This window comes from Urtica dioica, chromosome 4, assembly GCF_054948205.1.
Source record: "Urtica dioica subsp. dioica isolate 48M chromosome 4, U.dioica_male_clone48M_v1_H2, whole genome shotgun sequence".
Taxonomy (NCBI): Eukaryota; Viridiplantae; Streptophyta; class Magnoliopsida; order Rosales; family Urticaceae; genus Urtica; species Urtica dioica.
The window spans coordinates 3,050,588-3,190,181 of record NC_142759.1 but is presented as its reverse complement, the minus strand read 5'-3'; the positions used below and the strand labels follow the sequence as shown (position 1 = coordinate 3,190,181).

The 139,594-nt window shown below is 35.2% G+C and overlaps 16 protein-coding genes, 1 long non-coding RNA gene and 1 pseudogene across 20 annotated transcripts; 9 read left to right on the top strand and 9 right to left on the bottom strand.

Annotated features, from left to right (window-relative positions):
* Positions 1–1,282: 1,282 nt before the first annotated feature.
* Positions 1,283–6,281, top strand: LOC149399324 (GTP-binding protein-like protein). The gene is made up of 10 exons (XM_089611527.1): positions 1,283–1,442; positions 1,747–1,800; positions 1,932–2,105; positions 2,859–2,930; positions 3,121–3,180; positions 3,454–3,563; positions 4,114–4,413; positions 4,863–5,054; positions 5,204–5,255; positions 5,971–6,281. The coding sequence occupies exons 1-10, from the start codon at positions 1,401–1,403 to the stop codon at positions 6,019–6,021; spliced, it is 1,107 nt and encodes a 368-aa protein (XP_089467653.1). The 5' UTR covers positions 1,283–1,400; the 3' UTR covers positions 6,022–6,281.
* A 423-nt stretch (positions 6,282–6,704) lies between these two features.
* On the bottom strand, positions 6,705–9,482 carry LOC149399323 (sorbin/SH3 domain protein). Its single transcript, XM_089611529.1, has 3 exons — positions 9,332–9,482; positions 8,005–8,265; positions 6,705–6,977 (listed from the first exon to the last, which is right to left on the bottom strand). The coding sequence occupies exons 1-3, from the start codon at positions 9,347–9,349 to the stop codon at positions 6,933–6,935; spliced, it is 324 nt and encodes a 107-aa protein (XP_089467655.1). The 5' UTR covers positions 9,350–9,482; the 3' UTR covers positions 6,705–6,932.
* A 1,274-nt stretch (positions 9,483–10,756) lies between these two features.
* Positions 10,757–15,045, bottom strand: LOC149399322 (ABC transporter F family member 5-like). Its single transcript, XM_089611774.1, has 9 exons — positions 14,084–15,045; positions 13,076–13,417; positions 12,506–12,646; positions 12,241–12,420; positions 11,894–12,049; positions 11,663–11,764; positions 11,455–11,583; positions 11,081–11,185; positions 10,757–10,994 (listed from the first exon to the last, which is right to left on the bottom strand). Exons 1-9 carry the CDS (start codon positions 14,933–14,935, stop codon positions 10,899–10,901), a joined length of 2,103 nt encoding a protein of 700 aa, XP_089467900.1. The 5' UTR covers positions 14,936–15,045; the 3' UTR covers positions 10,757–10,898.
* A 3,735-nt stretch (positions 15,046–18,780) lies between these two features.
* Positions 18,781–26,239, top strand: LOC149399321 (E3 ubiquitin-protein ligase RKP). 2 transcript variants are annotated; one of them, XM_089611843.1, is made up of 11 exons: positions 18,781–18,911; positions 19,262–20,876; positions 21,282–22,106; positions 23,341–23,501; positions 23,649–23,787; positions 24,064–24,147; positions 24,226–24,507; positions 24,632–24,763; positions 24,895–25,094; positions 25,323–25,527; positions 25,616–26,239. In XM_089611843.1, exons 2-11 carry the CDS (start codon positions 19,404–19,406, stop codon positions 25,889–25,891), a joined length of 3,777 nt encoding a protein of 1,258 aa, XP_089467969.1. In that variant the 5' UTR covers positions 18,781–18,911; positions 19,262–19,403; the 3' UTR covers positions 25,892–26,239. The 2 variants fall into 2 exon arrangements, with proteins under 2 accessions (XP_089467969.1, XP_089467968.1); XM_089611842.1 differs by having other exon boundaries at positions 19,233–20,876.
* Positions 26,240–31,897: 5,658 nt separating this feature from the next.
* Positions 31,898–32,662, bottom strand: LOC149399320 (RING-H2 finger protein ATL3-like). Its single transcript, XM_089613282.1, has one exon. It carries the CDS (start codon positions 32,577–32,579, stop codon positions 32,106–32,108), a length of 474 nt encoding a protein of 157 aa, XP_089469408.1. The 5' UTR covers positions 32,580–32,662; the 3' UTR covers positions 31,898–32,105.
* A 12,395-nt stretch (positions 32,663–45,057) lies between these two features.
* Positions 45,058–46,941, top strand: LOC149399319 (uncharacterized). Its single transcript, XR_016296663.1, has 3 exons — positions 45,058–45,319; positions 45,493–45,592; positions 46,547–46,941. It is a non-coding gene; the product is annotated as an uncharacterized LOC149399319 (long non-coding RNA).
* Positions 46,942–50,543: 3,602 nt separating this feature from the next.
* LOC149399318 (NAD(P)-binding Rossmann-fold superfamily protein) lies at positions 50,544–52,154 on the top strand. The gene is made up of 3 exons (XM_089613789.1): positions 50,544–50,979; positions 51,480–51,639; positions 51,715–52,154. The coding sequence occupies exons 1-3, from the start codon at positions 50,619–50,621 to the stop codon at positions 52,049–52,051; spliced, it is 858 nt and encodes a 285-aa protein (XP_089469915.1). The 5' UTR covers positions 50,544–50,618; the 3' UTR covers positions 52,052–52,154.
* An 854-nt stretch (positions 52,155–53,008) lies between these two features.
* LOC149399317 (ENTH/VHS family protein) lies at positions 53,009–55,813 on the bottom strand. The gene is made up of 7 exons (XM_089613845.1): positions 55,418–55,813; positions 54,887–55,134; positions 54,529–54,687; positions 54,289–54,445; positions 54,063–54,205; positions 53,845–53,880; positions 53,009–53,754 (listed from the first exon to the last, which is right to left on the bottom strand). The coding sequence occupies exons 1-7, from the start codon at positions 55,491–55,493 to the stop codon at positions 53,161–53,163; spliced, it is 1,413 nt and encodes a 470-aa protein (XP_089469971.1). The 5' UTR covers positions 55,494–55,813; the 3' UTR covers positions 53,009–53,160.
* Positions 55,814–57,297: 1,484 nt separating this feature from the next.
* Positions 57,298–61,380, bottom strand: LOC149399316 (SAP domain-containing protein). Its single transcript, XM_089611321.1, has 5 exons — positions 61,008–61,380; positions 59,434–60,731; positions 58,652–58,849; positions 58,404–58,555; positions 57,298–58,023 (listed from the first exon to the last, which is right to left on the bottom strand). Exons 2-5 carry the CDS (start codon positions 60,689–60,691, stop codon positions 57,622–57,624), a joined length of 2,010 nt encoding a protein of 669 aa, XP_089467447.1. The 5' UTR covers positions 60,692–60,731; positions 61,008–61,380; the 3' UTR covers positions 57,298–57,621.
* Positions 61,381–61,596: 216 nt separating this feature from the next.
* Positions 61,597–65,205, bottom strand: LOC149399315 (RNase L inhibitor protein-like protein). The gene is made up of 10 exons (XM_089611322.1): positions 64,969–65,205; positions 64,837–64,865; positions 64,686–64,732; positions 64,291–64,356; positions 63,997–64,037; positions 63,460–63,596; positions 62,926–63,016; positions 62,483–62,554; positions 62,147–62,262; positions 61,597–62,002 (listed from the first exon to the last, which is right to left on the bottom strand). The coding sequence occupies exons 1-10, from the start codon at positions 65,061–65,063 to the stop codon at positions 61,884–61,886; spliced, it is 813 nt and encodes a 270-aa protein (XP_089467448.1). The 5' UTR covers positions 65,064–65,205; the 3' UTR covers positions 61,597–61,883.
* Positions 65,206–65,873: 668 nt separating this feature from the next.
* Positions 65,874–70,653, top strand: LOC149399314 (MICOS complex subunit). Its single transcript, XM_089612980.1, has 12 exons — positions 65,874–66,030; positions 66,123–66,189; positions 66,482–67,186; positions 67,506–67,643; positions 67,742–67,894; positions 68,008–68,085; positions 68,435–68,527; positions 68,642–68,761; positions 69,103–69,180; positions 69,314–69,493; positions 70,049–70,150; positions 70,326–70,653. The coding sequence occupies exons 1-12, from the start codon at positions 66,020–66,022 to the stop codon at positions 70,557–70,559; spliced, it is 1,959 nt and encodes a 652-aa protein (XP_089469106.1). The 5' UTR covers positions 65,874–66,019; the 3' UTR covers positions 70,560–70,653.
* A 5,023-nt stretch (positions 70,654–75,676) lies between these two features.
* Positions 75,677–84,886, top strand: CSI1 (binding protein). The gene is made up of 8 exons (XM_089611980.1): positions 75,677–75,895; positions 76,299–76,466; positions 77,074–77,147; positions 77,431–80,485; positions 80,801–83,345; positions 83,800–84,254; positions 84,342–84,458; positions 84,741–84,886. Exons 3-8 carry the CDS (start codon positions 77,131–77,133, stop codon positions 84,879–84,881), a joined length of 6,330 nt encoding a protein of 2,109 aa, XP_089468106.1. The 5' UTR covers positions 75,677–75,895; positions 76,299–76,466; positions 77,074–77,130; the 3' UTR covers positions 84,882–84,886.
* Positions 84,887–87,594: 2,708 nt separating this feature from the next.
* LOC149399312 (Eukaryotic aspartyl protease family protein) lies at positions 87,595–91,684 on the top strand. 2 transcript variants are annotated; one of them, XM_089612608.1, is made up of 10 exons: positions 87,595–87,956; positions 88,418–88,559; positions 88,989–89,230; positions 89,830–90,063; positions 90,164–90,302; positions 90,397–90,467; positions 90,573–90,672; positions 91,052–91,115; positions 91,194–91,268; positions 91,348–91,684. In XM_089612608.1, the coding sequence occupies exons 1-10, from the start codon at positions 87,661–87,663 to the stop codon at positions 91,605–91,607; spliced, it is 1,623 nt and encodes a 540-aa protein (XP_089468734.1). In that variant the 5' UTR covers positions 87,595–87,660; the 3' UTR covers positions 91,608–91,684. The 2 variants fall into 2 exon arrangements, with proteins under 2 accessions (XP_089468734.1, XP_089468735.1); XM_089612609.1 differs by having other exon boundaries at positions 87,740–87,956; positions 88,955–89,230.
* Positions 91,685–92,189: 505 nt separating this feature from the next.
* CPR5 (protein) lies at positions 92,190–95,679 on the bottom strand. The gene is made up of 5 exons (XM_089613651.1): positions 95,296–95,679; positions 94,683–94,745; positions 94,328–94,363; positions 93,539–94,234; positions 92,190–93,124 (listed from the first exon to the last, which is right to left on the bottom strand). Exons 1-5 carry the CDS (start codon positions 95,608–95,610, stop codon positions 92,594–92,596), a joined length of 1,641 nt encoding a protein of 546 aa, XP_089469777.1. The 5' UTR covers positions 95,611–95,679; the 3' UTR covers positions 92,190–92,593.
* A 2,823-nt stretch (positions 95,680–98,502) lies between these two features.
* ATH13 (ABC2 homolog 13) lies at positions 98,503–104,461 on the top strand. Its single transcript, XM_089611840.1, has 21 exons — positions 98,503–99,086; positions 99,444–99,579; positions 99,750–99,916; positions 100,280–100,397; positions 100,506–100,606; positions 100,861–100,959; positions 101,145–101,255; positions 101,343–101,422; positions 101,504–101,573; positions 101,766–101,839; positions 102,068–102,137; positions 102,283–102,371; positions 102,554–102,678; positions 102,786–102,866; positions 102,957–103,017; positions 103,128–103,182; positions 103,285–103,383; positions 103,470–103,559; positions 103,667–103,726; positions 103,819–103,938; positions 104,034–104,461. The coding sequence occupies exons 1-20, from the start codon at positions 98,610–98,612 to the stop codon at positions 103,933–103,935; spliced, it is 2,280 nt and encodes a 759-aa protein (XP_089467966.1). The 5' UTR covers positions 98,503–98,609; the 3' UTR covers positions 103,936–103,938; positions 104,034–104,461.
* A 3,154-nt stretch (positions 104,462–107,615) lies between these two features.
* On the top strand, positions 107,616–112,199 carry LOC149399309 (Leucine-rich receptor-like protein kinase family protein). Its single transcript, XM_089611956.1, has 3 exons — positions 107,616–108,815; positions 109,141–110,784; positions 111,368–112,199. Exons 1-3 carry the CDS (start codon positions 107,885–107,887, stop codon positions 111,946–111,948), a joined length of 3,156 nt encoding a protein of 1,051 aa, XP_089468082.1. The 5' UTR covers positions 107,616–107,884; the 3' UTR covers positions 111,949–112,199.
* Positions 112,200–112,390: 191 nt separating this feature from the next.
* On the bottom strand, positions 112,391–114,595 carry LOC149399308 (ABC transporter F family member 4 pseudogene; annotated as a pseudogene).
* A 3,910-nt stretch (positions 114,596–118,505) lies between these two features.
* On the bottom strand, positions 118,506–122,571 carry TGA4 (TGACG motif-binding factor 4). Of its 2 annotated transcripts, none has more exons than XM_089611486.1 (9): positions 122,382–122,571; positions 121,239–121,416; positions 121,084–121,170; positions 120,859–120,918; positions 120,670–120,747; positions 120,503–120,566; positions 120,127–120,398; positions 119,547–119,774; positions 118,506–119,113 (listed from the first exon to the last, which is right to left on the bottom strand). In XM_089611486.1, exons 2-9 carry the CDS (start codon positions 121,398–121,400, stop codon positions 118,961–118,963), a joined length of 1,104 nt encoding a protein of 367 aa, XP_089467612.1. In that variant the 5' UTR covers positions 121,401–121,416; positions 122,382–122,571; the 3' UTR covers positions 118,506–118,960. The 2 variants fall into 2 exon arrangements, with proteins under 2 accessions (XP_089467612.1, XP_089467613.1); XM_089611487.1 differs by having other exon boundaries at positions 121,084–121,158; positions 122,382–122,567.
* Positions 122,572–139,594: the final 17,023 nt, after the last annotated feature.

Below are 139,594 nucleotides of genomic sequence, written 5' to 3'. Positions count from 1 at the left end.
GGAAATAAAATACAAAATAATAAAAGTTAATATCACTATATCATCCGTAACTTAAACGATAGCTATTTTGCAATTTCAAGTTTGGAAATGATCAGATATCTATCTTGCCCTAAATTAATTAAGGATCATATATTTCCCCTTATATGTGTTTCCTGGTAGGTTTATCTAATTAAAATATGATATTTTAAAAAATTAGTTTGAAAACCAAAATTAACGACATGCTATAATCGGAAATATATAAAGACAATAAGATAACAAAAAAGATACGAGTTCTGGATTTTTAGAATTATCAAATTAATTATAATCACATTTGGTAACTTTATATACATCTATTATTACTAAGTAGGTTTTGTTTATATAATTAAAAAATACAAGTGCAATAAATTATGTAAAAACAGATTAAATTAAAATAGTCAATAAAAATTATAATCGAATTATACAAATATCAAAAGTTTTTCTGCTTCTTACAAAATTCCAAAATTGCGCTTTCTTTCCCATGACTTGACTAAGTGAATAAATGAACCATTATACTAAATTAAACTAACTAAAAATTCATCAAAATGAGTCTTGGTCAAACTTAATGGATCTCGGGTCTACACAGATCCGATATTCATTTTAATTACGTTGTTAAAAATTAGAAAACTTCTCGCTTCATTTACATTTGTTTTCCTTAGTATTTACAATATATTAGGTTTATAATTTATAAGTAAATGTCATTTAAAAAAAATTCAAGTGAATGTCAAGCATAAAATAATAATTATTTATATATTTTGAAAATGGGTAGTTCTCTAAATTTGGAGCCTCATAGGTATTTCTTAGAGAAATTGTATCAACTACCAAAGTTTTTTTTTTTTTTTTTTCAATTTTTCACTAAAAACTTAATTTGGCAAAAAATACTACTAAATTACTTGTATAGATACAATTTTATCCTCAACAATTAATATCAACGTAATAGATATCGATTGTTGACATATATGTCACAAATAGAGAACCCAAAGCTCACAGACGTCAATTGTTGAGATCTATATCAACAATAAATATCAATTGTTGATATCATGTTAATGGTAAAATTGTATTTATACAAGTGATTTATTAGTATTTTTTGCCAAATTAAGTTTTTGGTGGAAAATTGGAAAAAACTTATCAAATGATGATAGATGAGGCAATTTCTACTTTCTAATCAACGTATTTTTCAAACCAATTTCGCATTGGGCTAGTGGGCCGTTTTTTTATAAAAAATTTGGCCCAAATAGTCGTAATATTGTCTCTCGCAAGTACCTTCAGCTCTTCTTCTTCTTCTTCTTCTTCTTCACAGAGCAAGCGTTAAACAAACTACGAACAGTCCCGTATAGACTTGATCCGATTTACCTGTTGTTTGGGCTTCTCAACTGCGCTCAGCCATGGCGACCGTTATGCAGAAGATTAAGGATATCGAAGATGAGGTTCGTTTTCTCTCTGTTTTTTTTCCTATTCATTTTCGTGGTATATATTTAAGCTTTCAATCTGAGTAAATTCGAGAGTTTACTGAAATAATCTTTGAACTTGACTAAAATAAGGACGCCTAGTAAATATATCTACGTTATTTCGAAGGTTCAAAGTGTTTCGCCTCAGGGTTTAGGGTTTAGATGTAGAAGCGCGACTATGGCTTGGATTGTGTTTCTCTAGTCGAGAATCCATGGACAATATTGTTCAAAAATTAATTTTCTAATATGAAAACGGTGCTTTTTTTATTTGTTTTTTGTTTAGATGGCAAGGACTCAAAAGAACAAAGCAACGGCTCATCATTTGGGTTTGCTCAAGGTAAATGATTCAATTAGACATCTTTGTGTGGGTAATTGGCTGTGCATTTGATGTGCTAATAGAAGTGATATATATATATATATATATATATATATATATATATATATATATATATATATATTTTCGTGTAGGCTAAACTTGCGAAGTTGAGGAGGGAAATCTTGACGCCTACTACAAAAGGAGCCGGTGGTGCCGGTGAAGGGTTCGATGTTACAAAGAGCGGAGATGCGAGGGTTGGTCTCGTGGGTTTTCCATCGGTTGGGAAATCAACGCTGTTGAATAAGTTGACGGGGACGTTTTCCGAGGTATGAAACGATATCTCGTCTTTCGGTTTCGTATTCTGTTTGAACTGAGGTGATTAAGTTATGTGCTTAGCGGGTCATGTTTATTTTTTGAGGACGTATATAACATCGTGAAATCGCTGATTTCTCTATTAGCTTTAGTGAATATAAGATTTTAAACAAAAGAGCAGATTCTAGACCGATCCATTATTTCTTAACAGTGAAAACAATAGGAAATATAGAAAGTTCGTGGCCTTCTATGCTCGCCATTAATAAAATTAGTCGCTTGCTTGCTTGCATATTAGCATATTGAGTTGACAATTTTTTCCCCCAGGACATTAGTTCTGCGGTAAAGGAGATAACTTTGTACTCTGACTGATGTCAGGGATTCCCCAAAATAATATAATAATTGGTTGACAACTCTACATCAACGAAAACAGTAGATCAACCAAAGATTTTTTGGTAGATCCGCTGTTTTTTCGTTGACGTAGAAGAATCTTTGTTAAAAAAGCACAATTGTCATGTAACAGCCAGGTCTTCTATTTTTATAAGATGATCGAGTGTTTGGTCTTTAGGATAATCAAAAGTAACTATAACCCCTGTAAGCTCTGATTAGTACGGCACAAAGGATTATGATGAGCAATAATATATAATCATTGCTTCTATTTAAATTAATTTCATATTGAAGCATAATAAGTTATCAGCTGTGCCGTGCCCTATATAACTTTATGGCCCAGATAGGTTTTGAATGTATTGCTATTGGTTTTATGTTTGCAGGTTGCTTCCTATGAATTTACTACCCTTACTTGCATCCCAGGTGTGATCATGTACCGAGGAGCTAAAATCCAGGTACACAAGCTGATCTTTGGTAAAACTTGTGAATTATTATCACACGTGCTTTTAGCGTTTACGTTCATTTTAGCTGTTGTGACCAGGCATCAAGTCGTTTTTTTTATAGGGGTTGTGGTGGATGGGTAGGTTTATCACACTGTTAAGTTTTCTCCTACTATTTCTTAACCCTGTTTTGCATTTTTTGCAGCTTTTGGATCTTCCTGGTATTATCGAGGGTGCAAAAGATGGGAAGGGTAGAGGAAGGCAGGTAAGAAGATATATTTTTCAACTTCAACCTGTTTCCTTTTTTTTTTTCTTTTTTTTTCTCTCTCTCGAGGATTCATGACCAACTTTCCCTCCTTTATCGCCATCTATTCTCTCTAGTATTTATATTTATCAATTTTTTTTATGTACTAGGCATACTAGTAACTAGTTTTTGCATAGCAGGCTAGAAATCGTCATTAGATATATCAGATGTTGAAAGTGTTTTGATATGGTCATTTGAGCTTATGAATTACTATGCCATTCTGTCGATTACCAGGTTATCAGTACTGCTAGGACATGCAATTGCATTTTAATTGTGCTTGATGCTATCAAGCCTATAACTCACAAACGTCTCATAGAGAAGGAGCTCGAGGGATTTGGCATAAGGTAAATCTCATGTGCTTAAGTTCTCTGAAAATATCTAAGGGCTGGGGTGATTGTAATAGTTAGTTATTTAAGGGATGGTATAGTTACTAATATCTGATTCTATAAAATAGATATAATTGGAGGGGATTATTGTATGGAAATTACATGTGTAGAGGAAAGGAATAAATTTCTATTAGAAGGGTTACAAGTCTCTTGAATACCCGATTATATTGTATTTCCATGTCATTTTGGGAAAAAAAAATATCGAAGGTTCTTTTTCTTATCATTCTCTTCCCTCTTAAAGAGTTTACCATGTTGCTTGCTTCAAGGAAAAAATGTCAAACATAAACGAGAAATGATAACGCCCTTTGTTTTTTTGAAGATATTAGTTAGGAAAATCAAGAAATTCCCCTTGTCAAATCATTTGTGCTTCTAGAAAAACGTGCATTTTTTTTTGCCATGCTTCATAATGGCTGTAAACAAAATTTAGAGCTGTCTAGATCTTGATGGAAAGAAATAATTGATGTTTTCTCTGAACACATCATCATAAACGTTTATTTTTCTGAATCAGGTTGAACAAAGAGCCGCCTAATCTTACCTTTAGGAAGAAAGAGAAGGGGGGAATCAATTTCACCTCGACTGTGGCAAACACGAATCTCGATCTCGATACCGTGAAGGCGATATGCAGTGAATATCGGATCCACAATGCCGATATTACTCTTCGGTTCGATGCCACGGCTGATGATCTCATAGATGTGATTGAGGGCAGTCGGATATACATGCCTTGCATTTACGTCGTGAACAAGATTGACGTGATCACGCTTGAAGAATTGGAGATCCTCGATAAACTTCCTCATTATTGTCCAGTCAGGTACCCCCTTTTTTTTTTCCTTCACTGAGTTGCTTAAATTTCACAGATTTATTCTGGACAGCAGAAATAAGAAGGGAAAATATCATAAACATCCGTTGTGTTTCAGCGAAGTTATGCATTTATACCTTTTGTGTCGATTACTTATATTATTTAGGTATAAATTTCCTTTACTCATCATCATGCCAATTACCTGCATGACACGAGTGTTTCAATATGTCCGAAAAACCGAGTTAATATTTTGTTATTTTGTAGTCATTTATATAAAGTTTTTTAATATTAATTTCAAAATAGGGGTAGTTTAAGCTAGAAAATCGATGAAATTTGAGCGGAAGAAATTATTTTAAAATTTGTGAAATTTCGTGGGAGGTTTATGATATAGACTTAAGAATCGTACAGTATGGTGCTCAACTTTCTGGGCCTTCTTTTTAAAAGGGTTCGTTGCTGTGCAGTTCTCACTTGGAATGGAATCTTGATGGTTTACTCGACAAAATTTGGGAATATCTCTGCTTAACTCGTATATATACGAAACCTAAAGGGATGAATCCAGATTACGAAGACCCTGTGATTCTGTCGTCAAAGAGGAGAACAGTCGAGGATTTCTGTGAGCGAATCCATAAGGACATGCTTAAGCAATTTAAATAGTAAGCAATCCGACCCCATTCCTGATATTCTTCATTCTCGCTAATATTTGCATTCTACTTGGAAGAAAAATGAAAAATAATAATTTCGTTTTTGTCTTTTTTGTTTTCGTATAATTTGGAAGTTGATTGCGAGTCTTGATTTGTTGCAGCGCTTTGGTCTGGGGGTCTAGTGCGAAACATAAACCCCAAAGAGTAGGCAAGGTTTGTACCATATTCCTCCCCACCCTTTTTTAGGCTTTTAGTGCAAATAGTCCTTGAACTATTATGAAAGTCCCTAAATTAATTTTCTTAGCAAAATAATCCTCAAACTATTGATCTTGTAGCATTTTAGTCATTGAAATCTAGTCACCTAAGAAACTCAGCACATATTTTCTAACCTTCAATAGTTTGTTGAATTTATAGGATAAAAACTATTTGAATTATAATCCATCCCTAATAAAGACTAAATAAAGGCTGTACCATGTTAAATGTTCAAGTACGATTGTGTTTTAATGTTACTTTTTTAAAAATGTAAACGAATTATTTAAGAAATACGTTTTTAGTTGTTTAAGTGTTGGATTTCATTAAAACAAAGTTAAATTCATTTTTCTATATAAGAGACTAAAATGTCATAAAATTATTACTTCAAAGACTATTTTGGTCACGAAATTAATTTGTCGACTATGCATTTGTATAATAATATGAAATTATTTTTTAAGAGACTAAAATGTTATAAAATTATTTCTTCAAAGACTATTTTGGTCACAAAATTAATTTGTCGACGATGCATTCGTATAATAATTTGAAAAAAAAAATTTACTGATTTTTTTTTCTTTTTTCCTTTTTAAGTTGGAATGTTCAATGTCGCAAATTTCTCTTGTTTGGTATACATAAAAAAAACTGAAATTACATGTGTGTGGGTTCAATGAATTTGCAGGAGCACGAGCTAGAAGATGAAGATGTCGTCCAGATTATAAAAAAGGTTTGATGATCTGATAACAGGTGGTCCTTAATGCCCTATTTTATAGGAAAAGCTTGTCTGAGAGTGGTCCTTCTAAGAATCCCTTGAAAGCTTTGAGACTGTAATTTCTTTTCCTTTCATTTTTCTTCTTTTCATTTTAGCTTTTAGATCACAGAATAGTTTTGACCTGTGTTTTCTATCTGGGAATGGTACCAATTTAGAGACACCCTATGATGTGTAAATGAATTGGTTCTATCTATGGAAAGGGCAATTTTGTGTTTTTAGCTTCTTTTGCTTGTATGTATTAAAGCTGTGAACCAATTTGGTCGTTCGAAGCTGTGATGAACTTATTTAAATGTTTTGAACTTATTCAATTAAATAAACCGAATCTCTTCTTGAAACCGCTGATTTTAGTTTTGGTTGCTGTACATTTTAATTTTTCACTTTGTCATCATTCTAAATCCCGTTATTGAGACCGAAAAAAAAAATGTTCGAAACAATACATATGTAATTATTATTCTTGTCGTGTGAGGGAAAAAAAAACTTAACAGTTCAAAAGAAGTTGGTCGGTTTCTAAAAAATAAATGGTTTGTCGCACATGAAAGAGAAGTTATTACTTATTACCGCATAACAATATGCAACGTTGTAAATTAATATATATATATATATATATATATATATATATATATATATATATATGTCATCTCATATTTTTCAAAGTTCAAATCATTTACATATCACGCCTGGCATTATGGCTGGAAATCCTGAAACCCAAAGCACACGTAGAAAAGGTAGCAATGTCATATAACCGTTGAAACATTACCTAATTGATTAACAAGAAATACATGGCACATCGAGGTAAAAATTACATCAACAAGAAGTTAAAGATGTAAATAAAAATAGGCAAATCTTCAATTGCTTCGCGCTTGCTTCTATTTTCACGCTTTCACGCAACAGAAATAGCTCAAAAAGCTACGCCTAGTCTGTATATAAGAAAAGAAACCCAGGTTGAGAACAAAAACAATATCAATTTATTATACAAGCAGATTTTATTTATATCTTCATAAATATGCATTTCGAAATTTCAAACAACTTCCCTCATTTATTTCTCATTTATGGATACATTGATTTCTATACATTAAAGTGTCAAATATTTGGGCATATTTTATTATTATTATTATTATTTTTAACTTTCATTATTACCAAAATTTATGTGGCCAAGAACACCACCTTCACATGTGCACCACCACGTAGAATTGCGTGTGTCCCAAGGAATATCTACGAACATTCCCAACTAATATTTAATTCACTCAAAAAGTCGTTCCTCATTTATTTTGTTGGAGCTTCTCTAGCGAAATATCATCTTGATTTGGCTCAACATTATGAAGTATTGACTAATATTATATAAGATATCTTATTAAACCGAACTCCCATCCCCATCTCTAAATAAGAGTTTAATACTTTGGTTAAAGACATTTTGCTGGCAGGACCAAGTCTCGGAGATTAAACAAATAATCCCAAGAAGTAGATTTATAGTATTAAGAAATAGCTAAGCCATAACTTAAGGAATGAAAGCAACTCATGGAATAGAAGGTAAAACAATTTACTATGGTTTGACCAATGCGAAAGTATTTTCTATTCCAAAACGACACTAATCTATTAAATTTTCGCGCACGGATATGAGGGGAAAAAAGCAGCTAACACCACCAATGATGCTGCTTCTGACTCTTAACTAAAAGGGTATAATTTATCACATTATTTATATTCTCTTACATTATAACATTATATTTATATAACATGTAATGTCCTAGCAAGTCAGTCATGATCTTATCACTACCACCACCCCCAACACACCACATTCCATGCCACCATAAAGGACCACCCCAAAGTTTCATAATACTTTTATTTTCCCTTTAAATCCAGTAAACCCATTATCATATGATAATAATAAATATATAAAAAAAAAGGAAAAGAGCATGAAAAGGGAAGAAAGAAAGAAAGGAATCTTACAGATGGAGAGTGTTGGTGATGATGGTCCTCATGGTAATGGTGGTGATCGCTATGGGCATTGTTGTTGTTATCACTTGAATCGTCTTTGGCTGTTGGGGCTGCAAATTCTTCCTCGTTTCCGAGGCTGGCTCTCGAAACATCCCTCTTGTTTTGCTTCCTCATTTCCCTGATTTTCGTGAAGTCCATCGAGTAATCGGGGACTTGGCCTCCTTTCTGGTCCCAGTCCCCGAATTGAGGCACCGATAGCCACGGAGCGTTTTTCTGTGTTGAAATCAATAGGACCAAAAAAACCAATTCAGTGGAAACAAACTTATTTCCTCCCAAAAACATGAAATGGGAAAATGTTTTCAGATATCATCATGTGATGAGATGTTCAAATAGGCATTAATGTGAGACAGCTAATGAATGTACATGATGAAGATGATAAGCATATTGGGACTAATCAATTGGAGCAATAACGCAGTACTTTTCGGGTTTAATATTATTTGGTACAATATTGACCATTTGGCATTAATTATCATGTTGAGGAAATCCCACAAATTAATGGCGAACCCCATTCTCTATCTCCATTATCAACTTTGAGCTATAAGTACTTCATTGAGAGGGTTGAATGATCTTTCGACTATATTTAATATATTGCTTCTTGAAATATCATAGTGAGAGAAACTACCATAGACTCGATCGATTGAAAGAATGACCAAGATTAACTGAAGGACAAAATACAATATATATTTTTATATGTCACACCAGACGATTATAAATAGGCTATTTACTAGTGACATATGAATCATGATGATAGGGGAAAAACATCAGCTCAAAATTAGGGCGACATACAAAATTAGAGGGATAAAAAAGGTGAGTGAAAAGTGAAAAAAGCTGCTCATAACATTTTCGATTGATTACAATTCTGCTTTATATGTCTTCCATTATTATGAACAGTGATAAAAAGGACAGCAAATTGACCACGACCGAATTTATTTTGAAGTAAAAAAAAAAAAAGAAAAGAAAAAAACAACTTTGACTGACTATTTCTCATAAACAGCAAAAAGAAGTTGAAACTGCATAATGGTAAGAAAACACTCATTGCTTGTTAGATCAACCAATGAATCACAACAAAATGCGCTTCAAAACACATGCAATTTAAATCTTCCTGGAGAAGAAGAAAAAAATCTAGAAAGAAGTTTGGTGACTTGTTCTTTGGTTTAACGGAAAACGAAGGAAAGTAAATAACTACTTTATCAATCAATAGAGCGAAAAGAACACACTTCACAAAAACACAGACAAACATGAAAAGCTCAAATCAAGCAAGAAAAAGAAAGTGACAAACCTCCTTGCGATCTTCCATTCGAAGAATAACTAAAAGCTGAGAATTTGAGAGAGAAAGTATGAACTATGAAGCTTTGTGAGCCAAACAGACTTGTCCAGAGAGAGAGAGAGAGATTTTGCTATTGTCGTTAAATGAGAAACTATAATATTATGTGTATATTTATATGTTTATTTCATTTCATGTGATAATGATGCATAGGTAGAGATGTTTTACAATAAAGGACGTCTGAGTTTGAAGAAACTACGGAAATGCCACTGACGCCTTTTCTTGTGGATACCGTGTTGTTCGACCTTTTAACGTGTTAGCTTTTGGCGCTGAGCTGTTGTTTTGCCATCGTTTTGGTTCTTATAAAAATTTATGATTTTATTTTATTTTTAATATTATTTTTTTACAGGTTTGATTATGTCAGAAAAATAATTATTCAGATGCAAAAGAAATAATAAAAAAAAAACTGTTGGATCACGATTCCATATTTAAGAGAAATTTTTATTTATTTAGAGGTATATATGTACCTAAAGCTAAATGTATATAAAGCCTTGTGTAAGAGAAGAAGTTATAATATATTTATTTCTTGTACGTGATTTTCAACTGATTGACATTTTTGTTATTGAATTTTTAATTTTTAAAATGGTGGCTTTGAAATTTCAATCTGACCATCAACATTATGATGTGCTACGGCGTTGAAAAACTTATGGTGAACCCGTATGTAAAATATGTCCATAAATTTAATTAATTCAGGGAGATGAATAAGAAAGGAGTAAATATTTTGGCACCAATTAATAAACGGACAGACGAATGAGACCAATTTGTTCGGTATTTGAATATGCAATTGTGTGATGAACTGAATGAGAAATATGAATAAAAGATTACTAGATAAGTCTTTTTGTTTTAAAACGGTGCATAAAAAATCGTTCCGCTAATGTATGTCGTATACCCAGACATTTTTTTTTATTCATCTCTCTTTATATAAGCACGTCTCTAGTTATATTAGGTTAATTGAATCTTACATTTGAGTCTTGACAAAAGAGAACTCGAGTCCAAAAAACCAAAACCCTTATTTCCCTCTTTAAAAAAATACCTTTAGGTATTTCTAGAAGATTTGTTAACCATGTCTTTACTTAATCCTAAATTCTAACTAATTTTACCAAAAGCCATTTACAGTAACAATGTCTTTTTACAATTGGAAAATCAGACAAATCCTTTACTTGGTAGGTAAGTTATTTCCTTTTCTAGCCACACAAACTTTATCAAGATCGTCACTTCATTCACCACGAAAACGACCATATCAAAATTGCTCCGTAGACGAATATCATAAAATGTTTTTTGGTTCTTCAATTGATCAAATATTCTTATTTCAAAATATTACTGTTCTAAGAGTAACTTCATTTTTTGCATGATGTGGTCGTCGAGTGTGCAAGAATTGAATGAAGAAAAGAGCACACATTGGAGCTTTGAAAAATCAACCTGTTATTCTATTACTGTCTGTATGATTTGATTATACACATTACCCTTGTTCCCTAAAGAAGGGCATATCTTTAACTTTGAGATGTTAATTAATTTGATAGCCTCAGTTCCATCTCTTGGCATTTTTTGTCACCTTGGATTTAGCTTTTGCTTGCTGAAACGCCATTCTTTTCTGTTTCTTCATTACCTCTTTTTCAGCCTGTAAAGGGAAAAGATAAAGAATGAGACTCTTGAGAAATTTATATATAATTTCTATTTCCTTTCACTTTGGCTCCGGCGACTTACCTTTGACATCTTTGATTTGGCTTTCACTTTCGGAGCCTTTTCCTCTAGCTCAGCTTCACGCTCCAAAGCTTTTTCTCTCGCGTCGAGATTCTTCTCTAAGTAATACTGTACCGTCGAAAGAAAAAAAAAAACCCATAAATAGATGGAAAACCCGTAGTAGCCACTCCATGATTTTTTTTGGCCCGTTACTTCTAATCGATGTGAGAACTTGACGACCTTATAAAACAATCACTAAGATTTTCATGGTTTCACATGTCATATATCCAAAACTCAGAGACTTTTGAGATTAGGGAAACCCGCGAGTTGATAGATCATCCAAGAAAATCACTTGCACAACCCAACTATTTATAGAGAGAGAGCGAGAGAGAACTGACATTGTAATCACCGGAGTAATTGTGTAAGTTAGAGTCTTTAACTTCCACTACTCTATTGACTATTTGCTTGATGAAGTATCGATCGTGAGAAACTGTGATGACCGCACCTTGGTACTCTGTTATTGCTTCCTGATAGAGGAATTGGAGAACAAATTAAATCTATGCCGTGCTATTTTCCAGGAAAGAGAATAGAGGAGAAAAACGTTACCTCAAGCATTTCTTTTGAAGGAATATCCAAATGATTAGTCGGCTCATCCAAGACTAAAAGAGTAGACGGTGTCACCATGAACTTGCAAAATGCAAGACGTGCCTAGCAAAACCGAAAGATGAAAACATTGAAGGATGTTTCTGTCGCAGAATCAAATGAGTCGACAAATCTCAAAACCTAAGAAAAATCATGCAAAGGGATGTCTCTTAAAAATAACCCTCTAAGATTTACCTTCTCACCGCCACTCAAGAGGGAAACATTTCTGTCAAGCATGTCGGCTTTGAAATTACAACGTCCAAGAAGACCTTTGATATCATCCAATTTCCAGTCCTCTGCAGCTTCCACTACTGTCTCCAACACGGTTTTGCTTAAATCAAGCGCCTCGGCCTTAAAAGAGTGCAATAAACCATCACTCAGCAAAACACATTCTTTCAAAACATCAAAAAATGCCCACATTTCGATGCAATTGAATTCAGGATCGAAAATCTAGAGAAGAAACTAGAACCGACTATAGAGAACCAAGATGATGTTTCAATCAATAAAAAACAGGGTGACACGTGAACATAAGATGGCCGTACCTGATTTTGCTCGAAATAGTTTGGCAGGACATTGTGCTCCCCAATCACCACTTCGCCTGCTTCTGGTTCAATTAACCCCATAATCAGTTTCAGCAGAGTACTCTTGCCACACCCGTTCGGGCCAAGAATGGCAATTTTCTCTCCCCTTTCAATTGTAAGATTTGCCTTCTTAAACAGGACCTACCACACCACAAATAACAGTAAGTATACCTTTACATTGTATAAATTATATTCGGTCTGCTTGTTTAGTAGCGTTGCAACTCACCTTGTCTTCATAGCTGAACTGCAAATTATTGATGTTTACAACTGATCTACCACTTCTTCCGCGCTCCGGAAATCGGATCTTCATGAGTTTTTTCTGAAATGGCTTTTCAACTAACTCCCCATCCTGAAGTTTTTCCAGCTTCTGTAGTGTTTCACAAAACCAAGGGATGTGAAAATGGGAAGAAATGAATTGAATGCATGCATTAACCTAACTCATTTTCCTTTCTCAGCTATGATCAAGCCTACATGTTGTTGTTGTTGTCCTGATTTGACCACATAACTGGTTCACTATTGCTTAGTCTATTCTCGAACCTGCTTTGTCCTATTTACAATTGCTAGATTGCTTCTCAAACATCTCACATTAACATATAAACACAAACACACAAGAAACTCAAATTAGAAGTTTATTAACCTTCCACTTTAAATTGTGCCTCCAACTAAAGCTAGATATCCAAGCTATGGCTAGTATTATTTGCACCAGTCACTGAAGATATTGAGTGCCTTCTAACTGTTTTGAATGAACTGGATTCTGAGGGTTCACAGCTTATAAGTATCAAGATTCAGAACTCACCTTTTCTGCAGTAGAAGCACGGCCAGAATTTGCCCCTGCACCAAGTCTAGTTATGATGTCTTTCTGTGCTCCTATCTCCTTCTGCTGCTTCTCCCAAGCAGCATTCTGGGCCTCGATCCATGTTGCCTTTGAAATGATGAACTCCGAATAGTTTCCCATGTATGTTCTGGCCACACCCATATCAGTTTCCACTATTTTTGTACAAAGTTGATCAAGGAAAGCTCTGTCGTGAGATATGATAACCATGGGCACTTCCTGCTTTACAAGATAACCTTCTAGCCATTCAATAGTGTCAAGATCAAGATGATTTGTAGGTTCATCGAGCAGCAACAAATCTGGATCCTGAAAAAAGAGAGACAAAATACAATGTCACATGCAGCGCATAAATTTCCACTTGTACGAACCACAGAAAACAGATGATCTCCCAAGAAAATTGCTTTGTTAGCTACTACAGAAACCTTAAATCAACCACAAGATTCTCAGGTACAGTTCCGCACTAAGGTTTTCAATAAATTATAAAACTCAAACCGATGAAACTGAACTACCATCCAAGACTTAGCCAAGCTAACAAAATTTACACCGATCAATACGATTTGTCCAAGAAATAAAAGGGCACCAATCTGCTTATACCATCTTCTTGACAAACTATTCACTTTCTGGATAACGATCTAGCACTGTCAAGTATCGCAAAAGGCTCATCTCAAAACCAATTAACCCACAATCTTGATCTTATATGTGTTGTTAGGTCCATCTTTCTTATATCTTTCGAGGTGAGATCCTTCACAAGGAAGCAAACTACAAGCTACAATTATCCCACAGCGCACCAACATTGCCCATAAAACAATAAGGCAATGAACTATATAACAGTTTCCATTCACTCAGTGACTAATCCAACCACCTAGTATTACTCATCCTCTAACATACTGTAGATAATCCAAACACCAATTTCAGAAACTAATTCACATTAACACACAAAAGAAAAGATCATGTTACCAACAAAAGTTATACCTGAAGCAGAATTTTTCCGAGCGACATCCTCATCTGCCACCCGCTACTGAACGAGGCAACGAGCCTATCGGCGTCCTCTGGAGAAAACCCCAGCTCCGGCAGGAGCTTGCTGACTTTGGACTCAACCGTGTCCAAGTTCACGGCCTGAGCCCGCCTTTGAAGGAGATCAAACTCGTCAAGAAGCCGTCCCATGAGGTCAAGGTCATCAACAGTGCTCTCCATCGCCTTTTGAACCTTCTCAAGCTTCACCGAAACCTCCATTTCCTCCTTGAACGCCGTCAGAAACTCCTCTCTCACCGTCCGGCTCAACGAGACCTCGAACTCCTGGCTGAGGAACGCTATCTTCATGTTTGGCCTGGCCTTGATCACGTTTCCGGAGTCCGGCTCCTCCATGCCGGCGATTATCCTCATCTGCGTTGTCTTCCCGGAGCCATTGACGCCGACGAGTCCGACCTTCTCTCCCTTCTTGACCTCCCAGCTCACGTCCTTCAGCACCGTCACTCCCTTGAAGCCCTTGGTCACATTCTCGAGCTTGATTCCGGAGGAAATTCCGGAGCTCGACTGCTTTCCGTCGCGCCTCCGGTCGAATCCGTCGCCGGAGGAGGATTTCGTGAAGAGAGACTCGATTTCGTCCTTCGTCATCGCCGGAGATAATTTCTCCTCTTCTTCTTCGACTATTGCGACGGAAGAGCGAGAGGCGGAGAGAGAGGCGTTGATTGAGTTGCTGAGTTGTCTGGTTTTGACGGAGAGAGTGGAGCGGGAGAGAGAGGCTTTGCGAGCGTCGAACAGAGCTCTTCCGGAGAAGAAGGCTGTGCTTAGGTCTAATCGGTGAAGCTTCGCCGTTAGGTCCATGTTTGGCTGCCGGAGAAAATGGAAATGGAAAAAGCCTTTCTATCTTCTCTCTCTCAGACTGAGAAAAAAGATGATAGAAGAAAGAATAAGAACTGTGTTCGTGTATCCCTTAAATCCTCCGCACAAAAAATATGTTTAAGACTAAATTACACCACAAAAAATATAAATAAATTAAACAAATTTCTTTTGTTGTTAGATATGACTTGTCAATATAGTTTAGTACTTTAGTGAAAACAAACAGATTTTACACCTAACTTAATTTTTTTTTTTCGTGCGCCTACAAAATTATATTATTTTTCGTGGCATATGTGAAATAAATAGAGATAATATTTAACAATATATAGCTGATTTTATGTGGTTTCGAATAAGCTAGAAGATTTTGAAGAAATTGATATCCTCCTTTCAGGTTCTCACACGTGTCCTTTAATATGAGAGCGCGAGGAATCCACGTGTATGAGTCGTGACCCACCAGATAAATAAATTCTGATTTCTTTCTGCCTATATATGCTAAAAAATGAAAATATGAGGACGAAGTGGAAAATAGAATGAAAAACTATAACTATTCTTGCATTTGAGAGAAAAAAAAAAAAAGAGAATAAAGTGAGGAGAATAGACACAGATACGTGGTCTTATACGAAAAAAATCGAAAATAATTTTCATCAACGATGAGCGGTCTGTTGATGTGATCCCACTATGAGCGCACGTTAGCGGCCGCTGGCGAGTATTAGAGCATCTTTAATGGTTTCTTGCTTAAGAATTGTAGGGATTTGCTTGCAAATATCAAAAATATTTAGCTAGTTGCTTAACCATTGTTTTGCATATTGGCTATTGATTTAGCTAAGCAAATTGGCTAATTTAAGCTAGTTGCTTAACTATTTAGCTCTAGAAAATCTATGTGGCAAAAATACTATTTAGCTAAGCAATACCCTAAGCTAAACCATTAAAGATGCTCTTAGTGCTTCTAAAAATCTTAAATACTGTTACCGTTCCGAGGTTCAGAATTTACTGTTAACTGCTGGTATCGTAAAAAAATATCGAGGAAAGCAGGAAAAAAGGAAACCGATACCGTTAAACTTACCATTACCGTTGATGAATACCGTCAAATACCGTATTTACCGAGAAGAATCCAGAAAATAAATATACAAAAAACAGACAAAGTACGTAGGATAAAATTCATAAAATTAAAAATAGTGTACAATGTTTCAATACATTACCAAATTACAAACTCAACAAAAACTAAGTTCAATGTAAAGTACAAACCAAAATGATAAAGTTCAACACAATCCATCAAATACCATAGTTCAAATTCAACATAAAATAAATAAAAAGACTACTCTGGATAGCGACCATATGCAGCGGTCATACAGTAATCATACCAACTCATGTAATGAGAATGAAGTGGGGGAAAATCCTGCCGCTCAATTTTTTTTTTTTTTTTATTTTTTTATTTTTTTATATACTTTTGGGTGCGACTATAGACATGGAGTGGATGGGATAACCTAGAAATGGTCGCACCGTGTCGGAAGCTAGAGTTGTTGGTGGATAGTAATCCTGATTGTAACTGTAAGACGCATTCAAATCTAAATCATATTTTATAATGTAACAAACAAATTGAAAAAAAATTGGATACAAACTCCAATTAAACACAATAATGAAGTTATAAACTAAGAATTTGAACTAAAACATAAAAAACTAACGACAAATTTTGTGAAGAACACTAAATATCATCATATTTTAATAATTGTCGGTATTTGACCACTTACCGGTAAGTTTCCGTCGAAATGCGTAAAAATTGCCTAAAGACCACCGAAAAGTGGACGGTTTCCCCGGAATCCAAGAAAGAAATGGAAAGTGAACGATTTTGTACACACTGGTACCGGGACTTTGAAAAAAACAATTTCCGGACATCCGATTTCCCGGGAATTTCAAACCATGATAAAAATTAGAATCAATCTTATTTTCACTCGATTTTCCATTAAAAAAAATATAAAATCCTCTGTTTAATAGTACATTTTTCTAATTTTAAATCGCTCTATTATCTCATTTATATATAGGTTGAGTCACTTCGTATTTGTAGAGTAGGCATTATATAGAGTTTATACATCTATGTTCTCTTCGTCAGCTCTCGCCTCCTCGACGATGTTGAACACATTCAACAACAATGACTCAGCCTTGGTCGAGCATGTAATTTGACGATCATTGAATCGAAGGACGAGCTAGTAACAATCGACGACTTCAGTTTACTCTCTTGAAGATGAACTATTTTGTATCATGGTTTGCAATGATTCGAGATAATTGGTGGCATAACCATATACAAGTTACAAGAAGTGTGTGGCTTGCTATTTTGCTGTTTTAGTAGCTTAGTTTTTTATTTCTCAATAATATTTTGCCACTAATAATAGCTAGAACATTTTGTTTCTTTTGATGATTTCTTATGACTCTTTTCACATATGCTCATTGTAGTTAACACAGTTTTTTGGAAGATTGTTCCTTAATTTTTATAGGGTCCATTAAAAAAATAGTCAATTTAAATATTTGACATCGCTAAATAGTTAACGTTTGGTAAATCTTAAATAAATAGTACTTTCAAACGCAATTATTAAATAGATAGCCACTTTCATAAATTAAACGTTGACTATTTACTTAAAATTTATGTCTGAAAATGAATATTTAGCTAACCAAATATTGGCTATTTAGTAATATTAAACGTTTAAATTGGTTATTTTATTAATTTGACTATTTAGCCATATAAAACGTTAAAAATTTCTAAATAGCCAATGTTTCGTTAATTTTTGGTAAACAGCCACGTAAATCTATTTACGCATAGTAAATACGTGTATATAACGTTGGTTACGTCATATTTTGGGTTATTTATGAAATATTTATGGCTATATACGAAAAATTTATAAAATATTAGCTAAAATGCAAATGTTTTATGTTTTTTTGACTTATATTGCTAAATATTTGTACTATTTTTCTTTGCACTAGTGGTTTATAAACGTTCTAATTTGTCTTGTTAAAATCTAAAATGTACGACCTACGTGAGCTTTTTAAGATTAAATAGTCAATGTATGTGAGGATATTATCACCAAATCAACTGTATTTTAGATTTTAACAGCAAAATCTGTGAGTAACACATTTAAAGTTTGGTTAAAATTGGTTACATTTTAGATTTTGGCGAAAAAAAGATACAACAGAACAAAACGCATATGATTCATGGACCATTAGTGTAAAAAATTATACTGTTATCGTAATTTTTAAGTATTGTTGTCACTAATGTGCTACTGCTAACAATTTATTCTTCAAACAATGAGTTTATTGCTTAAAATTAAGATATTTGTTTATAATTAAATCATCTGATGATGTTGATATATTTTTACTTGACACGTGATATTAATATTATTAGTCACTCATGATTACATCATATATGATTTAAACTGTAACTCATTAAAAAAAATATATATATATATAAAGGTAAATACAGTAAATACAAATATTTTAAAGGCTAAATAAATAAACTCCCAAAATGGAAAGTAAGCAATAACTAAAGGATGGTTGACCAACACCAACCTACAGTGACACACAAACGCGCGGACGACATAAAATAAAAATAAATAATTTTCGCGTCGTTCATTTCCCGTGCCATACCACGTCAGCACCGAAAACCCCGCTTGATTTTCGACACGTGGCGATAAAATTAAACTATTTTCTGTCGAGAATAAAGAGTCAGCGGGCGTGGAGATGAAGCAGCTTGCACTTTAATGGGAGCCAAATGAAATTCCAATCTTGTCCTCGTCTCTGTCATAATAATAAATATTATTTTAATAATTATATGTCTGAAAAAAAAACAAGGAAGCAAAATCTCTCTCTCTCTCTCTGATGTTGTGATTTGATTGATAAATTGAGTCAAATTAATGGCTTCTTCAAAACCCTAGCCGCCATTTTTTCGTACTCGCCGAAGAAACCATTGTCACAGGTATGTTCAAGCCTCGCTACTTATTCTTTCTCCTCTTTTTTCTTCATTTAGATTTTTTTTTTGTTAATTTGGCGCGACTTTCTAGTGCTTTAAACTGTGAATTTTCTAGGGAGTAATTGTATTGTCTGAGAATTTTGATTAGAGGTAATTAGATTTTTGTTTTTTTAGACTCGTTGATAAATGAAAGCATGGTTTGGTTTAGAATAATTGCGACTCTGTTTTTCTGCTGTTTCGTGGCCTTATGCTTTATTTTCAAATTAATATGTATATTTCATTTCTTCTCTGAAATGTTGAGAAATTAAGATTGAATTCCCTTTCCAGGTTCTGAAATTATATTGTATGCGTTGCAGCTTGTTAGAAGTTTTCAGTTTCTGAGTGTTTCCCATATCCTATTTGGGGAATAAGTATCATCTGGTTGAGTGTGTAAGTTGCAGAATTGAATACACTGGATTTGTAAATATTTGGTTATTTAGCGGGTTTTCCTCGCTAGGGATGGCTGACGAGGGCCTTCGGATTGGTGGACTATCTTCCGGGCTGGCCGTGATACTGAATGGCGAGACTAGTAAAGCAGGTTCATCGAAATCCCACCTTGTTTCTTACTGCGACGAGTTTAGTAATCAGTCGGTAGAGCGAACTATCGAGTATATATTGGGTCTTCCAAATAAATCGATCGGTTCAATATCGGGTCAAATTAACAGCAGTCTAGTCCGCGTCATCATAAAGAATGAGTGTTCAGTACTGCGTTCGGGTTCATCTGTTTTGCTGAGTGACAGGGATGTTATCTCCGCTGTTACACTCGAGGAGTCCAGTGTCTGTGGTGATATAAGAATTGTCAGACCTCCTTTGCTGATAGAGAGCCTAGCGATGTTCAGCAGCGCCCGAGCAAATGCCTCAGTGCGGACCGGAAAGTGGATGTACGAAGCTGTTTTGGAAACTTCGGGTATTCAACAGATAGGCTGGGCAACTCTTTCTTGCCCTTTCACTGATCACAAGGGTGTGGGTGATGCCGATGACTCGTACGCATTCGATGGAAGGAGAGTTAAAAAATGGAACAAAGATGCCGAGACATATGGGCAGACATGGGTTGTTGGTGATGTTATTGGATGTTGCATAGATTTGGATCAAAACGACATATCATTCTACCGTAATGGTGTCTCACTTGGTGTGGCTTTTCACAGGATCCGGAAGATGGGGCCGGGATTTGGATACTACCCTGCAATTTCCCTCTCACAAGGTGAAAGATGTGAGTTAAATTTCGGTTCCCACCCATTTAAGTACGCAGTCGAAGGGTATCTCCCGTTACAGGCACCGCCGCTTGTAAATAGTCCCGCCACGTATTTGCTACGTTGCTTGTCGAGGCTGTTGGATATGCATTGCATGGACCGGGACGAGCATTCTTCAGTGGAAAAATTGAGACGGCTCAAGAGGTTTGTTCCGTTTGACGAAATTTTTCATCCCGTTGCTCATGGGATATGTGCCGAATTTTTCTCTCTACTTGAAGCTAACGCCGACAACATAGAATACATTGCTTGGGGTCCATTTATGTCATTTATGGTGGAAGTCTTCAAGGCACAAGCACCGCATGATTACTCGAGTTTGGATATGATTCTCGACGTTTTTCTAGAATTTCAAGCATCGAATTTGTTATTTGAACAGCTTATATATGCCCTCTCACACCATAGCAAAGCAGCTAAATTCGTCTTGTCCGAGTGCCCATGTTCGGGGTCATACCCGTACCTGGCATTGGCATGTCACATATTGAGGCGAGAAGAAATACTGCTCCTTTGGTGGAAATCATCGGATTTCGAATTACTCTTCGAAGGTTTCCTTTCCCAGAAGGCTCAAAACAAACAAGACCTCGAGGCGATGATGCCGTCTGTGTGGTGGCCTGGTTCGCATGAGGATGTGTCTTGCGAAACCAACATGTTCTTGACAACTACGGCTTTATCTGAAACAGTTAGTAAGGTACGTTTTCAGCTAAAAACTGCGGTTTATTTTTCTTTTCTGAAATAATTTATGTACTTAAGAATCCCGGAAGAATACACAAAGCTTCTTTTGAATCTGGAATATTTTAAGAGTCCATGATCCCAGCCTCATCCACGAGGGCCATGAAATCTGTCATTTTTTTCCCATAACTGAATAAAAATATAAAATCAATTTTAACATTGATAGTGGCTCGAAATATTCCTATCTAGCAGTGGTAACCGCAAAAAATATAAGCCTTTGCATCAGGATTATCAATGTAATTTAGCACAAAATAAGGTAGTCATGTTGACGTGATTGTACAATGATTTCCTTAAGTAGGCGTACGGTCAATCTATACTGTAAATATGAGTCATTTGCACTCATGGGTAGCTATCTTTTCTGCAGATTGAGGAGAAGCACAGAGATCTCTGTCGGCTGGTGATACAATTCATACCACCCGTAACGCCTCCCCAGCTTCAAGGTTCCGTGTTTAGGACATTTTTACAAAACCTTTTATTGAAAAACAGGGGAGCAGATCGTATTATTCCACCGTCTGGGGTCTCTAGCAACTCTGTATTGATTTCTGTCTATACAGTCTTGCTTCATTTTTTATCGGAAGGATTTGGCATGGGGGACGTCTGCGGCTGGTTGAAAAGATGGGAAAACAATTCAGATGTTGGTTTTCTTCACAGGGGCGGTGAACGGTCTTTCCCGATTGGTTTGCTCTTGAAACATGATTCCCATCGAACAGATATTTCTAGGCTCGGTGGATCGTTCAATCATTTGTCGAAATTGCATCCTGTAAATGAACGGGAAGAAGAAATGGTTCGGTGGGAAGAAGGCTGTATGGACGATGAAGAAACCAGGGTGACACACTTGGGCGTGGATAAACCAAGTTGTTGTTCAACAAGTTACGATGCTGATTTTGGTAGAAGCTTAAAAGCCCCAATTAGATACACAACCAGGTGTTCACGGTCTCAGTTAAATCCTATTTCAGAGAGATCCACTCATGTTGCTACGGAATGCGGTGCTGCTAGTTTGAATGATGAAATAGCCGATAAACCAAGCTCTAGTGATCAATCTGAATCAGAGTATGACTATCATCCAGTGCATCACACGACATTTGTACCAATGGAGAGTAATATGTCTTCAGCTACTTTAAGAGAAGAAGAACTTCTTGATGTTTTGTTATTGCTATATCACATAGGTCTTGCACCAAACTTAAAGCGGGTGAGTTCTTAACGATCATAGTAATTTTTTTTTTTTCATTTAAATAAACAGTGGTTATGATTGATTTTGGATATGTTTCTATGTGAGTATTTCTTTGGTTATTGTTCTAGTTATCATATATCTTGTAGCATTGGTAAAAATATCCTAGCAATAGGACTATTTAACCACGACTTACGATTTTTTTCTTTTATAAAGCTCTTTTTTTATATATTTTTTTATATTAGTTTTATGACATTACCCTTAACATACATGAAGAAGAATTCTCTTTTATCTCTGTCCATTAGAAGACAAGAACTACACAATTAAATATTTTGTCATGAGACATTATCATTCTTTTTATTTTTATTTTAAGTTTCAATCCTTATTTTTGAACTGTTTTAATGATAAATAAAAGAAACAGGAAGCAGATGAAGAAGAAACTGATCATCCTTGCATGCACTTATTGGTAAATTTATTAGGGAGTTACCTGTGTTCTCCTCAAAGTTGGTTTTATCGTGGTTTTATTTTTGGGATAGAGGTTTGCGTGATTGGAGGTCACATTTTTATGGTATTGTAGTGACTTTGGGGTAAATATGAAAATAAATAAATAAACAAATAAAAGAAGAAGAGAAGAGAGATAGAAAAAGAGAAAGGATTATGGATTTTCGATTGATGGACTATTAACTTGAGTGACAAACCTATATCTACTTTTTTGCTGTTATTCATAATATTAGGTAATTTGTGTGTCCTATTTTTTCCCGGAACCCTTATTGTTCTATTTTTTAAAAGCAGATGGTTAATTTTTTATTTTTTTTTATTTTTTTATGTGCGACTCTTTCCTAATGTGGGTTCATTAGTTCTAACCATACACTTCACTGCTAATGCAATTATAAGTAATCAGGATACCGATTTGAATGTCACTTTATCTGCTATTTAATGCTATATATTATAATATGTAATCGTTGCCATTTTAATTAGGTTTACCAAAAATGGGTATTGAAAAATCTATATGTTTTTGGTCTGGTATGTTTTTTGTTTAACCCTTCGCTTGCTTTTTTTTTTATATATATTTTATTTTATAGTAATTTCTTTTTCAAGACCATTTTGTTCTACACTTGTAATTGTCTTCCTGAAATTTCCTAATCCAGGAGCTTTCATTTATTTTTTTTATTTTAAACTGTTTTCTGGCTTTTGTTTTCTTAATTATTTTATAAACAAACACCAGAACACCTAATTTTAAATGTGATTTCTGCAGGCTTCATACTACATTTCTCACCAGTCCCAACTAATGTCCCTGCTAGAAGAAGTTGATAAACAAATCAGAGAACGGCCGTGTATTGAGCAGTTAAAGCGCTTGAAAGAAGCTCGTAACAGTTACCGTGAAAAAATTATTGACTGTGTTAGACATTCTGCATGGTAAGACGAAGGTCACAAGAACTTGCAACTTTGTAATCACTTTAGTCGTAATTTGTTTTCATTGTTTGTATTGCAAGTTACACTTTACAGGTATGTCAAGTTATTTTATGTTTCCTTTTTTTGTTGTCATCATTATTTGCCTTGCAGGTATCGAATCTCTTTATTTTGCCGATGGAAGCAGAGAGGAATGTATGCAACATGCATGTGGACTGTCCAACTGCTTTTGGTCCTTAGTAAAGAAGATTCGCTGTTTCTATATACGCCTGAGTTTTATGTGGAAGCCTTGGTAAATCCAATTCTTTTATGAAAATTGACATGGTAGGCCTAATAAGTGTCTATTCCACATGTTTGGAGTAGTTGCATTTTGAAATAATGTCTCATCAGCTAATTTGCATGTGTATATTCGACATCTCTAGATACTGTTATAAGCCCCGTTTGATTAAAAAAAACAAATGAAATTGTGCAGCTCTTATCATTATTATTATTACTACTGCTTTTGGGTGAGATAATGACAACTGCTTGGTCAATAATTGTATTTTTTTTCTTTTTCTCGTTCTTTCAGGTGGACTGCTTTCATGTTTTACGTAAGGGCGATCCTCCATTTGTTCCTTTGTCGGTTTTTATCAAGCAAGGACTTGCTTCATTCGTATGTTTCGCTTCAAATCTTGTATTTTGAGCTGTTCATTCCATAGATTCTCTCTTATATGTACAACTCTTTTGCCAGGTTACTTTTGTGGTCACACACTTCAATGATCCTAGGATATCGAGTGCAGAGCTTAGGGATCTTCTTCTTCAATCAATCTCAGTCTTGATACAATACAAGGAGTACTTGGCCGCTTTTGAGAACAATCAAGCAGCGATTCAAAGAATGCCAAAGGCACTGCTTTCTTCGTTTGATAACAGATCTTGGATCCCAGTGACAAACATTCTTTTGCGGTTATGCAAGGGCTCTGGGTTTGGTTCTTCTAAGTATGGCGAATCGTCCTCGTCATCAATTGTTTTTCAGGTGAGTTCAATCGCTGGTTTATCAAAAATTTTTATTTTTTATTATCTCTTTACACTGGATTAGCTTCTGACAGTCTTTCCCCGTCAACTTGGCTCTTTCTCCTCTTTAAACATGAATATTATAGAGATTGCTTAAGGAAGCATGCATCAGCGACGAAGTGTTGTTCTCAGCTTTTCTCAACCGCCTATTTAACACTCTCAGCTGGACAATGACCGAATTCTCAGTTTCTGTTCAGGAAATGCAAGAAAAATACCAGGTGAGAGGGCATATCTGCAAAGCCAAATCCGCTTAATATTTATCTTCCGTCCTTGTGTTCTCTGCACCTGCACCAAAAAGTGATTCTCTGTTATAAGCTTCAGTCTCTCATGAGATATTTATGCTTTGCAGGTTCTGGAGTTTCAGCAAAAGAAATGCAGTATCATCTTTGACCTGTCATGCAATCTCACAAGGGTTTTGGAATTTTGCACCCGTGAGATACCACAAGCGTTTCTCAATGGAACCGATACAAACCTACGGAGATTGACGGAGCTTATTGTTTTTATTCTGAACCGCATAACTTCGGCCGCGGATGTCGAGTTTTTCGAATGGTATGTTTCTCACCCAGTTCCGCTAGTTCTTGTCGGTTAATCTTTATTTATATCTTTATCACTTATTTCTGAGACACTCCACAAAATTCGAGAATATGTTACAGACCTCACTCATAGGATTAAAAGGGCTACAAAGATAGTTGCCAGTGCCTTCTCCCAAAAACGAATTTCATCCTTTCCCCACACTTTTATTACAACTAGCATGACTTTCTTCTATCATCTGTGCAGGTCACTGAGACGACACAGCCAATCAATAGAAAAGGCGAACAGAGGAATGATATTAGCACCTCTAGTCGGGATAATATCGAACTTATTAGACAGTAGTGAAGATTTGGAGTTCAAGGAGCACAATGATGTTTTGGGCATCTTTGCAGGCATGGATTGCCCTAGCCGGGTTCATTGCGGATTTCAGTTCCTGTTGGATTACAATTGGGTTTGTCCACAGATCCATATTTTCAACCGGCTAAAAGTTGTTCATTTTGTTTTAAATGGAACTAATTGTATTTTTTTTTCTTCCACAGGCTGGGTCTTTCAGAGGGGATTCGTATCTTCCGAAACTAGGGCAATTAGAGAATTTCTTGGCTCTGCTCGTGACCCGGAGCGAATCTGAAGAGAGAGAAGAAAGCGATGGTGTTTGCTGTATCTGCTACACTGCCAAAGTGGACTCGAGGTTTTTGCCGTGTTCCCACAAGTCTTGTTATGGATGCATAACAAGACATCTTTTGAATTGCGATCGGTGTTTCTTCTGTAACGCTGCCGTTATCCAAGTTATCGAGACCCGCGAGGATTCGGAGTAAGTGACTCCGTATTGTGTAAATAAATGTTTGTTGTTTGCCGTGCTCTTCCATCGATTTCGGGTTCGGTCCGGAAGTCCGAGCTTCTGTAAAGTGATGTGAGACATGGGCTAAAAAAAGGGAAAAAAGAAAGAAAAAAGGAGAGGAATATTTCTCTGAATAGTGTGAATTTATATGGTAATAATCTGGTGAAATGCTAGGCTTGAAGAGAAGTACTATTGGGACTTGGGGTTGGTTCATGAATTTTTGTAGAGTAAGCTTTAGAGGTCAATTGTTATGTAAATATGAGATGTAAATGGAAAAGAAATCCTATCGATCATACTAAAATAAATAAAAATTCTATTCCAACTATTTCTTTCTTGCTGCTGGAAAGTTGCAGAGTGCCTAGAGTTATGTCATTTCTTTATATATATATTTTTTCTATATAATTACCTATCGATACTAAATTTACTCATACATTGGTTACAAACGGAGATAGGGACAAATAATATAAATACAACACGTTATTGTTGTGATTAATTCCAAAAACTTATTATTCTATGATTTTATATAAACGAAACACAAATACGTTATTATTGTGATTAAAACTTAATATTCCACGATTTTTTTTAATCTTTGCTAGGTTGATCGCTAGTGGAACTTTCCGCACATAGATTAAGAAAATCTTAAACTACAAGAAAGCTCATTCTTTCTTTAATTAGAACAGTTACTAAAAGGTCATCCCAAAAATATAGTTATTATTTTGGTCTAAATTATCAAAATTGCTATGGTGAAGCCATTTCCCATACAAATTACCAATCTTATATGAGGTCCAATTCTTCGTGAGTTCTTGATTTATTTAGAGTCCAGCCCACGTATCAACATCCATAATTGTTAGAATTAAAATAAGAAAAATTGGCTACTAATCCTGATGATGTTGTTGACTTACTTATTAGTAGAACTCAAACGTTGGTTACTGTTTTACTTCACTCATTTAAACCACACAATGGTACATTCGATATTTCATAGTCGTAAATTTCAGTAAATGGCTAGATTACAAAATTTACCAAATGTGGGCTAGATCTTAAATACCACGTTTCAAAAAGACTACGTTGTTAGTTTGCCCTTTTTATTATATTAAATTACATAAATATCCTCTTTATTATAATACCTCTAAATGTGCACTAAGAGGATATTATTGTAATTTGGTCAAAATTGCTTTGCTACTTTACACAATCCGTCCAAATGTGGAATGATTATTTTTTGGTGGGCCCCACTAACATGAATCTATCCCTCTCTCTCTCTTTTTTTTTTCCTTCTTATTTACCAAACAATGGAAACAATAAATCTATTTCCTACAATATTTCAAATAGTTTCTATCTTTCCTATATTCCATCTTAACAAACACAGCCTTAGTGTCCTTGATTATTCCCTATACTGTTAAAATAATTTTGGAAAAATTATTTTGACGATAAAATTTTAGATACATTACTCTTGTGATTAGTTTTAAAAAAACATAAAAAAAATTCAACCTTTTATAAGCGCAACTCCAACCCATTTCCTATATTTGGTGTTAATTCAACACAACTTTTGTGTTGATTTAGCATCAAATATTTTTCCAACTCCAATCACAACACCAAATTTCACACTAAAAATACTATTCACCATTATTATATTATTAAAATAAAACAATCTCTTTATTAATAAATATTTCAATAAATAATTATAATGGTGATATTTTTTAATTACTATGTCTTTTAAAATTATATTATTGTTTTTAGTTTTTATTTTATTTTGTGTGTTTAATTTAAACTTTGTAACATATATTTAAATTTTTATGTTTTAATTGAACTTTGTTTTGATATTTTTGTAGTCAATTTATGAGTTTTTGTGTTTTATAAACATTTATAAGGTTAATATATGTATATATGAAAAAAAAACCCTTTGAATTTAATATGTTAATTTAAAAAAGAAAAAGAAAAAAAGGGAATGCCGTGTTGTACAGTGGCACGACATATATGCCGTGCCACTGTTTAAATCATCAAATTTGGTGTTGGTTATCACGTGTGATTGGAGCTGTTTTTACACTATATTTGGCGTTATGCCGTTGGGTTGGAGAAGCCCTAAGTAACCTTTGTTAGGTTGATCCCTACTAAAACTTTCCGCACGCGGATTAAGAAAATCTTACACTACAAAAAGGGACCTTCTTGGTGTTTTCCTTGGTATCCTCCCGTCAAAATAAATCATGTAATTATTATTTTTATTTATTTATTTAAAAAATAAATTAAATGATTAAAGAGACAAAAAAAAAAAAAAAAAAAAAAGACAAAAGGATCTACATTCTAAAAAAATGTTCATTCTTTCTTTAGTTAGATCAGTTACTAAAAGAATATTTTAATTGTATGATATTTTATTTCATTTAAAACATCCATAATTTTCAAATTAAAATAAATATTTATCAATTACTAAATTGTCCGATCCGATCAAATGTGTTTACGCATTTATTCAATATAGTAATAGAAAAAATGTCAAAATTACGGAATATTTATGTGTGCGTGATTTATTAGTTGGTTAGCAATAATAAAAGCAAAGGAGACACGAGGATAAGCAATAAGTCGCGTGTGGTCCAATGGTTGATGCATTTCAGAAACGACATCAATCAGGCAAATAGGTACACCAAGTCAAAATTTATTTACACAAAAAAAAAAAAAAAAAAAACACTGGATCAAAGCATTAGTGAACTTAGCTTAAATTATTATTATTATTATTATTATTATTATTATTATATATAAAAGAAAAGAAAGTTTTATTATTCACAGACTCAATTTACTATCCACGTTAAAATGTAATGATAAATTTGCTTTTTAATTTTAAGATATTAACAAAAATGCTGATAACCATCATTAATCTCTGACAACAACAAATGCTTTTTTTTTTTTTTTTTTAACTAGATACTTCTATATAATAGTATAATCATCATTGTTAAATAAAAATTAAAAAAATAAATCTAGATATTTCTAGATTATTTTCATCTAAGTATCTTTTATTTGAACTAGATACTTCTAGATAATAGTATAATCATCATTATTGGATAACAATTACAAAATTTAAATCTAGATATTTCTAGATGATTTTCATCTACATGACACTATAAGTAAGCTCTTCGTTTTTGTTTTTGTTTTTTTTTTTTGTGTGGGTGAAGTTCTAGCAGGGCCGGCCCAACGTATACGGAGGCCTTAAGCGTAAAAAAATAATTAGGCCTTTTTAAAAAAATAAAAAAATAATATATGTTAAAATAATAATAATAATATTTAATCATAATAATCTAAATAATATAGTCCTTAATTAAATCTTTCGCCATATTTTTCATTTGATTCTTACACTTTATAAAGTTATGTGATCCCCAAAGTATTGTTTTATAGTCTTTCGTGCTTTCCAAACATACATGTTTTTTCGCATCTCATTTTATTTTCATCATTCAACCCTGAAATTTTATGTAACATACATATTTAAAAATTCATCATAGGAAAGCTTTAGCGACATAGGAATGGGACCCATTCTCAAATCATGGAAAGGAATTTGCCAAACTGGGGATTATTTTAATTCATCCCACTGTAATAGGTAAACAAATTAGTGGTTTTATTTTTTTTTATCTTTGATATATATGACATTAAATTACTCAAATAACCATTTCTGCAATCTATGGCTCTAAATGTTCCCCTTTATGAAGAATTTTACACGTGATGAGGATTTATTTTAATTTTGTGGCTGGGAAATGAGGTTTTTATTTACGTACATACTAAAATAAAAATTTGTTCATGCATGTTAATACATAGTGCGGAGGGCATTTAATGCATGTTCAATGGTATATATAGATTTTTTTTTTTGCCTTTTGTGTCTGCGTTTGTTTATTAGTCTTTTAATGAAACGAATTATTCTTTTTGGGACTAATAAGACGCTGATGCATGTGGGAATATTAATTTTTTTTTTCTTGGAGCTGAACATATACCCACCGCTTGAAGAAAATGACAATTGCTTTTTTTGGGCCTTTTTTTCTCCCAATATTCAAGGGTCTTAAGCAATGGCTTACCTTGCTTACCTATTGGGCCGGCCCTGAGTTCTAGTTAACATAAAGCTTTTCATCATGTCGTTGTTTCAACCATTAATAATTTCTTGCACCAAAACTAAATAACTATTTTTACCATCCTCTTTTCGTGTTGCATTTCGGCATTCAATGTTAAACAACCATCAAATGAACAATTGTGAAAGAAATTTATTGCAAATTAGTTAATCTATTAGATACATTTAAGTTATAGAGGCAGAGCGCGTGAATGTGGCTCGTGATAAATAAAACTGGAGAACTTAAACGATACAGACGATGTAATTTTACCTAAAATCTGGGGGATGCATATGTAATTTTAGCTAAAATAAAAAGGGGCTTCTATAATAGTGTAGACTCTTATACAATATCATTGGTGTACAATCTGAACAATTTATTACAATCTCGATTGATTTTTGTTTTTAAACGATGGCACTTGGTTACGCAAGATTATTTTCTCCTTTTAATTCAATATTATGTGATAATAATATTTGATAAATTTTATTATAAATAAAATAAAATATAAAATCTTCCAGGAGCAAATTCAAGGTTGGATTCCTTATAAAGAAAAATGTGAACAGTCTGAATCAATCCAATCAATTCGTTTTTTTTTTCTTCCTCTTTACAGACCATTGTCAATGTGACTTACATTAGTGCATTTCTTAATCTGTCAAATAGTGGAAAACCATCAAGTGAGTGAGATATATATCGAAATTATATAATTTGGTTATATCGACAGGATTGACATGTTATAACTTATATGTGTATAGATTTGTACTCTTGCGAATTTCCTCCAACAAAGATTCGACCAATTTCTGCATCGACAACTAAGTTGGGTTTACTTTTTTGGTTTTTTTTTTAATAGCCACTATTTATGCAGTTTTATTTCACTTCTTCGTACTTTTTTTTCGCCAATTCAACCCAATTTGTTCTTTTGTTTACCGAACCTCACACAATATTAATTTCCAATCGAATGAATCATTGAATGTATCCAAGTTTGACCCATCCATAGCTTAAGCCTATATATTCAACATATTCACAATATCATTCACAAATTAAAAGAAGAAAAAAAAAACCAATAAAACAAAAGAAGAGAGAGAGAGAAAAAAAAAAAGAAGCAATAGTGTGTGTAGATCAAATCCTTAACTCTCTATCCCAAACAGACTTAATTGTGTTGTTTGACGTAATTAGTTAAAGTCGCAATATACATGTACATAATTAATAATACATCCGATGCTACAGAACTACAGAAAAAAGATGCTTATTTACTTTGTATCTCTCGTTTTTCATTAATTTCTCTCCACTCTTACAGTTTAACATGGACAAAACAATTAACCAATTAAATTTTTAACTATTTTAGACAGCATAACCGTGTTTTTTTAAAACGATTAATTAATTAACTGTTAGTTTTAATATTTATTTTTTCTTGATGGTTGGCTTACCATAAAATAATGAATTAAGATTAACCATTTTGTTATATTTAATCAAAACAAACGAATAAAATATAAACTAATTGACCGATTAATTTTACCAGTGAAACATATTCACCTTTACTTGCAATTCTTTCATGATGTTGTCCCCTCTTCCCATGGGGCTGAATAAGACAAGTGACTATAAATTCCGCCCGGGTCGTCCTATTTTATTTTGTTTCTTTTTTTAATGTTTACGAGAACTTTATTTTGTCATTGTAACAAGTTGCAAAATCTCCTCATTTTCCTTTTGGAATTTGCAATAGTTCGTGAAAATGACAAGCAAAAGAAGATAAAACCAAGAAGAGCACCAATCAGCAATGCAGTGCAGTTATTAAATGTTCTTACAGATATTAACATTTACTCACCTTGGAATTTCTCAACTATTTAATATTTACGAATTGCAAATACACATAAACATAAAAAAAAAAAAAAAAAAAAAAAAAAAACCGGCCGCACAGAACTTGATGTACAGCTATAAAAAAAAAAGCACCAAATCTCAGAATTCTTACAGATATTAGCATCAACTCACATTGGAATTTATCAACTATTTAATATTTACAATTGCAAATACACATAAAAATAAAAACAAAAACAGGAACTTAAGACAAAGTAAATATTCATACTCTCTCTCAACAAGTATATTCAAAATTAAATACTTGGATTGGATTCAAATATAAAAGCTGTGAAGTGCGTTTCCACCGTGTATCGCCGCCGACAAGTAAATCAAAAGCTCTTCCTCATCGCTGCCGTCGAACTCCGCCTCCTCCGGCAGTCTCCGGACGAGCTCCGGCAACAGCCTAGCCCTGCAAAGCGGACACGTGGCGCTGCATCGCTGCATCCACGTGTCCAGGCAAGCCATGTGGTAGACGTGGCCGCACCTCAGCCGTCGGATCTCGTCCCCATCTTCGAGCTCCGAGAGACACACCACGCAATCCACGGCGTCTCCGGCGAAAAATTCCGGCGGGATGTTCTGGTCCACGAGGGTGAGGTACTCGGCGGCGGTCAAGGCCGGCTTGTGGGGCGGCTTAGGGCTGAGACCGGTGAGGGATGTGATTAGGGTTAGGGTTTCGAAGAAGAGAAGGGTTAAGAAGAGTAGAGACATGGCGTAGAGCTCCGACAAGAGTTTCATCAGACATGCCATTTTAGTACAGTGAATTAAATATCTAAGCTCCCAAAACAACTATACAACAGCCGACTATAAATTATATATGGCACTTGAAACTTGGGAGTACTGCTCAAGCGTGTGTGTGTTATATATATAATAAAACAAAAATAGTTATGATTTTTTATTTATTTATTTTTTAAATTTTTTTTTTATAGTAGAGTACAAACAAATACTATCACAAGAAATGAAGAAAAGTAATCTAAATTTAATGTTAAAAATATTTTTTTTAGAGAAGACCTCGAATGAAAAGAGTCAGATATTAGAAAAATATGATTTTTAATTTTTTTTAAAATTTTTTTTTTTATAGTAGAGTACAAACAAATACTATCACAAGAAATGAAGAAAAGTAATTTAAATTTAATATTAAAAATATTTTTTTTAGAGAAGACCTCGAATGAAAAGAGTCATATATTAGAAAAATAATCAAAATTTATAATACAGTATATTATTCAAGCGTGTACATATAATAAAAATGGTTTTTTTATTTATTTATTATTTCGTACTTACAGTCTTACACCAATAGATGTGTATAGTATGCTGACAATTATTAATTTCAGTATTTCTTTACAAAAAAAAATTATTAATTTCAATATTAAAATTATTTTTTAAAAGGTTGGGAATTAAACGTTGCTATGGCATAAGAGAAGACCTCACGTTAAAGAGATAACCCCACGTCAAAGGGCGATAGTGTCGGTCAATTTGAGCGAGAGTTCTATAGGAAGAATAGTCAAAAGTTTTATAATTTAACTTTTAAGCATCAAATAATTAGATAGTTCTAACTATTTTTTGTTAAAAATAGATAGAAACTAATTTTAAACTTTATTTACTATTTAAACTTTTCATTTCTTGTTGCAAATTGGTGTATAAACAGCTCACTATCATCAATCAGTTTATACTTTATAGTAAGTTTGTCTTTTCCTCTTTAATATTTTTAATTAGAAATTTAGGTGTGGAGACAGTGTAATAAATTTAGAGATATTTCGTTGATACTATTGATGTCGGATTATAAATGTATATGCATTATCTATGATTATTATATATATATATATATATATATTTATAAATATGTAAGTATACTTACACGATTCATATGATTTGTTTTATTAGATATAAAGGCCTAGTATTTTTGGAGTATTTGTCTTTAAAGTTTTCTATTATTCGTCAATAAATTTTCTTTTCCATCACCCACGTGACCTTTTTGAGATGGACAGAAATTGGTACTCATACTCTTATAATTTGTAATTTTTTTTATTCAATTTTATAATCTGTTAAAAATATAATACAGTATGCTAGAATAAGATTTATAACGACAACAAGTGTCAAACAATTAATACTATAACAATCGACAATGCATAAAATAAATATAATACCTATGTTTATGGGGCAATTTATAATGGAAAAAATCAACTTTTTTTTATCGAAAGAAAAAAAAAATCACTAATGGAGGCGGTGGCGGACCCAGGAGGACCCTTTGGGGTGCCTGGGCCCCCCCTCCAGTCAAAAATTTTAGGGTAAATTTTTTTTTTTTTTTTTTTAAACCTCAAAATTTTGTTTGGCCCCCCCTGGTTTTAACCTCTGGGTCCGCCGCTGAATGGAGGTAGAACGAGATCTTATCGGTCACACTATTTGATGAGTATTAAGTTACACATTTTTTATGCTCTCATATTTAGAATCAATCACTCTCTCAAATATTTTGAGACAAGTATATAAAAGTCAAAGAGCTGTCATGACTAGCTAGGAATCCTGAAAATATTTTGGTCGAGCCAGAAACAAACCTTCGAGGAATAAAGAAGTAAATTATCATGAATAACATATTAACATTCTCTAATCTTTAAATGGAAAATTTTATTATCAGGCACTCTGACAATATCAACAATCTCGCACTGCATGTATGAGAAAGCCAAAATGTTCATACATATTACGACATGTTAGACTGTTTTGTCGAACCATATAATGAGTAATTAACACGTAACAACATTCTTCAGTGCCGAGTGTTCTTTTTTTAATTTTTAATTTTATTTTATCAATTAGAATGTGGGTATGTCTTCATTTTTGGATCCTTATGTACGGAAACGACACCCATACAAAAGAAACGACGTTAAAAAATGCAGGGCTTTGAATTTTTTTATCCTTTTCTCAGAGTTGTGGGTTCATTTTGCCCCATTTTGTGTTTGTTGGCAAAATATCCATACTTAATATCTTAAATACTAATTTGTTCCTCCTCTCCCTTGTTTATACTTTTCCTTCAATTATTAGCTTATTTTATGTTGTACCACATTTCACATTCTGTGGCTAATTCTTCTAGATTATTATTCTATGTTAAATCAATAGACCTTAAATCAAAGCCCAGATTCATGCTAATTAATCATAATAAATTGGCGTGATAACTAATATTTTATTGAATTATTAGTTTGGTACAAATAAATTATTTAGCTATTTCAAACGTTTCTTTCATTAAATATTAGTTTTGGTCTTAATTTCGTTATGTATGCTATAGCCTATAGTGAAGTCAAAAGAAAATACAAAAGCAAAAGAATAATTTTTACTTGTCCCCTTCTATACAACACCACATATTATAATATACACATGTACGCAAAAAAAGCCAAACCGACTATTATGCATAATGCTTAATTTTATAATTTATACGCTCGCGCGCAACCTCATATAACTAATTAAAGAAGTTATAGTAGGACTTCATGCTTCTCACTGGATTTGGTAATTAATTTATTAATAATTTCCATTCATAAATGATGTGATGTCTACATAATTCTCATGTCTCACGCCTTTACACTGGTGGGTGTGTTATTAATACATTTCTCTTTATATTAATTTATATATAATATATATTTATCTTTATATTTATAAGTGTGTGCGTCTCTCCCCATAACTATATGCAATGCATGACATTAATTATTTGAACTAACCTTTGTGTTCTCATTATTTATAAAAACTAATAAAATAGTACATTTACATATGCTACGTGGATAGTTTGTTTAACACACAATTTGGATTAATAAAAAGAAGGAAAGAAAGATAAAAGACACACAGGTGAACCGCAAAGTGTCGTCCAACATATTTTGTCTACATATATATATATATATATATATATATATATATATATATATATATATATATATATATATATATATAAAATCCACATACCAACAACAACATTGAATTGGTATAAAATAAAACGACAATCACTCCGTTTTATATGACGATTAAAGACCTCACTGATCCATCTATAACAAATTTGACCCGTGTAGTATAATTAATGGTTGCATGATCCATATACTTTAAGAGCTTTGATTATATAAATATTTCCCATGCATGATCTTTTTGTTTACAAGTCTTTGACATAGAATTTATATTCTATAGTTATTGTATATGGCCACCATGCTCGTTGCCATTACCGCATCGGCACTGTAATCTGATGTTGTAATTAATTAGTAATTTTGTAAACAGGTTTAATATGGTTATAATATATGATAGATGAGAATCGCATATTTTCATAAAAGCTATTTCATATCATCTGTCATTTAATTGTATTTTTTTTTTTTTGTATCTGGACATTCTTTAGTGTGAGGTTGAATGATTTCTTTGGAGCAGTATACAAATTTTCAAAAGCTTATTCATTTGGCCAAATTGAATATCACCATAAAAACTTATGTCCGAAACAAAATGTTCCAAAAAACATAGCTTCTGGACAACCAAGACGAGAATTATTAATAAGCATTCGAAGCCAGGTTTGTTTGATTTTCAACGATTCGTCATGACTAAGTTATAGAAAGGAACCTCTTCAGAGCGAGAGTCGCCCGAAGCCAATTTTGTATTGTTCAATATTTTTTTAAGATTAATTTTTTAGTGGATTTTGGTATTTTTGAAGGGGAGTCTTTAATTAACTAAGTCATGTACTCGAAAAAGAAACTAGGTCATCAACCTAGATGTTGAGTAAAATTTGGCATGTCGGTTTCTTTACCATATTCTGAGTTGCCTTATTCACATATTATTAATATTATTAATATTATTTTCTTAATATACATGATTATATGGATATATGACTATTATTAATGTGTCTTGTTTGGTTAGAATGAGTTTTTAGTCTATTTTCATGACCATATATCTTACTCTCTAATTAATATATTTTATTTTACATGAAAGTTTTAACTTTTAACCTCCTTTAAGATTTTTTTTCTTTCTTTCTAGTAGTCCCTCTAATTGATGTTCTTATAACTCTATCTCTGGTTAAGAGTCCCATCAATAGGTGATACAATATAATGATGATCGAGCTTCATAATGATGTACACTTTAAATTCATACTCTCATTTATGATGAGTATTGCTAGTGTGATTTTTTTTTTTTTTTTTGAATCTTTTGTTGAATACCCAGCAATTATGTACATACACTGATACACCACCCAAAAGAAAAAAAAACCGGCGCATTGGGGGCTATAAATTATATACCACTAGCTATATTTCGTAATAACATTATAAGGGTGTTTAAAAGTGACCAAATTATGTGCAAGGACCCATTTTGGATCATGAACTTGAAGATAATATATATTCGCGCGAGTTCAAGATATATAATCAGTTGCGTTGATTCATTTAGCACCTAATAACTTGTTAATGAAGGGCCACCAAACCTTAGTGCTATATCAATATAATTTATTTCTAGATAAGTAGGCTAAATATTAAAAGAAAGGTGGTAATAGACTAGAGAGATCATAACATTATATATAGAAAGCTTCAGTCATGGCTTGTTAAAGCTTCCAATAGTTTTATATTATATACACACACACGCATATTTAAAAAGCCAAATACAAAATGAGGGTTAGAGACTTTAAAGTCATATGCATTGAATTAAGTAGCCGTTGGAGTACACCAAAAGGTACATATTACTATGTCTCTCTTTATGTTAGCGATAGTGCTTTCTATTCCAGAATAACGTCTTCTTCTGTATATTATTCTTTTCAAAACTTCATCATGATTCGACGTATAATTTCCTTAGTGTATAAATAAGCTATCATAGCATTTGAAAGTAATGTGTAGGTCCAAATAGTTCCATTTGATATTAGCTATTGATTGGTGTACAGTTTTTCAAAATTATTAACTAAAAAATTAATTTTAAAAAAGTTTAAATAATCCACTTGAAACCAAAATACAAAACAAAAATAATTTAAATAAAAATTGCAGCGTGTTTAAGCAATGCTAAAGCTATATAACAAGAAACATTCTTAAACTTGTTTCAAGCAATGCTAAAGCTAAATAACCACGTAAAAAAAAAAAATTGTCATACGCTTGTATATAATCATGTCATCAACTTTTATTACATCATTTTAAAAATGGAATTTGTGTTAATATTTCATAGTATCTCTATCTCTTGTCATAAGACAGACACTTAAATGGTTTTAGTTCCTAATTACTAGATAGTTGAATTTTAAATGGAAAAATTGTACAAAATAACCATTTGAAACTTATTGATTAGCAAAATAGTCAAAGTTTCAACTTTTCAGCAAAGTAGTTAAATTTATGTTTTCAAAAATTTTATGACAGCCAGAATTAAAATTATTGACGATTATTATTAGGAATTTATTACTTTCAAAAAAATTAATATATCTGGTAAAGTTTGTTTATTATATATCTAGCGAATATTAAAACTTAAACATTTAACTAAATTATAATATGTGTACACATTTATTGATATATATATATATATATATATATATATATATATATATATATATATATACACACGTACATGCATATACAATATTCTCTTTTCTTTTAAAGAGAATAATTTTTTTTTAAGAATTCGACCAGTGATATGAGATCATCAGCCATGCAAAGTCTTCCACATTGCTAAAATTGGAAAGCATACAGGTACTTTTATTTTATTAAAATTAGCTCGAGGGTAATGTGAAGTGTTTTGAAGACCCAAACATAAACTTCTTCTCGGGTTGACCCGGTTTATGCTATAATGCCCTCTTATCTACTATTCTAATATCAGTCCAACTCACCCTCCATTTCATCACCTCAGATCTTACGTGGCACATTAGTTTTGGTTATTATTACTAATGGTTATGCCACGAATGTGCCACTATTAAACAAGGTGTGACATACACAAGCAAAGACTCTCTCATATATTTAATTACTCTTCTTCTAATTATTATTTCTTTTGCCAGTGTTGTTGTACTTTAAAAAATTATACTCATATACTATAAAGTTTGGTTATCCAACTATTTCTATTCAATTCACCTTTATATGCGTTTTAAAACTATATTTGAAGATAATACGAATTTAATCGCGAGTTCTTAAGATAACGGCCCAAGTTGGTTATTATATAAGTTAAGGCACACGTACATTGGGAGCGTGATAAATATTGCTCATACAAGTTGGTGGTTTTTTACGCAATAAATTTAGTCATAACTTCTTTTTTTTTTTTTGAAAAGTTGTATCAAAATGTATACGGCTGGATTTAAAAAAAAAAAAAAAAAATTGAAATTCTGGTGTAATTATTAAACATAACTTCCCACTTTTTTTCAAAAGAAAATATGACTATATAGAAAAGTTAAAATTACTTAAGTTATATTAGTCTATATAATTAGTTATCGTACAATTCTTATAGATGAAAGAGCGATTACAATATCTAATTCATTCCCTTATAACTGCACAGTAAATATATATACACATATAAATTGTAAGTTAGTATTTTTTTGTGGCTAATTATCTTATAGTAGACGAAAAATATGCTAAATTTAATTTACTTAATTCTATTAAACGGTTTACTTTTTTGTGGCTAATTATGTTCTAGTGGTAACGATGTCGAGTATTTTCCAAATAAATAAGAGGCTATAATTTTATGAAGCATTGGAGAATGGTGAAATATTAAGTGAACGAAGTCTCGATCAAGTGACTATTTTTAAACGTGCATGTGATCCTCCAACGGTTCGCATCATGAGACATTGCTCAACATTTGCATGTTCTCCTCTATTGATGATGTTTTTGAAATAATTGGAGATGATGGAACAAACTCGGGGAAAATATCAAAAACATATATATAATTTATTGGAATATATTATCATATGATTTTGTATGCAGTATGCATTTAATAAAAAATACTATTGGCCTGGCAGTGACAATGAATTATCGAAAGTGCTTATAGAAAATATCAAGACATCGTAAATGCTATAAATTTGGTGAAGCTCTCTACGTCAAAACTTGTTTTAGCCACATTATGCCAAAAATAGCCGCAACTAATCACAACTGATTCCACTAATCGCGCTCCCCGCTTAAGAAGTGATAGATACTCCACACTACAAACAAAGGTAATATTGCGTTTCTATATATCCTTGGTTGATAATATTGTTTTTGACACATTTTAATTATCATATTTCGTTCTTATGTGTATGAACTGAGATGGTAATGTTCGTCGGTAATATAAGGAATCACAAACTAAACGAGGGTCAGCCCGAAGATCATAATCACTCCAGGGGTCAAACATAATCATGTTAGTCGCGATATATTTGTCCGCCATATTGCGGGACATAATGTTCCGAGACTTGCCACGATTATTCAGTCACCCTTTGACGGCGGGTTATAATATAATTGCGATTTTTGAAACTATAGCCGTAGCTATATAATAGCCATGACAAGTCGCGGCTATATAAAATAGTGACGAGGCTTAAGCTGTAATTTTTGTTGTGGCTAATTTGTTGTTGTGACTTTGTAAGGAGTTGATATGGATGATGGGTGGCACTTATTTTTCTTTCAAGTCTCCACCTTTTTTTTTGTGGAGAGCATGGTATAGCTGTCCCGGTGATGGATGGTTCTTTTACATCCAGAAAGATCACGTTAGAAAACTCAGGGAATTATTGACATGCAACTTTGAGAGGTAACTGATCGGTTTGCTTCTATGTGTATCTTACTTTGTGTCTCAATTATAAATGTTGATTCGAAGGTACTATCCATACCATTTTTAAAAAATAAAAATTGAGTTTATGATAATTGATGATTGACTTAAAAGCCATATACTTAAAATATATACAAAGCAGGGAGTAATTTGCGAGGCTCAAGAAGGCAAAAAATTGTATATATCCTTACACCTCTTATGTTGGCCTTAATTTAATCGATTGCAACAACTATTGGAGCGAGTATTTTTAGCTATAAAAATTGTGAAAAATCAGCGGTGGGGAATCGAATGAGAGATCAATTGATTAATTGACATTTTTTTAGAAGGATATATTTGTATGAATGACCATTCAATTTCCCCATTTAAATAATGCACCACCATGTAAGCTCAAAATATGGATATATATATATATATATATATATATATATATATATATATATATATAATATATATGAATAGACCACCATATACATGGCCCCACTATGTAGCTTTCCACCCCTATAAATACCATCCCAAATTAGTTGGATATTTATCCCTCCTCCAAACTCACCAAAACGTCTTACACAAATTAATTAGCGCAATTATTATTTATAGAGTTGACTCTTTTCCTCTCTACCCAGAGATCTTACAGTTACATACAATATTATATTATGGCATCCATTGGAGCAAGTTGTGCAAATGTTTATCTGATGCAAAAGAGGCAGATTCAGAAGATGGAGAAGCTTGAGGCTGAAGCTAGATCAAAGAATAATCATGGAGAGAAGAATAGCAAAATTAGATCATCTGAGGACGGTCACATCAACAGCAAAGTCGCCGGAAGGAATAAGAAAATTCATCCGGGAAATTTTCCGGCGCCCGGAAACTGAGAAGGGGTTGATAAGTAAACAGTGTTATATTTATAATTAATGTAATTACACTAATTAACTGAAGGTCGTCATGGATATAAGTTCTTCTCTTTCAACAACTCATGTTCGTTGTCATGAATTTTCAAAAGTTTGGCTTTAATTATGAGTGATCTTGTTAGCTAGATAACCCCAAACAAAAAAAAAAAAAAAACTTTGTAATATATGTGTTTTCATTTTGTGCAATATTTTCTTGTACTTTTAGTTTACTTTGTTTTGTAAGATTGTGCAAGTCTCAATTAATAAAGATTTCTGGTGTGTTTCCAATAATTGGTTTGTCTAAAGGTGTATATGCTTGAAACTGTATATTAAAAAAAATCACTTTATTAAATAGCTTATATACATATATGCTGGAATAAAAAAATCACTTTATTAAATATCTTGTATATATGCAACAATAAAAGTCACTTTGCAGTGTTTAATCAATAAATCAACGGCCCATTGCTTCTCCATTATTGAAGTTATTTGAAGGAGATTGAATAACTGGATAAGAAGCTAGTTTTATTTTAATTATAATTTTTGTCTTGTCAGTCGAATTCACAAAAGTAATGAATCATGTTGGTTTTTTGGGTTTATTGTTACCCAACACGTATACGGAATGTTAATAGTATTTAAATTGGCATCGTCAACGGTGCTACAGATTCTTTCACTACGTCAAAAGTCTTAAACAGTATAAAGCAACATTAATACCTTGGAATTAGATGACTTATAATAATTGTCATCGTGACATAATAAAACTTCCAATATTTATTTCAGGACTATATTCATGGGTTGTTTCGTAATAATCATTACGGTGTTGATTTTCACTCACCATTTAGCTATATAAAATAAATATTCAGCTTGATACCCGAAATTTATATCTAAAAAATAGATGTAGTAAGTTACGAAACAAAATTCCAAATAGAGAAACGAGAATAATGAAGTATTTGCATACATACGTTAAGATTTAAGAATAAATTTAACCTTTTTAAAGTTAGATGAATTATCTTTCTTTCTTTTTTTTTTTTTTTTTTTTAAGTTTGATGAATTATGATGATTCCGACTATTTCCGTATTTTTTTTCTAATCCCCACTTTGAGCTATTTTTCATTTCAAAATCCTTTTCTTTTGTTATCTTCCAAGTACTGAAAATCAACCATATTAATCAACCCATCAATAAGAGAGTAATTTATTTTCTATTAAGACATATTCAGTACATACTTGATATATATATATATATATATATATATATATATATATATATATATATATATACCTATTATGAATGTGGATTTATTCAATTTCATTAATTCCTCAATTCAAATTTCAAAGTCGTGACCTAAAGGGTATTACTGCAAGTTCTTGTGGCAACTCATACTTTCAGGTAAGAAAAGTATATGATACTGCTATATTTACCGTGATTGAAGTCATTGAGCACGATACATATACGGCTAAAAGGTTTAGTTCACGTGTTAAAGAATATTTTCCGTTACAGCATCATGTGAAGCCACACTCACGAGTTGTAGTAAGAAAATTGAGCTAATTAATGAAAGAAATAAATATAGAAAAAATCTCGAGGCTTCTGTATTCTGTTGTTTAAGATTTTATGTATAATAATTAAACTGCAGTACTATAAAATCTCGTCAGTAGATAAATAGCATTCTTAATTTAATAATCTGCTGTTAATTTCAATTATTATGAGAAACAACTCCAATTTAAATTTTAATATAAGTCTGTTTTTAATGTATAATATAAGTCTGTTTCTTTTTTTCTTTTTAAAAATAATTTTTGGCCAGAAAAAAAATACACTATCACTTGACCAGTTGACCATAACTATTATGAGAAACAATTCCAATTTAGATTTTAATATAAGTTTGTTTTTAATGTTTAGACAAATATACATATATATATATATATATATTATTACCTTTTCTAGTTTAAAAATAATAATTTTTTGCCAGAAAAAAAATACACTATCACTTGACCAGTTGATCATAACTAGTCTCGCAATCTACAGGTAACTAACTAATACCTGAGCTAATCAGAGAATGACACGTGGTGATCATTCATTTACACCTCGTCCTAAAACATGCCTAACTTTCTTTGTTCCGCAAGCAGTTTCGAAAAACAAATCATTTGACCGAATAAATATATTATTCGGAGCATATTGAACAGATTCTATATCACATGATATTATTTCAAACACAGGTCTAATTGTCAACACTCGCTATAATATTTTTATATTATATTATAGGGTAAACTAGCAACGTAGCCATTTTGAAATATGGTTTTTGGAATCTAACCAACGTTTGTTAAATTTTACAATCTAGTAATTTACTGAAATTTACGGATATAAAATACCTAATTTATCATTTTTCTTATACTTACTTGATCAAAACACTAGCCCACGTTTGTCCGGTTTGAATTGTATACAGCCAATTAATTTCATATTTTTTCGTAATTTAATTGGATATTTAGCTAATTTAATAGGAGATTCGGTGATGTAATTAAAAGAGAAAATTTAATGCAATAAATGCACAAAAAATTTACCATAATTAACAGAAATTAACAAATCAGCGGAGATTAACACAAATTTACAAACATTTACATTGTATTTGTTTACACGGCTATAATTTCAGCAATTTAATTTCAGCTTTTTGAATTCATAATATGAGATTCGGTGATGTAATTAAAATGGAAAGAAAATATTTATTTGATTGAATAAGTCAAACAAGATAATGAATACACGTAATTATGATAAAATCTCGTTCAAAATTAGAAAATAAATTTGGAAAACAAAAATACCGTATTAAATGCGTATTAAAGGAAAGAAAAGAAATCGGCTCTACCTGCACATATGTAAATTTACCATAATTAACAGAAATTAACAAAGCAACGGAGATTAACAAAAATTTAAGAACATTTACACTGTATTTGCTTACACGGCTATAATGTTCATTAAAGAAAAAAACGTTCAATAACCAACTTTGCCAAGTATAGATTTTTTTTTTAAAATTCGAAATATAAACCGAATATAACAAATTCGGCTACAAAACCAAGTTTCAAAACGTGGGCTAGTATTTTTGAAACCAAACCAAGGCTAATATAGTAAATATCATCTTACATAAATATGACACGTCATCAAATTTGGCTAGATTCGAAAATTAAACGAAACGTTGGCTAGATTACAATTGCAACATTTGATGTGACTTAGATCGACTAATTTTTCTATATTATATAGCCTTTGTTTTAGGATTCAATAATGTGAACATGACCATAGATTTAGGCAAAAGATGTGCACACAAATTAGTAACACCTTAAATTCATAAATAAATAAATAAAAGAGAGTAGTGAAAGATGGGTACATAGCTTTCCACCAATTTCGCTCCAGCCCTTCGTTTCAACAATTAATCCACTCTTTTTAAAAAAAAAAAAAACACTACAAAAAAGTAAAAACAATGAATCCACTGTGTTAAATATTATTAAAAACTAGGTTTTGTCACATTACATTTAAATTATTCGAAAACACCACAAATCATGCACTTGTTTACTATACCCATGTTAGGTGAGCCATGTGAGCCAATTGCCCCTTTTTTAGCCCACAGAAAAAAGAAACGGAGATGTGGTATATAATACACTTTATAAAAAATTTAGAAAATTGTCATCTCTCATTGCCTTTGGTATTTAGGTTGCACTTAACAGCTGGTACCACATTCTTTTACATAATAGTATAAATCCTATTATACATACTTCATCATGCAATTTTGTAGTGAAGAAAATGGCTGGAGACTAAATCATGAATTATTCTATAGGATAATTGAGGGCCACATAACGAACGATCAAGAGAATTCATAATATATGTGTATACATATACACATATTGCTACTATATAATATGCTGTATGTATCATGTATGTGGAGCAACACAGGTCACATTGCTACTTATAATATATGTGTGCTAGTATCGACTTTTTTTAACTTTATTTTCAAGATTATCGTCTTAATCAATTTAACTATGAGAATATCAATTTTGCATTAATGCTTATTTATTTTTATTTTTCAATGTTACGAGTGTTGAAGCTTTTCATTTTATCTAAATAAGCCTCGGTTTCAAGCTTCATTCATCGGAGTATGTCCTTAGAGTTTGTTTGGAGGCGGAGAAGCTATTTTTGAGGTCGGTCGAGTTTGCCAATAATTTTAAGGTAAATATTTTTAGTTTAAATCTGTAGTTTTGAAATTTTGAGAGGTAACTCCTAATGTTTTTTTTTAAATATAACTCCTATATTATTAGAGTTTGTTTAACTAATATAATTTGCTTTAAATTAGCTCATGAGCTTTGCTATTGGAGCAAGCAAAATGTCCAATACCATAGTCAATGACTAGCTTTAAACCACAGTGCCCTTTTTCCCGTTTAACATAATGTGTATATGTATTTTTATTTTAATCCAAACTGATTAAAGATGATCAATTAGTGGCCAAAAATCACAAGCCATGCATTGGCCACCATAATTCAATGTACGTACTTAACACTATTTTTCTACTTCTTAAAAACTTAATTAAAGAATGTCACTACTACTTACATATTCTTTCAATTTCTGCCTCACGGCAAGCGATGATCCGGGTCGACCCGGTTGGTGTCCAACTCAGCTTCCATTTCTTGACGTGGAACACTTGTAATTTATTCCTAATGCTTATGCCACGAGAGTCAACACTATTGAAAAATTAAAAAAGAAAGAAAAACCACTAAAGCACCATGATTTGTGGATGCACTAGAAAATTGATTTAAGTCAAGTTTGGTTAGCCCACTATTCCTATTCACCTCTCTCTCTCTCTCTCAACTCTTAACCCTGTCGTTTTCACGTTAAATAATAACATTAAAACAATTAATTTCCAAATCATATACTATGTAAGCGTGGTTTAGCCGTGTTTATTGGAGAAACAAATAACAATTAAAATATTTTCAGGACCAAATCTTACCCCCTATAAATACACTAGTTTTAAACCCCAATTGAAACATGCCCTAAATCTTCTTCAAGTACCAAAGCTTAAGCATCTCAAACTCTACTTTTCAAAATTAAACGTCCTTTCTTTAGTTTCTTTCTTTAATTTATTCGAGTACCCTTCTAACTAATCTACATGGCTTCCATTGGAGCAAGCTATGCAAGTTTGTATGTGAGCCAGAAAAGGCAGATTGAGAAGATGGAGAGAAGAGAAGCCAAGGAAAGAGCAAACAGAAGAGAGACGAGTGAAGATCATCAAGTCATAGTCAACAAGTTTGCCAAGAACAAGAAGGTTCATCCCAATGACTCTCCCGCGATAACAAAATCGAAATCGGCTGCAAATCATTAGGGTTTATGAAAATCAGTACTGATAATCAATGTATTTTGGTTTTTTTTTTTTAACTTCTTCTAGTTTTTTGTTTTTTTTTTTGGTTGGTAATTTGAAACATGAATTATGGTTTTCAAATAGTTGTGTATATGTGTACTTGATAGTACTTTTTAAGTTTGTACTAATCCTAGCAGTTTATGTACCTTTTCTTTTGATTTTATCATTTCCAAGTTTCTTGTGCAAGTATATAGTTATTCTGATTAAATAATGGACCACTAAAGCACTTTTCATAATCTTAGGGCCTAGGGGGAAAAGAATCTTGTGAAATAGTGATTAGGATTTTATTTTTTTCCTTTCAATATATTCTCTTGGGCTTTTCTATGTGCAATTATTGAAAAAACAATTATGATTAACTGGATAAGTATATCTTTTTATCGATTGATCATGTCGGCAAGATTTTGAACACGCAATGAGATTTATTTCCCTTTTTCTTGAAAAAATAATATAATCCAAAGCACATGGTATCATCTTATTGTGGGCTTAGAAGTTGACTAGTCAGCCGAGCTATATCTATAGATCATGGATCAATAAATATCTCTCTCACTTTTAAAAAGTCAACGTGGTAATTTCAAGCAAATAAATAATTCATGTATTTGTGTTTATGTGTGTGTTTCAACTTTCATTTACTACAAATCATATCTTGTGTGTTATGCTCTATATATTCTTTGTTGTATATTTCATTTTATTTTTAATACTTATAAATGATATTTTTTCTCAATTATTAATAAATGATCTTGAATATGCTAAGTTCCTGCAGAAAATATTATTTCAACCATATTCTTCCGTACTGTTAACATGCATAGTTGGTACACTCCTCATATATATGCATAGTTACACTCCTCATATATATGAATAGTTGCAAAACTAGAGCTTCTATTAATTTATTAATACTATTAGTATTGAGTATCGAGTGGTAGAAGAATGTTAATATTGAGTATTAGCATTGTTGTTACTTTTTGTTTTTGTTAATATACTAAATTAAATATGATTAGTCATTGATTTTTTGTATATTTTATATGTTGATGTTTAAGATATATAAAACCTATGTCTTAATTGAAATTTTGTTGTTTTACCCATTGATATGTGTCAATTGATAAATAAATTATTTTTCAATAATTTTTACCCATGTTTAAATTTCGGCGTTTTATTGGAAGTTCTGGTGTTTTCATAACAAGACTTTTTTTATTCAAAATCAGAAATTTTATAGTTTCCGAGAAAAATCTAAGAGAGAGGACTTGAGAGACGACGTGGATGGAGAGAAATGAGCCCTTAGAATAAATATGATCCGTTGAATAAATACAACTGTAAAAAAAAAAAGTAAAAAAAATCTTATCGGTACAATCTCGACAGCACGCACTTTCGGATTGTACCGGTGGCTTCCGGCCAGTTTACCATATGCTCATATATATGGGTGGTCGGTACTGAAATTTTTGGTCAAAATGTACCCATGTCTCTCTCATTTTCTAATTCATATGCTCGTGTCACGGAAATATCATAAAAGCCCTCACATATGGCGGATGAATACCGTGGTTACAAGAGATGCAGAAATACAAAACAACCACGCAACCAAGAAAGACAAGCAAACCAAAAAGGATCCTATCCCGACACACGGGATCGGATCTCTCTATCATCGGCCTTTATAGCCTCTTCCGAGCAAGGAGGGACAAGCTCCATCCATCTCAAGTTAGCATTATGAGTAACAGCAAAGCGGGTTAAGTTATGAGCCACAATGTTACAAAGACGAGGGATAAATAAAATTTTAAACTCAATGAAATTGCTTACCTTTCTCTTGATGTGATGCAAAAGCGTCCCGAGCTCAGTAGTGAGGGTCATCCCCCCGGCCACCGCCTTCAGCACCTCCGAGCAGTCCGAGTGAAGCACTAGTCTCGTCTCTCTAATACTCTTGGCCAGGTTAATGCCGTGAAGGACCGCGACCGCCTCCGCAAGCTAGGGGAGAATCCCCTGGCTTGGGCAAGCGTTTGCGAGGCGATCACCCTTCCGGTATGATCCCGAGCAATACAACCCACGCCGAACCGACCCTGGTCCCGATCTATGGTAGCGTCCACAGTCATCGAGATTGTACCTTGCATTGGAGGGAACCATCTCGGCTTGGTCGTCTTCTCCTCCTGTCCCCGCACCGCCTCCTTGTTCGCGCCTCTAAACTCTTCTAGGAAGCTCCCCGTCCACTGAACAAGCTCAGTCTGATTCCACGCTTTCTTCCCCGAAACGACGTTGTTCCTGTGATTCCACAACTCCCAAATGATAGTAATATAGAATTCAAGCTTACTAACCTCGAGAGAGTCCGCCGCTCTGAAAATGACGTCAAAGGCTTCCCCCTCGCCATGAGTCGGGAGGATACCACCAAAGCCAGCTTCTTTCCAAACTTTCCTGCTCTACTTACAGCCCCAAAAAGCATGGTAGGTCGTCTCGGCCTTACCCGAGCAAATAGGGCAGCACTCATCAGCGATCACCTTCCTCTTAACCAGCGTGGTTCGAGTCGGGATCCGTCCCTTACATACTCTCCACACAAGGAGCTTCACCTTAGGAGGAACTTTCAGTTTCCATAATTTTTTCCACCAATCATCTATCAAGGAGTGATCAGAAGAGCTGGCGTCAGAGATGGAATCCATAGCCACCCGATACCCACTCCTGACCGTGTATTCTCCATCCGTAGTGTAGTACCATCGTTGTCTATCCGGGACCCCTTCACCACAACACGGAATGCTCAAAATAGCCCTAGCGTCATCCTCCCCAAACATAGCCCGAATGAGAGCCTCATCCCAATAGCCATCAACCAACATCAACTTCGCAACTCTCATATCCGGATGGATCAGAGGAGGGTCAATCCACGAGAAAGATCTGGGTCTAGGAATCCACTTATCTCCCATGACCATAACCGACTCACCATCGCCAATTTTCCATCTCGTGTCCGCAAGGATAATTTCTCTGCCCCAGACCATGCTACGCCACATAAAGGAACTACTCGACCTGCAAAGGCCAGTCAAGATGTCCCCATGTGGGTAGTAACTCTGTCTAAAGACCTGACCAACCAGACTGTCTGGCCGTCTAAGGAGTCTCCACACATTCTTAGCGATCAAGGCTTAGTTCTCCAGATCTCTACAGCCCATGCCCCCCTCCGTCTTATTTTTCACGAGGATCTCCCAAGGGCACCAGTGAGTCTTCTTGGTCTCATTACAGTTGCCCCACCAGAATCTAGCAATAATCGAATGGATCTCACAAATCAGGGTCTTCGGGAGGTTTAGGCATGAGGCTACATAACTCGGAATAACCTGAAGTATGGATTTGATTAGCACCTCCCTGCCAGCTTGTGAGAAGAAGAGACCATTCCAACTTTTAATCTTATCCCAGACGCGTTCTCTCACATAATCAAAGAGGTCCTTCTTTTTTCGCCCTGTGAACGCAGGGAGACCCAAATAGCGTTTATGGCAATCCGTCCTCCGGACTCCTAGGATTTGAGCAAGGAGCTCGCCCTCCTCCAACTCAACGTCTTTCCCGAAACAGACATCAGATTTCTGAAAATTCACCCGCTGGCCTGACGCATCTGAGTAAACCGTAGGATCTCCGCCACATTTTCACATTCCTCCCGACACGCCTTAAAGAACATCAAACTGTCATCTGCAAATAAGAGGTGGAAAACACGAAGGCTCCCGATGCTTAAATTATTATTAACAAGTCGAATAATTTTAACTGATTGTCACTAATAACATATATATTTTTTTATTACCATTTTTCAATATCAATGCACTGCCATCCCAATCCCATTGCTGTCCGTAAATATTATATTTTATTAATTACAACGAAATCCAAAAACAAATAACAATGGAGGCTGAGAGAGGAACCGCGGAGAGCGGCGAGGAGAGAGAAGTGGTGCTGATAACGGGATGCTCCGCCGGAGGTATCGGCAACGCCATGGCCAGGGAGTTCGCCGCGGCGGGATGCCGTGTCGTGGCGACGAGCCGATCGACGGCGTCTATGGCGGATCTCGCCGGCGACGTTAGGGTTGAGCTGATGGAAATCGACGTCCGGTCGGAGGAGAGCGTCGGGAGAGCCGTTGCGGCGCTGCTCGAGAGGTTTGGCCGCGTAGACATCGTCGTCAACAACGCCGGCGTCCCCTGCGTCGCTCCGATCGCCGAGATTCCCTACTCCGCCGCCGTTTCCACCTTCGACACCAATTTCTTCGGTACAGTTCGTCCTCTCTGTTTGTCTTATTAATTACGCCGTATCAGAAATAGTCTAAAGATATGATTTCATTTTTATAATTTTTCTTTTAAATCAATACCTGAGAGGAAATAGCAGCGTACTGTGGGTGTGGAAACAAAATTGATGTTTTACTCTTACTAGATTTTGAACTCACTAAGTGTGACATAAATGTCACAGATCACATGTTCAAACTTAAGAATGTGATCAATTCGTTGGACTTTGGTAGAGAGAAAGTCAGCACAAATATAGGAAGAAAGTGTCCTGAATCTGACTGCAACATAGACCACAATTCTTTGATGAACTTCGATACTGAGAATACTATAATAATAGGTAGATATTTAAGGGTCAAATGTTGAAAGCTTAGAAGTTAATTAGCTTCATAAATAAGATGGAATAGTAAAGAAAACATCATGAAGATATACCAGTTTGTATCGAATTACCGTTCAGCTTACCCCGTGAGAGATTTGATTCTAAAAATAGGGGCGATGAGGTTGATTCAGGCCGTGGTTCCACACATGGCATCGAGGAAGAAGGGCAAAATAGTAAATGTGGGAAGTGTTACCATTCTCTCTCCCGGCCCATGGAACGGAATCTACATCGCCTCTAAAGCCGCTCTCCACGCACTCACCGACTCTTTAAGGTTCTTCTTGCTATGCACCGATCAATGCTTTTTTTTTTTTCCTTGATTCCAAACGCTGTCCCGAATTATTTTCAGATTGGAGCTAAACCCGTTTGGGATCAAAGTCATCGCGGTGGTGCCCGGAGCGATACGATCGAACATAGGGAGTTCTGGGTTGGCGAGCTATGACGAGATGCCAGATTGGAAGCTGTACAAGCCGTACGAGGCGGCGATGAGGGAGAGAGTCAACCTTTCTCAGGGACCAAAGTCAACCCCGGCAGAGGTTTTCGCGAAGAAGGCGGTGGCAGCGATTCTGGAGAAGGACCCGAGCCCGTGGTTCTGCTACGGCCGATTCTCGACCATTATGACAATCATGTACTATCTCCCCATATGCCTCAGAGATTATGTCATGAAGAAGTTAATGATGAAATGATGAAATATTTTTTGTTTTTTTGTTTTTGTTTAGGAAAGTAACTGCTTTTCTTTGGGAATGTTGTTTCCTTAATATTGAATTGAATAAAGTTGTAATCTTGCTTCCCGGATTAGAGTACAAATATTGCAAATTATTAGACTTTCTTACGATAGATTGAGTTGTAAATTGGAAAATTAAAAGCTATACAAAAGAACCATTTGAAACTATAAAACCTATACACAATAGCTATTTTGAAACTAGTTAATTAATAAAATAGCTAATGTTTTAAGCTTTTAAGGTTTTTTGTTTGTTTTTTCTCCTAACTATGTTAATCTTACTCCACCGTTTCATTCTTCCGGTGATTCCGAAATTGAATAAGCTACGTTATATTTCGTCCAGTTTCACTATCCATTATTCATTAAATCTAAATGAGTTAGCCAATAAAATTAATAGATTCCATCTTTTTTTTCTTCATATGAATATTTTTTTTTTCTTGTGATAACTAGAATTCCTCAATTTAGAGGATATTCGACTAGGTGTTAAATAAGAATGCAATATAATTGGAGCATTCTAAAAACGGTGTAAAAATTACATTATCTGTAGGACAACTTGCACAAGATTAGTGATAGCATTTAATTCGACGAGCTAGCTAATTGTTGCCGCACAGAAACTAATACGGAGGGCATTAAGAGTGTGCGAGTGTGTATGGCTGGGGCAACATAACAGGATATATTTTAAAACCAGCTAACCCATTACTCCATAAAATTATGGACACTATAGAGATGTTTTCTCCGGTTAGAATCTTTTTTGTTATGAATAAGGATCTATGTAATCTTATGGTATATTTTTCACTAAAAAATAAAAAATAAAATCTTATGGTATATTGGAAACGTGGCTAGTTTTCACACTTTTCATATCATTTTTTTTTTCTTAGGATCAATTACCAAACTTGTGTTAAAGAATTTTAGCCTACACATGTTGACAATGGAATGGCCATTCTAAAGACTAATCTAAGTACAGTCTCAGGCTTTGACAAATCTATCTCACTTCCACAGAGGCAAAATTCAAGCAAAAATTTGGGGACCCTAATGATATATGACTCTCTACCCCCCCAGAAAAAAAAATAACTTTTACTGAGAATGACGAGGGTGACCGTAATACACCATCCCAGGCGGCTGAAGCGGCCGAAAACCCGGACCCACCTGAGCTTGTTGCTGTTGTTGCTGCGAAGGCATTGCCAGAGGCACCATCGGACTCAACATATGCGGCGGCGGTGGCGGCGGCGGTCCCGGAGGCAGCGGCGGAGGCATCGCTCCGGCGGCGGCTCCGGCGAAGCCATAGGGCGACATGTACTGTTGTTGTGATGGGTTGGGGTTAGGGTTAGGGATCATGTGGTATTGGAGCTGCTGAGAGTTCGGGATCGCGGATTGTTGTTGTTGGTACGGAGAAAAGACTTGTGCTGGGTCGGAAGAAGAAGAGACCGGAACAGAAACGGGCTTTTCTGGGTTGGGCTTTGCGAGGCCCGCGCTCTTGGCCTCTTCGGCGGCGAAGGACGAGAGAACGGAGGTCATGATGAGCTGCGACGAGGTCGAGGCCGCCAGCCTGTCAGCGACCAAGGCCGCGATCGACGCCGCCGCCGACTTCTGACCGCCCGAAGCCACGTAGTCGTCGTCCTCCAAACGCTTCCTCATGTTCCCGGCTTCTTCTGCCTGAACCCCCGCAACCTATAGATACACACGTAGATATATGGATCGTGTAATGATTGCGTCGGTTGCGAAATTTCAAGTAGAAGAGAGAAGGAGAAGAAAAGAAACCTGCATCTGGGTTCGGACGATTTCCAGCTCCGACTCCTGAGAAAAAATAGAACATAACTTTTAGTTGGGATTTTAAAAAATGAGAACATAAGTTATAGTATGCCCTTATAGCTATTTAGACAGGTTTCACAATTGTCGGACGACTAATCAAACTCGGCCGCAATTACCACACTTGAATGACTGATTTGCTATATTTATCAAATATAAAATCGACCAACCTGTTCGTGTAGAGCTTCTTTTAACTGGGAGATGAGCGCTAACCTAATTGCCTCGACCGACTTCAGTTTCTCAACGCACTGCTTCAAGACATTCTCATCCTCCTCTAATTCCATGCCGAGAGACTTTCGCTTCGGATCCTTTGCTGGCACCAATGAAAAAAGATTTAAGAAGACCGATAATTTATTACTAGCGAACTTTTTACAATATTTATCGAGAGAGTCGTACGGTTAGAACACGCGTTTTCGACGTCCTTCTCCAACTTCCTCACGTGGCTGACCGCGGAATTGCATTTGCTCATCTCCGAGTCCTCATTGGGCTGCTCGCTCAGCACCAAGTGAAACGCCGAAACTATCTTCTCGGGTGCACCACCGACAGTTAGTTTCTGGGGAGCAAAAGGTAATTTCATTTCAGCCCACAAGTCAGAGAAGCAAAAGAAACAAACAAAGGAATTTCATCCACGCTGACCGTTCTTATGGAGCGAGAATCCCTCTTCGTGATCTTGATGGAACGCGGGCGCTTCTTATTTCCGTTGAGCTCCAATGGCACCGGAGATTCGTCCCCGAGCATCACTTCCTTGACCCGAGCTCGAGACCCGAATACTTTTCGCTCTTCCCATATATCAACCTAGCAAAATTTGAAACTCTCAATCATTTTGGATCTGAAATCCTAATATACGCTATAACATGATAGATCTAACTTTATTTTGCTGGTGTTGGTAAACTTACATGTAAAAAAGTCAACAAAAATGTCGAATTGGGGATAACTTTCTAGAAAGTTAATAAAAACATAATGAAATGATCAGAAATGTAATTTTTATTTTTACCAGTCTCAAAATGGCCTTCTTTCCGCGGTCATCGGAATCAGAGAGAAGGGGTTTAAGGGCGGAGGGAAGAACGTTCCAGAAGGCGGAGACGAACTCGTTTCCATTGCGTTTGCTGTTCTGAAGGATGTCGTTTGCGAGGTACAAAAGAGCGACTTTCTGAACCATCTTCAAGCTGTGGAATTGCTTCACCCATGTTGAAACCACCACTTCCGCTTTGCTTCGATTGAATATACACCAATGCGATAATGCTACACCGTAAACGATTACACAAGAGTTCATGACCATTGTATATGTATTAAAAAAATAAAAATGGGCTCCAATATTTGTAAATTGATCTAGAGATGCTTGATGAAAAATAATCATTTTGCAAACGAGAGAGAGAGAGAGAGAGAGAAGGAGAATAAGAAGAAATTATTCATGCTCATTCGATCTCAACAAGAAGGCATCGACGAAAGGAAAAAAAAAAATCAGTGAAATGCACAAAATGCAGTTTAATAGTAAAAAGGGAAGAAAAAAAAAATGAAATCTTACTCTCAATGCACAGCTGAGTAGTATTGGCCTTGGAAAGTTTCTCTGCAAGTAACTCCTCGCTGAACACTCTATTCATCCCCAAAATTACACTGTGCACTCAGTCTTCAATCGAATTGGCGATCGGAAAGCAAATACCCTAATTCGCTTTAATTTTGCGAAAAACAAATTGAGACTCGGAAGAAGAAGGAGAGTTGGATTTGAAGAATTGATAAAACGCAGAATCCGTGTAACACTTTTCACCAGCGGAACGATGATCTTTCAATCGGATTTTGGGAATTGGTGGTTGTATCAATTTTGATCTCGAAGAACCCTAGAATCGCGTTTCGTAATTGTTCACGTTTCGGAGTGAACGGAGATTTAGTTTGCTATAACTGGAAAGAGAAGAGCGGAGAGCGATTACAATAATATGACTTTTTTGAACAACTAGCCCCTGAGCTATTTTAATATTTCACTTTTGTTCTTAAACGAATTTAATATGATAAAAAAACAACTTTTGAATTATTGAATTTTTTTTTTAAATGAACTATTGAATTTCTAGATGTCTTATTGTTCTTTGTAACTAAATGATATAATTAACAAGTATACTGACGCATTGCAACAGAATAATGAATATATTATAATCTAGAGGAAAAAATATCATGGAAATATGTCTAAATATATCTAAGTTTGAAAAAAATAAGTCTAAATTTTTCTATAAAAAAAAATCAGTTTGAACGAACAATAATTGTGTCTAGGATTAAAAAAAAATCGATACGAATTAATAATATTTGTGTCTAGAGGTCCAACATCTTCTTTTTCTTTCTGATTAAAAAAAAAATCATTGTAGAATTAATAGTAATTTATGTCTAGGATTCAACATCTTCTATATATATATATATATATATAATGGATATATAATGGGATGTAATTCATGAATAAATTAAAAAAAAAATTAAATAGTTATTACTTCTACAAAATTAATAACCTTAAAAAGTTAAGAAAACTAAATAAAACGTAAACATCTATAAAAAAAAATTTAGGGATGCTTCAACAACAGCAAAATTGCTTTTTGCTAATGTGAGGCATCATTAATCGACGCTGATTGTTGATGTATATTAGCATTAAAATAATTATTTGTCAATAAATATTTAAATTTATCAAGATCTAATTTCATTTACATCAATTAGCATATCTATGTTAACAATTCTTATAAATCAACAATCAAATAGTATTTAAAAAAAATAGTTCACCAAAATATGTTTATTATACTTATCAACTATATGTGCTCAAAATGAGCATGAGTAGTACTAAACTCAATATTTATTTTCAAATTGTTGAAAATATTGTTTTTTTAATTAATAGTTTTTATGATGTGGTCATAAAATACATCGTTTTATGAAGTCTTTTGTCATCAACTCTAGTATTTTGGAAATAATAAACCACATTTATGTATAGAAAACATTGAAAAAATATTATTCACGTTCATTTCCATAGAAGAAGAAATTAAAAAAAGAAAAAACATGTCCATTTCCATTTTTTTAAGTGTACAGAATCCTGATTTCATTTACCTTATTACTGGCGAGTTTTATCATCATAAAATTCTACTCTTTCTTTTTTGGTTAAATTAACAAATACCTAACCCAACAAAATGGAAATTTTGTATGATTCACACACAAACACACAGCAATCAACCACAAACATGTAAACCGTCATTCAAAATGAAAAAAATTTAGGTGATAATATACCATCAATACTGATGCTCGAAGAAATTTTCTAAGCGAGCAGCATTCATTTATAAAAATAAATGGATGATTGTATCCGATAACATTGCGTAAAAGCATTTTTTTTAATGAGAAGATTTAGTTTTTGTTGAATGCACAATAGTCCTCTTGCTTCTCATGAGAACAAAGTAGAATATTAAAGTATTAATTAGAAGATCCTACCCCACTTGAAATAACAAGTACATTCAAGCACATCCGATTATGAACTCTCAAGACTCTCTAGAAAGTAAACTCAGACAAAACAATAAAAGCTTTTTTGTTTGGAAACGAAACGATCCCCAGATGTGAACCAAAATGCGTACCACAATCCAGACAGACACCTTTACTAAAAAACTCCCAAGAGAATTCTAACCCTAAAAACTGAACACACTGCTTAATAAAACAGTCTTCCCATGAAAAAAAGAAAAAAAAAAAAAAAAATCGAAATAGGAGAAAACACTTCAACTACTGCTTGGCTGCGGCCCGAGCGGCGACCTGGTCGTCGGAGAGGGGCAAGTAGTAGATCCGAGGCGAGGTCTTGGTCTTCCGGAAGAGATCATCAAGGGTCACGATCGGAGGGTCGAGATTGCTCTCCTCCTCGAGCGGCGGCGGAGGAAGAGGAAGGCGTTCCCGGGGCTGGTGTGGATTGGCCGGCGGCGGAGGAAGCAGAGAAGGCGGCGGCGGTGGCGGTGGATCGGTTATCATCTGCCTGGGCTGTGTGGTGGCCGGAGAAGGAGGAGCTTCCAAGCGGGTCTTGACCTCTTGAGAGTCCACAAACTCGGCTGTCAGATTGCGACCCCCGTTCGGAGGCCATTGGAGGTTGTACAGCGCGTCCCGTGTTTCCACTGCTTCTTCCACCGAAGAATACTGCACCAGAATCCCAACAATTTCACATTTATTCATCCATATCCACTGCTAATGTGGTGTGATTAAGCCCCTTGATAGAGACTCCATAACAATTTTAAAAAAAAAAATCTACAGAAAAATAAAGAACTGGGGTTCCCTTTTTACGTTGCAACTCCTTTTTTCATCCTTGATAATTGATAAAATAAAATTAAAAATAAGAGTCAATTCCAATCTAAGATGTTGTATTACAAGTTATAGAGTAAAAACCTTATTTTTAAAAAAAATTCAGAGGTACACACTCAACCATGGTAACTATTTGGAAAAAAAAAAGGATTAAACAAAATTCTAAAATGTTATTATAAAATAACAAGCAGAGCGAGCACAGTGGTGAAGAGACTCACAGTGACATAGCAGTGTGTCTTAATGCGATCCATCCAGAAACTAACAACATTCCCTGTTTTGCCTAAAAGCTCTTGCACAGCCTTGAGTGTAAAAGGGCGCACAAAGCGATCAACTTTGAGGGAATTGGTTGGAGGTTTTGGAGATGGTGGAACTGCAACACAAGCGACCCAAGTTACACATTGTGTTATATTGCACACTATATGTTGTTTTGTACACTGCTTGTTCAAACACTTGAAGAGAAACTCACCAACACGTTCTTTGGGAGCATCATCGGTGATAACTGGGTCCGATTTGGACAAGCCTTTGGAGGCAGGAGATTGGAAAGTATCTTTTGGCGTAGTGCTAAGTGTGATATTTGAGTTTTGAGGCTCGGGAACTTTTATGCTTTCAGTGTTCCACCGCCGCTGCCTTTTCACATTCTCAGTGTTTCCGACCAATGGTTGATCTTGAATAGAAGAAAATGACATTCAGCAAACAAAAAGATGATAAAAAAAGGATTGAAAACAAAACAAGGCTCAATAAAATTAAAAGGTAAATGGGATGTTCAACACGTACAACATATGCTATAAAACCACTTGACGAGCATTGTCAGCTACAAGAGTGACTAACAAAAACATAGTAAAATAAGTAGTCCGAGAACACTGGAAAATCTACCAACGTTAGAAAGAAACCTCACTTCAATGATCAAAAGATGAAATATGATAAATTATAGAGAATAAAATTTCAATTAAGGTTTTGCAACAGGCATTTTTTTGGCTGGTCAACAGAACACATAACCCAACAAACAAAACTTGTAAATGGTAGGAATCAAACACATCTTTAAGGGGGGAAAAAATAAAATAACGTAAGCATCGACGTATCGCACACGTCAAAAACAGAAACTATCTTAAGAACAAAGACCACAGGAATGTTATTGGTTTTGAGTGGACAAACTCAAAATTGAATATTTTTTTATCTATTTAGAAAGTTTCACAAAGTAAAAGAAATAAATAGATATAAACAGTTGAGAAAACTAGGGTGCAAGCTCACCGTTAAGCTTTCTTTTCTCAGCCGTTGCATATGGACGGTCATTGTTCACGACATCCATGGCCTTTTTCTCTGTATGATCTCCCACGATATCCACAGAGCCACCCTCTTTTTTCACTTCAGAAACTTCAATTTTCTCACTCATAATTTCATCATCAAGTCTATACTTGGAGTCGACTTGCTTACTATCTAACACATCTTCTTCCATCGACTCATCTCCAGAACTTCTGTCTAAATTCAACTTTTCCGAGTCCCCCACATCATCTAAACTATCAAATTTCTTGCTTAAATCAGCATCGGTATCGCTGATGTCATGAGCCTTCTCTCCATGTGGGTGAGGCTCTTCAACATCCATGGGACGTGGATGTGATTCGCCACCGACTGGGACAACAGTGCTGGGCTTAACATTATCTAATTCTAGTTTGACATTATCAGCAATTATGTTATCCTTTATTTCAATCTTTTCATTAATTGACACAGAATCAGTAGAAATAGAATCACATTTTACGGGAGACCCTAAGTTAGGGCTGACCTCATATACCTGGTTATCGGTAGCAGAATCGCCGAGCGTGACTTCTCCGGATTTCGGCTCTGAATTATTATTTTTCTCCAGTTGGGTCTTTGATTCACCGCTTTCTTTCTCACTCCGAGACTCGGAATGCTCGCTAACCAGCTCAGATATCTGGTTTTCGAGAGCAGCAGAATTGTTGACCACGAGTTCTTCAGATCTTGGCTCTGAATTCTCATTTCCCTCCAGCTGGGTCTTTGAGTCATCGATTTCCTTCTCTACCCGGGTCTCAATCTCCTCAATTACCAGCTGGGCCTTGGAATTCTCACTCTCCTTGATCTCTTGAACCTCTGATTCGACAGCCTCGGTGACCAGAAAACTAGTTTCCACAGTGGTCACAGTCGTCTCAACCACAGTCTCTTCTTCGACCACGGTCTCTTCAACCAAGGATCCACCAGTGTTCTCACCTCCATGGCCCGCAGAGCCTCCCAAATCTTCGGCTGCGTCTGCTTGAGGCGGCTCAGAATCACGAAGATCATTGTCGGACTCAGATTCGCCACCACTCTCTGACTCTTCCGGAGCGTTCTGTCTCTCAATGCGAACCGCCTCGTCCAAGCGCTTCACCAAGTCCTCCTTCAATCCCTTGATTGTTAGCCTCCTCTTCCTGAGCTCCTCCTTCAGCTCCGTGACCTTCCACTGATCGAGTGGTCGGTTGTCAAGAACCTGATACGGCGACTGATACGGCGACGACATATTTTTTCCAGTTTTACCCCTAGATGAAAGATTTGGAACCCTAGAAAAAAAAAAGACATGTAAATAGGGGAACAAGATGGTCAAGGTTGTTTATTTTCGCTAATTTCGTAACGCATTACATTTATTGAAGATGATAAACGAATTTATCATGCAAAAGATTGCATCATTGACGCACATTTCTCGAAATGATATTTAGGTCTCAATCACTAGAATCAAGAAATTAAAATAATATAGCATAACGAACTTTGTTGGTCGAAACCTAACCCTAGAAATGAGAACCAACATTACACTATATAAGATCAAAAGAAGTACTCACGGTAATTTCGGTTCACGGATTTTTAAGAATGAACAAGCAGAGGAAATGGCAAATTAACGCGAAACCCTAATTTCCCGAAAGAAAATCCGGAATTCTTGAATGCCCAGCGCCAAGTGAGGAAAACCAAAAGCTCTCCGAAAGATCGCGAACCAACAACTCGAAGCCTGAACCTGGAACCAAGGAAGCCCGAGAAGAGAAGAAAACAAGAACACTAACAAAATAAAAAGGAGATAATGAAGAAAGACAAGTGATTTCTCTGAAAATGGATTGGGTTGTGAGAATTATTTAGGGTTATCTAGGGTTTTTCATTTCTCTGTCTTTTCGATAAAGATGAATCGAAATCAGTGAACAAAAAATTACCCAGATCTTTTCTCTCTCTAGAATAAATAGAGATAAGTAATTAGTCTGAACGTTCCAGAAATACCCTCCTCTTTTATTTCAATTTCATTTACTCCCTCTCCCTTCTTTAAATATTGCATTTATTCCCTTTTATTATTTTTTTAACATATTAATCCCAATTTATTCCATTTTATTCTTATGTTTTTTTATTATTTAAGGAATTCCATTTTACACATCATCCACCCAACTGCAAATAAAAATCTCTATAAATGTAATCGAATTGCATTGCATCATAATATTGAAAACAAAATCAAACCTTTTCTAACGTACGACCACATGCTTTCCATCATAAATCATAATTCATTATATAATAATTTATCTATACAAAACCTCTCAACTAATACACTTCAGTTGGTTCAAATTCAAGTCCAACAAATAATACTACTCGGAAATTTGAGATCAAAAACTGGAAACTCGAATATATTATTCCAAACATCATTTCAAAGCATTTTAATCGTTAACGCTTTTTTTTTTTCTTTAATCACTCTCTTCATCGGTTCCTTGCATGTTAAGATGATTCATGTTCCTCTCGAGCGGAGGAAGCTCGTCCTCGTCCGAATCACTCTCGTCGTCGTCGTCATTGCGAGGAGATTTGTCTATGATTCCAAAAAAAACATGAGTTTTCGTCGTGTTTTATGAATTTTCTTTCGACGAGGTTAATTATACTTAGCTAGTCGAAACCCATGTTTATGTGGAAACAATTAAAAAAACATAAAACATAACTCAAATGTGCAATGTACCTCGAGTTTCTGTGGGGGGACTCTTTGGAACCTGTCTTTGTTGCGAAAGCCAAGCGTTTTGGACCGAGATTATATCGGCGCTGTTTTGGCACTCGGAATATGCTTTTAGAAGTTCTCTGCATAAAAGATGGAAAGAAAATTACAATTAAAAGTTTGGTCAAGAGGTCGAAGGTTCGAATCTCGGGAGTCTGAAAAAGAAACAGAGCACAAGATGATAACAAAGCCGTTCAAATCTATGATTCCTTAATGTTGAGCCATTGCCGTGTGGGGCGTTTAAGGCTTAGGTAAGTTCTTAGAAGAGATCTGTTGAAGAAGTGAAGAGCGTAACAAACGTACCGGTTCACCGAAAAGAAAGCGTGACCCCACTTGAACTTCCCGAGCAGCAATTCTGCAGTTTCCTTTTTGCCACTACAAAAACAAAGCCGAAAAAATAAACAGAAGACGATAAGCCTAATATACAACACAGGTTTATTGGTTTGTGGGATATAGCTAGGCAGCCATAAAAGAGACTTATTCACATCTAGCTCTTAGAGTTAGAAATTGCGTCAAACTAGTGGTCGTGCACAAGTAACCTTTTAATTATAATGGGATTTTTATCTCAAAAATCAATCGACAATGAGAGAGAGTAACTCATGACTTCTTATAAGCAAGTCTTATTAAGTCCCTTCATCAATACATAGACACATGTGCTCATTGAAAGTATTGGACTCCAATACCATGTTAAGTACCACCATTTTAAATCCAAAACACAAAGACAGCTCGCAACCAAATCAGGTTACCATATAACCAAAGCCGCGGATAATGCCTCAACACAAGACAGCTCGCAAGGTCGGCCATAGTTTACGGGGTTCGCTGCTACCAGCCACGGCACTGCATATAAGAAACATGTAAATGATCAAATTGAACACACGATAGTCTTTTGGTATACGTACGTACAGAGGTAAAAAAAAATCTGTCCTAACTTACATTTTTTTAAAAATATAACATAATCGCTTGCACAATTTTTGCAGATCAACATTTAGAACCACCATACAAAATAAAAAGGCTTATTAATATAACAAAAAATTAGGTAACTAGCCAATTAAAACGTTTGGGATAGCTATATAGCCAACGTTTCGTAAATCTTAGGTAAATAGCCATAAAGATGTCTTGGTTTGCCCTTTCATTGAAATAAAAGAGTGGGGTATTTACGTTAATTTACACGCGTAAATACATGGACGTGGCTATTTACCTAAGATTTACGAAACGTTGGCTATTGCATATGGAACTAACTACGAGAAGGACAGAGAAATGTAAGGAATCAAAGTTCATACGGAGGCGAGGATAACTACAACGCAGCTTCACAAACGGCACGTCACCGAGCCGTGCCCATGAGCAATCCACAACAGCCATTCCTTTTCGCTCAATCAGACTATGATCCTCTCGAGACACACATTGAGTCCCGACTGGACTGCCAAAAAGAACATCGAAAGAAGAAAATCATACAAAAAGAATCAAGTTTCTTGACAACCTACGCGACTCGTAAAAGGTAGAAAATCAATCCGATTAATAAATTGTTCCATGAAGGTCTTATGCTAGCTCAGATTTTTATAGGAACGAAAAAAAATGACATTACTTGATTAGTGATTATAATTAATAATTATACCCAGTGTAGACACTTGGGAATGAAGAAATATAACTTCTACATAGAATACATATACATAAATATATCAAAGACCTTTTAAGTCTCTTCAAAGACAAGCAAGCGAAATCAATCAGTGACCCCTTGTTTTTATGCAATTTTCAACAAACAAACAAAATTTGATAGACATGTGAAAGAACAGGACAACAGTCACTATAAATTATAGTACCTTAAGACTACGCCTCCGAAACCACTGTTCACGCGTAACTCCTGCAGGATAATTTTCAAGAGTCAAAACTAGAAAGATTAAATAAGAAATGGGTATGTAAAAAACATCCTGACTTTAGAAATTATTGGGAAAAAAAATCACAAATGTTGCGACTGAGCATCAGCGCGGTGATCCATATTATATGTGAAAGAGATTTATGCTGATGACTTCATTGCCCTTTCAGAGCTTGACTAATTTGAAGTTCTTAGAAAGAAATAATATATGACAAACTAAATGATTGAAGCAAATACTTTCTTTTATCAATCCGAATCTTGCCAGCTTGCGTCCGGTGCACCTTTTTGCATCGCATTGCCCGAAATCCTGAAACCAACAACAATGTAAGATCTTCAAAATATGTCACACTCATATAACGTACAGAATAAAACAAACCCAATATCAGGGAAAAACCAACTAAATAATTAAAATCCTAGTAATCCCATTGAAAGAAAGGAAAAAAATAAAAACAAAAAACCCTACTCTAATCAAGTCTAACTGTTAACCTTTCGGAAATAAAAAAAGTCTCAACTATGAAGGTTTTTACAATAAACGGACTGAATTGCGCGAACAGTCCTAATAAACTGACCATGAATTGCAATTAAACAGTGTAAAGAATCACCATAACATTATCAAACAAGAGAGAAACAGCATACCCACATCGCTAGCTGGATATCGGGACCGACTTTCTCCTCTTCAAGCGCTGAATAACATAACCAAAAAACCATTTAACAATTTTCTGTTAAAAATATATCTGCGGCAATACGTCGAACAGCTGATGGGCACCATAAAACCAGACTTATTTACCTTGTTCGGACGATGCGGGCTCATCTTCGCTGCACATAAATCAGCCAAGTCAAATTGGCCCACAAGATATAAAAATAAAAAAATTAAAAAAAACAAAAAAAAAAACGAGATCGTCTGATTGTTTTTGCTTACGAAGGAAGTTGATTTCGGTTCCGAGTGGCTTGACTTCGATGAGACTGAGAATCGTGGGATTTGAATTTCCTCGGCTTCGGCTTGTTCGGACCCATTTGATGATCGACAAGAAGACTCCAAAACTATCTTTTCGCAACACACAAACACTCTTCTAGTCTCTCCACTAAGCCGCGTAGTTGCTCGTAGGTTTGTTCCTTTTCATTTGTTTAAGCTTTTTGCCTTTTGGCTAATTAGTTCCTGAATTTCAATTTTTCGTATTTTGACTCGTAAGCTTTTATTTTATTGCAATTAAGTCCGTAGAATTCTTATAACAATTAGTCAGCTTTTTAAGAATCTATTCTACTTGACACTCTTCTACTTAGCACTTTGACCATATACTTTGTGTGAAATCAATTCTTTGAGAATGTGTTTGAGTAGAGTTTAGGCTTTAGGGCATCAAAATCAAATATCCATATGAGTTGGAATTCTCATGTAACAATGAGAAAATCACACTGAAGATCAAGTGTGATAAAAAAAAAGGTATTTGTATATTAATTGTTCCACTGTACAAACTGCCCAACAAACCTTATTATCGTCAAATTGCACATAATTTTCAAATTTAACACACTCTTACCTTTTAATTTCCTAATTTTCCTTCCTTCAACATATACTTCCCCAAATTTCTTTTTTTTTTTTAATTTTTTTTTCCATTCTATTAAAAAAAATATGACAAAAATTTATATATACAAATAAATGAACAAGAAGTTCATTAATAAATTATTGATTTTTATTTTTGAAGAAAATAAATTATTGCTAGTTACGAAATAAAATTTTCCGTTTCATTATTTTTACCCCAATTTTCATGTTCTTAATCTGTGAGTCGTTTCTGTCCCTGCTCAGCTATTCACTAAGTCGTTTTAATCTGTGAGTCGTTTTAATCTGTGAGTCGTTTCTGTCCCTGCTCAGCTATTCACTAAGTCCCAACCAAACGCACACATACTTTCCAGGCGAAACCGTATTCTTCTTATTCACTTTCCTTCTCCGACTCGTCTCTCGAACACCAGAGAAAGAAATGTTGATCAGGTAATTTCGTCTCCGAATTTCATTGATCGTAGATTTATTCTATGATGCCATTGACGAACTCGACGAACCAATTCTGTGTTATTCTTTCGCAGGTCAATTTTGCAGCTCTCATCTCGTCGCGCTGTTCCAAGAACCCCTAGACATATTTCATCAACTCAGGCATGTGTGTGTGTGTCTGTGTTTGTTGTTGTTGTCTCATTTGTGAGCATCGTGATTCGAAATTAGGGTTCTGGTGATTGTAGTGTCGATTATGATTTGTACTTTGATTGAATTTTACTTTAATTTTTATTTACTAGTTAAGAAGTTAAACAAATCATTTTGGATGATAATAAGTGTATTAGCTGATATACATTTTCGCAGAAATACGTACACTAGCTACTATAGTAATTGACCGGTTTATTTATTTTTTTGGTTGTGTACGAGTCGTCAATCGTGATTATACTTGTTGCAGATACCAAAATTTCACCGAAAAGAATTTTCAACCAAACCACACCCGAATCAGTCGGGTAAACCTGCAGAGTCTGGAGGCGGATCTGCGTCCAAAGTTATTATCGGAAGCGCCTTTGTGGGCGCTGCAATTTTTGCAGCGTACCGAACCGGACATCTCGACCAATTTCTCGGAAAAGATGGAAATGAGTCTCCAAAGCTGACTGAGGTTGGTGGTATACCCGAGAATCAGGATTTGAAAGTTGTTTCTCGACTTGAAGACCATTCAGTTTCACCAGATAGCAAGGAAGCCAATGAACCATCGGCCTCTTTTGCTGTTAATGAGAGTGCAGAGGAGACTGAGACTCTTCCGGGTCATTCCATTGTCGAAGCTTTGAGTGAGAGGAAAGATGAGGTTGAGGCTGAGGGGCAAGAGAAATTGGAGGTTAAACACGAAGAAAGTGACGTTTCAGGAGAAGAGAAGAGCTCGGTGGATTATTCGCGAGGGGGCACGATATCTGATGATCAGAGTTTGAGGTCTGGTTTGTCATTATCATCCGAAGCTAGTCCGGAGCCGGAGACAGCAACGGGTAAAGAAGAGATCACCGAAAAAGGGTCAGATGAGGAAGCCCAAACTCCACCAGTATTTTCCCAGAGTGATGAAGCTGTAGAGAAAAGTGAGGTTGTAGTTGTGCCACATGTGCACCTTAACGTGGAAGAAATAGATGAGGTAATTAAAATTTTTTTCTTTTCTGTTATAAGCTATTCAAAGCATTCTTCTATGAGTGATTATTGTAGATTAGTAGAAACTTTGAAGCTGTATATAACACTCTTTAACCGGGTCTTCCACAAATAAAGTGATTTACAATTGTAAGATGAAAAATACAATATTATACATTGTAGCTGGATTTAGATAATCTTCGTTGACTCAAATTATAAATCGGTGAATATTATTGTACCATGATAATTGCTAAAAAAACTCAATTGCAAAACTTGTACACAGCATCATGTGTACTTCTGAACTTGGTTTTGCTGTTGCCTAACTACAGCCGGTTCTAGCTAAAGTTGTAGAGAACCCTGGTTCTCTACTCGATGAATATAATTTAGAGGATGCTGATCGAAGCAGTTACAAGTCTCTGCATAAACACGATGACAACAATATCGATCTCTTGGCCGCAGAAAAAGAGGTTTCATATTTGCGCACGCCCTGTTTTGTTTCCATCTATTCCCCTTCTGAATGACCAAATTTTATACTGATTATGACCTGGTTCTTTGGACTGGGCAGGCCCTAAGTAGTGCTTTAGAAGAGTTGGGCGATGCCTACATATCTAAAGATGGAAAATTAGTTCTCGACTTCTTAGAAGCCATTCATGCAGCCGAAACTAGGCAGGCTGAATTAGATGCCCGCATGTATGCAGCCGAAAAGAAATCATTGAAGGTTTGAACTAATACAGCTGAAAAGATAGCATAATCTTGTCGTTGAGAAGATAGTCTGTGACAATTTCTTATTTTTTTGGTAACGGCTTCTCGGGCTGTTTTCTCACATTACAGGACAAATATGAAAAGGAACTAAAGGATGCTGCGATAAGAGAACTGATGCTTGCAGAAGAAGCAGCAATGTTAGACAAGGTTGGTGTATATTTTTTTCAACCTCCGTGCTGCTTCTATCTCTTGGACTTCGTTATCTTATTTATTTTCTTGCTTCGTTGAAATAGTTTTGTTTTGGGCCTGTTCTCGAATAACAAAAAAACTGATCTTGAGTAGGATGTGAGAGATATCTCTTTCTGGGATGTCTTAAGCTTAAAGATGGATTGTGAACAATTGAATTTTGGGGAATATAAACTTAGATGTTGCTGTACTGGGCTATATGTAGATCGAGAAACCTTAATAAACAAGTAAATATACTCGAAGATTTTTGCTTGCTTAGAGAACATACCTTTTTATCTCTCTAAAATTGCAACTATGATTATTTTTTCAGGACTTGAAGAGGGAAAGAACAAAAGCAGCTGCTGCACTTAAATCACTTCAAGAACAACTTGAGGAGAAATATAAGAATGAATTGGAACAAAAGGTACTAAATAAATATTTGCATTTATTTATATATTGTTATTTTCTGGTGTTGTCTGTCAGCACACAATAAGTAATAACTTCTTAATTGGGGTCGAATTTCTACTAATCACTGCAGAAACGTGCGGCTGAAATGAAGTTGAAGAAGGCCGAGGAACTGGCAAAAGTAGAGCTGGCTGCAAAAATTGCTAGTGAAAAGGCGGCCCAGATTGAAAAATTTGCCGAGGCAAATCTTCATGTAAGATCTGTTTATTTTGCAGTCCTTAGTATGATTTTTATTCTCTAGTTTATATTCATAAATAAAAAAATAAAAAAAAATAAAAAAGAGTTGTGATTACACGATAGATCAAGTTTTCAAGAGATATTTAAACTGTATGTATAAGATAAAAGAATAAAAATAAAAACGGAATCATGGTGTTGAATGGTAACCATACATATAATTATTGTACTGACTAATCTATATTTGACCAAAAATTAGATAACAAGTTTGGAAGTGTTATTGCTGTTTTCATAAAGAACCGTCTTTCTTACATTAATCTCTTGTGAAGTAAAGACAACTGAATTTTTTTTATTTGGCAGATAAATGCTTTGTGTATGGCATTCTATGCCCGTTCCGAAGAGGCTCGCCGGAGTCACTCTGCACACAAGCTTGCTTTGGTAAAAAAAAAAAAAAAGACTCTTACGACACGTTGTAATTTTCAATCTCGTGTAAAGAACTGTTGGCAGTAAGATTTTTTCCAAATCATCGAAATTTCAACTTTTGTAGTTTATATGTTTATGAGTCTTTTAGGGAGCACTTGCGCTCGAAGATGCACTTTCCAAAGGCTTGCCGATTCAGACCGAAATAGGGGCGTTGCGCAAAGATCTTGATGGCATTGATAAAGATTCGATTCTTGATTTGGTCTTATCTTCTCTTCCAGATGAAACGAGAAATAACGGCACAGATACCTTGCTGCAGCTGAACCAGAAGGCAAGTTTTTTTCCCTCACCTTTTTAGTATTGAATTACATCGTAATTATCCGTGCTGTGGATATTCTACTGTGGAGTTAGATTTTTTTCAGCAAGATTTTTCTTGGGAAAATATCTCCTGTTTTTAGCAAAATGCTAGGATCACATCTTATATTTTATAGTCATGCATTTTCCAAAAAGTATGAAAATCTTCTGTTTACAAATATATAATGTGTAATCCCTTAGTCTTGAATTTTGCTGAGTTTTCTATATGATGATTTTTTTTTAAAGACTAAGAGTTATATAATTTTCTAAATTTTTATATGGGTTAATTATATTTATAAGGGGAATTTAGCCACTTATATTGTTTCCTACCCACCCTGTTACGAAAATCAAGTCTAGGGAAAAGAAAAAAAAAACTGTGAAAATGTTTCGTATTGATAATTCCTTGAGCTGTTATGTACTTGATAGAGGTGTGGTTTTTGCTCATCACCTTTATGCTTGACAGCTTCTGTGTAAGATGCTCGAAAAAAATACAAGTTTCTATACCTAATTCTCAGTGATTGATCTTATTCAGTTCGATGCACTTAAAGGGACACTTCGACATTACAGCCTAATCCCTCCTGGGGGTGGTGGAATTTTAGCTCATTCCGTGGCACGTGTCGCATCGTGGTTAAAGGTGGGGAAAATTATCATTTCAATAGAGGGTTAACGATTTAAAAAAAAAAAAAAATTACCAAAATGGAATAAAAATTTATTATTTAAACCGTTTCCTCACCATTAACTGTAGTTGAAGGTCACTAAAAAAAAGCACAAATCTCAAATAGAATACTATTGGTTTTTGTGTTTTTTAGGTTAAAGAAACCAGCGAATCAGGTGACGGGATTGAATCCCTGATCAGCAAGATTGACTCTTGTTTGGCCGACGGGAAAATAGCTGAAGCGGCCGAGGCCCTCGAAGAAGGAGTCCGAGGAACACAAGCGTCGGAAATCGTGGGTGATTGGGTTAGGCGGGCCCGCGATCGAGCCATTACCGAGCAAGCTCTCACACTTCTTCAGTCCTATGCCACTTCCGTTAGTGCCTCTTGAAAACTCAAAACCAACTCACTCATGCTTTTTGGTTTTTGTTGTACTCAAAACCAAATGGAGGTCTATACAAATAATTTATCACTGAAAAGTAAGGCAAGGCAAAAAATTAAAAATAAAATTTCCCATCAATTTTATTCCCCGGGGGGTGATTATTGTGATAACCATTTTTCTGTTCAAATTCAAATACAAGATGACCTCATCAAATAAATTTTGTTTCAATTTTCCTTGTAACATTATAGTGAAGGGCTCATCGAGTCATCGGTAAAAGGAAATGTTTAGCACCGAAAGGTGAGAGAGAGTTTTTATTGTATCATATGATAATATTATTATTTTATCTATTTCAAGTATAATTGTAGCGTATACATGTGATTGTTGGTCTTTTTAAACAAATATCGAAAAGAGGCCCCACCCACCCACACGATAAATTAAATCCCTTGGTACTTTATCGTCTTCGAGATTAGAGTGTCTATGAAATCATACAAGAAAAACATTAATATACGTATGAAATCATTAAAGAAATATTTTTTTTCCAAAAAACATTAATATTTTTGACACATCTGTCATCAAATTTGTCAAGAAAATATTGGATAAGGAAATTGAAAGTTGTACTAAATATTTGGGATTATTTTGAGTTCTATGTTATTCTTAAATAGTTATTATTATTATTATTACTAGGAATATCTACCATAATGTTATTGTCTGCTATGAAAAGACTGATCAAGAAAGACCAACTGAATCTGATTTGGCAATCAGCCAATATATATATTCAGAAGAAATCAAGGTAAACCGAAAATAGCTGTCCTTTTTCAGCTGTCAAGAGGACTCGTGTATTAGTTTTTGACTTTTTTCATTTTAGTATTTTCTACTTACTGATGGGGTTCTTTTTCAATTATCAACAAGCTGGCCTAGGATGTAGATGTAAAGCAAAAAATTGGCATGTAAATTTTATTTTTATTTCATATTTTTATAACTGGCTTCATTATAAAATGTTTTTTTAAGGGAGGCTTTACTATAAAATCTTTGTGTTATCGTATGTGGTTTAGTTTTATGTATTTGAGAGTTAACAACTATTGCAAACTTCAATGTTGATATGGCTGTGCTGCCGATAAATTGCTATGTATCAAACTAGTAAAGTTATGTAGTAACTAGTAACTTGATTAATTGCTTATTTAAGAACACGGATTGTAATGACAATTTTTTTTCCTCATGAAATTCGTTGTATAGTTCATAAATCTCAATTGAGAGTTAATTTAAAAAAAAAATAATAATAATCAATTGAGAGCATAGTTTGGTTGGTCAATATAATTTTGCTCGTCTGTTCGTTGATTTAAAGTTTAAACTGCTTCTGGAAAAATAATTTAATGCTAAAAAGCTAACTTATTATATGTAGTTTTATTCCTGACAACTTCGGTTGAACTGTGGACATATACGCACATACTATTATATTTATTGTTAATGATGATTTATATAAAGAATATTATAAGCTCACCGTTTTATATAAACGGCTCATGTGGTTGAAGACTCTTCTTAGAAGCTGGGGGAAAATCAGAGTATGTTGCATGATAATTTATACCAATAATTTTTACAAAAATTATTTTATCAAACTAATACTAAATGGAGAAAATCGTATTAATTTAATTTATCTAACTTATACTAAAACCAGTCTTGTAATAGAAGTTTGACTTCTTTTATCGAACGAATTTTATGTACATTAATTGTAAATAGAGAAATATAAAAATATTGTCAATTTCAAATTTTCAATACATCGATTTCCATCCTACAATTTTACAACTATCCCAAAACCACTACTTTGCATAATCAGTCAGCTAAGGGTTATCATAGAAACATTGCAAACTATTGTAATTTAATAGTAACAAATTTGATTAAATATGTAGAGTGGGAGCCAATGCAGTACACTGTTTTGAAAAGAAGAAAAAGCAACGATATATTTAAACCGAAAGACCAGAAGTATATGTTTTAAAAATTGCATTGACCACACTATTAGAATATGTGTAAAATACTTGAAATTAAAATTGTAGAATATCTTAATACAATGCACTATACGCTTAAAATAGATCGTACTAAACACACGTATCATGTGCATGTTTCTGAGAATATAAAAAAGTGCACCAACGACTTCAATGCTACATGATGGTGAGGAAGACGGAGCTAAAAAAACTCACCAAGAGGGTAAATTTGAAGATAAAATCAAGAAGGATTAAATTGAAAAAAAAAAATATCAGGTGAGATTAATTTGTAAACTTTTAAGGTAATTTTAAAAAAATGTAAGAAAAAAATTGAAGGGGATCTGGGTCTCGTTTAAATCCGTCCCTAGTGAGGAACCATGCCACATAATCTCCAATAATATGTCTCGTTATACCAAACTGTCTCCATTCCTTTGGTCACACAAAATATATGTTAAACATAGATCTTCGAAATTCATTCGTATTTCTCTCATATGGGGTCAAACGCAAGACAACAAGCGGTTGGAGCTACCATCGACACTAACCACATGGGAGAGAAAATCTTTACATAAAACGCTACTATTAGAGAACCCTGAACCATAAACTTGACATTACAAATTTTACGAAAGAGAATTTTGTTTTCGAGTTTATGTGTAATTAGCTATTTGTGCTACAAAAGCAAGCATGCGAAGTAATTTATGTCAATAATGATGTTTGCCTCCATTTATATAAAAAGGATTTAAATAAATGTTGTTACTAAAAATTATTATTAACTAATCTCCATTCATGTATTGCTTACAAAATTTCAAGTTTATTAAATTAACCGTGTCTAGATAGACAACAAACTAAAAAGGAGAAGAAAGGAAATGAACTAACTGCAAATTTCCATAATCACATGATTTAAAAAATATATATATTATATTTATCAATTGCTGATAGTTGATATACAACTAGTTCAACGTCTCAATCAAATTTTGTTGATAAATCAACTTTCCATGGAAATCATGTCTAATAAATTTAAAAAATCGGCAATAGGGATGTGGGTCCGACACAACTCAGCTATGGATTTTTCATGCTCTTGCATTTCTCTATAGCTTGGTGTTGAGTCTCAATCATTCTCATGGGTCCCATACCAAATGCTTGGAGACAAAGAACAATACTTTTATCATTATTATTACTAACAATTAGAATTACAATAATTTTGTATGAAAGATCGGAATCAGCCTTAAAAAAAATAAAAGGAAAAAAAGAGCAACCTTAATTTTTGGATGTGAAGTGAACCACAAACATGTCTGCTGAGTATAATTGATTTATAGACGTCTATATATAAATCTTTAAATGGAACACCTAATAAAAATAAGATAAATTACTTTATGTAAAATCTCTATTTTCACATTTGTTGTAAAAATTAGTTTGTGATGCCTGCAGAAAAAAAAAGGTATAAAAGATTTTCACAAATACACTTTCTATTTATTTATTAATAAAATAAAGTGTAACATGTTTGTAATGCCAAATAATAACTATTGGTTACGTGAATTGAGAGTTTGTTAGAAAATAATAAATTAGAGATCTATCCTTATTAGGTGTATCTCACTGTCTGTTAGACTAATTATCTTTATTTTATTTTTCATCAATAAACAATGTTGAATCCAAGCCAACTACATACACTGATGATAGACGATTCTAATGTTCATCGGCTCAGCTTAGCTAGGTTTGGCTTGAAGCTATTCTCAGCCAGTTTTAATTTTAATAGCTTCTTTTTGCAAGTTTAGATGTATAGAATACCAAGTTCCTGATTAACTCGATCTTTAAGCACTTTAATCGAAATGGAATTAAGATGATTTCAAATAAAAGAAATGAAAAAATTTAATCGCGAATGATGTTCGAATACGGGGGTGATTATTATTATTATTATTATTATTTTTTCATTTTGAAACTTTACAAATGAAAAAAATAAACACAAAATTATATGAAAAATATTGATTTACGTTATTCAACAAATTTAAGGGATAATTAACTAATAAAACACTAAGCTCGTGGGATAGACATGATACTATCAAATATAGATGCAATATTTAAATAAATATGATATTTTATCTTGTTTTTACTTTTAATATAAATGTGAACCTTTGTTTGTATGTGTATATTTATAGGGAATTGAAAGAAACACGATACATCCTTGCGTTTATGCTTAAAATAGTTGTATGTGTATTATGTAATTTGCAATATTACGTAAAATGAAAAGTTATACACCAAATCACCGGCACCATCGCCTTTTATACACTATTGTTTATGAGTTTGCTAGATTTATAACCTTATAAGTATAATAAAATTATTATATAACCAAATTTTCATTAACTGTAAATAAATAATTATGTCTTTTTATTAAGATAGTCAAATTTACATAATACATGGGTATATATGAAAGTTCAAATTATCTAGTATGATGACATATATATATATATATGTGCATATTCGAATAATTATTTACTTATAATTAACAATAAATTGATTAGTTAGCAACTCACAAATTTTTAGTGGTTTAACTACTTAGAAATATGATTATTTAAATATGCAAAAATCTTAACTCTTTTGTTCCTTGTCCTCCAACTAACTACATCTCCGACCGCAATCAATAAAATTTAATTACGGCGAGTTCATCACCATTCTATAAAGAGATGCCATTACGAGCAGATTTTAATTAGTTATAAAGAGTTATGTGTGATTGTATTTATTGAATTCATTGCGAAATATTTTTAAGTCTTATGGTTTACGCTATTATTTAATGGAGGCAAGTTTTTTTCATTTATGTTTAGAGAAAAAAAATTGTTGTAAGAACTATTTTGGCTAAATGCGGTGATTTCATTAAGAAATTTTAGATTTTTTAATAAAAAAATCATCAAAATTTTTTAAATAGGGAATAGATTCATGCATGAATATTTCTGAACGTATAATTAAGAAAGAAACATTAAATCAATGACATACATATATTTAAAAAAAAAAAAGGTTTAATGTAGGTAAATTTAATAAAGCCAAAGCCGAAGCCGAGCCGAAAGCTAAAAGCAGAAGCAAAATTGTCGGTCGTGAGTTTTTGTGGATCTGACGGTGAGTGACTCTGCTATTACACCAACACTCACACACACACACACTCTCTCTCTCTAGAAAGGAACCAGAGAGTGAAGACAAGAGAAGAGAGAGAAAATAAAAAATAAAAAATAAAAAAAATTGGATCTCTCTCTCTCTCTCTCTCTCTCTCTCTACAGCTATATCGCTTTTGGTTGCTTCCTCTTCTTCAGTCAATGCATTGCTCGCTCGCTTCCATTTCACGGAACCGATTGATGCTCTAAACTCTCTCTCTCTCTCTCTCACTAGGTTTGCTCATTTTCTTTCAGAATTCATGTGTGTGTTTTACTCTTCATTCGTAGCTTCAAGTCTCGGATTTGGATTTAATTTCGCTCGATCTGACTTATAGTTTTTGCCGAATCAGTATGAATGCTGTATTTCGTCAGGAATTGCACATTTAGATTTCGTTTTCCGTTGCTGAATTACGTTTGATTTCTCATTGTGCTTGCTTAATTACCTTAAGACGACTCATTTACGCCACATCTCCGAATAAGCTGTATTGGCCATTGTGATATCTTTGGATTTGAATTAGTTAATCCTTTGGACCTGACTTGGTTAGAGTATGGCCATAGTATGATCTTATTAATCTCTGTGTGTGCGTGTTAGTTTGGTCAAATTTCTGTTTCTGATAATTCGTGTTGCTGTTTTGCAGGAGAATTTGATGCTTTGAATCGAGTCTCGTGGTTAACATCTAGAAAACAGCAATTCCGTGGCTTGATTTGCACTCCGGCGTCGTCAAGTGAAGTGAAGTGCAGCAAAGCTGGCGGCCACTGTTTCTTGGCGGTATGCCAACAATGGCAGCAGCCATGCCAATGATTTGGTTCGCCTTCGAAACTTTTTTTTTTCTTCTCTTCTGTTTTTCGTGATTTGTGTGTAGTTTAATTTAGCTGTCATGATCAGTGGCTTTTTTGATACCGTTAATTAGAGTACAAAGTCTAAATCTGAAATATTGCCATTGCCTCTGATGGTTGTACAAGTTTGATTTGCCTTTGATATGCCTGCTTTATAACTTTGTACTTGTAGGATAGCAGATCTAATGATATCTTAGTGTTATATCCATAAAATTTAAATTTTACTTGATTAATCTGTTTTTTGTTTGGGGTGTGTGTGTATGTGCATTTGCGGTAATTTTCTTCTGAAATTTGGCCTTCTTGATATCTTCCAGCTTATAGAATAATTACTTTTTTTTTTTAAATCTTAGAACTTAATTTACCAGCTTTCTTGATCCTTAAAATGTTAGGCGTACAATGTGGTTGACTCAACTACACAACATTATATGTTTTCCATAGTTAAAAAAGAATGGCCTTGACGTTTCATATTTAACATTTGTCATTTGTGGTTTAGCTTAAAGATTGTATATGTTGTTCTTTGCTTTCTAATTAAAAACATAACATTTTTGCTTATTGCTCATGTTCCAATGGTTTCAGGAGAGGAATGGCGATGCAAAGGCCCAAGATTCGGAGCCTCCAACTCCACTTTCTGTCATGAAGATGGGGTCAAGGTCAGTTTAGATGTCCTTTTTACAGTTTAAAGAGCATAAACACCTAGTTTCAGTTGACTACTTATTGTTCTTGACTTAGTCATGGTTAAACTGGTTACAATATTGCTTAAATTTCTTGGAGATGTTGCATTCCGTATTTCAAAGTAGCTTCTGCATCATATTTCAAACCAGTTTTTATTTATTACTTTCTTATACAATTATTTAACAAATTTGATCAGCATGATATTACTTAACTGGTGGATCAAATTGTAAGTTTTATCTGACATCCTCAACTGGTCCACAGAGATCGTAGTAGCATGGAGGATGCAGACGGTACATTGGCAAGTGTTGCTCAATGCATCGAGCAGCTACGCCAAAGCTCCTCTTCCGTAACAGAGAAGGAGTATTCACTAAAGCAATTGCTGGGGCTTATTGAATCACGAGAAAATGCTTTCAGTGCTGTTGGATCTCATTCTCAGGCAGTTCCGGTACTCGTATCTCTTCTCCGGTCAGGATCGTTTGGAGTGAAGATACAAGCTGCCACGGTGTTAGGTTCTTTGTGCCGGGAGAACGAGTTACGGGTAAAAGTCTTATTGGGTGGATGCATTCCTCCGCTACTAGGGTTACTCAAGTCGAGCTCAGCAGACGGTCAAGTCGCTGCAGCGAAGACCATCTACGCAGTTTCTCAAGGTGGCGCTAAGGATCACGTTGGCTCAAAAATTTTCGCAACCGAAGGGGTTGTGCCGGTGCTTTGGGAGCAGCTAGAAAATGGACTGAAGAAAGGTAACTTGGTTAATGGCCTGTTGACCGGGTCTCTAAAGAACCTTTCAACCAGCACAGAGGGGTTTTGGTCTGCCACATTACAAGCCGGGGGAGTTGACATTCTCGTGAAGTTGCTTAAATCCGGGGACACGAGCACTCAGGCCAACATTTGCTTTCTTCTCGCGTGCGTGATGATGGAAGATGCTTCGGTGTGTTCTGAGGTGTTGGCTGCAGAGGCTACAAAACAACTTCTCAAGCTTCTCGGGCCTGGGAACGATGCTTCTGTCAGGGCAGAGGCTGCGGGGGCTCTTAAATCTCTCTCAGCTCAGTGCAAAGAAGCGAGGCGAGAGATAGCCAATTCCAACGGCATCCCTTCTCTGATAAATGCTACAATAGCCCCCTCGAAAGAATTTATGCAGGGCGAGTATGCTCAAGCGTTGCAGGAAAATGCAATGTGCGCTCTAGCGAATATCTCTGGCGGTTTATCGTATGTCATCTCAAGTCTTGGTCAGAGTCTCGAGTCGTGCGCCTCGCCTGCCCAAGTTGCCGACACCTTAGGGGCTTTAGCTTCAGCTCTTATGATCTACGATAGCAATGCAGAGTCGACTAGAGCATCAGATGCGTCGGATGTTGAGCAGACTTTGCTCTCTCAGCTCAAGCCTCGGTCGCCTTTTCTCGTGCAGGAGAGGACTATAGAGGCCCTTGCCAGTTTATACGGGAATTCAATACTCTCATCTAAGCTTGCAAACTCAGATGCGAAACGCTTGCTTGTTGGTTTGATCACAATGGCGGCAAATGAAGTTCAGGACGAGCTTATAAGAGCTCTGATGACGCTTTGTAAAAATGAAGGCAGTCTATGGCGCGCACTTCAGGGACGTGAAGGGGTTCAACTGTTGATATCTCTTCTTGGACTTTCGTCTGAACAGCAGCAAGAATGTGCTGTTGCACTTCTCTCTCTGCTATCTAATGAAAACGATGAAAGTAAATGGGCTATTACTGCTGCTGGTGGAATACCTCCGCTTGTTCAGATTCTGGAGTCGGGTTCTGTGAAAGCCAAGGAAGATTCAGCAACAATCCTGAGGAATCTGTGCAATCACAGCGAAGACATTCGCGCATGTGTTGAAAGCGCCGATGCTGTTCCTGCACTTCTGTGGCTTCTGAAGAACGGAAGTGCAAACGGGAAGGAAATCGCTGCGAAGACTCTGAATCATCTGATCCATAAGTCTGATACCGCGACGATCAGCCAGTTGACTGCATTGTTGACCAGCGATCTTCCCGAGTCTAAAATATACGTTCTGGATGCTTTGAGAAGTATGCTTTCTGTGGTTGCCCTGAACGATATATTGCGTGAAGGAAGTGCTGCCAATGACGCAATCGAGACGATGATAAAAATATTGAGCTCTACCAGGGAAGAAACTCAAGCCAAGTCTGCATCAGCTCTAGCTGGAATTTTTGAAACCAGGAAAGATCTTCGAGAAAGCAGCATTGCCGTTAAAACTGTTTGGTCGGTGATAAAGTTGCTTACTGTCGAATCCGACAACATTCTGGTCGAGTCATCGCGTTGCCTCGCATCGATTTTCCTTTCCATCAAGGAGAACAAAGAAGTTGCTGCTGTTTCTAGGGATGTTTTATCTCCGTTGATTTCCCTCTCGAATTCCCCAGTTCTGGAAGTTGCGGAGCTGGCGGTATGTGCTTTGGCTAATCTTATTCTGGACAGTGAAGTTTCGGAGAAAGCAGTGGCTGAGGATATCATTCTCCCGGCTACAAGAGTTCTGCGCGAAGGTTCGATTTCAGGGAAGACCCACGCGGCAGCAGCGATTGCCCGTCTTCTACACTCTCGCCAGACCGATCATGCTTTGAATGATTGCGTGAATCGCTCCGGAACAGTCCTCGCACTAGTTTCCTTTCTTGAATCTTCTGATTGCGGATCTGCTGCCTCGGCTGAGGCACTAGATGCACTTGCTATTCTGTCCAGATCCGGAGGACTTAGCGGCCAAGCAAAACCCGCGTGGGCAGTTCTAGCCGAGTACTCTAAAAGCATAAACCCCATCGTTTTGTCGATTGCTGACTCTGCGCCGCAGCTGCAGGATAAGGCCATCGAAATACTCTCGCGGCTTTGCAGAGACCAGCCTGCTGTTCTTGGAGACACGATAGCCTGCGCCTCCGGATGTATTTCGGCAATCGCCAAAAGGGTGATCGGCTCTTCCAACGCGAAAGTCAAAATCGGGGGAGTTGGGCTCCTTATCTGTGCTGCGAAAGTCAGTCATCAGAGAGTCGTGGAAGATCTTGAGCACTCAAACTCGTGCGGCCCTCTGGTTCAGTCTCTCGTCGCGATGCAAAGCTTGTCTCAGTCCCCCTCGGGTGTTACGCCGGTGAACCACAAGGATTCCATTAGCATTTTGAGATATGGAAAAGAAGATGGAACCACAGATGAATCTGATAGGAGCACGGCTGCTGTTTATGGTGTCGATTTATCTATTTGGCTGCTTTCTGTACTTGCATGCCATAATGAAAAGAGTAGAATTGTGATTATGGAGGCAGGAGCGATTGAAGTCCTGACAGACAGAGTCTCAAATACTTCATCACGCTATTCTCAGGTAACCAATGCTATTCCATTGAATTTTCTGTTACATGCATCAATCAACTTTAGAATAATTATGCCACTTCTTTGAGGACATGTTATAAACTTCTTGCACTTTGTTATCATGGTAATATATAATAAATAATATATATATATTATTTCCTCTAGAAAATGGGTTCTGTATATTTATGAGCGTGTGAATACTGATACAATTTGGGTATTTAGATGATTTTTTGTCATTGTATTTTTTTTTACTTAAAAAATTAAATTCTGGAATAAGGCGGAGTTAGTTTTGTGTTTGACCTTTCTCTACTTTTTACTGTGTAACCAGATGGAATTTCAGGAAGATAAAAGCATATGGATTTGTGCTCTACTGCTGGCAATTTTGTTTCAAGATAGGGATATCATAAGAGCACATGCAACCATGAAATGCATTCCTGTGGTGGCAAGCATGTTGAAATCAGAGGACTCCGCAAACAGATATTTTGCTGCACAGGCTGTCGCCAGTCTGGTCTGCAATGGCAGCAGGGGAACGCTTCTATCTGTTGCAAACTCTGGGGCAGCGGGTGGGCTGATTGCTCTGCTTGGCTGCGCCGATGCTGATATAAGTGATCTCTTGGAGCTTTCGGAGGAGTTTTGTTTGACGCGATATCCAGAGCAAGTTGCTCTCGAGAGGCTCTTTAGAGTTGATGACATAAGGGTCGGTGCAACTTCACGCAAAGCAATACCTCTACTCGTCGATCTTCTTAAACCGATACCGGACCGGCCCGGGGCACCGTTTCTGGCGCTTGGGCATCTCACACAGCTCTCAAAAGACTGTCCGTCGAACAAGATTGTCATGGTGGAATCGGGAGTTTTGGAAGCTCTGACCAAGTATCTATCTCTTGGTCCCCAAGATGCAATCGAGGAAGCTGCTACAGATTTGCTGGGTATTCTTTTCAGCAGTGCTGAGATTAGGAAACACGAAGCTGCGTTCGGTGCGGTCGGGCAACTCGTTGCAGTTTTGCGCTTAGGAGGAAGAGGGGCTCGGTACAGTGCTGCCAAAGCTTTAGAAAGCCTGTTCTCCGCCGATCACATAAGGAACGCGGAATCCGCTCGTCAAGCGGTGCAGCCTCTGGTGGAGATTCTCAATACCGGCCTGGAAAGAGAACAACACGCAGCGATCGCGGCACTTGTGAGGCTTCTGAGCGAAAACCCGTCGAGAGCCCTGGCGGTCGCAGACGTCGAAATGAACGCCGTGGACGTGCTTTGCAGGATTCTCTCATCGAACTGCTCGATGGAGCTAAAAGGAGACGCTGCCGAACTGTGCTGCGTTCTCTTCGGAAACACGAGAATCAGGTCCACGATGGCCGCGGCGAAGTGCGTAGAGCCTCTGGTCTCTCTCCTCGTCTCTGAGTTCAGCCCTGCTCAGCATTCCGTAGTCCGTGCGCTCGACAAGCTTGTTGAGGACGAGCAACTGGCGGAATTGGTCGCGGCTCACGGCGCCGTTATCCCTCTCGTCGGCCTTCTGTACGGAAAGAATTACTTGCTCCACGAGGCTATTTCAAGGGCCCTCGTGAAGCTTGGCAAAGACAGGCCCGCCTGCAAGGTAGAAATGGTGAAAGCCGGAGTGATCGAGAGCGTGCTCGATATCCTACACGAAGCACCGGATTTCCTGTGCGCGGCTTTCGCGGAACTCCTTCGGATACTCACCAACAATGCTAGCATCGCGAAGGGGCCTTCCGCCGCGAAAGTGGTCGAACCCCTTTTCGTGTTGTTGACGAGGCCAGAGTTCGGCCCCGACGGTCAACACAGCGCTTTACAGGTTCTGGTCAACATCCTCGAGCATCCACAGTGCCGGGCCGATTACACCTTGACCTCCCACCAAGCCATCGAGCCACTCATCCCTCTGCTTGACTCTCCTTCTCCGGCGGTACAACAGTTAGCGGCGGAGCTTCTATCGCACTTACTCTCCGAAGAGCATCTTCAAAAGGACCCCGTTACGCAGCAAGTCATCACTCCCCTTATAAGGGTTCTCGGCTCTGGTATGCACATACTCCAGCAAAGAGCCGTGAAAGCTCTAGTAAGCATCGCACTAACATGGCCGAACGAAATAGCAAAAGAAGGCGGGGTCGTAGAAATATCCAAAGTCATACTCCAAGCCGACCCTTCTCTCCCACACGCCCTGTGGGAATCCGCGGCTTTGGTCCTATCGAGCATCCTCCAATACAGCTCCGAGTTCTACCTAGAAGTCCCAGTCGCCGTGTTGGTGAGGCTTCTCCGATCCGGGTCGGAGAGCACAGTGATCGGCGCTCTGAACGCCCTTCTGGTGCTCGAGAGCGACGACTCAGCCAGCGCCGAGGCGATGGCCGAGAGCGGTGCCATAGAGGCTCTATTGGAACTCCTCAGGGGACACCAGTGCGAGGAAACCGCCGCAAGGCTGTTGGAAGTGCTGTTGAACAATGTGAAGATCAGAGAGACCAAGGCCACGAAATCGGCGATTCAGCCTTTGTCTCAGTACCTCTTGGATCCCCAGACACAGGCTCAACAGGCCAGATTACTCGCCACTTTGGCTCTCGGTGATCTGTTCCAGAACGAGGGGCTTGCTCGGAGCGCCGACGCTGTTTCAGCTTGCCGTGCTCTCGTCAATGTGCTTGAAGAACAGCCGACCGAGGAGATGAAAGTGGTGGCCATTTGTGCCCTGCAAAACCTCGTGATGTACAGCCGTTCTAACAAAAGAGCGGTCGCCGAGGCTGGCGGGGTTCAGGTTGTGTTGGATTTGATTGGTACGAGTGAACCAGAAACAGCTGTTCAGGCCGCTATGTTTGTCAAGCTTCTGTTTTCTAATCACACCATTCAAGAATACGCTTCTAGTGAGACTGTGAGATCTATTACCGGTAAGCGCTCTCTCTCTCTCTCTATCTCTCTCTCTCTCTCTCTCTCTCTCTCTCTCTCTCTCTGTATGGTAACCTGGAAGTTGAAAAACGCTGATTTTGGTGATGTTTTTTTTATTTGAAATAAAAAAGAATATTTGATTTAAACCCCTGCTTCCGATCATTTAAATAACTGTAGAAGACGTTTTTAATATAACTATTTGCTCTTAAACAGCTAATCATTGTATAGCCTTATGGCTTCATTCAAATTGTAAAGATTTTAAGGGGTTTTCGCTTTCAGATTTGGCTAGGGACTGGGGTAGTGCTTTGTAATCTGTTGGTTAGGGCTTTGTTTTTGATGTCCCGGAGTTGCTCCCGGGTTTCCTCAGCTCTTTTTCCCTGTTTTTTCTTCGGCTGAGCCGTTTCCTCTTAATAAAGATCTCAGTTTCTTTTAAAAAAAAAAATTGTTCTTAAACAGCTGCGATTGAAAAAGATCTATGGGCCAGCGGGACCGTCAACGAGGAGTACTTGAAGGCTCTAATAGCGCTATTCGGCAACTTCCCACGACTGAGAGCCACGGAGCCTGCAACGCTGAGCATTCCACATCTCGTGACTTCCCTCAAGACAGGTTCGGAGGCGACCCAAGAAGCCGCCTTGGACGCTCTTTTCCTCCTGAGGCAAGCCTGGTCGGCCTGCCCGGCCGAAGTGTCTCGAGCCCAGTCGATCGCCGCCGCAGACGCGATCCCGTTGCTCCAATACCTCATCCAATCGGGGCCGCCTCGGTTCCAAGAGAAGGCGGAGTTTTTACTGCAATGTTTGCCCGGAACGCTTGTCGTCATAATCAAGCGGGGTAACAATATGAAGCAGTCGGTTGGGAATCCCAGTGTCTTTTGCAAACTTACGCTCGGTAACACTCCGCCTCGCCAAACCAAGGTCAGTGAATTTCTCCTATTTGCCATCATCTGATGAATACTTTATTGAAAAAAAAGTTGAGTAAATATCTTTGTCAATTTTGTGCAGATTGTTACGACAGGGCCGAATCCGGAATGGGATGAGAGCTTCACGTGGACCTTCGAGAGCCCACCCAAAGGTCAGAAGCTTCATATATCTTGCAAGAACAAGAGCAAAATGGGAAAGGTAGGTTTTCTTTTCACTACTATTATATTATACACAAAAAAAATAAAAAAAATAAAAACCTGATTTAGTTTACCCAAGTTAAACTTAATAAAAATAAAAAATTGGTAAACCGTTTTTAACGTTTTCTGAGACCCAAAACAGCGTTGAATTTTTATCGAGTAATTTCTTTTCTTCTATTAGTTAAATTGACAAAAGGCCCTTCTTTATCCTTATTCTAAACGACAATAATTTGTTCACAAGAGAGAAACTAATCTAACTTCAAAGTCGATTTTTTAACTGCAGAGTTCGTTCGGTAAAGTGACGATACAGATCGACCGAGTTGTGATGCTCGGAGCAGTCGCCGGAGAGTACACCCTCTTGCCGGAAAGCAAAAGCGGGCCGTCTCGAAATTTAGAAATAGAGTTCCAATGGTCCAACAAGTGACAAAATATATATATATATATATATATATATATATATATATATATATATATATATATATATATTGGAACTGAAAGAAGAAGAAAAAAAATGATTGAATATTTGTTTTGTTTGTTCTTAGTTACTTCATTTTGAGGTATTTATAGAATTTGTGTTCATGAGGGATATTGATTGGAAGGTTGATTTTTTATTTTTCTTTTCTGAATTTCTTTGACCATTTGGGGTTATTTATTACAGGTGTGTACATAATGTACCAAAGATTTTGAATTCTTTATTTTTTTTCTATGGTCCAGTCTTAAGTGTAGCCCATTTGTTAAACGTATTATTTTGTTACTTGAAATATATCCTTGTGGACATGGTCTGAGAAAATGTAAGCTTTTGTTTTGGTGTGATTTGTCAACTTTATAGAGGTATTAATATTTACTCGCGATTTATTTATTTGAAGTTCTTAATTTTCGTTTTACTTGTCTTACTGACATTTTTTTTTCTTTAGACCGGTTTGGTTTGTTCTTAGTTTTAACTTGGTCTTTTTTGTATTAATTTTAGGTCTTACGAAGATTGATCAACCTTTATTTTGTTTAAATTCTTGTTGTTTTAGTTTAAACATCGTCAATTTTCTCAAAAAAATTGGAATTAGGATTTTCAAATCTACACTTCTCGTCGCTGCAGCATTGCCATTAGTGTTTGTCTGCATTTAGTTTTGTGACAATTTTTACTTTAGTGATCATATGATTGATTTTATAGGCGCTCCTTGGATATATAACTATATGAAAACTCAATTTTTGCCATATGACTAACCTTTGATAAATTTTAAGTAGACAGCCACAAAATTTTATTAAGAAAAGTCACACGGATTAGCAACCTCTAACGTTGAAATTGCAAACTAGCAAACGTTTTAATTTTTTTGGTTAAATAGCAATTTTTATATATGGTAGTTGACATTAAATATTATACCAATTTTGTCCTTATGAGTTTAAAAAATCGTCAATTTTTATTTTAATTCGTTATTTATGATAATTGATTTTATTTCTTGAATTATCTACTTGTCTTACTAACACTTTTTTTTTTCTAGTATCGATTTGGTTTGGTCTTAGTTTAACTTACTCTTTTTTGTAATAATTTTAGATTTTATGAATGAATTATGTAAAAAGATTAAGAGATTTGTAAACAACTAGCCTACTTATAGAGGAGACTATTAAATTATAACCCAACTATCTATTTATTTAGGAAAATAGCCCATGTTTCTTATACTTCTAAAATTGCCCTTGGTTTCATAAAACTTCGTTCTTATTTGTTTGTTAATTCTAAATTTTTTCCAGTTATTCATCATCGGATTTGAATCATGGAATCGTTCACCAAATCGGAGACATGTATTTTGCTTTTTTGAATTGTAAGTAATATTTATTATCGAATGGCCCGACTGTAAATATTATTTATCATTAAAATTATCATGCGATTTGCAACCAGGATATTCGACGACTCATTTGGAATAGATGTTTAGGATCGTCGATTTCGTAGATGTTCTTCTATTGTTCTTGTATTATCTGTTTGTCTAGGTTAGTCATTTAATCATTCTTAGTTTATGTTTGTCTAGTGTAGGTGTTTAGGTTATTTGGTTTCATAAAACTTCGTTCATATTTTATTGTTAATTCCAAATTTTTTCCAGTTATTCATCATCATATTTGAATCATGGATATCGTTCGCCAAATCGGAGACAAGTATTTTGCTTTTTCGAATGGTAAATAATATTTACTATCGAATGGTCCGACTGTAAATATTATTTACCATTAAAGTTTCAGAGTTTCGGTTATGGTGTTCTATGAGTTAATCGAATTGGAAATATTATTTACCATATTTTATAATTAATCTAACAGAGAATTGATCGGAGATGCGGGCTAGGGTTTCGATTATGGTGTTCTATGGGTTAATCGAATTGGAAATAATATTTACTTACCATTTTTTCCAAGTCTGAGAACGGAGACGTCTACGTCGACTTCGGAAGTGGTGAAATCAGGAAATTGGTGACGGAAAAGGAGGTCGGACGCAATATCGGAGGATTAAAGGATTCGAAATCGACGGAGAGTTCGAAATCAATATCGGAAGATTGAATGATTCGGAGTCGGATGCGAAAATTTTGGTGTGTATTTGATGAGGGTGAAGATATAAATATAATATTTTTTGGTAGTGGATTGAACTAGTTACCTAATTTAAGTAATAATTGGGCTAGAATTTTAAAGCAGGTGGTCAATTTAGGTTAGATACCTAACCGACCCAGCATTAAATCTCACGTAGATAAAATATCACATACATAAAATCTACATTTTGAAAATTTCACATTTTTGTCCTTATTATGCAAAACACCCACTGGGATTAAATAATAAAATATTACCAAGTAATACAATATATGTCTACATACTTTTAAGATATATGTAAGGAGGAAAGAGACTTTGAAGAGTTAAAAAAAAAAAAAAAAAGGCTTTATAAAATAGAATTTGTACTATGAAATGAATCTATGATCAGACAGACCATATGTTGATACAAATTCAATCTATTATAATTGAAGCATTAAAAAGATAAGATAAAAACATTCTCTTTCTTTTCAAACGATATATATCCTTTATTTATTATTCTATCTTTCTCTCTCACCTTTATCCGCGTGTCCGCATCGACCACCGTTATACTAATAAAGTCATATATATAAAATAAAGACATTGATATTTCCCTCTTTCTCTCCGAGATCTCACTTCACTCTCTCACTACCTTGCTCTGCTTTGCCGTTTCCATGGCGTCTCGATCTCCGCTGGCTCTCGGAGCAGCGATGCTTCTGGCGTGTCTGCTCTCCGGCTCCGGCGGCGTGGTTTCGGAGCCGGTGGTCCTCTCGTCGAGGATGGTCCACCGATTCTCCGACGAAGCTAGAGTTCTGCTTAGGGTTTCGGAGAGAGTTCCAGAGAGGACGAGCCTCGAGTATTACAGGATGCTCTTCGAGAGTGACGTTCGGAGGCGGAGATTGAAGACCTCTCGCTCCCAGCTGCTCTATCCCTCCCATGGAAGTCAAACGATGACGTTTGGCAACGATTGGTCTGTAGTTTTTTTTATCTTCCAAAACTCACTCTGTTTGTGTATATGTGCTATCAGTATTTGACAACGTTTTTTTTTTATAAATTTGTTTGACACATTAATTTCTCTTTGCTTTGAGTTTATTAACTTGAAAGGTTAGCTTGGAAGTGTGATTTGTGGCTTTAAATGGTTCCCCTGAGAAGCTTAGTTCTTTATGATGGTATCAGGTTTTGACCACGAGTTATAACTTGGCAGTGCTAGTTTCATTTGTTTGTAAAAGAACATTAATTAGGTTTTGAATAACATTTAAGAGATAATAAAGTTGTCCATTATCTATCTCCTGAAATCAGACTCATGGCTGTGAATGGTTTTTATTCAAAGCTTATATTTATCGTAGAATTGAAACTTCAGTTTGTGGATCAACTTGTTTCTTTTTTTTGCTCTCTGTTGGCCGTTCTGATGTTTTCACTTGAACGTTTTAGGCTACATTACACATGGATCGATGTAGGAACGCCAAATGTGTCGTTTCTGGTGGCATTGGATGTTGGAAGCGATCTTCTCTGGGTTCCTTGCGATTGCATTCAATGCGCTCCTTTGTCGGCAAACTATTATAGTAATTTGGTGGTATGAATATTCTCCCTAAGTCTTTGGTAGTCCAGTACGTTAGAATCTTCGGTAACGGATATCTTACCCCACGTTGCCTGATCATCTGTCTTTTTTTTTTTAATCAAACAACAAATCTTTTTTTGAGTGTCTTATCATAAGACAACACGAGTGAATCTCCAAATCCATTTAACCAACACGTTGTTTCTTACTCCTTAACATAATAACCTATACTTTTGGCGGGTGTCTTAGGATGTACCTTTTTTCATTCTATATTTATAACGACGTGTTCTTTTGATGGGGACGGGAATTAATTGTGAGTTTATGCTCCACTAACAAGGTGCATAATTTTCATCGAAATCTCTGCCTAGACTTGATAACAGGTTTAAAATTCATCTCCAGTGATTGATTGGCAGGTGCTCCCTCATTTTTGGGGCATCTATTATGCAGGACGGAGATCTGAATGAGTACAGCCCATCTGACTCAAACTCTAGCAAGCAATTATCTTGCAGTCACCGGTTATGTAATCTCAGCTCAAACTGCAAAAGTCCCAAGCAGCCATGCCCTTATATTGTCAATTACTACATGGAGAACACCTCAACCTCTGGTTTGCTTGTGGAGGACATATTGCATCTTGCAGCATGGGGAAACGGTACAGAAAGTAGTACCGTTCAGGCACCGGTCATTATCGGGTATGAATCATGTGTTACATTTGTACTTTTTTTAATTTTTTTTATTATCTCAACATGAGAAACGGCTTTCTATCGCAAATAGTCCCTGCATTATTATGGGAGTTGAATTTGGGTCCATAGATAAATTTTCTAAGAATAGTCCTCAAACTATTGATTTTGTAGCATTTTCTTAACAGAAGAAATATTAATTATATTTGATGAAATCTATTCCTCAAGAGATTGAAAACATGTTAATCATCTTAAATAACTTAAATGCTGCAAACATAGTCTGATTAAATTATAATCTAACCATTATAACACTAGATAAAACTTTAAAACAATTTTGGGTTGTTAGAATAAGATTGTGTTTTACTGTAACTTCAGTTTGTAAATGTGTTTCCAGTTGTTTAGTAGTTGGATCTCATTGAAAAACTTCAATATTTTTATGAAAATTATAAAAATGCTACAAAATCAGTAGTCTGGGGCCGATATGCTCGTATGATTAGTTTCTGGACCAAAATGCCACATGCATAATAGTTCAACGACTATTGCAGTAAAAAATCAGTATAAAATAAAACAAAATGTGATAAAATTATAACTATGATTCTTTTGCAATGTAGTTGTGGCATGAAGCAGAGTGGTGGTTACTTGGACGGCGTTGCTCCCGATGGTCTCCTTGGTTTAGGACTTGGTGACATTTCCGTCCCGAGTTTCCTTTCCAAAGCTGGATTAATCAGAAACTCGTTTTCTTTGTGCTTTAATTTGGATAGTTCTGGAAGGGTATTTTTCGGTGACCAAGGTCCAGTCAACCAACATTCTACATCATTCTTGCCTTTACCTTCAACCGGAAACTAGTATGTTCTATTTACACAAACACATAGAGAGATAATCTCGAACCACTTTATGAATCTTTCAAGTGGATTCCTTAATTTCATTTATGTCCATTTAATCCAGCGACACTTACATTGTGGGGGTGCAAGCATTCTGTATCGGAAACTCGTGTCTGAAGAAAACAAGCTTTAAAGCTCTAGTGGACACTGGGGCATCATTTACATATTTACCAAAAGACATATACGAAAGAGTTTCTGAGGAGGCAAGTAATTTGGATTTTGAAAACTCCCCCAATTTTATCTTTGCTTGTCTACAGCTTCATTTCCGATTTAATAACGATTTCTCTCTTCCCGTAGTTTGACAAGCGAGTAAACGCTACAAGAACGACCTTTGATGGATTCCCGTGGCAGTATTGCTATAAAACCAGGTGAAATTCACGCAACTAAGTTCTTGATTCCTTTCACATTCTCACTCTATGGTATGCCTATCTTGTCTTGAAATTTGACGTACGCTTTGGTTCATCATCAAGCAGCTCGAAAACCCTGCCCAAAGCTCCTTCTATTACTCTTGTGTTTCCTGCAAACAACAGCTTTGTGGTCATCGATCCTGTTTTTCCCGCAATTACCCAAGAGGTTTGTATCTGTGTACTGTTTTCAAGGGTTGTTAATGTGCATGTTTGAACTTTGAATTACATCTTCTACATTATATCGATGATGCAGAACAGCACCAAGTTGTTTCAGCGTGTAATGCAATGATTAAAAAAATGCAATAATTATATGTGCTGTAGCATCTGCAAATCTATAGAATATATGTGAATAATAGTGTCATTAAAACTGTCACTCTCATCTCGGATTCACCATTGCCACAGCTGCCAGGCAACCGCGTAAAATTCCTTGTAAAATCCAAAAAAAAAAAAAAGGATTAACTCTCATCTTATGTATTAATTACTGTCCATGTGCTTTTATCTATTGCCATCGCTTTCCTTGATAAAGGATCTTCTCTTCGGTGCAGGGAGTACAAGTGGGATTCTGTTTGGCAGTGCAACCAGGTGAAGAAGAGATCGGATTTATCGGACGTATGTAAAACACGTTAGATATTTCAATGCCTTGTCACTCGGTCACACAACCAATCTTTTTTTTTTCTTTTTTTGCAGAAAACTTCTTGAAGGGCTATCGACTAGTGTTCGACAGGGAGAACATGAAGCTAGGCTGGTCAAAATCCGCCCACTGTAAGAGTCGCTCGTAAATCTCGTCTTTTTCGCCTAATTGCTTTTTTTTTCGGTCTTAAACGCCTGTTTGTGGTTGCAGGCCAAGATCTCGCGGACTCATCCAAAGGCATGGACTTGATGCCTCCGCCGAAGGGTTCGCCGGAGAATCCGTTGCCGACGAGCGAGCAGCAGAGCACGCCGCCGCACGCGGTGGCTCCGGCGGTGGCCGGAAGAGCTCCGTCGAAGCCGTCCATGTCGCCGCCTCAGCTCCCGTTTCGCTTGTTGTGGAGATCGTCGCTGCTGATATTTCTGTTGCATCATTTTGCTTTTGACTTTGTGGTGGATACTGGCATAGCCTAGACAGATTGTAATTTATATATATATGATGTATGTATATGAATGGCGTTTTTATTTATTTATATCATTGCCTTGATTTACCTTATATTTGTGGGGATAGCAGCAGTATCAGTAATTTTTTGGGCATTATTATTCTTTTCAGAATTGTTTATGCCGTTGGAAGGTGAAGTAGGGCTGTTATCATTAAGCATAAAAAAAAATTGTGGTATTTGTTGAGAAATATATAGGCACTGAAAAATAAAATATTTAGGGTGAGAATATGGGTAATAGTGATAAGTAATTTGTTTACAGTTTTAATAGACAAGAAAAATATATAATAATTTAAGTACAAGAAAATGAAGTAAGATTAAAAATGAATTTAAGTAAAAGAAAATTTTGACGATAGAAAAAAAGTAGGAGTATTACGAGAGAGAGGCACAATTTACTCCCATTTTTTGTTCAACAGTTTCCCATGAAGTTTTATTCAATCAAAACAACACATTTAAGAAAAATTATCGATTTATTTCTTTTCATACAATTTTCTAGGTTCCTAAGCAAACCAAAGACATTGTATCTAAGGAGAATTATATTTATAAGGAAGGGAAATTTGAGAACCAGTGAAACAACCAGCTTCGAAGGATGTATGATGTTTAAGCCAAATTCCCCAATAATTTGACACCGAAGTTACAAGCTTCATAGTACAGACAGGTTTTGCGGCTTTTGCCAACAATTTGAACAATCAAAGGCACTCAAAAAACCTTAAAATCAAACCAATAAGTTTATATTGCTTATACACAAACAGGTTTTCCCAACAATTTGACACTACTAAAAAAACACAATAAAACAACATTAAAAAATAACACATATAAATTATACAGAAATCATACAACACTTCCGAGCATAGATAGATATAATTTTCACCCGAAACAATAAATATACGCTTCCCACTGCACCTCCAAAGGAAGGAGGACCCTCAAAATGAAAGCCTTTTATTTTTTTTTATTTTTTTTTCAATCCTCTTCGGATATAAACTGATACTCGGTGATCCGCGACCAAAAATGATCTCTCCACTCACCAAAGCCCGCAAAAGGTAAAAGCCCGCAACAAAGCGGCAAAACAACGAGCACAGCCCCGTAAAAAGTCGACCGCCGGACCCAATACGCGACGAATCTCGGGCGGCCGCGATGGCCGTCGGCGATCAGAGGGCCGTAGAGCAGCGAGAAGAGCGCGGAGGTGAAGATGTTGGAGAGGAAATGGACGGCGCAGATCGACTCCCAGAAGACGACCCAGTGGTAACCGCTCCCGCCCAGCGTGTCCACGCAGAGCTTGCCGGCGACGCCGCAGAGCACCGCCAGAAGCAGAAGAATGAAAGTGATTGGCTGCTTGGTCGAGGCCGAACGCTGGACTAGCAAGTACGTGATCACAAGGATCATTGCAAACCCAAACGCCATTCTCACCCCCACTTGGAACTGGCAGCTCAATATTTGAAATCCCTGGTTGAGCTTGTCCATCGGATTTGGAAACCACCAAGAGCTTGATTTCTGACACATACACAAAAAAACATAAACCTCGTCTGACAAATGAAAATGACTTAGAGACTGAAATAATAAACTTGATGATTACAGTCTATTCTACTCGTAAAATAGTTCTACTTAACTTACCCACGCACACTTAACATATAATAAATGTAAATTAGATAAACGATAAGGCAATATAGCGCAAATAGTCCCTACACTTTATTTGTTGGTCCTCAAATTATTGATTTTGTAGTATTTAAGCCAAGTATTTTGTAGTATTAAATACTTGTTTATAAATTAACCTTCCCTCCCAATAAATATTCCCCTCCTAATAGATAACCCTCTCCCAATGTATTAAGAGTCTTACAGAAACTTATACGAGAAAGCTCAGCTAGAAACAAAACATCAATATCATTGGATATCAGTAAAAGAACTCACCTTTGTTGAAGGCATACATGATGAGGTGGCTTCAGTGATTTTATGATACGAATAAATATAAGCACCGTAGGCAAGCGAGGCTAACATAATAAGCAAACCGGAGACTAGACAGTCAACGCATGTCCTGAGAAGCTCGGCGTTTCTAACATCTTCTTGTTGAGTCTTGAACATTTCGGCTTTAAAAGACGCCTTTGATTCACCCATCACTAGTTTCGATCTTTGTAGATTGTTCGAATCGAAGTTGAGGGTGAGTTGCGTCTTTTTCATCTTCATTCTCTCCATGGTGAGAGTAAGCTCGATGGCCTTGAGGTCGTTAGAACGGGTTTGTTCCATCACAGATTTCTCGATAAGCATCGAGCGGTTATTCAAGGGTCCGAACGGGTTTGTTGAAACACAATCCAGCTGGTTCGTTCGTCCAAGCAATGTGAGCTCCAAGTTGGTCAAATCCATTCCCTCATTGACCTCCATTGTTTCTCTATGATCAGACCGGTGGGCATTTGTGCGAAAATTTTCCTCCGAAGAACGATCTTGGAAACCATAAGCCCCGCCTGATGTACAATCCTCCACGCTCGCTTCACTGATCTGGCTATTTCCCTTGCACATCGATGATTCGTTGAGGAATCTCAGAGTCCTAAAAGTGCTCTGGAACGATTTCTCGAAGTTGCTCACGAAGCCATCGAAAGCGTCTCCAAAGACCTGTTGTCACGCCGAGAACAAAGGAATTTTTAAAAAAAAATCCCCGACTTTTGATCGTCGAAACTATATGCATAAAACCTTCATTGTGCTTACATTCTTTAACGACTCTCTCACCGCCGAAGAACACATCTGAAAGTAATCAAAGAACAACACATACATTAGTTGATGCTAGTACTCCTCAACAAACCCAGGCGGAAAAAAATCGGCAAAGCCAGAGGCGGTCTTTGACCTCGTGCTGTGACGATTATTTCATCAATCCAATTGAACCAAGAAGAAGAAGTAGCTGCAGCGAATCAGTTGAACTCGTTACTTTCCTAATCACGAGCAACTGACAGTTCATGCTTCGTATACCAATGAAATCGCGCAATAATTGAAGTCGGGAATTGGAACAACGACATAAAATACAGTATCAGAACGATGAACAATGGATAGGGTGATAGAAGAGTACCACTGCGAGGTGATCGGCATCGGCGGACATCATTTCGCTCGGTGTAACTTTGCTTTCCATAATCTATAATAATATATATATATATAAAGATATATATATATATATATATATATATATATATATATATTTGAAAGAAATATGTATTAAAAATCATAATCCAAATGCCATTTTCAAAATCAAATATCTGTACTCCTACTAAAGATAATAGCTAAGCTTAAATCCAAACATAAGACGAGATAAGTATGATCTTAACCTAGAATGAAAACTTGGAGTTCAAACACAAAATTTCAAGCTCAGCTTGCCTCTTCACACTAATTGCATGCTCATTTTTACCACAAAGAAAATAACCCCAATCTTACAAAATATGAGACAATGTTCTTATGAAATTGGACAACTTCAGAGAAAACCTTTGTGAAATCTTGGCCTATGTGCACAAAAGGCTCGATTTTTTTAACCTAAAAGGTAAAATCTCGGTTTCTTTTAAAGGAAAAAAAGGTAAAATCTCGAAGAATCATAGCCAATTGACCCAATAAATCAAATTTCATAATATAAAACAAAAACCAACCCTAAAGACCTAGCCTTTATTCCATAAAAAGAGTAACAAGAACAAAACCTGGAAGAGAAAAGCCGCGATCGACATTCCCAGGCGGAACGAGACCGCTTCGGCCACGTCGACATTCCGAGGCGGTCCCATGCGCGTGCGACGGCGCTTGAAAACTACGCGCGACGTCGAAGACCTAGACGATGTCGCAGAGGCTTCCTTCGAGACAGCCTTGCTTCGTTTCAGCTTCTTGTTTTTCTTCTTCTTCTTGTCCTTCTTCTCCAGGGGCTTCGTGTGTTCGTCATTGGCGAGAGAGTCCTGGCTTTCATCGGCACTGGACTGAGGGAAGGTCTCTGGCGATTCGGAAGAAGACGAAGAAGCGTCCATTGATTAGACTTTGGAGAAGAAGAGGGAAAGTGGTCTCGTCAACGTAAGTACAAATTTGGGGATTTATATATAAACGCGGACAAGTATTTTAACGAGTTTACATTCAAATTTTTTTTTTTTTTTTTTGAGGGATATTCAAATTCTTAGAATCTTAGAATTGTAAAAAAGTACGATCTAGCACTAGCAATCTGGTTCATTTTTTCGTTCCCCCAAAAAGAAAAAGAAAAAAAATATTTTTTCCTTTTTCTTTAACATAAACTTTCACAAAATAATGAAATTTTTTCTTTTCCATTAAAATCTCAAGGGCTTGGTTACCCGCACGAAAGCCACGTACCACTGCAGAAATTTCATTTTTTAAACCTTAAAATAATGAAAATATCTGGATTAGACTCACTAATTAAGAAATATCTAAAATTGGACTTTTGTATCAATTTCGGATAAAAATATCCCCAGTTCAACTATACTCTCTCTCACACTTCATCTCTTTCACTCTCACTTTCTCACTTTCTCTCTCTTTCTCTCCCCAAATCCGACCAACACAAGAAAAATCCGACCTTCTCCATCAAAATATGACCGGCCCACCTTCCAAATCCGATCGTCTCCTTCCGGCGTTGGTGGTTGTCGAACTCTCAAAGTGCCATAACTCAAAATGACAAAAAATGTTAGATTTTTATGTTTTTTTTTTCATGGTTTGATTAGTGTAGGATCGATAGGATACATGATTTTAGTGCTTAATAGTGATTTTAGGTTGATTTGAATGAGATTGGAAGAAAAAATAGGTTTTAGGGTTCTTAAAAATTCTGGAAATTTTTTATGAATATCATCGGATTTGGTCGGAGTGGTCGATTTGGTCGGAGTGGTCGGATTTTGTCGGATTTTATCGGATTTGGTCGGATTTCCATAGTGAATGAAGTTCTGTCAAAAGAGGTTATATGGTCTTGCAAGGGTACTTTGATCCGAAATTGGTATAAAAGTCTAATTTTAGATATTTTTAAACTAGTGGATCTAATTGAGATATTTTCATAACTATTAAGTCTAAAAAATGAAATTTCTCGACCGATACATTTGAGGGGACTCTTGAGTCTTGACTTTTATTTATTTATTTATATTTAATTAAAAATAAAACTCATGCTAAAAAAAAAAAAAAGCAAATGCATGTTTAATGGTATTTAAAACAAAAAAAAACACCAACCAAAAACTCTAGAATCGGAAAGTAAGAATACTCGTTATGCACTTGGATCGGGAAGTAAGAATACACATTTTCGTTCCTTTTTTTATTTTTTTTTTTCTAGATCATGGGATTGAAATCCTACGATTAAAATATCATTATTTTTACTTCGCTGCTGCGATGAATTGTTATATTTGCGGCGACGAGGTTTGTAACAATTTTTTCCAACTTTTTATGCGTTGCAACATTGTGAATCATTAGTATTTTAACCTTTTTTTTAGTAAATTGGAAGTTAACAAAAATGGTATTTCCCCTTAGTGGAGATATCATTTCCAATAACCCATAATTTTCGTCTTAATCGGTCGAGAATTGTCGTTCTTGATGAGGACCGGATGTCCGTGCCATTGAAAACGGTCCTTCCATTAACATAATAAATCTTGGCTTTACTCATGCTTGTCACGTCATCGAATAGATCCTCATCGCTCCGGCGCCACAACGGAGTATCTCTTTGCGTCGTCGTCCTCCGTCAAGCCTCCGGCGGCGCCGGTTGAATCCGATGCTAGTTTTTTTTTTTTTTTTTTTGGGCTCTCACGACGAAGAAGGGGATTCGCCATTAAAGCTCTTTTGGATTTTTTTTATTTGAGCCAGAGAACAGCTCCGAACCATGGCTTCGTTCAAGTTGCTCTAAGCTTTTTCGTTTGAACAATATTAGAAAAGCATTCAATAATGCTTTAATCACTTTGCTTCGTTCAAGAAGAATTAGATGTATATGTTTCTTGCCAGTTACTTGCATGAAGAATATATTTTTTTTTATCGTTCGTCTTTTTTTTTTAATCGGCATTTCAGATCTCAATCTCGTCTCTCAATCGGTAGTTTTCTTTTTCTCGTCTGTGTGTGTTCTGTTTGTTCTGTTGTTTGGGGTTATGTATGTTACTGTCATTTTCTAATTTATGATTTTTCAATAATATTGTCGTTTAGAATTTTTCTGTCATTTGATTATATTGTCGTTTGGAATTATTATATTGTCGTTTGATTATATTGTCGTTTTCAGCTATGTTGTTGTTTTAATATCTTGTCGTTTATCGTTTGATTATATTGTCGTTTCTAATTATATGTCGTTTATATATGATGTCGTTCCAATTATATTCTGGTTTCCCATTAAGCTGTCGTTTTTAAATATATTGTGGTTTGCAATTATGATGTCGTTTCCAGTTATATTGTCGTTTGAAATTATACTGTCGTTTGATTACACTGTCGTTTCCTATTATGCTGTCGTTTGATTACACTGTCGTTTCCTATTATACTGTCGTTTGATTACACTGTCGTTTCAAGTTATACTGTCGTTATTTCTGTCGTTTCCTATTACGCCTTCATTTCTGTTTTATATTTTATTAATTATCATTGAAATAAACTAGAGTTTCCATTTATGTATTATATTATGTATCTCTTCTCTTATCGAAAAAAAAATTAAATTAAGTTTACGTGGGGATGACACACAAGCCCAAAAGCGTCCAAACTCCAAACTCAACAAACAAAAAAGACAAACTGACACCTCTGTGGCTGTGGAACACCGGAGGACGACCACAGCCAATTAAATCCCTCCATTCTTCTAAGCTCTCATCTCTCTCGCCACGTGTCACATCCTCAGCCACCCTTCTATTTCTTTTTCTCTTCAAAGTTTATAAAAAAATAAAATAAATTCAATACACACCAGTTGCTTTGCTTTGCTTTACATTCACAAACTCACACTCTCTCATTCTTCTCCTTCTTCTTCATCGTCTTCGTCTAGTCATTGGACTATGAGAGCTAGGGTATAAGATCTCTCCGATCAATGGCGTCTTCTTCATCTCCTTGCTCGTGTTCTTCCACTTCCGTGGCCATAGCCGTACCGGAGCGAAGCTTTCTCTCTCAGCGGCTGAGACCGAGGCAGTTCATTTCTCTCTCCAACGCCTCGCTTTCTAGGAGATTCGGACGAGTTCGGATCACAGCCGCGGCGGTGGAGGAGCGGGAGCGGGAGAGGGAGATCATCGACGGCGGTAATGGCCGCGCCGGGAACGGATACGCCGGAAGTGGCTCGGCGGCGTCGGAGAGCTACTCCGGTGCGGGATTTAGGGTTTCGGAAGGTTTGAATGGCTCGGCGGCGAGCAATGGGAGCGTTGCGAAATACGTGAGCGGGAACGGAAACGCCGCGGCGGAGGAGTCATCATCGGCGGCGGCGGCGGTGAAGGAGGAGGGAAGGAAGAAGAGAGTTGAGGAGATTGGGAGGGAAGATGCTTGGTTTAAGCAGAGTAGTGGCCAGGATGTAGAGGTAGTGAAGTTTTTTTCGGTTTTTTTCCGTTTTCGGATAGTTCATCATTTGCATTACTCTTTTCCTGTCAAAATATCATCTTTATCCGAACGTGACGTGGTTGTAGTGTTGAGACTTTAAATGCGAAACGAGTCGAGTCTTATTAGCAATTCCGTAGATTATCAAAGAACACAGTCTTTCTGAGCAAAAAAAAGACAAAAAATAAAGTCTTATGAGCATAGGTAGAGAAATCGTAGATTGGTCTATATATGATCATGAAACAAAGAATTCTAATCCGGGGCTCCTTATGATGCGTGTTTGTTTTTGCCATTTCAATTAATTGTTGGGTTAATCATGTGCTATATATTGATTTTACAGGTCTCTGTTACACCCGGTGGGCGTTGGAATAGATTCAAAACCTACTCAACCATCCAAAGGACATTGGAAATTTGGGGATTTGTTCTAACATTTGTATTTAAGGCCTGGTTGAACAGCCGCAAATTTTCCTATCGAGGTCAGTGACTCAATAAGAAGTATGTAGGTTGGTAAATTGTATGTTACCATGATTTTCAGCGAGCATTTTAAGACAATTGACTGCTTATCAGTACTGGACTTGGTTTGGATATATGCTCCTATTTGGTATCGACTTGAGTCAAGTTAATAACATTACATACGAATGGGCAGGAGGAATGACTGAAGCGAAGAAGGTTCTGAGGCGCAAGGCTCTTGCAAAGTGGCTTAAAGAAAACATCTTAAGACTGGGACCAACATTTATTAAAATTGGCCAGCAGTTCTCCACAAGGGTTGACATTCTTGCTCAAGAATACATTGATCAGTTGTCAGAACTTCAGGTCTGAAATCATTTTCCTTTACCTGATCAAGTTTACGAGCGACTCTTCTTAGTTACCGTGCAGTCTTTTGATACGAAGCTTATCATTGATAATCATATATTTGTTATAAAGAAAAATGAATGCAACACTATCGAGCTAAGAGTTGCAACAAATGTGTGAGCTTGCTCCAACGTTGTTACTTTTGTCATTGGTGCTCTCAACAACATCATGGCTACGGCAAAGACAGTGAATTGTATCTAGCGAATATATATTGCCCACTCTTCGAAGTATTTTGGTCTCAGTTACTATCTACTTGGATTCATACTGGGTCCATTTCCTTGTCTCTTTCCTTCTTTCCAATGGCGTTCTCGTTTATATTTTCAGGATCAAGTTCCTCCTTTCCCATCAGAGACTGCTGTTTCTATCATAGAAGAAGAGCTCGGACCCGTAAATAATATCTTTGAACGCTTTGACTTTGAACCAATAGCTGCTGCTAGTCTTGGTAATCTTGAATTAACTATTATTAATTTGGTTATAAGAAATTTTCGCCATCGAAGTGATTTTGTTTCTTCCGAATCAAGTATTATAATGTTATATCTTTCTTTTGCAGGTCAGGTCCACCGTGCACGATTGAAAGGACAGGAAGTTGTTCTTAAAGTACAACGGCCTGGTCTTAAGGATCTATTTGACATTGATTTAAAAAATCTGAGGGTTAGTTTCTACTTATATTTCATTGTCATCATATCTAATGTTCTATACGTCGATGGTTTTATCATTGTTTTATTGTGGTTGGCTTCTTGCATCATATATATTACCCGGGTATTGACAACTTAGTATTTGCACCAGAATGCAATTTTCTTTAATCTTATGTTGATTTCTTTGTGCATGCCCATCTTATATATACATTCAAGATCTGGGGTAGTCATAATTTGTTGTGCCACATTCAAATTTTCTTCTTCTACTAGGTAATTGCTGAGTATCTTCAAAAGCTGGACCCAAAATCAGATGGTGCAAAGAGGGACTGGGTTGCCATATATGACGAATGTGCCTCAGTTTTGTACCAGGTTTGATATATTCAATATTTAACTTCTAGGCAGTTGAATTTCTAACGAGTTGATTAAATCTCAGTTAAATGTGCAACACTGATCGAGGCTTTGAATACAATCATAATAACTAAGTTTTTCTTTAAAATGTGCTGGAAAATAAATTTATACAGAATTTATTTATGTATCTATTTTTTTTTCTTCAGGAAATTGATTACACAAAGGAAGCTGCCAATGCGGAACTATTTGCAAAGAATTTTAAGGACATGGATTACGTCAAAGTCCCATCAATAATGTGGGAGTACACCACACCACAGGTTCACACTTTTCAGTAACTACATACTGTTAACTATCAAAGTTTTAATTTGTTTGGCGTAAAAATAATCATTTTTCTTTCATTGTAGGTTCTGACCATGGAGTATGTACCAGGGATCAAAATCAATAAGATACAAGCTTTGGATCAATTAGGTGTTGATCGGCAAAGGTAAACTGAATCTCCTATCTGTTGGTGGATCTGTAGATATTTCTTCCGTATGAAGTCTAATCACGGTATTTTTTTCTGCAGGCTGGGTAGATATGCCGTTGAATCCTACTTGGAACAAATCCTATCACATGGTTTTTTCCATGCAGATCCAGTAGGTTTTTCATTTTCCAATTTAATTTCCTCTCTAATAGCATTTTCTCATGCTGATCCATTAAATTGTGTACTACGTCATTCATATATGCACATTGCACGTACATAGCAAACAATTTACTCGTCTTGGGAGGTATTGAGTGATATAATGTTCTGTTAACGCGTAATTAATTTTTTTTTTTTTAATATGTAGCACCCTGGAAATATTGCTGTCGATGATGTTAATGGTGGAAGGTTGATCTTCTACGACTTTGGAATGATGGGAAGGTAAACCCTTAGCCCCGGCCTATGTTATCTTAGTTTTTGCAATGAATTGCCATCTTCGGATATTGATTATTATTCTCTCTTCGAATTTGCTAGAAGTACGCTATTTCAATTTTCACATTAAAAGTTAAGTATTTAGTTGATGAAGGTAATGACCAACTGTTTACTATAAGCAAGGGTGTGAAATCCAGTCATATTTCAAATTCAACCTTTTCTGTTACAACCTTGCAGTATCAGTCAAAACATCAGAGAAGGGTTGTTGGAAGTATTCTATGGAGTTTACGAGAAGGACCCAGATAAGGTAATGGTTTCTTTAAAATTAAACATGATGATCATGGCTTAGACCTTCCAAAGACAAGGAAGCCGTCCATGGTACCATTTATTATTATAACTATTATCATTCATTCTTTGTATTGTTCTTTAAAGGAGTTTCTTAATCAATGCAGGTCCTCCAAGCAATGATACAAATGGGTGTTCTTGTGCCAACTGGAGATATGACTGCTGTCAGAAGAACAGCGCTATTCTTCCTTAATAGGTGCTGTAAACAGAACTCTCGTAATCTTATAAACCATATATACCACATAAATAAAGAAATTTTGGCGATGCTACTTTGGTTATTATTGATGTGCGATTCAACTAGCTATTGTGTTTTTTCTTCTTCCTAAAATGACGTGAAACATACATGACACGGATGGTGAATTCGTACATTTTTTGCAGTTTTGAAGAGCGTCTCGTTGCACAGCGAAAGGAAAGAGAATTGGCAAAAGCGGAACTTGGTTTCAAAAAGCCATTGAGCAAAGAAGAGAAAATATCGAAGAAGAAAGAACGTTTGGCTGCAATTGGTAATTGAAAAAATTCTTTTTAGCATAGGGATAGACTAAGAGTATATCTCGGTTGCTGTACTTTTTATTGATAATTGCTTCATAATCTCTGAAATTTATATGAACAGGGGAAGATCTATTAGCAATCGCAGCAGATCAACCTTTCCGATTTCCCGCGACTTTCACGTTCGTCGTTCGAGCATTTTCAGGTAATATGTTACTAACAAATGTCAGCTAGCTAATATTTAGCATATCCGCACAGCTGATATTAATTTTTTTTTTTTTTTTTTATCTGACAGTATTGGACGGCATTGGTAAAGGACTTGATCCTCGATTTGATATTACTGAAATCGCCAAACCGTGAGTTCATCCTTAAGCTAACAATTTGTAAACATTTGTGCTCTATGAGATCTATACCAACTAAATAATCTTTGCCTGTATCCAATAAATCACAAATCTTAAATTTTTAGGTATGCGTTGGAATTGCTTAAATTTCGTGAAGCTGGAGTTGAAGTTGTATTAAAGGTAAACTTCACTTATTCATTTTTTCATTCGAAACCATCATTACATAATATACAATCTGTAGTATTTCTGGGAACTAAACATGTCTTTACCTTGATTGTCAAGGACGCAAGAAAACGATGGGACAGGCAATCTCAAGCATTTTTCAACTTATTTAGACAGGCAGATAGAGTTCAAAAACTTGCCGATATTATCCAGAGGCTGGTAAAAATTGCGCAACTTTCATTTTCCTCTTATTTTCTTCATGTGTAAAAACAGCCTTTACTGAATTTTCAAATGTATTTCATCAGGAGCAAGGCGATCTTAAGCTTAGAGTTCGGACTTTGGAATCCGAGAGGTCGTTCCAACGTGTCGCTACTGTTCAGAAGACTATAGGGAGTGTGAGTTTCAACATTTTCCTCTCAATCATGATTATCTCTCAAAGACATTATTATTATTATCAAATATTGACACAACTTTTCCCGATGTTTATATAATAAATAAACAGGCAGTCGCAGCTGGAAGCCTAGTCAACCTGGGAACAATTTTGTACATAAATTCCATCAGGGTAAGCGATAAAACAAATAACTAAAATTGTATACACATGTTTTTATTTTATTTTTTATTTATTTAATTTCTTTTATTTTTCCGCTTTTTCAGATCCCTGCCATCACTGCATACGCCATATGTGGATTTTTCGGTCTCCAAGTTCTCATCGGCCTCGTAAAGGTGAAGAAGTTAGATGAGCGGGAAAAACTCATTACAGGAACGGCTTAATCGGTACGTGAATCTTCTTCTCACCGTGATTATCGTCACCATTCAATTTTTCACGTCGTTAATAATGAGCTTTTTTTCTTCTCTTTTTCGAATTACAGATATCAGTCATATCTCAGATTTTGAGATGATTACTCAACTGTTCGATAAAACAAAGAGACACGGAAACAAGTTAAAAAATGGTTTGAGAACACAAAACCGCCACGGCACAATGTAAATTACAACCCCGGAACCATTTTCCGTGCCAGTTTGTGATGTTAATCTACGACCCCAAGAAACAAAACTTTGGTGTGAAACTATTTTTTCTACAACTACGTAACATCACAGGTTTAGTCGATGCCATTTTTGTTGAAAGTGTACTTGGTTAGACTTCATTTTTGTAATTATTCTGTAATTGGGGCTTGAAAATAGCTACGTGGGTTCCCATACAATTTAGAGGTGTAACAAACGAATATCCCAGAATTATAGTGTAAGTGTAACATATAGCAACGAGTGATTTCAGGTTTAAAACCTAACTGTTTATTTACAATTTTACATTCCAACTTTTGTCATGCCTCTGCTTTGTCCTACTTATTAGTCGTACAAAACTTGACCAAGTTTTAAGGATTAATGTACGACTGTATTTGCTTGGGATTGGCATTATATTTGTTTCTCGTCTCTGTAATTATAACGTTAACCTTCGCAACTACTTGAAATTTTTCTCAAATAACCCAATGAACCAAATTTACTACAGCCAACTGATTGACCAGCATGACCTTGACTAGTACAGTGACATTAAGCTGAAAAAGGATAAATTCTCCATGTGAGATATGCATTTTTGCAGTTTACAGAATTCAAACACACAAAATTTCAATCAAAATATGTGTGAGATTAACACTAGATTAAACTAGCTACCACAATTTATAATACATATCTAATGAAGTAAAATATCTAACAAAGTATAACAAAGTAGAAGATGAGACCAAATAATAATATAAAACATTTATCGTGGTGTTTACTCCATCCATAGTCACGACTTCTACATTTAGGCTCTGTGGAATTTCAAATCAGAAAGCGTGCGATTATTCGAATTCATGTGAGTCCAAAAATCACTAATCTTCATGCATCAATTTTCCTTTACAATAATCAATGTTTTAAAATTAAAAAAAGTCCATAGCCTATCCGATCTTGATTCTACTCTCTCTCTTTCTCAAATTTTATTTTATTTTATATAATAATCTTGTTCTACTTTGAACGATTCATTTTTATGGTACATTAGCTCACGAGCAAATTACATGAACATTTCAACAAGAATGATAAGAGGGAAATCTCGTTTATATTTGTATACTATCTTATGCCGTTTTTTTTTCTAATTACTTCCTTTAAAAAAAATTATTGCTGAAAGAAAGTTCAGTTCAACACTTCTACCTACCTATCAATAAGAAAATGATTCTTACTATAAAAAAAAATATTCCAAAAATAATAATAAACAAATCAAACCAGATCTTGAAATGAAACAAAAGAGAGATTAATTTCTTAAAATCTTATCTTGGGTATTTCTGTCTTTATAAAGAATGTCCCCAGACAAAACATCTAATTCTAAACAGACTAAGTCATTCTTTTTCGTAATAAAGAATATAATTCCTATTAGTCTATTTTAGTTTATTTTATTTTCCTAAATTATTTTTCCATTATTGTATACATGTGACGGATCCAGAAAAAGCTCCCTAAAGAGGCAAATTTGAAAAAAAAAAAAACGAATTCAGGAGAAGGCTAATTTGGGAAAAAAAATCAAGTGAGGCTAATTTATAAATTTTTAAAGTAATTTAAAAAAATTTAAAAATGAGCCAAAAATATTTAAAAAAAAAATAAAATTGAGGGGGGCAATTGACCAATGAAGTCCATGTAAATTCATCACTGCATGTACCATAGTTTCGCCCTCTATTTTCCGCAATGAAAGCGTAAATGAAAGAAATTCTAAAAATACACAACAAAAGGTAACATAGCATTCAATTAATTTAATACATGTAGTTAATGAGAGATTTTTAAAAATATTGGCAAGTAAGTAACATTGACATTTGTACAATTGTACTTCATCGACGTCTGTTCTCCATCCCTACCGTCTATACAAAAAGCCAAAGACCAAGACCTTCTGTTTAACGCCGTTAAAATGGCCGTTATTTCTTATAACCCATGTTAGTGGGTCCTATTGTCATATGATATTACATCCATCTATACTCGAACACTAAAAAACGACGATAATAATAATGACAATTATTAAAAAAAAAAAAAAAAGAGCCTAATTTCATTTCGCCCTCTAGAACTGTGAATTCCCACACTTCACTGCCTCATCAATTCAATTTCAAAGTAGTATTTTAGATTTTTAGAGTTTGTAATTTTTCTTTTCGTTATGCTTCAGTTATTTAAAATGTATTAATAGATAACAGTGCCACATTTATAATTGAAATTATATACTGATTTTTAATGTTGAATTTCAAATATACCGACTAATTTTCAAAATTCTAAAATAATAAATTTACGCATAACGATTTTTCCATTTTTTAATTATTTTTTTTAATTAAGAAAATTACGATTACTTATAAAAAAATTCTAAAATACTGACTTTATCCATAACGATTTCGCCTTTTGAATTTTATTTTAATTTAAGAAAAAAGTATAATGCCTTTTTAAGAAGAAAAAAAGAGCAATAAAATCACGAGAAATAAGAAATGCACAAGATTTTCATAATTTAATTGATCAAGACAATATTTCTATCATTGAAATTAAAATTCGGTACCAGACATAATTTTTTCTATTTTGAACTATGTAGTCTTGGTATAGACTTCGTTGTACATAATTAAGAACTTTATTTTGGTAAAAAAAAAAATATAATTTTTTTATGATGGAATTGGCGAAACATCAATTAGATAAAATTTTGCAAGAGAGGTCCCCTATATAATTTTGTGGTCCATGAAAATACAATGACCAGCTTAAAGAAACCTAGAAATGGGTTTCGCCTGAAATTATACATAAGAGAGGTCCCAATACATAAATTCTTATTTTTTATAATTGTAAATGAATTATTGTTCAAAACTATTTACTGTTTTGAGCAATTCGCTAATAATTTTTCAATTTGCTAATAATATATATATATATATATATATATATATATATAATTGATTTGTATCATTGCTGTAGGATATTTCTAGTTTTTTTTTTTAATGTTCTCAATTTCTTGATATATTGCTCCACAACTGTTTCTACCTTTTTCCATACACGTCTTGATTCGTTAGATATAATAAAGGTTTAGTATTACACTTTATTATTTAAATATAGGGTCTTGCTAGTGAAGACTTCCATATATAATACATCCCATATATTGCGGTATTAGTTTACACATCTAATATTATGACATCAACATTAAAAAGAAAAATGCAATATGGAATAATTAATTTTCTGTAAAAAAGTGTCCACCCACCGGCTAATTTATTATATATTCAGTGAATGGGACAAATTTGTAAAATTTTATCTTTTTACGGTGAAATTTTATCTTTTTACGGTGTGAAATGTAAATAATTTGATAGTACGTAACAAAGCGTCTAAAATTCTATATATACATATATATATATATATATATATATATATATATATTGTATATTTTGATAATATATAAAAAACCAAGATGTTAGAAAGAGAGAGAAAAAGGTTGTCCCTTTACAGAGTGTAGTTACTCATCTTCACCAACCAAAAGACTCTCTGACAGAACCGCCATTTTTAACGGATTGAACATTTTTATTTTATATTTATTTATATTTCTCTCTCTAAAAACCCTAATTCTCTCTCTCTCTCTCTCTCTCTCTCTCTCTGAATCTAGGGTTTCGATTTCGAAACCTCCATTGACGCAGAAGTAAGATCACAGATGAGTGATAATTAGGGTTTCGCGGCTGGTTCTGAGGTGAGGTCTCGTTCCAAAATGAATATCGCTCTCGCGCTACTCTGCCTCTTCCTCTCTCTTCTCGCCGCGGCTCCGAGGGTCCGGTCGGTATCCGAGTCGGAGCTCCGATCGCTTCTCGAGTTCAAGAAGGGAATCAAGATCGACCGCGAGAGGAAGGTCCTCGGTTCGTGGAGCTCCGATTCGCTCGAGAGCCTCACCGAGTGTCCGCAGTGGACCGGCGTTACCTGCGACGAGGGAGGGAATATCACTGCCGTGGTCCTCGACGGCCTAGGTCTCGGTGGCGAGCTCAAATTCCACACGCTCACCGGCCTCGGGGGGCTCCGAAACCTCAGCCTCGCCGGGAACGATTTCTCCGGCCGAGTTGAGCCGGCATTGGGGACGATGACCTCGCTCCGACACTTGGATCTGTCTCGGAACAGGTTCTATGGTCCGATCCCGGAGAGAATCAACAATCTGTGGGACCTGAGGTACCTCGATCTCTCTGGAAATGAGTTTCGTGGCGGTTTTCCGGCCGGATTCACCAACCTCCAGCAGATGAAGGTCCTGGATTTGCACTCCAACCTCCTTTGGGGTGATATTGGCAAGCTCTTCGTCGAGCTCCGCAACGTTGAGCGGGTTGACCTGAGCCGGAACCAGTTTTTCGGCGCGGTCTCTCTCCCAACCGAGAACGTTTCGAGCTTGGCAAACACCGTCCGATACTTGAACCTCAGCTACAATAATCTGACCGGCGGGTTCTTCCGCAGAGAAGCAATTTCCCTGTTCAGGAACCTCGAAGTTTTGGACTTGAGTGATAATCAAGTCACCGGAGAGCTCCCCACGCTTGGGCCCCTGCCCAATTTGCAGGTTCTGAGGCTACAGAACAACCAGTTTCTCGGGAAGATCCCAGAGGAGTTGTTGATGAATTCCTTGCCGTTGAGGGAATTGGATCTTAGTAACAATGGATTTACAGGTAATTGAGTCGACCCTTCTATTTTTTAATTTCTTAAAAAGCACTCATTTTTATTGTTTCCCCTTTTAGTTAGCTTATATTACTTAGCATGCTTGCAATGTTGATTGCAAACTTCATTCAAGGCCTAGGATCTGAAGTGTAAGTATGGTCTTGGTCTCATAGAAACTGTTACCTATTTCTAGCTTGAAAGGGACAAGGAAACTACTAGTGAGGGTTTGACTTTGTGGAGGTTCTTGTGCACGTGCAGATCTGTGCAATTGTGCATCATTGCCAAGGAGTTAGGTCTTTGACATTGCTCTTTTTTTCTTCTTTTGTTTATGTACAGGTTCACTTCCGGGGGTCAACTCCACGAGTTTGAAGTACTTGAAGCTTTCATCCAACAACTTATCCGGCACATTGCCCACATCATTACGAAGCTGTGTGATGATCGATTTGAGCAGAAACATGATCTCTGGTGACATATCAGCCATGCAAAACTGGGAAGCTCCCATAGAGATTGTGGACCTGAGCTCAAACAGGCTATCGGGAAGCTTTCCGAATTTCACTTCCCAGCTTCAGAGCTTGACTAACATTAACTTAAGAAACAACTTGTTGGGAGGCAGTTTGCCTTCGATACTGGAGGTCTTCCCAAAATTGTCTATTGTTGACCTCAGTTCGAACGGATTCGATGGTCCTATTCCGAGTTCTTTCTTCAGTTCAGGGACTTTGGTGACACTGAATCTTTCAGGGAATCATTTTACAGGACGGATTTCCTTCGGAGGGGGTCACGTAAGTGAGTTACTATATCTGCCTCTGACGCCATCGACTGAAAATCTCGATCTCTCGCGAAATAGCTTATCAGAGGTCCTGCCTTCAGAGCTGGGTAACATGATTAATCTCAAACTGTTGAATCTTGCAAAGAATGACTTTTCCGGGCAAATTCCTAAGGAGTTAAGCAAGCTTAGTAAGTTGGAATACCTTGATCTATCTGGCAATCTTTTTAAAGGAGAGATCCCTGGAAACCTTCCGTCCAGCTTAACTGCTTTTAATGTGTCCTACAATGATCTTTCGGGTTCTGTTCCCGAAAATTTAAGAGGCTTCTCTAGCGATTCATTCCATCCAGGGAACGAGTTGCTAGCTCTACCGAAGGGCATGCCAAAGTCAAACTCTGTGCCGGGTTCTATTGCTGATCAAGGGAGAACTCACAGCTCGAAACATAATATTAAAGTAGCAATAATTCTGGCTTCCATCGGAGCCGCGTTTATGATAGTTTTTGTTTTAATAGCTTATCACCGCTCCCAAATCAAAGAGTTCCATTGGAGAAGTGGGTTTGGTGGTCAAACTTCGGGGAGGGATGTGAAGTCTGCAATGCCTTCATTTTTAAAGTTCAGCTCAAATCCTCAGACCCCACCAACATCGTTGAGTTTTTCGAATGATCACTTGTTGACTTCAAAATCAGGGTCGTTATCTGGGCCAGCAGAGTTTGTGGCTGAAGCTCCAAACCAAGTTTCACGCCGTGGAGTTGCGACCACTTCAGCCCAGCTCGAGAATCACCCTGCAAGTTCTGGAAGGAGATCATCGGATTCTCCGTTATCTTCCTCGCCCCGCCTGATCGACGTGTGTGAACAGCCCGTGATGTTGGACGTGTATTCGCCGGATAGATTGGCCGGGGAATTGGCGTTTCTTGACACTTCGCTCGCGTTCACCGCGGAAGAACTGTCTCGAGCTCCGGCAGAGGTTCTCGGCAGAAGCAGTCACGGGACGCTGTACAAGGCTACTCTACACACTGGACACATGTTGACCGTAAAGTGGTTGCGTGTGGGATTAGTGAAACACAAGAAGGAGTTCGCTAGAGAAGTCAAAAGGATCGGGTCTGTACGGCATCCAAACATTGTTCCACTGAGAGCCTACTATTGGGGACCCAGAGAACAGGAAAGGCTTCTCTTAGCAGATTACATCCACGGAGATAGTTTGGCCCTGCACCTCTATGGTAAGTCTCCAAACCTTCTCTGCTTATATGTTTAGCTCGATTCTTTGGTACCTGTTCTGCATTTAGATCAGTTATGGTGTCTATGCGGAACCCAGGTTTTAGAAATATCATTGTTTTACTGGAGATTTTCTTTCTTAATAATTTTTTTTTTCCGTTAATCTCTTACTACATACACGACCTTTTTATTTGTTGGTGCTAGAGAGGCTTGGATTGTGTTTGCCATCAGTTAGTGTTTGGTATCATAAGATATTCGATGTTAGATCTATCTGGGCAAGTTTTTCAACAGTCCGCTTAAAAAAAAATGTTTGAGGGTTGGATTTAGTTCTTGGGTTTATGAGAGAATTGAGGAAGTTTAGTAGCTTTTTATTTCTTATTTTTTTTATTTTAGAAATAGAGTAGTCTAAAAGGAGAGATTGGCTTATCACTAGCTTATTTGGTGTAAACATTAAAAAAAATATATATATATATATATTTATTCTCGGGCCTGCTAAGATTGAACACTTTGAAGTGGTTTTGTCATAACGAAGTATTGCATCACAATCCCAATTTTTTTTTTCTCATTAATATACCCAATCAATCACAGAGACAACGCCTCGGAGGTACTCTCCATTATCGTTCAACCAGAGATTGAAAATCGCGGTGGACGTTGCTCGGTCTCTGTTGTTCCTGCACAACCGAGGCTTGCCACACGGGAACCTAAAACCGACGAACATACTCCTATTCGGGCCCGAAAACGAGGCCCGACTCACGGATTACAGCCTCCACCGCCTCATGACTCCGGCGGGCGTGGCCGAGCAGATTCTGAACATGGGCGCGCTCGGCTACCGGGCCCCGGAGCTCGCCTCCGCGGCAAAGCCCGTCCCTTCTTTCAAGGCCGACGTGTACGCTTTCGGGGTGATTCTGATGGAGCTTCTGACGAGGAGAAGCGCCGGAGATATTATCTCCGGCCAATCGGCCGCGGTGGATCTCACGGATTGGGTACGGCTTTGCGACCAAGAAGGCCGAGGAATGGACTGTGTCGACAGAGATATGGCCGGAGGAGAAGAGCCCACCAAGGCAATGGAACAAATGCTCGCGATATCGCTGAAGTGTATACTTCCTGTAAATGAGAGGCCTCATGTCAGACAAGTTTTCGATGAACTAAGCTCTGCTTCTTCTGCTTGAGTTTTAATTTTACATTTTTTTTTTCTTTTGCCCTTCTCCTTTTTCTGTACATGGGTCTTGGGAATTGGTTTTTTTGTTCCTTAGATTCGTCTTTGTTCTTTAATTTTTTCTTCTTCTTTCGGTCCTCCTGATTTGGGGCTAATCAATCACCACATTTTTTTTTTCTTCTCCCATTGTAAAGGAACAACCCCATTATTTGACAGTGTTCATTCTGAGTTTGGCATTTTTAGTGGAATTGCAAATTTGTTTTCTTTTTTTAGCAGGATTATTACTGTAGCTGAGGAGTGCATTTCACCAGGTTTTTATTTTATTTTTTTTTGTTTTAAAATGTTGATAGAGGCGATTGTTGATGCATATTGTTTAAGTTGTAACCGATTCTCAATCTATTACAGTGGCGTTTTGTTTACTGATAAATTAGGATATTAATTCAAAGTTGCCAAAAAAAAAAAAAAAATTTAATACCAAGAAAACATACGTCTTACTATACTAAAAAAAATATATCCAACTTTATTAGTAGCTCCGTAAACTAAAAACTTGTAGTGAATCAACTCAGAAGCACTCATCAATTTCTGCTCTGATCTCTCTTAGTAGCTCCTCCTTGTACTCCTGAAAGGTCCCCGGGAACGAGGTGACCGTCCCGTTCTCGACCACCCAAAGCTGGCTCTTCTCGTCGTCCTCGCAGACCCGCGATATCAGCCTCGAGTCGTGGCTGACGAGGACGACCCCGCCGCTGAACTCCCCGAGCGCCTCCGCCAGCGCGTCGATGCTCTCCATATCCAGATGGTTCGTCGGCTCGTCCAAAAGCAAGATGTGAGGCTTCGACATCGATATCGAAGTGAACACGACTCTCGCCTTCTGTCCGCCCGACAGCTTCGCGATCGGCGTCAGATGGTTGCGGCTCGGCAGCCCGAATTTTCCCAGCCTCGCCCGAACCGCCTCTTGCCTGCTCATTCCTTCTTGCTCGGGATGTAGCCTCAGCAGGTACTGAACCGGACTCTCGTCCATTGATAAGATGTCCACAAAGTGCTGTGAGTACCTCCCGATTCGGAGCTTCTGGCTCCTCCGAACCTCTCCCTCGGTCGGGACGAGATCGCCGGCGATGAGGTTGAGCAGCGTCGATTTTCCCGCCCCGTTGGGTCCCACGATGGCGACCCGGGTCCCCATGTCGATGCCCAAGTCGACGCCGGCGAGCCTGAAGTCGTCGCGGTCGGCGTAGCCGAAGCCGACCTCGACGAGCTGCAACAGAGGCGGCGCGAGCTCGGTGGGCTCGGGGAAGTGAAACTCCACGCTGTAGTCTCGCCATCTCCGCGGGGCTGGTTCGAGCTGGGCTTCCTTGGCTCGGCTTGTTCCGCTCCTCTTGGCGGCGGATTTCGTCTTCTTGTCGTGGATCTCGAACCGCTTGTTGGTCTCCTTTCGGCGCTGCTCGTGGCCTCCCTCGAAGGCGTCGAAGTTTCCTCGGTAGAAGTGGAGTTTCAGGTCGTGGAGGTGAATGATATCGGAGCAGACCTCGTTGAGGAAGTCTTTGCTGTGGGAAACGACCACCAGAGTTTTCTTCCACCTCGACATGTACTCCGAGAGCCACAGGTCGGCTCTGAGCTCCAGATGGTTCGTCGGCTCGTCGAGCAGCAAAAGTGTGGGCTGTACAAAGAGAGCCCCGGCCAGAGAGATTTTCATCCTCCAACCGCCGCTGAACGAGCGAGTGGGTCGGGTTTGCATCTCCTTCGTGAACCCGAGCCCGGAGAGGATCTTCGAGCACCGAGCCTCCGCCGAGTCCGATCCCATCACCTGAAGACGCTCGTAAAGCTCCGCGAGCCTCTCCCCCGAACCCGGTTCGTCCTCCTCCGACGAGCTCTGCAACGAGGCGACCTCTCGTCGGAGCTTCACGAGCTCTTCGTCGGCCGAAACCACGGCTTCGATCGCCGACCTGTCGTCCCCGACGACCTCTTGCTCGACGAGAAGCACGTCGATGTTCTTGGGGACCGGAATCTTCCTCCACGCGAGAAGCTTCAGAAGCGTGGATTTCCCCGCCCCGTTCGGGCCGAGCACGCCGTACCTCTTCCCGTGCGATATCTTCACCGACGCGTTCCTCAGAAGCTCCGTTCCCCGAGCCGACACCGAGAAGCTCTCCACCGTGACGTCCTTGACGTTGGCGTCGAGCTCCTTCTCTCCGTCGGCTTTGCTTCCGATCACCACGCTGAATGCGTCGCGGTCGTCTCCGAGAGCCTCCTTCCTCGCCTGCTCGGCGGCGCAGGCGGCGAGAAGCTCCTTCTTCTCGCGCTTCTTCGACTCTTTTTCCGTCATCGACACCTCGAGCCGCGTGGTGGGACCCGACTTTCTCGGGTCATTCTTCGGCCGGGTCAGCGCTTCGTCGTCGTCGTCGTCGTCGTCGGAGGGAGGGAGATCGATTCCGTCGGTGTAAGACTTGGGTTTCGGGGCTTTGGGTTTCTTGGGCTTTTCGGGTTTCTGGTCCATCATGGCTAGCATCTCCGTCACAGAGAGTTTCTTCGCTTCTTTACCGCTGCTAGGCTTACCTTTACCAGCTCCTCCGGTATCGGACGCTTTTTTCTTTCCCATTGCTGATCCGATCAAACGAACTAAGTTCTCTCTCTCCGACTCTTGTAATTTTTTGTTTCTCTTTTCTCTCCGACTCTACACATATATATAGAGAAAATATTTCGAATATATTATTCGATTTTTAGTTATAGTTTCTGTTTTATAGGTTAAAAATATTATAGTTCTCTTTAGTTAAAATTAACCAACGGAAATTCTCTTTAGAAACTATTAATTGTCGAGCAATGTTTACATTAATAGTTTAAAATAGAATATAAATAAATTATTAAATACGATAAAATTCGCAACTAGATCCATCTTAACTTTTTTAGCATTGATCATTCGATTCTTAAGTATTTCTTTTTTCTTCATTTCAGTTACACGTATCTAATTTTCTTCAAACAAAATATTTTTCATTAATAACCACAATAATAATTTCGATTCTGATTTCCTATAAATTATTAAAATAAATAGCCAAGTTTGTCATTCTTATTAGGAGAATAGCCCAAGTTTCATTTTATTAAGCAAATAGCTCATATTTTCGGTTCAGACCATAACGCCCTTGGTAAATTCGCGAATAGGTTCATTTAATTAACCTACTGGAGTGAGTTAGATTAATTAATTAACTTATTGGTTGAATATTAGTTTAGGTTCTGATTTTTGTTGTGAGTAAAGTTAATTTACTAAATGATTGAATTCGGAATTTGGTTAATTAATTGAATGCTTTGAATATCAATTGACTTAAGTTATGATTTTTGTAATTTTTTTGTGAATTTCAAATCGTTCACGAATCAGTTAATTAATTAACCTAACTCACTCCAGTAGGTTAATTAAATTAACCGATTCACGAATTTACAAAGTGTCTCTCCTCAATCTCCTCCATCGCCGCCGATTTCCTCTCCGCCGTCGATTCCTCTCCCCCGCCGATTTTCGAGTAAATCTGAGCCGTCGATTCTCCGAGCATCGCCGCCGCTGGAGCTCGACGGAATCGACGCCGTCTATGGCGGATCTTGACGGTGTTTATGGCGGATCATGCCAGCGACGTTAGGGATCAGCAACGAGGATGAACGACGATTGGCGACGACGCGGCGGCGTGAAATGGATCGGCGGCGATCGGCGACGTGAAGTGGATCGGTGGAGTGAAATGGACGAAGATGAGAACGAGTTTAGGTTTAGGTTTTGAGAAAATTGAGTTTTGCTCTTATATATGAGATTAATTTAGGTAATGAAATAATAATTGGGCTATTCACTTAATTTATTCAAAGTTTGGTTATTCTCCTAATATTGATGGGTTGATTGGTTTTTTAAATTGTACAGCATAAAGAAAATCTTGTCAATAGCCGTTACACATATAGAACAAATTTTATTTCATATTTTTTACCATTTTATCTCTTTTTAATTTTGAACGCACCCAAAAAAATTAAAATAATACAAATTTGCTTGGGCTTCAAGTCACCCCATTAGCTAGTCTGGGTGCACAATAAATAATATTACTAAATTGACTATGGAGCTCAATCAATTTGTTACTTCTTAGCATGTTATCAAACTACAACGAAAAAAAAAATATTCGATGCATTTATTAATACTCTTTTAGAAGTTTTTTTTTTTTTTTTGGAGAGTCTTTCAGAATTATTCTAATTTATTTCAAATGTAAACTAAATAATTTACATAATGTTTGACAATATTCTTATAATCCAAAGTTAAATGACAAATAGTACGTAAATGTAATACATGCTTTTATTATAATGACAAATAGTCAATTTATTATGGACATTGTAGCGAAATAGCCAAAATGAAACTATGAAATTTGTTTTTAACCTATGTTTCACAATTTTTAAGAAAATAGCCAACATGATTATGGCAATAATTAAGGTCTTATTTACCCTTATTTATTAATAAATTCGTCATTTTCTCTCTCCTATTTTTTTCCTACATTTTTTTTTTACATAAAAACTTCAAAAAACCATATCTATCTCATATGAACTCGAAATTGAGTGATTCCAAATCCTACGGATTCGTGACATCGAGATCTTCAAAAATAGATCCATTGTGTTTGATGAAAAATAATGTTTAATACCATAGATATAGAAAAATCTACCTTAAATATGGAAATAACGGAAATTTTTTGAAATTATCAAAAAAAAAAATGGAAATGTAAATATGATGCATTAAACGTAATTTTTCATCAAACGCATTGGGTCTATTTTTGAAGATCTCGACGTCACGAATTCGTAGGATTTGAAATCACTCAATTTCGAGTTCGTATGAGAAAGATACGGATTTTTGAAGTTTTGATGAAAAAAAATAGTAGGCCTGTGCACGGTCCGGTCCGGTCCAAAACCGGTCAAAAAACCGGACCGGACCGTTCAAAACGGTTCAAAAAAACCCAAACCGGACCGGACCAAAAAACTGTAAAAACCGGACCGGACCGGACCGTTTTAAATCATCCAGACCGGACCGGACCGTTTTAAACCGTTTAGACCGTTTAGACCAGACCGGACCGGACCGTTTTGGACCGTTGGACCGTTTTGAACCGTTTAACATAATTTTTTAAAAAAAAACCATTAATTTTCCACCAAAACACAAACATATAATCATATTTAGGAGTTAAATACATGCACAAATGCCTAATTTGGTTAATTGGACATCAATTAATTTTTTTTTAATTTTTTTTAATTTTTTTTATAAATAAACCGGTCCGGTCCGGTTTAACGGTTTTTTTTTTTAAAACCGGACCGGACCGTTTACATTGAGTAAACCGGACCGGACCGGACCGGGGAAAAAAAAAACCGTTTTAAACCGGACCGGCGGTTTAAAAATCCCCGGTCCGGTCCGGTTTACGGTTTTTACGGTTTTTTTGCGCCGCCCTAAAAAATAGGAGAGAGAAAGTGACGAATTTATTAATAAATAAGGGCAAATCAGACCTTAATTATTGCCACATAAACCATTTGGCTATATCCCTAAAAATTGTCAAACATTGGTTAGATCCAAAATCACATGTTTAAAGTGGCATAATTAGTTACAAATCTCACTTATCATACACATTCTTAAAATTAATAATCATGTTTTATCGTAATACATATTTAGTTCATTCGAATTTATAACCTACTGTGTTATCAAAGCTCCTTCAGACGAGGCAATAAAATAACAAACGATTCATAAAACAAAGAGTTATGCTATTTGTCCCGATTCACGAGTGGGAACGATCCACTCGTGAGTTGACACGTGGCAGTTAGTGGCCACGTGTCAACTCACGAGTGGATCGTTCCCCACTCGTGAATCGGGACAAAAATCATTTCCCTAAAACAAATGAAAAAAAAGCAATATAAACATATACACGCAGTTGCACCAATATACATATAAATTACTACTTTTCTATTATAAGAAATCATTGAAAGAGTGTCGAAATTCTATTTTATCAAGCATGGAGATTAAAACATATGATCATAGTAAAAACATCGTTTCAAACTATTCTTAGCCGAGTCAAGCCAAATCATTTAAACTATACCATTGCTTTCTTTTACTCTCTTTTCTTTATCGTTCTTCTCCTGTTACCTTATCTCCATTTTTCCCTCCCTCTCTCTCACACAGCAATCTCACATGAGGTATTAGCTCTTAATACTCCTTAAAAAAATAAGAGTTTTTAGTTTGTACATCCTAAAATTCAATAAATTATAAGGGTTGAAATTTCAATAACCGATAAATACATAGAGAAGTATTACTCCACGACTAAATAAACCATGCAACACAACTATTAAATAGTTTAATTTATGGATCTGTAAAATATATAAACCAAATTTGAATACATTTTTACACAATCAATAAATAATCAGATTTGATTTTAACATTTTTTTCCCTCGAAAACACAATAAATCAAGACAAACCTGAAATTGCCACCCTAATATATACTTGGCTTTTTGCCCATTATCGGTTACATTTTTCTGAACTAAGTTTATTAGCATTCAAAGCACATAAATAAGTAAAACGCTTTTAGATTCCCCATTCACTTTAACTACAAAGAAAACACTTGCAATTTCTTTCAGTTTCAAAGCCGAATAACTATATACTCTAGTACACCAGTGTAGACAAAACCGATGAATACAGAGAGAGACAAATTATGTACATGACATACTTCTTCTGCTGTGACCTCCAAATGCAAATCCTAACAATTTATAGATACATATTCAAATGTTTATAATCTACTCGCATACCACACCTCCCTCAGGCAAACAAAAAAAGGCAATTTCATATGTACAACTTCGAATAAGAATCCCTGATGCTCAGATTTCTGAGCTCCGACTTTCAGAAATCTTGTCGTCGAAGCACGGTTCTTGAAACTCGCTAGGCTTGTTTCCTTCTTATATATTATTTTTGCCTCGTGTCTTCGACTCAAGTTTTGAGCTTTCTTTTTCTTCTTCTTCTTCTTCTTCTTAGCCTCTTGTTTTGGGCTGAGATCGGCCCACTAAGCAGGCTCGCGGGGACGGGTGGCCCAAAGGGAGCTCAAGGCCCAAAGACGCTGGAAATACTCACCCATGGCTAGCAAGCCTCTCGCGGCTTGTCGGGTCGTTAGTATCCGAGCCATCTGCTGCAGAGTTTCCTGCCGGAGATGGTCCGCCTGTGTCAAACAACACGAGATTTCATCAGACACAGAAGAAAAAAAAATACTATTTATGATAAATACTTGTCATCAAAACACCACGGGAGAGTTTTTTTTTTCACAAGACACGTCATCGAATTTAAAAAGGGTTTGAGAAAAATGTTTCCATGTAGATGATGGAAATCATGTCATCATTATTTATGTATGTGAGTCAACTCAATAATGTCATCCATGATACAAAAAACCACAATAAAATACTGAAGCAAGAGGGCCCAGGGAGGTTTTGCTTGTTGACATCATGAACATTGAAATATTTTCTTTTCAAATGTCTCTTTGAAAAAGCTATCCAAACAACAAGCAAGCACATGTTTTTGGACATGTTTAGCGAATTATTATCCAACACGGAAATGGAAAGACACAGACATGGATATCCATGGAATCGGAATATTACCTGGTCCAAGAAGCACACTAGAGCTTCTAGCTTCTCCATGGCAGTGCCAACTTGCGGGATATAACTCCCTTCCCCGAGCTGCCCGGCGGCGACGCTCTCTGCCAGCGTTTGTTGCAGTTTGTCCATGCCCTGAGAAAGAGCGTCCTCGGCTTGTTGACACGATTTTCTGAGGTTGTACACATCCAGAAGCTGCTGATCCGTCAAGGGCTCGAGATGAGGCCCCAGAATCTGTACTCAAAAGAAGAAGAAAAAAAACACAAACAAGGGGGATATAAATCACACGCACACATTGTTCGGATCCCGAGTAGAAAAGAGATCAAGAGACTCGACACTGTTCATTAGGTCATATGATGAAATGGAATCTCTTAATATGGTATCAGAGCCTGATACCATAAACGAACGCTCTCTCTCCGAAAAGAGCCTAAAATCTTGAGAAGACGTGATTTTCAAGATGCAACTTAATATGGTATCAGAGGTGCCGAAAAACTAAAACGAGCACTCTGACCCAAAAACGGTACTACTGGTGAGCCCAAATGAGTCCACCCATAGTTTTTTTTTTTTCGATGATGACGAAGCTCACCTTGAGAAGTTCGGAGGGACGGAAACCTCCGATCCAGAGGAAGAAGCGTTCGGCGGAAGTCTTCCACATGCCGGACATGACGTAGAACACGTCGGCCTTGGCGGCTGTCGCTTTCATACGGAAGAGTTCGTAGTAATGGTTCATGCCGCTGTCCACGAGCATTCGAAGCTCGACGTCGCTTGTCTGAGCGTGCAAGGCCGTCCTCAGCTCGCTCACCACCCGGGTTTGCTCTTCCACCCAATGCCCGTATTCCATCTCGAACGATGCCAACCCTAATGATGATGATGATGGGTCAAACACTAGAAACTCAATGAGAGGGTTCGTGAAATTTAAAGGCAGATATTCATTCAGATGTGAAATTGAGAATATTTAAAACCTGAACTCGAACTTCCAGCAAAATTTAGATTGGTAGGATCCAATCCACCCCCTGCGCAGATGCCCTGTTTGGAAATTTAAATAAAAATTAAAAAAAAAAATCGACTCGCTTGGATTATTTTGTCGATCAAACTGAGGTGAGGTTGGCTAATCTTTTTGCGTTCTTACTTGTTTTCTGGCGCGGTCGAGGTCTTGCTCCAACTGCATCAGCTTCAAACGGCTCGTTTCCAACTGTTGAACATAGGCCTACAAGAAAGAAAAGGGGACGAGAAAAAAAAAATTCAAAAACTGAAAGAAAAAAAAAACTCGGGCCTTTTCCGAAACATTTCTTGGTGAACAAGGCAAAACTTCGGTTACCTTCTTACGCAAACGACTCTTACGAGCCGCCTCGCGATTCTGAGCAAGCCGTCTTTGAACCTGACGAAACGCAAAGAAAAAGCGTGTTACAGTTAAATCAATAAACGACGAGATTTATCGATCGAATAGTCATACGCTAAGGTTACGTTTTCTTCTCGTGATAAGAAAGCTCCAGAAGTTATGAAATATCACGTTCATCTTGCACGAGCTCAAACCTCTTTTTACCTTATCTGGCGGCTTAGACGTTTCTTGGTAATATCTCTCGGGAGTTCCAAGGATTCCATTGGAAGTGTCTTCCGACTGCGTATAACACTAAGTCATTTAACAGTATGAGAAACACCCAAAACCAAACATTGGGGTTAGCGTTTTAGTCACGGTACCTGAGCACTTAGTTTAGTGTCGGCTTCTACGATTATGGAAGGCGATGCGATCATATTCCCGTTGCTTTTGAAACTCTCGCCCCAAATGTTCATCTGGTGGTGGATAGGCTCGTACGCGCCCATTCTCCGCGAGCTCACAAATTGAGCCGAGGTTGAGTTCATCGCGATTTCACTCCCACTGAGACACGGAAACAGAACGAAGCCTTGACGTGAGATTTCTTCAGCTTTAGAATGAACGAGTTCCATGACCCTTTGTGTTAGCTGAAAACGAATTAAGTTCACACACAAAAAAAAAAAAAAAAAAAAAAAAAAAAAGCTAATATAGAGATTGATTAAACTGGAAGCAAGATGGTATACATACTGTTTTTTTTTTTTTTTTTGTCTTTTTTAAAATTTGCTTGATTGGATCAAATACTGTAACTTGTAACAGAATTGAAACATATACCTCTAAATTGCTTAAAGATTAAAACACATCAATGATCTGGTATTAGAGACCCGAAACAATATATAATAAAATAAAAAGTGCCTTGTGGTTTGAGTCTGACTAATAAGAGAGGGCTGATTAAAGCAAAAGAACAAACAAAACTTCAAAAACACCCAAAAAGAGAAATCACATAATAATTAACGATCCAGAAAGAACCAGAAAAGTGTATACTTTTTGTTTGTACTAACATCCGAACATATCAAAACACACGACGAGAAGGGGAAAGAAAAAGGAAAACAAAATATCCAAAAACTGTGTTTTCATTTCAAACTATACATAACTTTCACTATAAGATTTAAAACGATTTTTTTTTTTTTTTGAAAGTCTATTAATTCCTTCAAAGGCTCATTAATACAGAACCAATTCAATAAAAAAACCTCAAAAACAGAGTAAAAGAAACCAAATATACATACACGAATACATACGCTTACGATACATGCGTATTCCATATATGTAAATACAAATATAAAATAAATACATCGACTTATGTTCATATTTTGCCGATTTATTGATAACAGGTATGATGGAGGAAAAAAGTTAACCGCCAAAAGAAAATCCATCTGTAATTTTATCATCTGTGTTTCAGCTTTCTCCGACAGAGAAACCAAATTTAACCAACAAACAGAAAAAGAAGAAGATGATTAGATAAATTGAATAACCTCAAGCTTTTTTTTTTTCCTTCTTTAGAGCTCCGATGATCAATCTCTCTGTGAAACAAAACCCTAGAAAGTCCAATCTCACTCCATTCCTCTCTCTCCCTCTCTTTGAGACGAGAATCGAATGAGAACACGACAGCTTAAAATGAGGATTTTCTTAACTGTGAATAAATTCTTAATATAATCTTCGCGCTATTATTTTATTGTATTTAAAAATAAATAAATAAATAAATGTATTCTTTTATCTGGAAGAACGACCATAAGAGAGAGTCAAAGGTCTAATAAGCAGAGAGAGGCGTATCGGTCGTCACGTTCCACTACCTTTTTCTAATGTGCGCACCAGGTGGATCGGGTTCTCTCCCACGGCCACTCTCGCCTTAACCTACGCACACAACGTGACGTCACTTCCCGGGGGAGTTGGACGCCGTTAAACGCGCTTTTGAACCGCGTGCTCCACACTCGCGCCTTCGAGAGGGAAAAATTAGCGCGCGTGGTGGATTCTTTTGGGAGCATCTCTTTATTTTATTTTATTATTATTTTCTTTTTATCGCTTTTTTTGGGTAATATTTGAGAGATGTCTTTATTTTCTTTAGTGGGAATAGTAACGGCTATTTGGAGATCCAATATTCCATTTCCACATCTTTTTTCTTTTTTTATCAACATTAACTTAATTAATCCCCTAAGATAAAATAAAGCAAAAACATATAAATATCATATAGATGTTTCCAATACAATCCACTTGATGCCTATGCTATGCAAAGAATTCAGATTCTTGTATATATGTGTGTATCAGTGTATGTATATATGCGTATCAGCCCCAAATTCTTGTTCTTCTTTACTTTATATTTTTCATAAGTAAAGTGGGACTTGACTACTAGCATATGGAATCGCAGAAAATATTACTTTTTTTCTTTCCAAGAATGAAGATTTGTACTTTATGTTGAGAGTTTTGATGATCAATTTTTTATCGATTGTTTGAAACAACTTATTTGATAATATGTTTGGAGTTTTAAGAGGGACGCATGATGCGTGAGAACACAATTAGGTGCTTAATCGTATATTGCATATTAAAAATGGAAATAAAATATTTAGAAATTGGCAAATAAACTTCGTATAACTTAGAAGTCAATTATTCTTATGTAACATAAAATGTTGGATTATTTTAAGAAATTTTAGCAGTTAAACTAACACGCTAGCGTTGTTGCACTTTTAAATTAAGTATTTGTAAACTTTTTTTGAAGGAAAAAAATCATCGTTGACTTGTTTAAAAAAATAGATTAATGTCGGATAAATTATATCATGATAAATGTTTGTAAGTATAAATAGAGTTAATATTTAATACTGATATACATATATATATATATATATATATATATATATATAATATTATGATAATAAATTATATAACTACACATATACTTGTTGAGAGTTATCAAGAATAATGCCCCTTTAAAATTTATCATAAATTATGTAATTTTGGCCAATAATACCATTTTTGTTTGCACTTTTAATATATTATTTAATTTTAGTCAATAATGTCACTCCTAAAAAAATGATATAACTACAAGCATATAAATGCAATTAATTTTTATCAGTTTAATAAATAGAATAAATGATGTAAGATATAAAATAAATATATTATAAATAAAAATTGAAATTGTTACCTAAAATTTAATACATGTTATCATTCAGAAGCTATCCGAAAATGCGGAGAGAAAAAATAGAAGTTTTAATACATGTTTTAGACTCTAATTATATTCTATTAAAAAAAAGTATTTTTTTCAAACTTGTCAAATATATTAAATATTAAAAAAATGGTCAATTTTTTTTTTTTTTAAAGAAAGTACTGAATACATCCAATTATATAGTTACGTTACGTTTTATATTAATGTAGGTAAAAGTAAATACAAATAGAAAATATGACGATATAGAACAAAGTTCACCGACGAATTGCTCACGCGAATTCAATCAAGCCAACAAGAAACAAAATAAATGTCCTATTAAATAACCTATACTTGGAGCTACCGGAGCAATATTGTATATTTACGAAAAAAACAACATAGATAAATTATTACATTTCATGTCCTCTTCCTATTATACATCAAAGACGGCACATAAAATTCAACGAAAGAATATTTTATATATTAGCATATAAATACAAATACAAGGCACTCAATACAAGGGTACTCAGTATTAGCATACGATTATTTAATTATTTTAGTAAATATCAGGAACTCATTTCGTACTACATATCTGCTACAAATAATTAATTACGTAACTAATAAGAATGTATAATACCTTAAAAACACTACAACAAACATTTAATTTAGATAATTTTGATGTCTCTGATAAAAAAAAAATAGTTTAATATATTCATAGTCTCAACTAATTTTGTAATAACTAAATACAATACATGAGTTTGCATGACAAATATGTTGAAAAAAAAATGTGTTTTCATATTGCTCACTAAAAAATTGGACAAAATAATGCGGGTTTGGAAAAAATGCGAGTTGGAAAAGAGTTTCACACAAATAACATAACAAGGAGTCAATCTCATTATGTATCTTAAGTTAAATAATTGATCATTTTTTTTAAAGTTAAATGAGCAATATTAAATTTTATGCAACTAAGAGAGTGTCACTTGACATGGTGTGTCTCCAATTGTCGGTTCATATGGCACATTGAATATATTTTAGTAGTCGTTTGGACAATGAACTACGTCATATAGCTTACAAGTGTAGTTTTTCATTTACCTTAAAAGATGCGACTATTGATTGTAAATATGGGTATGGAAATCATCATTTTTCATTATGATTATTTTTCTCTTTCAAAAAAAATTCAAAAAGTGTTCTCATTGTTTCCATTCATTCTTAAGTGTGTACCTTCGTTTAGTTTGAACTTAGGTTTATCGTATCACGCGGAACGGTTGTGTTCAATCTTCAAAAACTTCGAGAGATGCATGTGATACTATATCCATATAAAAATTAAAAATTAAAATGTTCTAAACAATACCTTGAGTTGAAGTCATTTATAATTTTACAAGGTAACCAATTCAAATGGAATAGTAATATTTCTATCTATTCCAATAATTTTTATAAGTAAAAAATAGATTTGTCAAATTTGTACGCGAACTATAAATAAAGTTTTCTTTTAAGTAATGAATATATTCAGCTTAACTTTTCAGTTTTGGTTTATATTCTTAATTAATTATAGCATACAATAACAATCAAATACATGTAAAGTATTTATTTACTATAACTTTTTTTTTAATGAATGTAACCAACCCCATTTTGTCACCACTAGGGCTAATGAAAAATCTTGCCACCAAGGATTAGTTAAGGAATCATATACAAGAATACAATAATGCAAGTCTTAAGTTTCGCTTTAGGGTTTATAGTTTGTATAATATATAACATAGATCTGTCCAAGTATTTTTTAATCTAAAGTAATATTAATTATTCGGTAGTTAATTAAATTAACCTTTATTTAAGCACGTATTAATGGCTCTTCGCTTCCCCACAGGGACAGCAAAACTGACCTCAACCATTCAGCTAGGACCAGGGACATTACCTTATTCAATCCCTTTTTGCTTTGTATTTCTTTAATTTATACTATTTCATACACTATTGCGTAAGATTAGTATAACTATTTACCTAATAAATAACTAATGTGATAACTTCGCTGTGATGCTGTGTTAATTGCGTCTAGAACTCAAAGAGAGGCATATATTCTATTTTATGTAGTCTTTGTAGATATTGCATGCTGTTTAGTGCTTATTTGCCTGGTAAGATCTTAGCTATATTTATTCAATTTAAACTTTAATTATCACGTGCATGGTGTATATTTAAAGTATGTTTCATATCTCTTATACATAATGGATAGCATAATATCTATATATCATGGTACATAATTGGATCTTAATAGATGTGATGAATATTGTTGCGTAGTCATTCGCATATTTATAAATCTATTGATCATTATATATATATATATATATATATATAGTCATAAGGAAAATATATAAATTTAGATTTCTCAACTCCTGGTTATATTGTAGCAATTTAAACTAGCCTTCTTTTTCTGATTTTTATTCCAATTGTGCAAGTATAATTATGGTACTGCCTTAATAAAAATAAAACTCAGCCAACAATTAAAATGAATATAAAATAGAAAGAGACATATGTCAAAGCGTGATTTTGTTACTAAAGGACAAAAATGCTGTATGAAAAAAATATTTCCAGATTAAAAGAGATGATAAGGTGGAGATCTCATAGGTGAAATAACAAGCTTGATATATGGGAAACTATAACATTTAAGTGAAATTCTTAATTATATTTTTTTGATTTAATGGTCACAACTGTTAGAACATATGAAAATGTCTTATTCACTTTAGAATAGAAATTCCACTAAATCACTCCATTTTTCCTTAATGTCCACATCTTAAAGGGAATATATATGTAGGACCTATATTCTGCTATATAGGTGATGGCATATTCATACTTCCAATATATTTTGAGCTCTAGTTAGGGAAAAGAATAAGGATACATGCGAGAGACTTTTGAGTGATATGATCAAACAATATAGATACGTGCTTATCATATATATTTATGGCAATGAAATCAATTAGATGTAACAATTTGATGACAACAATTTGTAAATAAGCTTCTTAATATTTTCCTTGGTTTACTAGTCGAGGCTCGGTGTGTATGTAAAAAAAATACTTTATTATTTCCTGAAGCGGGTATTTATAAAGGAGTAGTTTCTTCATTCAGATTTCAGAATTAGCTAGAGTCAAAGCGGATAATTTTTAAACACTGTTCAAATAATGGAAAATTATGCCTTAGAAACATTAATTAATGGCTAGTCTATATAAATTCGAAAGATATGAGTTTAGTTGTAATGAATTCTGAGTTTTAAAGTAAATTTTTTTTATCAATATATTTGTTGAGGAGTCATTTTATTCAAAACATATATTTTAAATGGATTCTGAAAAACTACGAAAGAATTAAAAGTTACTGGACTTTTCTCAAATCGTGTATTCAGTCCACATTAAACTTGTTATATCATATCTAATCAAAAGAATTATAATTTTCTACATGATTTTAAATGGGGCAATGTAACAAAATAACCAAAATGAAACTATAAAATTTGTTTTTAGCCTACGTTTCACAACTTTTAGTGAAATAAGCAACATGTTTATATGGCAATAATTAAAGTCTGATTTGCCCTTATTTATTAACAAATTCGTCATTTTATCTCTCCTACTTTTTTCCTACAATTTTTTTACATAAAAACTTCAAAAAACCATATTTATCTCATATGAACTTGAAAATTGAGTGATTCCAAATCCTACGGATTCGTGACGTCGAGACCTTCAAAAATAGATCAATTGTGTTTGATAAAGAATCATGTTTAATACCATAGATGTAGAAAAATCACGTTGCTACTTTAAATATGGAAATAACTGAATTTTTTTAAAATTATCGACATAAATATAATTTTTCATCAAACGCAATGAGTCTATTTTTTAAGATCTTGACGTCACGAATTTGTAGGATCTGAAATCACTCAATTTCGAGTTCGTATGAGAAAGATACGAATTTTTGAAGTTTTGATGCAAAAAAAAATTATTTGAAAAAAATAGGAGAGAGAAAGCGACGAATTTGCTAATAAATAAGGGCAAATCAGACCTTAATTATTGCCACATAAACCATTTTGACTATATCCCTAAAAATTGTCAAACATAAGCTAGATCCAAAATCACATGTTTAAAGTGGCCTAGTTAGTTATAAATCTCTTTTAAATAAGTAAATATTTTCTTAAAAATTAATTAGCGTCTTTCAATTTTCAACTTATAAACGAGAATAATTAAAATTGGTAATTTTAAAATAGATTGAATCACTTTAGTTTTCTTTATTCCATTTAAATTTCTTTATTTTTGTTATAAATGAGCTACTCAAAGAAATACATCGATAAAATTCAAAAAGACTTAGTAATATAAAATTAAGCTCAATGGACTACAAAAAAAGATAAAACAATTTCAATAATACAAATACAAAACTTCTTAAAAAAAGATTAAAAAAGTGGATTACAAATACAATTATGATAATACAACAATAAAAAATGGTAGCATCCTCGGTTGAGAGGTTTTAGGTTCAAGCCCTATGGGCTGCAGAAATGCATGTCTCGTTAGTATTTATCTTTAATCATGTAATCTTGGTCAATAATGTCACATGCGCTTGCACTGCTAATATATCATGTAATATTGACTAATAGTATCACCTCTAAAAAAATTACAATAATATAACAAGAATACTGAGTTATCAATTTCTTCATATAACAAGTATCACCACCTATTTTTTTATTGCTTCTTAGGAGGTACCTTGCCCAAATTTGAGATCCACGTCAAAAATTATAAGAATAACTACATATAAGATCTAAGGTTCAATATCCAAAGAATATAATTTGAAACAATATTGATCAAAGACCTATTGGTAAAAGCCATAATTTCATGTATGCAAATTGAAAACATAAAACAAGAGGAAAAAAACTCTCACTGAAAAAAGCAGTCGAAAGATGTTAAACTTTTATCTTCGAATGACAAATTTGAAAAAATATTTTACAAGAATATAGGGAGGAAAAAAGAGAAACATATTCTTCACGTTGAGAGCCCTCTAATGATTATAAAATAAATCATAACAATTTTATGTGGGTAATTTAACTAAATAATCAATTTAAAGTAATCGGTTTCTAAAATAGTCAATGTTTGTGTGAAATAACCAAAATGTACAAAATAGTCAATTTTTTGTCACTTAGGATTCATTTCTTTTTAAGTGATAAATTGTTTATAACAATCGTAAAAAAAAAAAAAAATTCAAATTTTTTTTTGACAGTGTAACTTAGGTTACTTTGATGAAAATTTGAAATTTTGGCTATTTTTGTTAATCAATAAGTTTTAAATGACTATTTTGTATAATTATTTATATATATATATTATATATTTATATTTATTGTGTATCAAATGAGAAATGTTAAAGATAATTATACATAATATAGATAATATGGGTATAATATCGCGGCTTTTAGCTTCTCATACGAGGTAGCATGGTAAAAAAAAAAAAAAAAAAAAAAAAAAAAAAGCCCCAATTATATATGATGGCAATGCCATACTTGATATATTCATATAGCAAAACTTGAAAAATGACCACCTATATTCTCCTAGCCATATCCTTAAATTGCAAAACTACCAAACAACAAAAATACAAAAGTTATTTAAATACCAATTGGTAGAGAGTATAGTGTCCAATAGATCAGTGACTCGATTCACCACAAACCCCAATAAATACCGTTATGATATTCTAATTAAGTCCATGGAATTATCTACTACCGAGATGGAAAATAGTAAATTAACGATATACAAAATAATTTAGAATTCAAAAGATAGGGATAAGTTTAAATAATTGAATAATTAGGTCATGGTGGCAATGATGTGTAAATAAAGTTTATCCAATGATGGAAGTAGTGGAGGAGAGGCTTATGAATGGTTGGATGATTCCTTAGTGATTTTCCTTTTCTTATTCAATAATTATATAATTTATAATATTATATATGTTGTTTCTGTTGAATCAAGCTCAAGAAACGTCACGCAAACAATTGTCTTTTTCAATTTATTGTTATTATATTTTCCTATATGTGGTCTTATTCTCAAGAAAAATCTAAAGTGGCTTTGCCACTAAGAATGGTTATAGCCTTATAGGTGTGGCGTCAAACTTTTTGGATGTCTTGCAGCAACCAAAAAAATAAGATAAAAATAAAAACCTTATTATTTAGATTCTCATTGTTTCCTTCTCTTATTGTTTGTAATTTTCTATTTCTTGAAGTTGTGTCTTTTTTCTATTTTCGTTCCTCCTTTTTTCGAACATATCTCTTTGGGCTTAGCGAAACACATAAAGGTAAGGACAGAAAATAAAAATAGCCATGTAGGATATAATTTAAGGGAAAATTATAGATATGCACATAACCTACTGTACACAGGTATATACACTATAGTCACCAAACTATTGTACTGTACTAATTTTAGAAAACTAAGAGCATCTCTAATTACGATGTAAAATTTTGAACCAAAATACATCTTTGCATTAATGAATAATATTTATCACTATAATCCATCTTTATTTTATATTTATTAAAAAAATATACTAAAATATTTTAGATATATTCTTTTTCACTTTAATTTTTTTAAAATTACAGTTTTAAACATATAATATTTTTATATTTTACAAATTTTCCCAAAATAAGTGCGAGAAGCATGAAATTATGAAGAGATGTCTTTTTTTTAGAAATAAATGAAGCTGTCTTTAAGTTTTTCATTTTTTTTATGTCTTTGATATTTTTTATTTCAACTGTCTATTTTTATAGAAATGCATCAAATTATTGCTCATGGACCATGAGCAATAATTTGATGCATTTCTATAAAAATAGATGGTTAGAGGAGATTCTCTAAATATTGATACAAAATGCATCACCATTGAAGATGGTAACGATTACAGCAAATAAAGTCTTTCACACACAAGTCAACAAGGATGACAAAATCCAGTGCTATATAACCTATAAATACACACACACACACACACACACACACACACACACACACATATATATATATATATATATATATATATATATATTAAAGGAATAATATATTTCTTTTACTTGTTAGAATTATAATCTTTTCATGGGACCTTTCGTAGAGTCTGGATAGATATCCTACATCTGATACATCTGAACTGAATTCTTTATGGTTAAAGAATCTCTTTCTAGTTGCTCGGGAACAATTAAGAGATTCTCTAGAAGAAATACGGGATTCTGCTTATGGGGGCAACATGTTAGGGGGTGGCGGTCCCACTTATGGGGTCAAATCAATACGTTCTAAGAATAGATATTTTTTGATTCATCAATCAGATAGGGTTTCTTTTTGAAAGACCTGTTCAAAAAACGAGTAGCCCCATTTTTCGCTACCGACGGATCCCTATATATATTACTCTCGTTCCTTCACCTAATTTTATTCCAGAATTCCTTTGGAAAATTTCAAAAACTTTTTCCAAAGATTAGCTTCTTCTAATTTATATGTGTATTAAACTAATTCAGCCTCATATATTTTATTACTTTATAATTTACTTTTTCTCACCTTGATCGTGAAATATCGATTCCTTGTTGAACTCTGTATATTGCGTGAAAGTAGGGTACTCCAAATTCGGGAGTCCAAGAGTTTTATAAAACGGTCTTGAGATAAAAGAAAAACTATATTTCTATATCTCTTGAATATACCAAAGAAGTCATTTGATATGCACGTTATTATATATATATATATATATATATATATATATATATTTTGAAGGAATAAATATATTTCTTTTACTTGTGAATTATAATCTTTTTTCACGGGACCTCTCCTATATATCAAAGAAAAACTATAGTTATATATCTCATGAATATATCAAAGAAGTCATTTGATATACATTATATATATATATATATATATATATATATATATATATATATATATATATATAAAAGAGCACATCGACACTATTCAAACATAATTTACTATTAAGTTTATAATAAAATGACAAAATTATCCTTTAAAATTTTTATAATTATACAATTTATCAGTAAAAGATATTATAAAATTGTCACTTTGATTTCACAAAGAATAATTAACTATGAAAACACAGAAATTTACAAATTTGTCACTGCTTAAAATTACCAATTTGCCACTGTTTAATCGGTTCTAACCTAGTTTATTTTGAATGTATGATAATTGGTATTCTTCATATATATATATATATATATATATATATATATATATATATTAGGTTGCACTCATGGCAAACGCGTAAGAATTAAATTTATATATATATGTATATATATTCGTGCAATTGAAACTCTTAAAATATTTGGACAAGAGGGCTGATTATGATAAATAAAGAGTAACATCTATGCAATTTAGCGTTGAGAATTTTTCAAGCATGGGAAAAAATCTTCAAATTTTAAATACCACTTATACTACGTCATAGATAGCAACTAATTTCAATAAGTAATTAAAAAGTCAACTTTATTCATTAGATAGTCTCGTACCCAACCAACCAACTAATTACGATTGCATCTGTTGCTAAAAACAATAGTTACTAAATTTAACATTATTCAATAATTATAGTGGATCAAACACACGTGGAAAGTGCTCAATTATTTTCTTGTGATGCGATAATGATAAGGTTTTCACGATTAAAATTTGGGAATAATAATAATAATAACCTCGTTTTTGGATTTTTACTGGCAATATATAGCATTATTAATAAAAGATCATAATTAGGATTGTGTGCCATCTGGTCCTCCTCTTGGTTCTCGGACAATATCGAAAGAACCGTTTTCGACGATCCAAATTTCCGACACTTATGAAAATGAATTTTTTTATTCTGTTAAGATCGAAATTTATGTGCTATCGAAAGTGACAATTTCCGATACCATAAGAGTCTCATAAAAAATCAGAGAAAAACTGAGGACAAAAAAAACCTTCAGATGCCATTAATGGCAGACTGAATATGGATCGTTGGATTTTACATCCAACGGCCCAGATTTAATAAAAAAAAACTTGCAACAATCATTTCTTCTTATGCTTCAACTACCATTATCGACATGTGTCGGAATCCTTTTTGCCACTTCCGTAGGCACGTAAAAATTAGTTTAAACTTGGGAAAAATTGAATGCATCTCTAATTTTATACAATTCACTGTAAAAAAAATCTAAAAATCAGTTTATGTTTGGCTCATGTTTGGCTCAAACTTTATGTTTTCATCTCAAACTAATATATTCAAAAGATCTGAATGAATAGATTAAAAAAAAAATTGAATCAGTCTTGTTCGACTAAACTTCACTTTCTATATTTGAAAAAAAAAACAAATCAAACCGTTTTAGATTGAATTTATCGATTTTAAAATATCTAACACAAACCAAAGAAAAACTCTTTTAGATTGAATCAGCGACTCAACCACTTAAAAGAGCTAATTAATTTTTTAAAAAATTTACATTATAAAAATTAAGGCTAGGTCCCTTTAAAAATCATCTAATATATTAATATTTGACTAGTTGCGTCCAGCGCTTCCTGAATTTTTAAAAATTAAATTTTATTTTTAAAATTTAAAAAACATTATTTTTTTACCTTAATATTTTATAATTTAAGTTCGAAACTATAAAAAAAAAAAATTATTTTTGCCTTTCTTGAGTAATGTTTCTTTACATGCCCCTTAAAATTTACAAGTTTTTAGCTTAATTTTTTTTTTCTCTAATTAAATATTTTTTACACGCTTTTTAGAGAATTAAAATAAAAATTATCTAGTTTATCTTTGTAACTACAAATTCTAGCACAACCACTGCTTTTACGTATGTATGTAGGTACGAGCAAGGATTAAAATATCAATACCGAAACTGATACCAAAGTTTTGATTTCACTGATATATCGAGTATCGACGGATATATCGAGGGATATCTTATAACAATTTCAATACTGACTACCGATAATATCGATGATATATCAATGATATATCGACTACAGACGGATATATCGACCAAAATCCTATAAAAATAGATATTATGTATATATATAATTAATAATACATATAACAATTATATTTTAAATAGATGTATGTATATATATATATAACATATCTATATATTTATATCTATAAATATACGTAATGAACGAATATATTACATTTATTTGAATTTTAAACCACTTGATTTAACTTGAAACAATGGAATGCAAGAATAAAATAAAATAAAAATCTTTGATGTTATTTAGCTAACAAATAAAGTCACCTTATTATAAAATTAAAAAATTTAAAAAAATCATTTCATATAAACCTATATGGTTCTATGAATTTTAATAAGCAACAATGGATCTTCATCCTTTGAAGAACTCAAGTTTAAATTTTGGGCCTGTTTAGAGTTATAAAAATAAGTATTTCACGAATAACTTTTCTGTTTTGGCTGTTATAGTAATTTTTTATATAAAAAACGGTATCTTGGGAATACAATGATATTTAAGCTGTTATAGTAATTTTTTTTTATCGAAATCCAATTTTTCCTTGATATCGTGGATATATCGGGATATATCGTCGGTATTTTGAACATTGGGTAAGAGATAGAGTTAGTAATAGTTAGTGGAGTGTTAGTCACATGAACTTTCTAGAAATCAATACATAATTTTTTGAAATATATACATTTTTATTATTATTTCGTTGTTTGGTAATTTGGTGATTCCTTCACATCACATGCATGTATGTATATGCACAAAACGTGTACAACATCGATTAGTGGCATATACTTTACGTTAGATTTTATTTTTGAATTTTATTTTATTTCTTATTAAAATAAAAATTGTTCCTTGAAAAAGTGTATGAGTTGGAGACAACTCGAAGCAAAAACGACTTTCATGGGCCATAGTCGTATCATTATATATAGAATTTAAAAAGTAGGTATGTTTATTTATTCTATTTTGTGTGTGCAAGTTTTTCCATCATCGATCGCATCATAGCATTTTATTTGCGACTTACGAATATGAAAAATGCATACAATGAGAAGTAATTATATTTTATACGAAGAAGCATAAATAATGAGAGAGGGAAATATTCTTCACAAGTTAATTTTAATCGCAGGGTTAAAATAGGATGACAATTTTTTAAATTTGAATTGTTTTTTTACTATTAAAAATGGTTATGTTTTTTAACCTGGAAACATATTAAGGTTAACCGATTTGTACCATTTAGTTACGAGTACAACTACGACATGTATTTACAAACATTCATCAATACGTTCATATTCCAAAATAATGTCAAAATGCCGACTCCAAAATGACAAACCTCATTCATTTAGTCCATTTAGTTTTTATTGACGTCTATATTTTTTTTTTCAGTATGTTATTAGATAAATTTGACATTTTTTTGTGTTGTATGTTTAAATTAAAAGATCAATATAAGAAAGCTCTTTTTTTAGCACACAAAATAATGAAATCAAATTTTCGTTAATATGAAATACACCACACCGATAAGATAACCAACATACTCATTGATACGAGAGTCTTTCAAATATCTTTGAAATATATGTTGTACACCCTATGAGTAAATAATATCTCTGTAAAATCAATCATCAACATACATGTCGTCGATGCCGATATTGGTATTTCGATCCGTACACAAAGCTCCCAAACGTTAGAATATTTTATTGTTCTTATTAGTATTAAATTTTATTCATAAAATGGAAATATTTAATTTATAATTATAAAACAAAAAATAGCAAATTCGGACGAAACGAAAGATAGCCACAAAAATAAGATTTCACCTAGATTAACTAGTAAAATGTAGCCTCTCTACGTACTATATGAATTTGAAATTGAAAATTAAATTAAATGTGGAACTATGGTTTTTATTAGCATGCTAAATTGCTCTGTGCCAAATTAATTTGTTTACTAATAAAATTAGCTTTACAGATCTATATGGGTTACAAATCGATTAGCCTAACATATAAGCACGTATATCTTAAAAAAAACATATAAGCACGTATATAATAACATAATATGTACAGTCTACAGACTAAAGATTGATCCTATCTGTTAATTAAATTGAGTGTAAAGGCAAAACACCTTTGATAAAAAATCTTCTAATCTTGAAGTGATCCGGTTTTATAATATACTATATGCAAATATTTTTCTTTTCAGTTTCCTTTTTCATTGTAACTTTTATTTATTTATCCATGAGACGTGTAGATAATGTTAAACGAATAAAAGATTTCTTTATATCGCATGCAAAGTACAGTGCAAAAGTACATAAAATCTAATTTCAAGTGCATGCCACTCAAAAGTGAAAAGAACATCTTTGCTTTCAGAAATATATATTATAAAGTAAACTAGCCTAATTTTCTAACTTCTATTCTAATCTGTATTAATATTTATAAAAAAAATAATAATTTGCAATGGCTATCTATTTCTTTTAGAGGAAAATATATTAAAATAAAACGGAAAGATTTCATTTTCACAAACGCTTTCACTCCTTTAATTTTTTTACATAAAATAATTATATTGTGGCAACTTATTATTTTTCATTATTCTAATGATTATATTTTTGAAAAAATCTTTATAATCATTAAATGTGTTTATATTTTGGCAGCTTATTATTTTAAGTTATGGGCAGTGTAGTGAAATAGCCAAAATGAAACATTGAAATTTGTTTTTAGCCTATGTTTCACAATTTTTAGGGAAATAGCCAACAGACTTATGTGGCAATAATTAATGTCTGATTTACCTTTATTTATTAACAAATTCGTCACTTTCTCTCTCCTACTTTTTTCCTACATTTTTTTTTACATAAAAACTTCAAATAACCATATCTATCTCATATGAACTCGAAATTGAGTGATTCCAAATCCTACGGATTCGTGACGCCGAGATCTTCAAAAATAGATCCATTGTGTTTGATGAAAAATCATGTTTAATACCATAGATGTAGAAAAATCACATTATTACCTTAAATATGGAAATAACTGGAAATTTTTGAAATTATCAAAAAAATAAATGGAAATGTAACTATGATGCATTAAACATAATTTTTCATCAAACACAATGGGTCTATTTTTGAAGACATCGACGCCACGAATTTGCAGGATCTGAAATCACTCAATTTCGAGTTCGTATGAGAAAGATATGAATTTTTGATAAAAAAAAATTATTTGAAAAAAATAGGAGAGAGAAAATGAAGAATTTGTTAATAAATAAGGGCAAATCAGACCTTAATTATTGCCACATAAGTCATTTGGCTATATCCCTAAAAATTGTCAAAACATAGACTAGATCCAAAATCACATGTTTAAAGTGGCTTAGTTACTTACAAATCTCTTAAATTATTCATATGTTTCCCACATGAAAACAGTTCAGTTAGAAAAAGAATTTCTAATAGCAAAATCGTTCAAAATATGAGTAAAACTAGCACGGTTTTGGAATTTCTATTTCAAACCCAGTATTGACATCTTTTTCAAAATATTTATACACTATAGAATTGGGCTGGGTCAGAACTCATTCACTCTTTGACTTTGCAAGAGTCTTGTTTTAAGCCTAATAAGAGTCCAATTTAAAGTACACGACTTTAAAAGTACATTTTAAAGTCCATTTAACCGATCGTGTACTGTTTTCATTTAGTTTTAGAGGTACAACTATAACTATGGACACACATTACACTTTACTTCTAGGTACACAATTCCTACAAAATAATATCATCGGAAGTGATGGGTTTTAAAACAAAATTAAATTATATCTTTATCACAAGTACCATAAACTTTTTTTTTTTAAGCTCAACGGAGGATGCGTGAGCCTAGGCTCGGACGAGCCCATTTACTTTAACCAAGGGCCGGGCCTAAGCTCGTAGTCCTTGGAGTTGGGGCCGAGGGCCAGGTCCGGACCTATAAAAAGTACAAACCAGAACCCTTTAAAAAATAAAATAAAAAATGTTTTAAAATGTATTAAAAATTACAAATAAAAAACGCGATATATATATATATATACACAATTTTCAACTAAAACTAAATTACTTATTTTATTTTAACGGATTAGGGCCTACACTGGACTTTAACTGGACTTCTCCACAAAAGAGAACCGGGTTATTGGCCCACAGGCTCTTTTGACATATGTAGATCGATATATTTAAGGAAGAGTTACACATATACCTTTTATAAAATGATCATTTCAAGAATAACTCATATTCTCGTTTTTTTTTTGCAGAAAATTTATCCTTAATTTAAAAAAAGAGTTAACATGGTTGGAGATTTTAAGTATAAAAAGAGGTTACATGAGGTAAATTCGTCTCTATTTAAACATAATTTAAGAGACGTTATAGTCAATGAACAAATCAGTCAATTTATAGCATTTTATTATATCCATGTTTCTGAATTTCATCCTCACTCGACGAGGAAGCCAAGATACTTTGGAGCAGATTAATTTACGGAGCAAGAAAAAATTACACTCGCATAGCATTACGTATGATCTTCGTTCGAATAGAGTGACATATTATCATTGAATCACCTTTTATGCTTGGATACAATCCTGTGGTTGTTCCAAAGTTTATATTTTAATACAATAGGGAATTAATGTTTTTCTCGGTTACAGCCCTATAAGAATGAAAATACAATATTGCATTCATGCTTACTCGTTTTAATCCCCAATAATTCAGCTAATCCTTGCATCTCTCGTAATGATGAAAAATGAATATACGAGGACCAAAAAAAAATCACTTCTTTTACATATAGCAAACATGTCTTATCTCAACATCAACACTTCTTATAAAACTTGGAGAAAAAAATATTTAAAAATAGCATTAGAGTACAACAGCACAAATTATATACCTCGATTACAAAATCACAACATGATCATCATTTACAACTCTAATAAATAAATAAAAACTACAAAATTAAATACAAAAAAAGGTTAAGCAGAGAAGAAGCCATTTAAAGCTGCAAAACTAATCTGGGTTTTGGGCTCACCGACCAAAGTGACAAATCCCATATTAATTTTATCTTCTCTCTCTTCACCAATCTTGATCTTCTTAAGAAATTTAGCCATGAAACTAACACATGAATCAAACCCAATATCCTCTTTGTTTGCTCTTGTTGAGAGACTTACTCTTCTCTCAAACTCCTCAGCAACCAAGATTGCAATGTCTGTCATTTCTCTCTCTTTTTTTGGGGAAGGTTTTATGGATGTGTTGTTTGTTTGAATAAAATGTCACATTTGTGACTACTTATTTATAGGGGGACATGGAAATTCTACGTGTAAGCACTTGATCAGATATTGGATAAGATTGACAAGTAAGCTTTGATTCCTCTCTACGTTTTAAATAATATTTTATTTTTGCAAGGGCACTTTAGGATTTTTAATTTATTGTTAGTGGTATTGTTGTATTGGTTTTTATTTTCTGACGTGTGGCCTTGTGGATTAATTAGAGAATCTAAGATTGATTCATCATAAGATGCTTTGGAAATTGAAATAGCAACTTCACAAATCACCACCGACCTCGTTGTTCAGATTATTTAATGGGAAATGTGACACGTGTACGTCTATTAGGAAAAAGCAATAACTTTTTTTTTTACAACTATCTTTAAAAAAAAATAAAAAATTA

Excerpts from the sequence above, each read along its gene's own strand:
- LOC149399309 (XM_089611956.1), top strand. The coding sequence starts at position 107,885 with ATGAATATCGCTCTCGCGCTACTCTGCCTCTTCCTCTCTCTTCTCGCC. Across the intron at positions 108,816-109,140 it reads TAGTAACAATGGATTTACAG|GTTCACTTCCGGGGGTCAAC; the intron begins GTAATTGAGTCG and ends GTTTATGTACAG. Across the intron at positions 110,785-111,367 it reads TTTGGCCCTGCACCTCTATG|AGACAACGCCTCGGAGGTAC; the intron begins GTAAGTCTCCAA and ends AATCAATCACAG.
- TGA4 (XM_089611486.1), bottom strand. The coding sequence starts at position 121,400 with ATGAACTCAACCTCGGCTCAATTTGTGAGCTCGCGGAGAATGGGCGCG. Across the intron at positions 120,399-120,502 it reads TGCTGGAAGTTCGAGTTCAG|GGTTGGCATCGTTCGAGATG; the intron begins GTTTTAAATATT and ends CATCATCATTAG. Across the intron at positions 119,114-119,546 it reads TAGTGTGCTTCTTGGACCAG|GCGGACCATCTCCGGCAGGA; the intron begins GTAATATTCCGA and ends TGTTTGACACAG.
- LOC149399317 (XM_089613845.1), bottom strand. The coding sequence starts at position 55,493 with ATGAATAGAGTGTTCAGCGAGGAGTTACTTGCAGAGAAACTTTCCAAG. Across the intron at positions 55,135-55,417 it reads TACTCAGCTGTGCATTGAGA|CATTATCGCATTGGTGTATA; the intron begins GTAAGATTTCAT and ends TTTACGGTGTAG. Across the intron at positions 53,881-54,062 it reads AAGAAGCTCTACACGAACAG|GAGTCGGAGCTGGAAATCGT; the intron begins GTTGGTCGATTT and ends ATTTTTTCTCAG.
- LOC149399323 (XM_089611529.1), bottom strand. Across the intron at positions 6,978-8,004 it reads ATCACCAACACTCTCCATCT|ACTAGGCGTAGCTTTTTGAG; the intron begins GTAAGATTCCTT and ends TCTTATATACAG.
- LOC149399314 (XM_089612980.1), top strand. Across the intron at positions 68,528-68,641 it reads AGAATGAATTGGAACAAAAG|AAACGTGCGGCTGAAATGAA; the intron begins GTACTAAATAAA and ends TAATCACTGCAG. Across the intron at positions 70,151-70,325 it reads GTGTCGCATCGTGGTTAAAG|GTTAAAGAAACCAGCGAATC; the intron begins GTGGGGAAAATT and ends TGTGTTTTTTAG.
- ATH13 (XM_089611840.1), top strand. The coding sequence starts at position 98,610 with ATGGCGTCTTCTTCATCTCCTTGCTCGTGTTCTTCCACTTCCGTGGCC. Across the intron at positions 99,917-100,279 it reads ATCAGTTGTCAGAACTTCAG|GATCAAGTTCCTCCTTTCCC; the intron begins GTCTGAAATCAT and ends TTATATTTTCAG. Across the intron at positions 103,560-103,666 it reads TTCAGAAGACTATAGGGAGT|GCAGTCGCAGCTGGAAGCCT; the intron begins GTGAGTTTCAAC and ends ATAAATAAACAG.
- CPR5 (XM_089613651.1), bottom strand. The coding sequence starts at position 95,610 with ATGGACGCTTCTTCGTCTTCTTCCGAATCGCCAGAGACCTTCCCTCAG. Across the intron at positions 94,746-95,295 it reads TCGCGGCTTTTCTCTTCCAG|ATTATGGAAAGCAAAGTTAC; the intron begins GTTTTGTTCTTG and ends ATATTATTATAG. Across the intron at positions 94,235-94,327 it reads TGAGAGAGTCGTTAAAGAAT|GTCTTTGGAGACGCTTTCGA; the intron begins GTAAGCACAATG and ends GCGTGACAACAG.
- LOC149399321 (XM_089611843.1), top strand. The coding sequence starts at position 19,404 with ATGGCTGACGAGGGCCTTCGGATTGGTGGACTATCTTCCGGGCTGGCC. Across the intron at positions 23,788-24,063 it reads AGTTTTATGTGGAAGCCTTG|GTGGACTGCTTTCATGTTTT; the intron begins GTAAATCCAATT and ends TCGTTCTTTCAG. Across the intron at positions 24,148-24,225 it reads AGCAAGGACTTGCTTCATTC|GTTACTTTTGTGGTCACACA; the intron begins GTATGTTTCGCT and ends CTCTTTTGCCAG.
- LOC149399324 (XM_089611527.1), top strand. The coding sequence starts at position 1,401 with ATGGCGACCGTTATGCAGAAGATTAAGGATATCGAAGATGAG. Across the intron at positions 1,443-1,746 it reads TTAAGGATATCGAAGATGAG|ATGGCAAGGACTCAAAAGAA; the intron begins GTTCGTTTTCTC and ends TTTTTTGTTTAG. Across the intron at positions 2,106-2,858 it reads TGACGGGGACGTTTTCCGAG|GTTGCTTCCTATGAATTTAC; the intron begins GTATGAAACGAT and ends TTATGTTTGCAG.
- LOC149399322 (XM_089611774.1), bottom strand. The coding sequence starts at position 14,935 with ATGGACCTAACGGCGAAGCTTCACCGATTAGACCTAAGCACAGCCTTC. Across the intron at positions 11,584-11,662 it reads CTTCAAAAGAAATGCTTGAG|GAAGCAATAACAGAGTACCA; the intron begins GTAACGTTTTTC and ends TTCCTCTATCAG. Across the intron at positions 11,186-11,454 it reads ATTACTCCGGTGATTACAAT|TATTACTTAGAGAAGAATCT; the intron begins GTCAGTTCTCTC and ends TCGACGGTACAG.
- LOC149399315 (XM_089611322.1), bottom strand. The coding sequence starts at position 65,063 with ATGGGTCCGAACAAGCCGAAGCCGAGGAAATTCAAATCCCACGATTCT. Across the intron at positions 64,038-64,290 it reads CAAGATTCGGATTGATAAAA|GAGTTACGCGTGAACAGTGG; the intron begins GAAAGTATTTGC and ends ATTATCCTGCAG. Across the intron at positions 62,555-62,925 it reads TCCGCGGCTTTGGTTATATG|TGGCAAAAAGGAAACTGCAG; the intron begins GTAACCTGATTT and ends TTGTTTTTGTAG.
- LOC149399312 (XM_089612608.1), top strand. The coding sequence starts at position 87,661 with ATGGCGTCTCGATCTCCGCTGGCTCTCGGAGCAGCGATGCTTCTGGCG. Across the intron at positions 89,231-89,829 it reads CAGGCACCGGTCATTATCGG|TTGTGGCATGAAGCAGAGTG; the intron begins GTATGAATCATG and ends TTTGCAATGTAG. Across the intron at positions 91,116-91,193 it reads AGAGATCGGATTTATCGGAC|AAAACTTCTTGAAGGGCTAT; the intron begins GTATGTAAAACA and ends CTTTTTTTGCAG.
- LOC149399320 (XM_089613282.1), bottom strand. The coding sequence starts at position 32,579 with ATGGCATGTCTGATGAAACTCTTGTCGGAGCTCTACGCCATGTCTCTA.
- LOC149399318 (XM_089613789.1), top strand. The coding sequence starts at position 50,619 with ATGGAGGCTGAGAGAGGAACCGCGGAGAGCGGCGAGGAGAGAGAAGTG. Across the intron at positions 50,980-51,479 it reads CTTCGACACCAATTTCTTCG|GGGCGATGAGGTTGATTCAG; the intron begins GTACAGTTCGTC and ends TTCTAAAAATAG. Across the intron at positions 51,640-51,714 it reads GCACTCACCGACTCTTTAAG|ATTGGAGCTAAACCCGTTTG; the intron begins GTTCTTCTTGCT and ends AATTATTTTCAG.
- LOC149399316 (XM_089611321.1), bottom strand. The coding sequence starts at position 60,691 with ATGTCGTCGCCGTATCAGTCGCCGTATCAGGTTCTTGACAACCGACCA. Across the intron at positions 58,850-59,433 it reads TGAGAAAAGAAAGCTTAACG|ATCAACCATTGGTCGGAAAC; the intron begins GTGAGCTTGCAC and ends CTTCTATTCAAG. Across the intron at positions 58,556-58,651 it reads TGCTCCCAAAGAACGTGTTG|TTCCACCATCTCCAAAACCT; the intron begins GTGAGTTTCTCT and ends CTTGTGTTGCAG.
- CSI1 (XM_089611980.1), top strand. Across the intron at positions 80,486-80,800 it reads CTTCATCACGCTATTCTCAG|ATGGAATTTCAGGAAGATAA; the intron begins GTAACCAATGCT and ends CTGTGTAACCAG. Across the intron at positions 84,459-84,740 it reads ACAAGAGCAAAATGGGAAAG|AGTTCGTTCGGTAAAGTGAC; the intron begins GTAGGTTTTCTT and ends TTTTAACTGCAG.